Source organism: Falco rusticolus, chromosome 2, assembly GCF_015220075.1.
Source record: "Falco rusticolus isolate bFalRus1 chromosome 2, bFalRus1.pri, whole genome shotgun sequence".
NCBI lineage: Eukaryota > Metazoa > Chordata > Aves > Falconiformes > Falconidae > Falco > Falco rusticolus.
Window position 1 is genome coordinate 117110265 of NC_051188.1, and position 121896 is coordinate 117232160.

Here is a 121896-nt window from a genome sequence, read left to right on the forward strand (position 1 = left end):
GCTGGTGAGAGCAGCTAAAAAGCCGTTTAATAAGGGAGCCATTTGCAGTTCACAAGAGCAGCGGTTTGTTTGAACCTGCATATTTATAAGCTATGAAACATTTTCCTATGCCAGTAGATTTCCATACAAGACAGATGTGTGTATGTAAATAGTTAATAGATCATGTCCTTTCTAGAAAGGCAGCTCATCTGACAATACTAAACAAAAACGTGCAAACGCAGCACATGAGAAAACGCCTGAAGATAGTCCAATTTACATTAAAGACAGATGTTCTGACCCAAAACATATTGCCTTCCTAAGAATCTTTTTTTTGTTGTTGTTTGTTTTACTCTGTCAAGCATACCTGTATGTTTTACACAAAGTGAAATAACAAGCAAATAGATTTTGGTAGTATCTCTTATTTCTTGTGCGTGGAACAGAAGGTGACTGCAAGGGACTTGAGAGACTTCAGCTAAAGTTGGAAGCTTTAAAGTCATCAGTCTGAATGTAAAGACAACAACAGCACTACCACAGAGATAAATTTTACATGCTAGTTTTAATGGGGAATTTTATTCTGTTTATTTGTTTTACTCTCTTCTTTCACCCAAACGAGGACGTTTGTTTGCAAGAACCCTCAAACTTCTGTCCCTTGGAGGAAAGGCAACACATCATTCCAGACATATTTGGGGACTGGGAGGGCAGGAAATAGGTCACTGGTTTTGCAAGACATTTACATTTTAGCAAAATAACATGTTTGGATAGGGTTTTTTCAGTCCAGTCAGCTCTACTAAATATTGTCATTTCCTATCATCCCTACTACTACACCGCACAGAGCGGAGGCAAGGATTTGTATGTTCCCATGAAACACGACTCGTGGGAAGCACTGGAACAGGGAGCGTGGCATATGTTGAGCGCTACCCCTTTCCCTCCCCTGGCAAGCATCCTCCCTCGCAAAAGCCGCAGAGCTGAAGCTGGAGCGCGCAGGGCCAGCAGCTGCTCTCGGTGGCATGATTCCCGATTCCCGGGCGGGAGCTGCTTCTCCTGCCCCTCCGCCGACATCCCTCGCTCACAGCCATGCACCCAGCCTGGCTCCTGGGCAACCTGCTGCTGGAAAACTCTCATCCATCCTTCTACCTGGGAAGCTGGATTTCCCATGAACCTTCCTCTCCTGCCTTCTTTAAGTCACTTTCTGACTGGGGCTTCTCTCCGCTTCCCCCCTGCCCCTTCCCACTCGCAGTGCTGCGAGTCACAAGCAAAACGTGCCTTTGCACAGCAAAAATAAGTCCGTATTCACAGGCACTACTGTCCTCCCCAAAAAAAGTTCAGGAAACTGTGCTTTCAGGCTACACAGCAGAAAACACGTCCTGCCCCTCACAGTACATGGGAACTATGCTTTGGGCACTCTCATAACCAAAAGGGCAGAGGCATGTTGTCTGAAGATTCATTTTCAGGAGAAGGAAAAAAAAAAAAAAATAGGGTTTTTTTCTGTATTCCTTAATGTATAACATAGTCCATGCCCCTGGCAGACAGCCCCAAGGAAACTGATGGCCCCAAAGAGAGAGCCAGTGAATCCTAGGGACACTACTCCTGTTTTGCCCCACACACACCCAAGCTGGCTGCATAGGAACTCAGCTGTGTTGTGCAGGGTGTCCTTCATGCACTGTAATTCTACTTGCTGCATGTGTTACCAGATCAAGTTTCCTCCTAAGCGTGCAGGTTTTTTCCTGAAGAAAGATGAAGAATGCTATGAAAAGTTTCAGCTTTCCCTCCTCAAAACTTGTTAGCAGAAATTAATGTTATCTCTGTACTTCGCGTGATTAAGTCTCAAGCATCTTTTCAGATAAAAGTTTATCACTTCACATTTTAATAACAGCTGAGAGTGAGCCTAAAGCTAAAAAAGTTGTCATCATACCAACGAGAAAATGATCCAGAACTATCTTAGACAAATATCTTAATAAGTAAAGTAAAACTTTTCCCCTCTCACTTTGGAAGCAGCGATACTAAATTAGTCACATCCCCATTAAAGATTTACTTGGGAGGAAGGAGGGGAAGAGAAAAGCTGAGGCAAATAGTTGCAGTAATTTTTTCAAAGAAACTTTCAGGCAGCAGATTAGAGCCTAAGAAACATCCGTCTTCTCCCATTTATAACACAGAAGTGCTAGTTCTGGGCTTTAGCGTGGATTTCACATATGACAGCAAAGACCACACACAATTTCAGAGTCGTTGGCAGGAGCTCACACGAGCCCACGCATTTCTGGTAGGAGACAACTCAATATCTTGACCTAAAGTGGCCTTAAATTTGCTGTAAATATGCAGAACAAGTTTAGACATGTTAAGTACTTCTTTAAAAGTTCAGAAGATGCAGGGATCTGTAAATTAAAATAAAATGGGGGATGGGGGAAATTACTTTGCAAGTCATGGTAGGTTGAAGTGTGAGAACATCAGAAAATTGTGGCAGCAATACAGCGTCAGCTTGGCCAGGAGCCTGTCCGTGGAAAGGACGCAAAATTATTTTACCTATTGCATTAGTTCCTGGTAAACGTGTTTTCCTGAGCAGAGCTTTAACCTGTCCTGCTGCTTATTTCAGCTGCAGAATCCTTCCTCCACAAACATCACTTCAACCCACTTGCAACTTTGTTTAATAAACCAGCCTTTGTTGAATAAACCAACCTTGAAAATATTCTTAATGTCACTCATGTTAGAGTGGGTTTTTTCCTCTTTTTTTTTTTTTTATTTTTAAATCCCTGCTGAAGCCCTATGGCATATTTTGCATAAAGCCAAGGAGGAATCCATATGAAACATATTCAGTTACATAAATTGTGGTCAAAGACTTCCTGACATTGAGATCTACAAGGCTGTAGAATATTCTCCCAAAGGAAGTGGAGGAGACTCCAGCACGTGAGACCCTTAAAACATGTACTAGCAGAAGAATGGCAGACGTTAACCCTGTAGTAACTAAAGGACTATTGCTTATAGTAGCTACTTCCAGAATTTGAAGTTTGTCATGGTTACCCTCAATAGAAAGGCCAATTAAACACTGTAAAATCCAACAAAAGACCATATAAATCTATTTGCATGGTTTCCTCAATCTTTAATAGGTTTTTGCAGCACAGGAACCAGATGTACTTTTATTGAACTGGGACCTTAAATATGGTGTAATCCATATGGCCAAAATAATTAGGTAATAATAGTGGATTTACTAGGGGACCATAATAATTATAGGATATTTCTCTTTATGACATATAAGCAAAAGCTAACCACAAAAGTAATTCACAAACTATTATTTTCATATATGAAATAAGCTACATAGTAAGCGGCAGTGGGACCGCACCGACTGAAAAAGAAAACTACATTTCAGGAAGAAAAGATGTTGAGTATTACCATAGCTGGATTCTATTTATCTCCCAACTGAATAGCAAGGAAGAGACCCCCCTCCAAGCACAGATCCCCTTTCCCATCCAGAGGAAGGGAAAGAAATCTTCACCTCCCAACATCATCCCTCCCTGAGGCTGGACCTTCAGGAACCGCTGTGTTATGGTGGAGATCTGCAGCCCAAATAGGACTAGAAACTCCTGACCACATCCAGCACAGCCACACGCGGAGCTGCAGTCCTGGGCTGTTAATAGAGTGCTGAGAACCCACCCTCACATCGGCAGCGCAGAGCGGAGCCTCTCAAGGCAGTTGGTGCTTGGTTTTTCATTCCTTCATGCATTTCATAAAAACTATTCCCAGCCACATTTGCTTTGCTCCTTCCCAGACTTCCTTCCTTACAGCTGCCCCAAAAAGACGTTTCCAGAAAAAGGGAAAGAAAAAAAAAAAAGTCTCAAGCTTGACTGCCAGCCACTGCTCTCTGTGTCATCACTGGTTACGCAAAGGGCTGTTTGGGTAAATAACAACTATGATTTTCTCGCTTGCTCCAGTTACCAAGACTTTTCAAGAAAGCTGTTCTAATACAACATTTCTCATCCAAAAGTAACAAGGACAACATTTAAGTATAATTGCACCATTATTTTTTCATATATATATATACACACACATACACACACACCAGAGCATAACATAAGAGCAGTTTTCAGCACTAAACTAGAGGTAGCAAGTGCTGGGACATACCTGAGGTTTCAACATTTCAAAAATTCACCTCTTTCTTCATCAGATTTCCATGTACTTAGCATGGATTGTTAACACACTTCCCAGGATCCGATCGAATTCACAAAGATTTTCAGTTTGCTTTTCAAATTATCACTAAATGCTTTTAGGGTTGGGATCATGTTGTTTTGTTATTGGTTTGTGCTTTTTACTTTCCATGGCATTCAGCAGCACAGTATGTACGTTTATATCATCTGATCTGTCTCTTCAGGTTATGTGCAGCAAAACTACACCTGAAAAATCATTTGACAACTTCCAATAAATTCAGATTGAAATAGTAAAATTAACAAGTTACATTTCTCATCTGCATTTGAAATGAGGTCCTACAGTATCTCGGGCTGTTTTCTCCAAGATCTTCTGATCTCTCATTCCATTCTTTTGGTGTGGATCAGGTTGTCCTTTCTATAAACAGAGATGCCTTCTTACAGGATTTGTAGGCTTTGGCAGAAGAATGCTTGCAAATTACCTTTTCTCTCCATGATTGTGGTTGTATTAATGCATATCTATTATCTTTAGGTGCACCTAAGGAAGACTTAATACAAACGAAGCATTTGGGAGAGGAGGGGAGGAGGACCCAGCTCCCAAACCAGCTCCCATCAGCTGCCCTGAACGGCACATGACAGCTCAGGTAACCAAATCAGCCAAACCACCACAGTAGGACGAGGGAAGTAAGACCCCATCCACATCACTGTCTACTTTACCTCTTCTTGTGAGGTCTTTTATCTATGTGATAATTTTGATTCAACTTATGTTTTCTGAAGCTTCCAGATTTACCGCTGGCATGAAGCGTTTTCCTCTGCAGAGAGCAGCATCCACTGGAAACAAAGAATTGTGGAGGGAAGAAGGAGAAAATAAACCATTTTTTGGTGGGGTTTTTTTTCTGGTTACTTCACTTTAGTTTCATTAAATTAAGTGATTGAATGAAAGATTTTGAGAGTCCTTCACGGTGTCTAACAAGCTCAGATAGTCAGCTTCTAAGAAGTCTCTTCCAGTAAACAAGTACCATTCCCTTCTGAAAACCTAAATGTAAAGTGCACACACTTGTCAGATAAGGGGACAAACTACGTTGACTCAACTCCTATTTAACCACGGAGCAGAGGAGATGGCCATAGTAAACAGCGCGCAACACTCTGCAAATGCACCTCGGTCTTGTGGCAGAGAATGTGCCCAGCACATCAAGTAAAGCCGGGTGCCCACACAGACCCCGCGGTGCAGAGACCCACACTGAACACAGTCATGATTTTTAGGATCACAGCTACACAACCACCGCACACAAACTGTGTTGGCTTCCAACTAGTCCATCAGCAACAACTTTGTCATCTCAACAACTCGTCTGGCTTCAGCATAAGAAAGTGCTTGCAGGTGAAAGGCGCTGCGCTCCATCACCCATCACACGCCACCTGCTCTGCCAACATCCATACATTAATTGCACAGCATTCACAAACAAGAGCTTGCTTCTTTGTCACCATTCAAAATCAATTCTGTGAAGAGCAACTAGACCTTATAAAGAACAGCTAATAATTAATTACACTCCAATGGTCTTCCAGCTAACTCCCATACATCATAGGCTGTTGGATGCTTTTAATCAAAGTGCTTCATTATCATATAGCAATGTATCACATGGTTGTTTTTTTTTAAATAAAGGATGACATTTTTATAGCAGTAACCTTAAACATTCCAGCCACACATCTTACCGGTTAAGAAATGCCAGGAACAGCTACAGATACAATAGCCAACTCTTATTCCCTTTAATAAGCGGCACCCACACACTTTGGGGGCAGGGGAGGGAATAATGACCATCATATCACTCCACAGAACACCTATGTCTAAGGAACCTTACAATAGATTTCCTCCTTGCCATCTGGCCAGACTATCTACCCGCCCTGCCTGCAGGGTGTAGCACTACTGAATTTCCCAATGCAATGCTACAGCTCCTATGGATTTCACTATGTTAAGCAATCTTCTTCACCACTGAAAAAAAAAAATTATACAGATGAATTGATGTGTACACTCACAATGGTCATTTCTTCAGCATTTCTGAATATCCACAGCATAGACTGCTATCCTGACCAGCAGACACTGAAAAACCCTAGACAGACGGTCACAGTTTTCACATTCCTCCCAAGTAATTTCCTGAGGGGGCAGGGCCAGGGGGGAGAACACAACAGACACCACAACTTGGAAAATCTGGTCATGAGACAACCACCAGTCATGAGGCAAGAATCATGTCTGCTGACCTATGCCATTTAGTTCCTCATTTTCTTCTGTCAAATAATCCAGAATCCTTCCCACGCGTAATCCATATATGGCACCAACCGCTCTCCAAAACACATAATAAATGCCATCTTGAAGAAAATACCTTCTAAACCACTCCCAGAAGTGGACTTCCACCCTTCCCAGCCTTCTCAAGGTTCACCCTCTCCACAATTGTCTGTTCTCAAAGAGCTGGCCTACAACTAAAAAATGTGGCTAATTTCCATAAGTCTTTTGATGATGTGAGGATTTTTTGCATTTATTTCTGCCCTGCTCTTGATCTGTGGGTAGTAGGTATGTTTTTATGGGAATTATATGTATTATGGAACCTCTGTGTGTTTTGAGACATAGTAATAATCTGCTAACACTCCAGTAGAAAATTAATCACACAAGAACAAATATGCCTAGCCTCTCTGCTGGAAAGGCCAGGGTAAATAGCACACAAACTTCATATTCCAAGAGCATGTGGCCGATTTTATGTTCATCACCTATTCCAAATCTGTTAAGGCTTCTGATGAAAAAACTTCTCACAAGAAGTATGCTGAACGCAGCTGTGAAGATCCTGAACAGCATGGAAGGTAAAACAGGTTTCAGGCTAGAAAGGCATGATTTATTACAATAAAGCAAGCGATACAGAAATCATTCAAGTTGTGCCATATGATCTTTCCCATTTCTTTCTTGTGGAGACAGAAGGCAAATGTCATTTTACCATTTACACAGAACAGCACATGGACTAAAACTTATATCACGAAGGCCAGCTTTTACCAAGGTTATACACAGCTTCAACCTTTTTCTAGAGCACACAGCCTCTGCAGCTCGCTCGGTAACTGCTGCTGCAACGAGGGCTGCTTACAGCTGGCGCGGGGCAGGGGGGCAGTCAGCAGTACAGGGGGGCAGCAGCTATCTCTTCTCCGTGAGTCATCATAAAAGCCCCAAAGAAAACATTAGTTTGTCTTATAAAGCTTTCTATAGAGCCATAAAAACATAAACCTCTGGCCCAATTCACTGCGATGGTTTTAGGGCTCAGCAAATGTATCACCTGGACACAGGTCACTGTCTCTAACTGGGATTTTAAGCCCAGTACTGCTTTTCTTCATCATGACCCCTAAGAACTCATCTTCCGTGTTTTCTTAAAGGGCATTCTGGACCACCCTAGTACCAGCCAGAAACAAAGAGGTGTGGTTAATAAATGGTTGAAAAGGAATATAAACCAGCTCAGGTTTTTCTGCTGACTTTTTCACTACCTATGAGGCATAAGTACAAGAGGGGAAAATCTGATTCCCTTCTCAAAAAAGGAGAAATATCAAGAAACGAAACTTCACCCTAAATCCCTGAAGTCTCATCCATCTTGCTTTTCCAAAGAGCATCCCAGACACTGATGGAGAAAGCACACCACATCAATATCACCAGAAATTTGAAATATCATCTCTTCCTCAGGTCCCATAATTTCATATATGTTAGACCTAATTAGGTCTTAGAAGAAATCAAGGAGAAACCCCTATTCCAGATATTTTCCTAGAAAATTATGGCTTCCTTCAATGAACCATGTTTCATAAGCAGAAGCGAACAGTTTTCAGTTCCGGAGTATTTTAAACAGTGTAAGCTAATGATCCCTTTCCACTCTCACCTAACGCACTTCTGGGACTGAAAAGTCAAATAATATGTTTCTGTAGCACCACACACCCTCGCTAGCACTTGGCCTCAATGCTTTGCTGCTTGCGGTATGAGAATGGTCATTTGCAGCGTACAGGAACAGTTAAGGCATAACATAAATAGCAGACTTATTTTAAGGAAGCTTTCTGATCTCCTGTATCCACTGTGAAAAAAATTAATTTGTCCCTTTAGCACACAGGTTATTTTTACATAGGTGGCAATAGAAAAATAAGGAAAAGATAGTCTAATGCCGAGTGTGGAAATACAGTTGATGTACTGAAAACAAACACATGCCTTTACCTTTCAACCTAACAACAAAAAAAAAAGATGTTATCATACAAGCCAATTTGAAAAACCTTACAGAGGTATTTTCAGTTAGTTCAGTCATACCCTAGTCTTACAGGCAATCTTCTTTTTGGTTTTTACAGCATTTGCCACTCGGACTTTCATTTCCAGATTTTTAAAAAAATTTAGCTTCCTACAGCATTAAAGCAAAATGTAAGCAATTCAGAAATATGTTTTCCAATAATTTATATTCAAGTAGCAATGAACAATTAAGCTCTGAGTACCCAAGCTGCAGTGTCCAGGTACCTCCTCCAGCACAGAAGGCATGCAACGTCTCGGTTCATTTGAATACACTAATTGCCTATGAGATGCACCATTTCCTGAGCTTATGCTCACACAGCCGCTTTTATACAAAGGTCTCATTGCATTTCATTAGAGCTGGTCAGTAAGCATCACTGGGTCACACTTGTCCAAGCACAGGAACTACTGCCAGTACAATACACAGTGCTGTGGGAATTGGGACACAGCAGCAAGAGGTGGTGCAACTGGACCAGACAGTTATTGTAGGTTCTTTCTAACCAAAAATATTCTATTCTATTCTAAAACAGCATCCGTGTCCTCCAACAGCAGGTGGCCAGCCTGTCCCCAGGGACAGCCAGGCTGAGCTCCAGAGAGTGCTGCCCACAGCCACAGCCCCCTCCAGAAAGCCCAGCTCTCGGGAAATCCTGGCAGGACCTCCCCGTTTACCACAGCTAGAAAGCCAGTGATACGGGGAAGAGCCTTTCCTTCGGCACACGCTCTTCTCATCCAGCATTTAAGCATTAAATTGTCTCACGAATTGCCATTTCTCACCACCGTGGCTCCAGTCGATGGTGTCAAGCTCACCTAGGTGGTGAGGTGGTTCCCTTCTTCCTTCAGCAGAAATCAGAAACAACCTTTGACCTTTCATGTCAGCTGCTAGACAGGCTGTCCCCTCTCCTCATGCTGACACATCAAGGACAGAAATGTCCCCCTCCACAGGTACAGTTACACAATAAAACAGCTGGCAGAGGATGGCTCCTGGGAAGGAGGGTTCCCATGACAGGCTAAACCCCCAAGCTTTGGATGCTGGAAGCCAACTCCAGACATACTTCACATCACTGAGTTCACAAGATTGACACCTGTCCCCTCATCTGCACACTGTGCTTGGACAAGGGTCTTCAGACTTGGGATTTAACTCCTCCTCACAGTTAGTTCACTGACAGCCCTGAAAAACCTGGCAGCACTTCGCAACCCTTGAAACTTTATAAGCACCTTCAGTTCCTACTCACTACAAATATTTGAAGGTTCAAGAATGCTTAGACTGTGTCCCAGGGCACGCTCACGCCACTGTCCCCTCCAAAACGGCTGGCTGGGGCACTTGCAGGGTGTGGACGGGCTGTCAGACACCTGACCTGGGGCAGAAGCGCCGTCTGTGGGGTACGACCCAGCTCCTGAAAATTGCCTTTCCTTCCAATCTGCTGTCTGCCAATTGGAGCTCGTTTTGAATAACGACACCTCTCAAGAGGTAGAAGGGGAGGGGGGGAATAATTCTGAATCAGGAATATGAAGTTACTGCCATAAATGAAAGGTCATTTTGCCAATTATCTCCTGCGCATATTTTGCATTAAATTCTGCATTATTCATAGCTTCACTGGGCTTTCTTCTGATTGCTGTATGGAGAACTGAATATTTACGCAGAGCATAAGGTTCAATTACAAGTCATTGAAAAATTATGATGATGGATTTCAGTTTAATAAGCAGTGACATAAGGGAAAAAATATAAGCATGTATATATATATATATATATAAAATAAATATACCGTGCTTAATTGAGTGAAAAAGCCTGCTTTCCCATTCTAAGTGCTCTCCCTCCTATGCAAGGAAAGCAGTGTTAAGGAGGGTTTCAGGTCAGAATAAGCACTATCCTCTTCAGTGATTACGCATTCCACATTAAGGCAGTTTAAAAGAGTTTAATTTCCTTTCAGACTTAATGTTCTGATGGATAAACTTTTTCTCATTACGTCGTGCCAATATTAAAACCACCTCCGTTTACAAATTTCAATACCGAACAGAAGCCTCTGAGGCCATATTTATAGCAAGCATCCCTGCCCCCCAGCCTTCCCCACTTCTTTCAAACCCACCCACCGCCTTGCAGCAGTGGAGCTGGAGGGGACCAGTCACCCGCTCACCTGGAGCTGGTGGTGGCTGGGCGGAGGCCAGGCATGAAGCCCATGGGCTGCCAGTGACAGAGACAGATGCCTCTCTGGAACAAGCACCTAGCTGTACAGATGGCACCAGCGAGAGATCTTTGGCTTCTTTAGCTAGGGGATGTTATCCCATGAAGAAGTGTCTCTGAATAGAGATAAGAAGAGCAGGGTTGGAAGTATCAGCTTGCCTATCAAGTGGGAAAGATTTTAAGCCAGATTGAATAGCTGTAGATAAGAAAATTCGTGTTCTAAAAGCAACGATCTGGCCCAGAGGGCTGAAATCTGGGGAAGTGATAAGAAACTGGAATAGAATCGATCAGAAGTAGCAGCAGTGAGACACTTTGGGAAACTTAACTTAGATGTCTATACAGTAACCCTATGAGCGTGGAAACGAAAGGGAAGGATCAGAACCTCTAGTATCTGAACCAGTACTAGAAGAGATATTCTTGGGCCAACACTGCACAGCTGAGCATAACTTACTTTGTAGGAAGAAAGCAGAAATTTATTACATTAAATGTCAAGAACATATATAAAGTGAAATGGGGGGGGGGGGGGGGGGAAGGAAGATAAAAAAAGAGAGAAAAAAAACCCCAAAGTGATGTTATTACAGGAATCTTACCATGGCTAGATCAAAAGCTAGAGCAAAACTGCATCAGAACAGAAGCCACTGCTCCCTGATGCGCCAGGCAGACAACTTCACTGAGGTGTGCTGGTAAAGCAGCACAGCACCATGCTGACAGATTGGAATTCAATGGGATAACCTTTCAGCTGGATAACCTTCCCCCCTGCTCCCCTTCGTGCGGCCCACCCCCACCCCCCAAAAAAAAAAAAGGTTCAGAGAAAGTACTAAGTACTAGAGGCGACTATTTCAGCTCCAGTCCTGACTAACAGGAAAGTACCAATAGAGAGCTTGACATACGAGTGTAACAAATAACACTTTGGATTCAAGCAATCAAAAAAGTAGGTATATATACATACATAATCATTGCAAGCAAAACAGCTTTTCTTCTGATATAAAGGAACAGAATGTACAGCAAGACCATTGAGACCGTGCCAGAAGGAGGCACTTGAAAACGGAAACATAAATCATATGTCAAAAACAAGTATACATGACTGAGGAATACAGAAGAACATTAATCAAACTGCATTAAAGACCAGGCACAAAGCTAACTAGAAAGGCACAAAAGGCATTAGGAACAACTTTGTTGACATACGATAAGAGGAAACAAAGGAAAGCAAGATCTTCTTCCCAAAGAGAAGATGGTGAAGCACTTACTCCCTTATGCCACGGCCTTCACCAAAAGGGGGAAGCATCCTCAGCCTCACAGGGTACCCAATGGCAGAGGAGACGGAGGGCTGGATCGGTGCGTTCCACACGGGCTGTCGGACACAGACAGCATTCCCCTGGACAGTGTTGGGAGCTGCAGGATGCATCTCCAAAGCAGGTGGAAGCACCCTTACAAGCCAGCAGGGCACACAGAGACTCAAGGGCTGGAGACAGGCCAACACAGCACCAACCTGCTTTGGGGAAAGGGCACCCACCGCTTGTACGGGGACAGCCAGCTGCCCGGCCCAATGCTGCTGCGAGAACTACCTTGGCTCTGTCAAAACCTGGGGCTCCCCATACCTGATGCTTGGTGTGATCAAAGGGGGCAGGTTCCCACGAGCAGAACAACCTCTGGTCTCTTAAGGAGGCACGTCACTTTGATAAAACGTGATTGACTCATTTGGTAGAGTCCAACCACTGATAAGCTGGATAGCTTTGCAGAAATTACATTCGTAAATTGGGACAACAGGATATAAAAGTCTTGTTTCCAGGCTTGGCTCCCTCTCTCCTCCTTTTCCTCCTATCCTTTGAAAGGATAAATAGACAGATACTTCTCTGCAGTTCTTCAGCGTCTACTTGATCACCATAGGAAGTTCTTCATTGATATTGGATAATTAGGAAGTTTCATGCTGCTTGGACCTGTAAGAGCACACATCTCTTTCTGTAGCGGTTAGGAAGTGGTAGGTTTGCGCCAATAAAACCTAAATTAGGACAGCGTTCCCCTATCATTATCTTTGACTTCTCTGGGAAACCAAATCACAGAGAGGAAACACTTAACTGCCATCACTAATCCAGCTGTGTTTGCACAACCAAAAAGGACCCAAAGCAGTCTCCCGGCTGCACTCAGGACCGGAGCCCAAACCCCACTTGCCTCACAAACACACAGCATGCACACATCTGGAAAACAAAGAAAAATTTAAACAGCGTTGGGAGGTAAACTACAACCAGTAACAGATCTTAAAGAAAATTATAGTCATATGGGACATGTGAGAAAGCACATTTTGAGACGGTAGAAGCTGCTTTTAATCTTGAACCTCACTGATGCGCAGCTATGTGTTGTTAGGTTAACGCATTGCACATCCAGTGAACGTTACGGAAGGATTTCTGAAAATGCTCCTTAAATTTTAAGCAAACATTAAACTCTTTGGCAAATGAAAATGATGGAGGATTTCCCTACATTTTTTATTTAAAAAAACAGTAGCTTAAATGAGTTTTTATAGGAGAAATATATTTTCATGAACATTGGACTGAGTATATGCTTTGAGCACGTTTAACTATGTTCACCATATGAGTAATGTCAGGAGTGCATCAGAACTGACTTTGTTCACCATTCACAATTTAATAAATTTAAACTGTTGTTATCAAAATGGTAACTATAGCCTCTTCATACTTACTTTAACTTTTCATTTCTTTGAAAAAATTTATTTCATTAAAGCTGTAGCTCACAAACATCAGTTCCAAAAGCTTACAACTGCAAAACGGCTTGATACCATCTGGTCACTAGCAGTTACACAAGGAGAGGATCTCTCATCAGTATCACCTCGATAGCAGTAGAAGGCAGACCAAAGGATTTTGGCACGACACAAGAGGCTGTAGACATTAGCCAGATGATTTCTACTATGCGGTAGGGCATGTGGTCCACACATTCAAGGGCAGACAAGCTTTCATTTGCATCAAAAGACACAAACCCCAGATCTTAGGAAGGAACACCATAAACAAAAAAATAAAATCAAAACCAAGCAGCAGCTAAGGATCAGATCAGTCAGACATCCATCAAGGATGACTTCAGCATACTTGATTGCACTCTGGTGGGCTCTTTTTTTTTCCCCAGGTTCCCTCCATCGTTGTACTTTGACCATTCTGCCTCAAGATCTTCTAGAAATCAGGCATGAGATGTTGCGGCTGCAAGCCACAATTAGGCATGAGAGTGGTGACATATGGGAATTGCTTGTCATTATTTGATCTCAAATGATTTTCAATAATGTTTTGCTGTTGCAATAATTTGCATTCTTATTAAGATGAATTAATGTCATCATGTTGTATCATGACACACCTCATTAATACAAAGCAGCTTTGTACCTTTATCAGTAAGATACGTTTTCACAAGAAGCCCGATGTCCTTGCACTAAAAAGCTTATAATGTTAAGTTACCTATTCTATATTTTCTCTGCGTGTGCATGAGAAATCCTTTCTATGGCTTCTTTGTATATTATGAAGTATTACATGTACAGAGAGGCAATGTTTTGCTTAAAGTGTAGTGGAAGCACAAGTGTTGCATTAATACTAACCTTGTACTGTTCCTGGCTTTCATACTCAGAGATAACACAGTGCATTAACACACTCCAGTGGATTTAGGTTAATATCTATGTAATGAAAAGATAAGCATTTATAAAAACTTGATATGATATTGGATCCATTTGGACCGAGAACAGGTCTAGATGCCCCATGTGAAAGTAAGCGATGGGGAACAGGAGAACTTGCCTCTACCCCCATACACTATTATGTTTTGACATGGGAACAAGATATAATTTGAAATACACACTCTCCAAACAGCATGATGGAGAAATTTCCTCTTTAAAAAGCAGGAAGCTATTTTTCAAGTGCTACCTTTTAATTTTGAAAAAGACTGCATTCAAGCTAGAAGATCAGCTACCAATATTTTTTAAGTGATCTGAAGCATGACAAGCTTAGCCAGCAACAGAAAACCCATACAATCTATCCTCTATTGTCTGAGGGTTAATATAGTTATACCAAGCCTATTACTTCTAAGCCTCCTAATGAAAAATGTTCTATTTAACAAAATGAACATCAACATCCTGAAGAGGTTCCTCTGCTATCTGTCTTCTACCTTTAATTTTAATTAAGAAAACAAATGGACAGTAAATTTGAAGTGAAGAATCAACATTAATCTCTAAATCAAAAGGATTTATATTGAGATTACAATTAATCACATGCATGAAATATCTTATTTAATAGGGTGATGCCCTCAGTTACTTTGTTTAATCACTAAAACAATTCAATTCCCAAAATTAGAATTTGGAACCATTCCAAACATATCCCATTAAGATTATCAATTCAGCAAGAACAGTGACACTAAAGCTCTGAAAAATAAACTCTTCAAAACTTTTTTATTCCTACACTGAGCAATGTAACGTATGCCCAGACAGAACGACCCTCAGTTAAAAACAGGGAGGGGTAACACAACATCTAATCAAAGATGTGACCCCAGGAATTTGCACTGAAACTTGTTGGTGACATTACTCAACCCCCATTCAAATAAAGGCCATTAGGTCAGATTTTAGCCTCGAGTAAGCAGATGAACTTCACCATATTCCTGGGTTTCCCCTCCAATTACAGTGGATGCGATTTTGGCTAATTAACATAGAAAGGATTTTGCCATCATCCTTAATAACAAACAGAGAGGACACGGTCTTAGATTGACACTCAGAGTTACCAGCTGCCACGTGGGATACTGCACAGGGATCATCAGGTCTTGGCCCAGATGTCACCAAAACATGGGCTCCAGGGTACGCCAACGACAGCTTCTACAGCTGGCTAAGCCTTTTATTCAAGCTCACTTTAAACCTCGTTTTTCAGCCACCTTATTCAAACAGTTACCATAATCATTTTCCATCCGCTCCTGCCGTCAAAGAGGGACGACCGAATAGCCCTAAGAACCCCCTGTTGTCCTCAAAAACACGGGAAGGTGAGCGGTGGGACTTGGGAAGGCAAACCAACACAATCAGTTTGGATTTAACTTAGCTGTAATGTTCCAGCCAGGCACATCAAAACACAGAACACAGAACAATTCACCAAAACATGAATTTACACGCACAGGTCTTTTACCTCAAGCCAAATGCCATAAGTCTTCAGATATTGCCTCAGCAAGATTAACGCAAGACTATTCATTACGTGATCAATACGCCTGTCCTCTTACAGGCTTTTTTCCTCTTGCCCCACTCAGCTTCCACTCTGTGGCAGGGTGGATTTATTTAAAGGTATGATGTATATATTAACTGAAGACTGCTGAATGATTTCTGATCTCCTCTTGTACTCTAGCACTATGTCTCCCCCTTTAAAAACATAAAAGGGGTGGGTAGGGAGTTGTGTGGGGGTTTCAAGAAGCTGGGTTGTGGTGCTTTGGACAGCACAAAGTGTGTTTGTAGGATAACGCCGGTGTCATATTTAATAGAGATGAGCAGTCGCATACTACTTTCTTATTTAAATGGCATTTCTCATTTTAAAAGTCATTCTTCTAGTAGATTTTCTTGCTCCACGTGCTCAGAATCACACTGCCAGCAGAGGGGAACAAGCCCTTCTGGCTCCCTCCCCCCCTCCACTTGCCAAATCTCCAGTGGCACCTCAGCCACCTTCTTCTTTCCCTCCTTCACATGGCTCCAGCCACATACTGCCCTGCAAACCCACTGGCAGACCCAGAAAAGCCAAAAGTACCTCCAGGTCCAAAGCCAGACCTGCCACTGAGACACCCCAGCATATTCCCACCTCTAAACTGGCCACCGAGACCCTCACTAAGAGACACCAGTTCATCTCTGCCAGGGGACAATCCCAACCACAAAAGACAACAAAATCTACCATTACCCCATCCCACTGCTCAGAATGGGTGAGCGACTTCCTTCTTCCTCTAACTCTCAGGAAAATACAAGTTTACCCACTAGAGCAAGGAGCCCAAAGGTGCTCTGGGACTAGCGTCAGACAAAAGGAGGCATCAGCACGCAGGAACACACTCTGGCTGTTTTCCTCAAGGACATACTTAAATGCACAATAAACCCAATGGAGGTGCCTGCTCACAGAGACGAAGGGACAGAATTGAAGTCCAGACCCACCACAGACCATGACAGATCAGGGCGTCCCTTGCACGCTGGTGGAGGGGGAGGCTGGATCGCAAGGGGGAGCCTCCCCACACCCCACTCTGCAGCTGGAGGTAGGGATTGGAGCAAAAATACTGCAAGCAGCTTAAGCAGCCTTTTTAATACAAGCCTTGCAGGGAAAGCCGTAAGTCATGGTTACCCAGGGCAGGAGCTGAGGGGCTGTGCAGATTACAAGCCTAAGCTCTCACCAAGTGTGTATTGGCTGAATATTAACAAAATGCAAATTGCATAACAAACCAGATAAACTCGCAAGACCAAGGGACAGAACGACAGACAACCTAGTGAAAAAATCTAGCAAAGACATGTGAGGCTTCCATCGTGCTCAGTATTTCAGTGCTGTATTGCATTCCAGGATTTCTATGAAGCTTCTGTTTATGCATCTTCCTCCTAAAAGCTTCTTAAAGTAAAAAAGTTATTTTTACATCACCTACTTCTCTTTAGCGGTCCTTTTTGAAAAGATGACATATGCCACATATAAAGGATTACAGTTAGACCTCTTCCCTAACCAGCCTTCTCATCCGCTGAGAAATGTTATTTTGTTACCTCCAGGGACACTATAGGCCTGAATTTCCCTGGGTTTCTGATGTGTGTGGAAGAAGTACCAGCAGTTAATGCAAAAATGGGACTAGCTACTGGAGGGGGCACCATTTTAGAGAGGAAAAAAAAAAAAAAGAAAGAAAAAAATCTTCTCAGCCAGCTCTGCAGCTTGTCTTCTTGATGTGTCAGCTACCATGTTGCCTTCAGGCAAGAAATGAAGAATATTAACCAACAAATCAAGTGAACACATCATCTTGTGTGCTTTTGGAGTGCATCAAGGTAACGGCTTCCTAAATAATTCTTGGTTTTGCTCGTGTAAAACCAAAGAAAGATATATGAAAAAGCAACCCATCTTACCTCTTTGGAGCACCCACGGCTATTTAAAGGGAGTCAGGAACAAAGCATTAGGCTTCTTTGTTCCATAAAAGCTATTGCGATAAATTCAGCAAGAAGATACAAACATCTGAAACCAAGGGTGGTGACGAGAGGGCAGCCCGCTTCATGAACCCGGGCATTTGCTCCAGCAGCATCTCTCATCCTTCCCACCAAGCCAGCATCCCCCCCAAAGCCGTGCTCACTGTAGGCTCCTGGGGGCAAGGAGCAGGCACTGCTGTGTTGCCCATGCTGCTTTACGGTGGCCGTGCTCAGCTGGAAGAGACTCAGCTAGGCAGCCACTGCCACCCCGTGTGGCTTCCTTGTGCCCACAGAGCCAGGGAGGGCTGATTGATCGCATTAATGGGGGAAACAGGACACCTCACACTGGGGAAAACCGATCCTTCATGGTGGCAGTAGAGGCCCTGGCTGGAGCAGCATTGATGCTAAGGAAAGCAGAGTGATTAATGAAGAAGAATTGATCCACCCAGTCCTTGTCAGGCAGCCAACTGCTGCCTTAAACAAAGAGGTCTATGTGTAACACTACCAGGCAGTCACTCAAATCATGCCACAGCTTATAATGCCTCCCCATATATTCCCCCACTTAAGTCCGCCCTTCCTTTTTAACAGCTACTTATGCACTAAACAACCTCCTTTTCTATGCACTTTGAAGACTGACAGTGGAAAAACATCCTCGAGGCATGGCAGCCTTATCCACCCAACTGCCCCCAGATCACGTCCCACTTTCTCTTAGGAACAAGGCCATAAAATGTTTTCAGAAAAACACAAGGGAGTCCAGGCCAAAGAATAGAGGAAGATGAAGGGAGGTCTTGTGTCCCTGTTTGAGATAAAGCCAGTCAACAGGTAACAGAGGAGCTGGGAAGGAGGGTATGCATAGCTTTCAGGGCTGAAGCTTATTGTGCCAAAACCTACCTTGGGTGAGACACAATGAAGTATTATCGTTGCCCGTTGCCTTTTGGCAGTACATGTCACATCTATGAAATTTATTTTTTTCATCTTGATTCATTTTCCCAAATTAACAAAACCCTTTACTTAATTCCTTGGCGTGGTCGGGCAAGAGAGTCTCATCAATCCCTCCACGAAGGGCAGAAGCACAACTCTCCTTCAGATTTGACCCTCAAATCTCATTAATTGCAACAGCATCCTTGGGGCCCAATGTTTGCACATAATGTCCCTGAATGGGGAAGGGGGGGGAGAAGAGACAAGCGTACCCCCAACGAACAGAAGGCTGACTGCTCGATCTGGCTCCCCTCCACCCCCACTGTAAAAGTCCCCAGGGCAGAGCTCTGCTAACAAAAAGGGGCTTTGCAAATACCACGCTAGATAAGCACAGTAGCATATGCAGCTTTTGGCATCTGTTTATCATTAAAGATAACCTCACCTGAATGGCTGGGGAAACAGCCCACCTGTTTTTAAAAATAGGTTTCATCTTTTCTCACAGCAATCTGCCTGTGCTGAGTGATGCTTTAAAAATACACCAAGACATAGTGCTAACACTGAAGCATTTCCTTACCCAGCCGGGCAGGGATAAGATCTGCATCTCACAAAAGGCCAACATATGGTGCTGATAGCTCCCTGATTATGTCAACATTTATTAGTTAAGTAAAAATCACCAGTCTTCTTTAAAGGAAGGAGCCCAGATGCCTGCAATTAATATTTCTCCACCCCACTGAAGAAACTGTAACATAATTCCTAATGTCTCTACTTGAAAAGGCTCAAAACTCACAAATTATGTCATTAGAAACAGCAACGGGTAACAAGAGGTTCAGTATAATGTATTTTCATTAGCTGAGGCTAATTGGAGCCAAATGAGTAAAACAATGCTGTAAGGGTGAGCAGCAGAAATACTTGGGTCTTTAGGAGACAAAATAAATGAGGGTAATCAGCGGCGTATGCAGAATACTGCATGTTCAATTAATATAAATAGGATAGCAGTCAACTGCGGCGCTCCGCCGGGGCGCAGACGAGTGCTGGTGGGCAGCAGATGGCTTCTATCGTACAAACACAAGCAGTATGGCAGCCTAAACCAGCAAAATCCCTCAGGTTTGAGGGACACCCAAGACATAAACCTGGGGGGTTAAAAAACCCACAAATTGCCACAGGAGGAAAATCTGCTGAGCCAAGCAGAGGTGTTTGGAGAAGCCAACAACGCAGACCTGGGGAGGAGATGGAGAAAGGGGAGGAGGCAGCTGCCTGTCACGTTAGAGGAGAGACAGTCGTGGCAGCTCTACCCTTGGCAGCTCTAACACTTGCCACCTGCACACACAGATATTTTGTGGGGGTGGATTATCTGATCCATCCTCCTCCTCCTCCATCTTTTCATCACGTCAATTTAATTGTTACAGTAACGATAGTAAATTGATTTTGCAATTTCAGCTTTCAGACCCTTCTGAAGCGAGAACAACCAACCTTGTCTTTCACTTCAATCTTCTTCTCAATAAGATCAAGGCTGCCGTCCCTCAATTTTCTTTTCTTTTAGAACAGAGAATAATGATGAGATCCCTCTTCAGCATTTGCCTCTAATCTAATCTGTGGTACAGCATGATTATTATTTTTTTTTTTTTGTTCCTATTAGGCAAACCCCCTTTTTTAACATTATCCTTTAGGGTTTAAGGCTTTAGAGATTGTCATTTTATAGCTCAAAAGCCATAAAATGCATGTGCTTTTCCAAGTTACTGGCATTTCAATGCAATACCCGATATTGTTTGTTTGCAATTCCCAAATAGGAATTGCCAATATTTCTCTTAGTGCTCTCCAAGTACAAAGCTCAGAAGTTCATGCCCCTGAGCAGCCAACACTGAAGTCTACTATACAAAAACTACTGAATTTAACCAAACGATGAAAGCTTAGTGCGCTATCTATCACTCACATCTACAGACATCCTGCCTACTATTCATGTTCTGCAAAACAGTAATAACCTTCTGCAAACACTAATAAAATTAAAATTTCATGATCAGGTCCACACTCACTAATTTTGGCTTTCATCATTTAGCAACACTAGACGATGCTCTAGTGACTTAAGCAGCGTACGATACAAGTGTTTTCAAAGACTAATTTTATTTTTTTCCAATTCATTAATTTTTGTCTTAGCATTTGATACACACAGGTTTTTGAGGGGTTTTTTGGTCTTAATTCCAAGATTTCTCCTCTCTACTTACTCTCCCCCAGAAGAAAATAGCTTTCACACTAAAGAAATGTGAGGAAAAAGATGTTAAATATTGAGAAGGTCAAAAAGCCATATCATTATGAAACCGAAGGTGAGTTAGCATTTTTCTTTTGTGCTCTATATTACGTGGCTGGCATCTGAAGATTAAGGCAGACAGCAAATTACACAAGAGCTCTCTGTGCACTACGGTCATAAGAAAAAAAAAATAGTCAAACATACGAGATGGCGTATTGGGAATGGTTTAGGAGAGTTGCATACAGGAGCAAAGAGTTAGAAGTAATTATGTGTAGTAAGTCATGCAAAATTACAGCTGAACAGCTGAACATTCATATCCGTAAGCTGTTTAAAATACATTCCAAGTTCCTGAAGTCTGCCTAGACATTTCTCTCTTAGCCCTGTTTGTTGGTTCCAGAAATCTATCTGTCTATCTATACTGAATCCAAAAAAAAAAATTTACTACTGCAAAATCAAACAGCCCTAATCCTGCAACAAATTTCTGGAAGAAGCTTGAGGCTGCATCATCCGAACAATACTTTAAAACCCAAGTAGAGGCCAACTCATAGACACTGCAGCTGCTGAATCTAGAATAATTACATGAAATCCACAGCAAAAAGTTGAAGTCGAAAGAATGAATCCAAGTAATCCACTAAACACTTTGCAGGCAGCAATTGCTGGCGCCATTTTCTTTATTCTGCACCAGTCCAATTCTGCTGAAAGACACAAACTTTTTAGCTGTCCTGTGTGAAGGAAATAGAGTGTTTTATAGGGCAGACTATGCAGATCACCTGAAGTAAGTGAAAGTGCACGTCTGAGCTGACCAAGGTTGTTGGCAGTGCAGACAGACAAAAGATCAGCTCCTTGGATCACTTAGAGATATTACAAAAGAAGCCTGACTTAGGTTTAGATTATTTTTTCATAGGAAAAAAGCATTCCAGGGATATTTCCGTGTGAAATATTGGAGAAAAAGAAACAGACGACTGATATCCATGCACTTTTATTGGTCCTGAAATTGTTAGATCGCCACTAAAAACAAAATAATTCTGCTCCCTTCTTCCTTCAGTGGCTTATGCCAAAGAGAAATCTGATGGAAGATTCCACATATCCAAAAGGAAAATCAATAACTTTTTTTGAAGCTAGAGAAGAATCTGTAAGGATAGGAGAAAAACCTCAGCGCTTATTTGAGATGAAATCCTGGTGCCAATTAAGATAGCAGCGAAACTCAAAGTCTATAGATTTGTCCCTTCTCCTTTCTTGTCCTCCTCCCCACATTTTGAAGTAACTGATCATAGAAATGGTTAAAAGAAAGAGCCTGAAGTATTTCTGTAAAACAAGAACAAAATGCCCTCAAAAGACAAAACCACAAACTCACACTCATTTTAAATAATTAGCATTTCCAAAAAAATCATGACAAAACATAGCAACAGTTAAAAATGTGTGTGTGCATACTTTCAGGTGGACAAACAACTCTGGTGACATTAATTTCCATTTTAGAAATTACTCAGGATGAGTATTTCTAGTAATAAATCTATTTTTTTCAGATGGAGATCAGAAGAAGGAGACCACAAAAAAAATATGTTAGAAAGTGTTATTCCCAAGCACAGGATCTAAACCACCTTCAAAGTCAAATCTTACAGATTCTGTTATTCTCTCAGTATTTACCTTTCATATGAAATAGCTGGAGAAGGGGTAGGAGGATGGTCAGAGGGAATAAGTTGCACATGTTTCAGCACATAGCCGACATCTACCTTTGTAAACACATTACCTTAAACACCTCTGCTCAGTCCCAGCTAGGAGAGGCTTGAAGGAGCTGCCTAAGGTCAGAAATCAGCCAGACTTCAGCTCCAGGAACCAATACAAGCAACCTGCAAGACCTCAGCCCGTCCTGCCCTGGGACAGCAGTGCCCTGCTTGGCACCAGCCTCCCCAGCAGGAAGCCCAGCGAGAGCTTTGAAAGGAAGAACAGAGAGAAGATGCAGTAAGCAAAGAGAATGAAACCTTATATTTTGCAATAGAGTGCATCTTCCTTCAATCAATCTTAAATCAGTGTGTTTACTACAATAGTGAATGCAACCCAAACTTACTTTTCAGTTTTTAAGTTGCTGCTCTAGGATCTTCTCCCTTCCCCAAAATAATCTTATCAGACACCTCAAGTTTTCCAGACAAACAAAACCTGTTGAAGCATCTCTTCTTCCACAGCATATGTGCAAGTGTGTATAATTAACTTTACTTAGCTTTAACTATATAGGTCTTATTATGTAGGACAAGTAACTTGTGAGCAGGTCACTGTGACACCAGAGGTACTACTAGGCGGTCTACCTGCAGCAATTTGTTTTTACCAACAGCAATCCCATCCCAAAGGTTTATCTGATAGATTGCTTAGGTTAAACTGTACTCCATCTCACATTAATGCACGTGTTTGGGCATCAGAAAGGCTCCCTATTTCCTAGCAGTTCTGCCTCCTTGCCCTATATTGTCTTTGCTGTGGAGGTGAAGGAAAATAGTGTCTTTCAAATACAGTAATAGTGATTTTCAACTAGCATGCAGTCTTCTATCTTGAGCTTGGATATAGCCATGGAAACTACAAGGGCTGGCCTAGTGACCTTCAGCAGCCTTGCATCAATACCAGCTAGGACTGGGATGTTGTAAACTTTTTCCTCCTGGGGGTGGGGGGGGAAGCTCTAAATACTACTATTAAACCCAGAGCCCTGTATACTATATAATAGAAGAATAGTGCAGGTATATGGTGTTTGCATTTTACCATGTTGCCACTTCAATGGGACAAAAAACGTCAGTGAGCGTTTCCATTGCACCACAGTCAGAGAAACCCATTGGACACTTACAATTATATTTCACAGCCAAAGAAGATGAACGTACTTAGTCCAGCTGATGTTTCTTTGACAGATTCACAGCTGAGGGTCCACCTCTGCAGTGCCTAACTAGCAAGGCACCAGTGACTGTTTCTCTGCAGATGCTCTTTATTTGCTGAGCAGGAACTGCAGCAGGGTAAGGCCTTCTGGCATGACAAGCTCTCTCGGGCTTTCAGTTTGACTCCTCACATTCCCTTCTTTGCCAGTGAATGCAGAGACACGAGTAGGCTGTGGGAAGAGTGCTGTTCCCCAGCAAGGAGGCTTAGAAGTCTCCAAGTGTCCTCACTCTGGTCATCATTCAGGAGTTGTGTGTCTGATATTTCCAAAGAGGAATATTTCATTCTCCATCACTCATCCCTGGAAATTATGTCAATCATTCACCTTTTCCCCCAAAGGAAAAACATCTCTGCCAGTTCCCTTCAGCACTGCAAGACTAAAAACAGTGTTATCCACAGTTCATTGCTTTGCTTTGACATATTCAGCATTTTTCCCCAGAGAAGAATGTTTTCTTCAGGGACAGGGGGAGAACCTCAGTCACCATGATATCTCAGACACACAGCTTTCCTTTCACAGATCCTTGGAAACACACAAGGAAGCAGTGCTGCTAGCATCACAGGCCATCATGGTTTAAACCCAGCCAGCAATCAAGTACCACGCAAGCTGCTTGCTCACTCCCACTCACCCAAAGGGACAGAGAGGAGAATTGGAAAGGAATGTAAAAGTCAAGGGTTGAGATAAGAACAATTTAATAATTAAAACAGAATAAAGAGGTAAGAACAACAATAACAAAATGGAAAGGTGGGGGAGAAAAAAAAAAAAAAAAAAAGGTAAAGCAAAAGCTGCGCACACAAGCAAAGCAAGAAATTCATTCCCTCCTTCCCATGGGCAGGCAGGTGTCCGGCCATCCCCAGGACAGCAGGGCTCCATCGAACCTAACAGTTACTCGGGAAGACAAATGCCGTAATGTCAAATGTCCCCCCTTCCTTCTTCTTCACCCAGTTTATATATTCAGCATGACATCCCATGGTATGGAACACCTCTTTGGCCAGTTTGGATCACCTGTCCTGGCTGTGTCCCCTCCCAATTTCCCATGCCCCTCCAGCCCTCTCACTGGCAGGGCCCAAGGAACTTAAAAGTCCTTGATTTAGTATAAACATCACCCAGCAACAACTGAAAACATCAGTGTCCTATCAACTTTGTTCTCACATCAGAGCCAAAACACAGCACTGCACCAGCTACTAAGAAGAAAATTAACTCCATCCCAGCTGAAACCAGGACACAGGCATTTACAAGCATGAAGAAAGTCTTAATAGAAAGTTACAGACAGTAAGAAGGGCGATGGGTTTTTTTCCTCACCTTATTACCATCAAAGTGTTGATGAAGTTGCATGTCATTACCACTTTCCTCTGCACTGACTCAGCTACTCTAGTACATCTTCAAACTCCAATGTCACAGATACACCCTTACAATGGAACCCGCACTAATGGCTTTGTTTAAATCTGTGTTTACTACGAATGGAAGACCGTTTTCCTATCACCACTGGTATGCCACCCTTATCCCAATTTCTACCTTGCACTGCTAAGTCCACCTTTCCAGGCTACTTATGTTATATGAATAAAAAACACCCTGGACCTGGCTAAGATGAAAGGTCTCAAAACTCTCATAAGCAGCTTCTACCCTGATAAACATTTTACAACTTTCAGGCATGAATACAGAGTTATATTTCACCTGTTGTAAAGATATGTGCATTTCAGCTGCCGTTTTCACAGCTTGTGCTTTAAACACAAAAGCGGTAGATGAAGGTCAGCACGGTTTCTAACGATCCTGTTAGCATGCAAGTTTCAACTCTGATTTCTCTCACCTTTCTCTTACAACAAGAAGCGATTCTCTGTCCTTTTTATGTTTAAAAAGGAGATTGTTTTGATCTTGAACAACACCACTCGTAATTAAAGCTACAAAGAGAGTAGAGAAACTAAGGGATGGGAGCAGGAAAGAGAAAGAAAGAGCCAAGACTTTGTGAAGGGACTTACCATAGACCATACAGAAGAGGCATTAAGGTTTTTCAGAAAGGTTAGCAGCTGTGTAAAAGCACCAACACAAACAGAGGCTATATTCATTTCCAAACAAAGCATATAATCAAAAATGCCTCATACTCAGCAACACCAGGACAATAGCAGAAAACTCAGCAGCCACTAGCTAACAAACCCAGAACTTCACTGCATTCAAAAGCACCATAGCAGCCTTTACTGTCATTACTCCAAGGCAGGTATCTCTCACAGCATGTCCTCAGACCTCTCGAATTCAGAGCACTTTAAAAGACAACGTTTTGTGTTTAGAATACACCAGAATTAAGACCTCAAGACTAAGTTTTATTTCTGTAACTCCTAAATAATTTCAGAATTAGCTTATTGCCTTAGCTCGGCGCTGCTAGCTGCTGTTCAGTTCCCTTTTTTCTGCAGGCAGAGGGAGAACAAAAGCTACCACAGCTGCTGCTTGTCAGGCCTCTTCTCTTCAGGCAGAACTTTCACCGTGACAGTGAAGAACAGGTAATCTCATCTCTCCAGCCAGTGCCATCTTTAGCTTGTTGAGCTACACTTGCAAGTTTTATTCCAATAGCTCACCATAAACCAACTCAAATTTGTCTTTCTCTCGACCTCTAAAAATAACCAAAGGGGCTCCCTCTAGCATAATCACTTTCCCCGGCCATTATTGTTGTCATCATGTCAATTCTGTTAACCAGACCCACTGGACACCTGAAAGACCAACAAGCAGGAAGAAGCACAAGGCAGCCAGCTCACACAGATGGTGTTGGTGGCTATTGGGCCACGCAGAAGCATTCTTACCACCCACAGCTTTTTCCCCAATCTATATTCAATTCACAGAAATCATGTGGGATGGGATTTTATGCCACCTGAAGTGAGACATCTGCCATGGGACAGGATTGTTCAAAGGTTCAGGCAACAGCTATTCTTTACTCTTTCATTTTTATCTGTACTATCAGATATTGGTATAAAGCATATATATAACGAAATAACCCTTGCACCCCTCTTCACAAGGGTCCCACCCACTTTCACTAACCTTCTCCATGCCAAGGGAAAACCAGGGGGTCTTTCTGCTTGGTGAACAGCTTGCTCCACTCAGACAGGGCATCTTCTAAAAAAGTCAAAGTAAGCCTCAAGAAAAATCTCCTCCTACTCTGGAGGAGAGAAAGAGCTTGACCTTAATTGCTGCTTAATTTTTATACTACACTCCCATCAGTCATTGCTATTGACAAGTCAGCTGTGATTAATCATACATGATTGCATAAACCAAGACACTCTGCAAAATAATAATTAGTAGATTAGCATATACATATAACTTTGCACTCTCAGAAACACTTTACAAACATTAACTAATCAGGGTTTCTTAAACTCTTTTCACCTGTCTCTCACCTAGCTCCCTCCTTCCCTATTTCCCTTCCTCTCTTGCAGAGCTCGTGCTTGCTTGCAGGGAAGGTCCTTCCCCTCCCAGCTGTAAAAAAAAAAAATCTGCATTCTGTCCTTTCAAACCACACCTTTCTCCCCTACTCACTCCCTTGTCTTCTCTTTTCTTCTTTTTCACCCTCAGGCATCCTTGTTCCAATTAAAAAACTCAGCTGGAGCAGCTGGAAGAGGCCTAAATACCCTAATGAACAGTCACATGTAGCAAAAGAGAAATTTACGTTTTATGACGAGGTGAGCAACACAGAGGAAAGGAAATATGAATGACAGAAAGTAGGGTAAGACCTGTTTGCCTAAAAGTGGGGACAGCAGAGAGCTGTGGAAAAGAAAAAATTAGGAGAAAAGAGGAAAAGAACTGTACTCATTAACATTTGTATTTTTTTATCAAGAAGGTTTCAGGCATGGCGAGCTCTCTTGTTGCAAGCTGCCCATGGAGACACAGCACTATGTGAGCCTGTAGCAAAGACCTGGAGCTGATACTGACAGACATGTAAAATGCATGCAAATTCAGTAGCTCAGGTTTCATTATCAATTTCCAGACATCCATGGAATTGAAGTGAGATGTGAATAAAATTCACTTTGCATCCAAGAAAGAAGGAAAAGAAGTTGTAAAATAAATATCAAAGATGCAATTTTTTTTTTCTGTTTAGTATGGCTTTCTAAAAAAAAAATACAACAGGACAAATTTCAAGAGGGATAAGATTCATTTAATTTGAAGGCAATACATGCACAAAATTGGTTTAACTTCTTTATGGATCAATTTTAAAGTAACCATTTGAAAGTTCCTAAGAATCAGAAAAGTGAAGCCTTTCAAAAAGCCTTTCAAGCAAGATGATAAGGAACCTCTGCTGCATCAGCTCAAGTCTGATAACCTGCTGGAAGTAGTTGTACAGTGAAATAGAGAAATCTATAAAGAAAGAAAGTTCAGCTGGTGATACCAGACCCCCAGTCTCTCCATGGAGGTTCAAAAGCGGATCACTCTTAGTTTCCCCCTTGTTCATGCTGCAATGGGCTTGACACTGCCAGGTGCGCTGTGGTCATACACAGGGTCCAGCACAGACCACGTTTCTTCCCTTGATACATAACTTGGCTTTTTCAAGAAAATTTCAGGGTTTCTGTGAAGTGTTGAAGACTGACCAGACACGTAAGGTGCGAATGTGCTCATTCTCATACTACATGCTTTTGATACTCAGTGCCTGCTTGTCAGGTTTGAGGTAAGGAGTCTTCCCGAAGGTGTGAGACCATGTGGGGCGATTTTGTTTTTAACTTTCTTCCACAGGATACAGCACAATTGGATTTCATAGGATAATCTGGGAATTTGACATAGGAAACCACCCATTTTCCCAGGGCCCACAATATTTGTCGATGACATCCCCCTCCTCTGCCCTCATCCTGTGGCAAAAAGGCAGCTGTAGCTGTTGGTCCTTCCTGTGAGGCTTTGTGTGCATTAAAGCATTTTGGAAAACACCATAGAGCTCACGGAGATGTTCTGCAGTCAGAACAGGAGGAAGGAAAAAAAAAAAAAGAAAAAGAGATGCTCATATTTGTAAAGGGAGAAAGGAAACTGCAAATTCATTTCTATCTGTTCTTCCCAGGCAGCAGGGCAATGTGCTTTGAGCTTCCAGCATATTCAGCTCCGTTCAAATCCGACTCACTTGTTGCCTTTCTGAGGGGCTCCCCTGGTGACAGAGTCCCCAGCCTGCTAGCTGTTCTCATCCCCCGCCTTCCCAGGCGACTGCCACAGCGCTTGCAGCAGCTGGCTGGCTCTGCAGGCACCACACGTATCCCGTCCAGCCGCCTGGAGGTCCATAGACAGGGCTCAACAAGGAGGTAACCTGCTGCTTCCTGGCACTGGGGCAGCACATCTGAGACCTTCCTGCTCTTCCACATGGGTCCTCTGGCTGGAGAAAATCTCCAAAGACACCCACGGCGGAGGCAGGGACTGTATGGTGGAGCAGCATCTGCCCTGTTTGCACAGCGTAACGCTGATTAAAAACCAACGTGTGGGATGGTCATGCTAGCAATGACTTCTGTTTTGCTGGTGATGGGAAACAAAAAGAGTACTGTGGTAAAACTGGCTCAATAAATTACGTGCAGCAGAGTTAATGCAGGTGTGCTTTCTTGGCTGGGGCTTTATGTGGAGCAGGCAAGGGACTCAAGTAGGAACTCTGAGGCAGGGAAATTTGAGATTAGTGGGTCTGCCTTCAGCAGAAAACTGATTATTTGGAATTAATGTTAATAAATCTAGCTTTCTTTTCCTATACTTACCCTCCCTTCTCCCACCCCTTCCACAAAGACTCCCTGCATGCTGCTGGCTGATTACAGTAGCCAGCACAAAACAAACCTCTTTCCTTTTCTTTGTGTCACGTATATCCAATGATACAAAACCTTTGTGTCTCTTGCCATGGCTGACATGCCAGCCAGAGCTAGCAATCTTCACTTGGCAGGAATTTCCATGTGAAAGGAATATTTTGAAGAAAGCCTGTGGGCCAGAGCCAAGGTAAAAGCTCCTCACTCCCTCTAGCAAATGCTGCTTTTCCAGTGTGAAAGCACGAGCCACTGCCCTCCGAACTGCTGTTCCCATGGATTTGCCCCAGGTTGGAGCCTGTCATCTTCACAGCAGGAGCGGGATGAGGGTTTTACAGTGTGATGTGGATCGCCAACAGCACAAACATTGTTTCTTCATGAAGGAAAACAAACTTCAGTCCGAGGTTTCGGCCAGCAACGTCTGTCTAATGCAAACACTCCTCAGTCACTTTGCTCTACACTATATAAAGAGCCGTCAAGAGGAGGAAATGCCAGGTAGCAAAGGGTGACTCGGCTTAGCAGGGAGAGCTTTAATCACAGGCAGTGGCTGGAAGCTAAATCCAGGTGATTTAAAATGAAAAGCAACGTACACATTTTTAACAGTTACCCATTGAAGTGACCTGCCAGGGGGTGAAACTGGGCGGGTTTTGTTTTGTTTTCCTTAAATTTCTCAGATCAAGACTAGATGCCCTTCCCTGTGTCAGAAGTTATTGCGCCTGGAGGAAAAGCAGACCTGAGCGAGGTATGTTGAGTCGCAAATATCCTTGCATGGGGTGAGCCCTGCAAAAGAATGAAGCTTTGTAGAGCCAGGGTTTCAGCAGGAATATTAGAAATGACCAGCACTGGTGCCGCTACTCTTTCAACTTGAGCCATTAGTCGGATTTGGAGTCTTGCCAATAACGTCCCTCAGGAGGGAAAGCAGGCGATGGAGTCAGGAAAGTCTTCACACAGCTTGTCCCTGAGGGCAGAAAGAATCGTGCAAGAGCAGGCAGCGACTTTACTGACGAGCCAAAGCTCTTCCCAGTCACCTCAGCAACAAAAATCCTCTCTTGGCTTTCACTGCAAGCATGCCACAAGCATCACCAACAGCTTTTCTGCCACCTTCTCGGCGCATCTGATACCTGTTGCTCAAATAATCACACTGTTGTACCCCAGGCAACGTTCATCCCTAAGTTTGCCTCCAGACTCTAGGGTGAAACTGCCTGGTTTTTTGGTCAGTAAATCTTACTGTTTTAGCCATAGATAGGATCGCAGTGGCTCCCCACTTGCACGTGGAGTGAGGAAGGGGAAGAGGGAGTTACACACACAGCTCCCACTACAGCCGAGCGGAACACGCAGCGCTGATTGAGAAGCTGGCTCAGTGGCAGGCAGCGCTAGACAGACAATTGCTAAAAAAACGCAGCGCTTTTGTCAAACTATGCACAGCTAGGTGCCACCTCACCAAGTGGCTCCCTGCTCCTGTCCCCCGAGGGGAGCTCCGCACACCGCCGCCGTGCGCCCACATGTGTCCTGGTTCATTTTTTCTTCTTAGTAGCTGTGTTTTGGATTTGGGGAAAGAACAATTTTGATAGCACATGGATGGTTTTGGTTGTTGCTAGGTAATGTTTACACCAAGTCAAGGACTCTTCAGTTTCTTGGGCCCTGCCGCTGAAAGGGCTGGAGAAGCACAAGAAATATGGAGGGGACACAGCCAGGACAGCTGACCCAAACTAGCCAGAGGGATATTCCATAGCATAGAACGTCATGCTTAGTGTATAGAAGCTGGAGGAAGGGGGTGACTTTTGGTGTTACGGCATTTGCATTTCCAATACCCTGTTCCACGTGCTGGAGCCCTGCTGTCCTGGCAATGGCTGAGCCCCTGCGTGCCCATGGGAGTGGTGAATGAATCCCTAGTTTTGCTTTGCTCACATGTGCAGCTTTTGCTTTACCTATTAAACTGTCTTTATCTCAGTCCAGTTTTCTCACACTTACTCATCCAGTCCTCTCCCCCACCCCCCTGTGGGGGCAGTGAGCCAGCGGCTGCATGGGGCTTGGCTGCCGGACGGGGTTAAACCACAACAACATGGAAGATGCCGTGCTGTGGATGGACCCCTGTGACAGGGTCCATGCTGGGTGGGAGGCCAGGGGTGCCATACTCTGTGTACTGCTGCCGTCACCCTGTGGCATGTGCTGTCCGGGAAAGTCAACCCCTCTCCGGGCACTGTCCAGACGCAGGTGGGAAGCGCAGGGGTTGTGGTGGGTTCGGCTGGTGCCCGCAGCAGGGCAGGCGATGCCGCCACACACCCCGACACTCTCTGCCATACCTGCGGCAAGCAAAGCAGCTCTGAGGGCGACTGCCCTGGCACAGGGGTTTAAAACACACACGGCCACTTCCATCCCTCCTTACCCATGGCACACAATTCAACACGTGTAAGGTGGCAGATGCCACAGTTGCACTGTAGATGCATTGTTCCATAAATTAATTACAATAAACACTTTTTATTTTTCCGTGGGAGCCAGGGGGAGGCACACTGCCGGCCCCCCCCGCCCCCCCTCCACACATGGCCCCGCAGCTTCCCCCAGCCCCTCAGGGCCTGGCTCTGCCATGGGTGCGCGGGCGGCCGCAGCCCCTTCCCTCAGGCGGCGGGAAGGGCCGGCCCGCGCCTCCCGCCCTCCCGCCGCCACCGCGGGGCAACAGCGCCGCGCCGCGCCCGCCGTCCGCACTGCGCCGGCACCCGGGGCCCGGCAGCCGCCCTCCGCGGCCCCGCAGCCGCCCTGCGCCCCTCAGCCCTCTCCCGGCCCGCTGCGGGGCCGCGGCGGCCGGTACGGCTGCCGGTACGGGCGAGGGGGCGGCGGGGGGCGGCTTGGTGCTGAGGTGGGAGAAGCGCCGCGTCGCTGTGCGGCCGCCTCCTCCTGCTCACCCAGCCCCGCCGCCTGCCCTGCGGGCTGAGGGCTGGTTTGTCAGGGGTTCTGCAGGGCCCTAATTTTACAGTAAACGTCAGTAAATCGTGGATATCCATCAGCAGCCGGGGGGGTGAACTTTCCTCTTTCTAACTCACCGCTGAGCGTGGCTCTCTGAACTACCCCTTAGCGCAAGGGGCATTTCTTTTCCTGACTCTAATGTTCCCATTCTAGTCTTGTAATCCCGCTTGATTTATGACAAATTGCAGCTGAAAGGCCCTTTCCTGGAAAGAGATTCGTTTCTGTAGAGGAAATTAGGTTATTGCAAGCTTTCTGCGGGCAATTACTTGGCCCATCCTCAAAGTGAACTTTGGCTGCGTGGCATGAGGGTCTTCTGTGCTGGTGGCCGTGGGCATTAGCTCATTGGCCCTGAAAGAGATTGTAGATCACCTTTAAATATGTATGATCACCTGAACCAAGACTTTCAGGGCTGTCTCCTAACCCCTTGTGCTGAGGGACTCTTGCTTGGAGGGTTTTTCATACCGACGGGCTAGCGCAGGTGAAGCAGCCTACAAAAACGCTGCTGGTACCTCACGACCACCACGCTTTCCATCGTCATGAGGCTGGCCAGACGGAAGGCAGTGTCCCACAAACGCACACACCCCGCTCAGTGTAACCCCTTACACACACAAAGGCACAGTGCCCCACCACGACCCTAGAAGCCCATCCCTGTGCCTATTTGTGCCAGCACCCAGCCCAGCTCAGCCTTCCACCCTCCTTCCCCTGTCAGCAGATAACCGGTATTCCTCACCCTTCTGGTTCCTCTGCACCCTACTCCCTTCACCCTGTCAGCCCAGGTAATCACCAGAGAGCTCCTTATCTCTGTGATGATCTCTGGAATTGCCTTTTATCTCCAACAGCTAATCGCCCTGCCCCTCACCTGCTAAGATCAGCTGCTTTTGTATTGGGAAAAAGAATAAAAAATGAACTCTGGGAATAATAAAGAGTTCAGAAAACTTTCAAGTTCAAAAACAAATAACAAAGGGAAGGAGAGAGGGAGAATTGCATGCTTCTTTTGATTAATTCCCTTTCTTCCCACCCCCAAAGACCGTGTGGTAAATAAAATGAAGTACAGCCCCGACAGACACAAACCTTGACTGTCTGTTTATAGACGGCGTGAGTGCCAATATTCCAGCGGGACTGTGCAAAACGAATCTGTCAGTGAATCAGAGCACATGTTACAGAGTGTGAAGGTACATGCTTCACATTAAAAACAAATCCTTCAGAATGTGCAGAATACCCAAAATCTACATCTGCCACACTAGTTATTTCTATTACGTTCTTAAAATTCATCCTGAATTTTATTTTCCACATCTTGGAAGCGTTAGATCTGCAAAGCAGTATTATAACTGCAGCTGTTGTGAAGTTCAGCTCTGAGTAAGTATGTAGCTGAATGTTGGCTGGAATTCTGATTTTTACCTCTGAATAATTTTCCAACCATCTTTTGGAAGCTACCCAGTTAGAGAAACCCATCACTTCTGCTACCGCTTCTGCGATCACCAATACCTACCACATTTCAGGGTGATCAGAAAATGCCATTTTTTCATGCTTGGCTGTCCCCAGCTTCATCATCATCTTTCCTACTCTCCTCCTTCCAGTCCCTCAGCACACAACCCCTGTGCTGCTGCTGCTGCACTGCCATTACTTTGGCCCAAAATTCAATGGCATTGATGCCACAGCCATTAGAATTAATTACAAGGAGCAGAAAGAAGCCTAACATTGCCAGGCAAGTGACTAAATTATTTTGTTATATCCTTTGTCACCATTACCACCTACTGACAAAGGAAGCAGACTCGAGGAGTGTTTATGCTGTACAGCAATTTGCAGTGTAAATTAGGAGTAAGGTCTTTGATCATACCAGAACGCAGTCATCTGCATTGCTAGGCAAACACAACACAAAAGAAACATGTCCAATTATAAGATATGGTTCAGTATCAGCTAATAACCCTATTGACTGATTTTTTTTTCATAATGAGTAACAGCTACCTTATAGACAGTCACTTGCATTGGATTGCGGTTGCGGTTTGATTTTCAGTGTCATTTTTCAGACATGAGATTTTTATAAAAGCTTTCCGCACAACAAACCCCACACACTTTCTATCAACCTGATAGGATAGTGTCACAAGTTCGTGTCTACAATTCAAAAATAAATTAAAATATTTAAAGTTTTGTTAATCTGCATGAACATGAACGTAGGTTGGAGCACAGCAAAAGCCAAACCCCGCGGCTGTTCAGAGCTACGGAACAAGCCAGTTTCACTCCCTCTGATCCCGTTTTTACTTGGAGGTAGAGGAGAAGACATCTGAGCATTTCTTCTCTGCTCCTACACATCAACAGAGCTGGAAACTATCACCTTCCTCTGGTTGGACTTTGCCAATTGAAATAGAACAAAGCATTTTAGCTCAGCACTCCTACTTTAGCTCAGCACTCCTAGCTCACAGCTCTTCCTACAGGACTTTGTCTGAAAAAAAATCTGTTTCCTTGGGAAAATATTCAACCCTTTCCCACCCTCCGGCTGGAGCTAACAGAACCAGCCAAAGGAATGAGCACAACTTTGCCAGCTTTGAGCTGTGTCTCTGCAGAGTGTTCAAAGTCCTGAAATGAAACAGATCCTAAGAAAATTTTTGAAAAGAAAAAAAAGAAGAAAAAAAAAGAAAGGGGGTGGGGGGTGGGGGGAAGAACCCACCCTCTAACTTGTTGCTATGGTTTCCAAATCTTGGCTCATATATCAATTAGAAAGTATGAAAAAAGCCACATGGAAGGAAGTGCTGGAAAATACTTTTCCCTGACTTCTCAAAATCAAGGTCCCTAGTGCTTACTAAAGTTTTTTATTATATTTTTACATTACTGCATTTTCTCCCCAGCTGTATGTCACAAGCTGAGAGACCTCCCTTGCCCCTGCGGTTCCCCGGGGGTCAGAGCAGAGGGAACCATTCCCTCGCTATCAGGCCTACAGTGGGTCATGGTCCACTCACAATTACGTTCCCACTTTGTTTCCTTCAAGGAAGAGTGATCAACACCCTGACCAAGCAGCCTGCTTCCAGGTTTCCTTCATACTCCAGCATCACCAGGAAAGCACACAGGGATTGCTCCAACGTGCTTTCTCCCGCTGCAGCAGCCTGGGAAGGACTCCCTGCAGCAGCTATTGGCAGCGTATGTTTGTATGTTTGCATGTCAAAGCCTGTTGATACTTTCAGGACAGCCTTTAGCAGTTCTCCCCTACGCACACACCAGGGACTCAAAGGAAAGGCGCCTAGTTCGCCCTGCGATGTTGCTTTCCTGACTGTGCCTTCCTGCGTTAAGGCATTACCTGCACACGCAGTAATCATGTTAGATGAATACTGCAATTACAAGGTTATAAACGTCTCTGTACTGCCCAGGTCACGTTAAGTCAGGTTCGCTCCAGCATTCAAACTGGTGTTTGTCAGATCAACAGATATCCTGCACAAAGTGGCCTCACCTTAGTGAGAAAGATCTTGCAGAACCATCATGGATGCTGTGAGAGTGTTCCCTGCCCTGGGTGCATACAGAAGACATACCTGCTGCTGAAGGACAGGAACGGAGGGGTTGGTTTGCTGTCAGATCCACCCATCAAGGAAATACAGAGGTCGCAGTGCTGTCAGAGATGTATCATCGACCCCAAGAAAAAGGTCAGGCAAGGAGTTGTGTGAATAACTCTTCAGGGAGAGCAAAAAATTAGAAGAGGAAAGCAACATGATCAATGCAAAAAGCTATTTCAGTTGAGAAGAAAAAGGGTCACTTCTGTCTGAACATTAAATATGAGAACACATTCAGACACAACATTTGACTTAACAACCAAGACAGCAATCACCAGCGCTACTGCAAGAGACAACTTACTTCCAATTCTACTCAGGTTTTGCAATACACTTCTGGATTTAAAATGAAAAGAAGGAAAAAAACCAAACAACCCCCCAAAAAACCCAATAAGCTTGCAATATTCAGCCTGGCACTGTTCCTTGAGGGTATTGCCTGGTGTGCACTCAGCAGCTGAGGTACTCCACAGGGCACCAAAGGTAGAGGATAGGAGAGTGAGCAATATCCAAGTCAATAAGAAGACCAGAGTGCTGGCCACATATACATCCAAAGAAAAGAATGAACATGAGAAAATGAGAGTTTGAAATTAAAATGTACTAAATACCATAATGCAGGACCACAAAGTTCATTTGACAGCTTCCACCTGCAGAGATCAAACCACACCATGAAAAAATACTTACAAATAGAAATCTAATCTAGCAGTCATTCATTTTTGGCCTGGGATCTGAAGCTGTACTTTTCTGGCCCCATTTTAGTTCTCTTCAAAAACTATAATACTACAAAAGGCGTATCTCTACAGACAGTAGCAGACATAGTACTCACTTTTGTACCTGGCAAGTCTACCTAACCTACTTAGGATTTGCCAGATTAAAAGCAGACATTGAAGATTTGACACATGGCAAGTGATTCAAGTAACCACTGTCCCCCACAGAAAAAAAAAAAAAAAAGAAAAAAAAAAACCCAACACTTCCTTTAGGTGACAGAATTTTTTGTTCAAATGGATCTGGGACAGATATGCAAGCCATTTTCTTACTGGAGTGAACTATGGTCTGCAGAGCAACAGAGGACTCTCCATGTTAATGATGCTGCACCAAGCACTCTGTGCACGGTGGGAGGAAGTGCAGAGCCATCTTCCCTCTCGAGGGAACAGAAAATTAACTGAAAGAAGCAGAAACTTTCTTTAAACCACCACTGGGACTGGGGAAAGGGGAATAACCTTCCAGGACTACTGTTTCTCTTTTGCACACTGAAAATGTTAGTGATTTGCCAACGTGGAGTGTATTACTAGCTTGTGGGGACACACTGAGACCAAGAGGAATCTGTGTGAAGCAAAGAGCTCAGCATTTCAAGGTGAAAGGGTTAATCTCCTTTTGTAGCTAAATCTTTCTCTTGTGTTGAAGAGGACAAAAAAAAAACCCCACCACATAGTAAGGGAAACAACCTGGAAATGTATCTAGTATGCAAGTTAAAGTGGTGAGAGAAGATAATGAAAGTAAAAATAACTTCCTTTTAAGTCTATTCCCTGAATTTTAATGCTTTTCTTGCTGTAAGCGGGTAGGAAGATACAAGGCTTATAATTCTCTCCAGCCTTCCACAGGGTGTATGAGGTCAAGGGAAGCGCGGGATGGGACAAAACATGTGCTTTCTGATACAAAGCCCAGATTTAGGGCACTCCGTGTGCAAGTGAATTAGACACACACACACACACACAGCTGTCCCCAAACACTGCCTAGGTAACAGCACCACCTCCGTCCAATTGCAACATGACATAGTTACTAATTCAACTTCCAAATGCACAGAATGCTTCTGTCTTCCAGGAGATGAGAAATCACAGCCTATTTCTTTGTGCAGAAGGAACCAGTACGCTGCAAGCAAGCTGCAGGATGCTTTTGCTGAGCAACTTCCTGCACGGGGAGTCACCCATCCAAGAAGCACATTTCAGGATAACCAGACACCTCTGCCCAGGGCTGTCGGAGGACAGGGTCTGTTCAAAGGAGCTGCAGAGCTGTCTCTTGTGTCACGGGACCACTGCAGGGAGTCATCTACAGACCAGTTTCTTCCTGTGGAACCTTTGATTACATGGAGCCCGCAACCAGATATTTTCCATGACAAGGTTTAAGAAAAATGTTATATACATCATACTTAGACGTGTCAGCTGGCTGCCAAAGTTTGTCAGCTATAGCTTGCAAGCATCCAACTTTCTTTGGGCTTGAATCAAAGACCTCTGTTAATGTGTATAAAAACATTAGGGCAAACACGGTGTTAGCACTCACGGTGCAAAATTGCTTGTGGTTGGTTTTCCCTGATGCAAAAGCAGTGTTTGACTAAAAATACTCTGTTAAAGCATTCTACGAACTAATTGTTTGTCACCGCTCGGTATACCAGTGACACTGCTTATGCATACAGGTCCGTGTTACCAGCCAGCTGTAAATGGGTGCCACGCTGGGCTGGAGCGGGTGCTGTCTGTCAGCAGCTTTCCTCTCACTTGTGCTGCAGCCTGGCATCCTGTGCTCCCACAGTAAAACCTGCCAGATTCATAAAATAATCCCAGTTCGGGTCATTAATATGGAGGACCCACTAGCACTGAATTTCAGCTCTTCTGGGGAAGAATGTGCCCTTCTGTTCCTCTGAAAGCCCTTGTCCTCACTATTAACCCTTCACTGACTTCAACGTAAATTGTATATTATTCTCCTGCCCCCAGCAGAGTCCTTTCCCTTTACGTCTGGGGAAAGCTGCTTTTGAAGACCGCTGGGAAGCGACTTTATTATAGTAGCTGCAAAGTCCTATCCCCCATGGTAGCACTCAGTTATCTACCAGTTTCTGTTGCAGGCTCAGCAGCACCAACTTTTAATCTTGTTTTAATGCAGAAAAAAGTGCACAGGCAGCCGGGGCAGGGAAACCCACGGCACCCCAGCTCAGACACATTCCAGAGAGCGGCAAGAGGCTGGCAACACCCTGGAAGATGCGGGAGACCCGTGGAAGGAGACATTGCTGGGGACACAGCTGGAGACCCACTTGGAAGGAGGTGCTCCATGCCAAAGCGGGGCACAGCTCAGGGACCCCCGCTGGGGCAGGGGCAACCCTGAGGGACAGCAGCCAGCCCACACTGGGGTACAGACATCCTTGAGGGGCCGTGGCTCGCTGGCCACCCAACTCCAGGGCAGGAGCACTCCGAGGGACTGAGGATAACACACAGCAAAAGCAAGGGAAGGGGAGTCCAGGGAGATGTTTACTGAAGCTGATCCTGGGGAAGGGGGAGGAATGGGCTTTCCCTAAGTGGGTTTTCTTGTTTTTATTTTATTTCTTTCCAACCCTCCAAATCAGCAATTAAAACTTTGTGTTAACTGGCACTAAACCCCGACACATAAAAATTCCTCAAGTCAAGACAGTTCTGCCCGTGACTAATAATCCCAAATTAAATTTGCCCCTACCTTAGAAGGCTTCCACCTTATTTTATCCCATTGTATACAAATCTTTTGCAGAGGTGCTAGTCTAACACACACAAAGTATTAAACCACAATGTCAGGCATCAACAAGGTAGATGAGTAAAAGTATTTCAGCTACACATTCCTTTACCGTAGTAGTCAGTGGCTAAGATGCAACAGGTAAATTTGGTCCTTATAACCCCTCTAGCTGAGGCATGCAGCTCATGGTGAGGATGCACACGCCACCGTATCCCTTCGCAACAGGCCAGCACAGAGCTCATAGTTTGGGCACTGTCAGTCTGTCCCAGATGCCGTAACACATGCCACATGCAAAACTGAAAACTGAATCATAAATTGAAAATACTGACACCCTTTTATAGGGCCATAACAACTATTTTTAATAGCAATGTTTAATATGTTTGCATCTCATAAACTGAAGTCTCTCATTTCAGAAAAAAATGGCCATTCATCTGAGCATTTCAGATGCACATCAGTTAGCACGTAACTGAAGACAAAGTGTTTTTCTGTAGTAAACCTCCATAATGAAAACACCAGAGTAAAATCCTAAAGTTCAACGCAATACATCATGCTAATCTTCAGAATGGGATTTTCTCGCCACTAATCTTGTTAGAGCCAGGGCGCTGTGCAAATATATCTGAACCCGTAATTACTGAAGAGATATTAAAAGGATCGATTTATTTCAATAAAAAATGCAAACTTTGAGAAGAATTCATTAATACTCAAAATCCAGCCGTGCAATAAATAATACTAATGAACTGAGAAAAAGGAATAGATGAACAAGTACTGACATGATGTCTTGTTCTTATTGCTGTTAAAGAAGAATTGACAATTACTCCATTTGAAATGTAATTCTAGTAAGGGAAATGCTAGAAAGAGAGAGAACGGCTTGTTAAAAAATACGTATGTGCATATATATACACATTTAAAAATGTATGATGATGGAAACTCATTTAATTTAGTCCTGGGGAGGCTATAATACCATTTCCAACACCCTTAAGCTGTGTTTACATTAGCAAACAGTGCTGTGCAACAGGAGCATGAAACAGCTGTTGCTGAGATGGTGCCAGCACACAAACTACACATATGTTGGGGGGGTTACTGCCAGAGAGCTCCAGGCGGATCCCGAGGACTGCCTGCCTCGCAGCGAGCAGGGTGCCTCAGCTGCAGGGCTGGAGGATCTCTCTAGTATGGTTTTGTCCAAAGGGAACTCTAAGCGCATGCTTCAAGGGCACTCTGTAATGTGAACCAGAACACATAGGCTGTGTACGGCAGCAAATAGGAAATTTTCTTCCAAAATAGCCTCCTGACTTGCACTACAACGCTTCCTCCAGCAAAAGCACTCAGAACACTGTAGACGGTTCACTCTAGGACAAAACCACCTAGACACAGCAGAAACCTAAGTGCAGCACTCACCCACGTTACCTAGATGATCCGATGACAATGAGGGGTATCTAAAACAGCCTTTTCGGTACCAATGGGCTGTGATAGTTGTCAAGACAGAATGTAAACCCATGTTTTTCCATATGCTGGTGAGCTTCTGCAGTTTGCTAAGGGAAAAAATTAAACACTTGGTTTGGTGTTTTGGAATTGTAATATGGCTATTCAAACCACGCACTTGGAGTTAGCCCGGCTGCTTCAATGGATACTCGCAATAATTTTCTATAGGATTCCAGGGCAGACTGAGAAAAATTCCACCAACACCTGAACATTCACTGCTCCTGAATTTCACTGAAGAGAATTTCTGGTGCCTCAATTGTGATATGAAGAGCAGATTCATATCACGACGGGATCTGCACTGGCCACAGGACATGCTTCTTCACAGGAAATTAAAGCTTTGTATACTACAAGACCTGGTCGGCACGCTGTTATCTTTGGGGAGTAAGTCAAGAGAGAGAGGAAGGAGCTGGAAATGCCAACATGCAAAAGACATCTGTCACAATTAGGCCAATTGCCTATTATTAATTTTACTACAAGAGCTGTTTCTCCTCCCCATCCTATTTGTGTAGTTGAAAGGAGGCAGAGTACCTAACGCAGAGTATCTAGGTCTCCTCAAACAAGTCACAACACATCTGAAGACTGAAAATACCTGTCCAGAGTGCTGGGATACTGCGATCTCACTAGACAGGAGAGGCAAAGAAAACAAACGGCAAGTATAGAAGATGCATTAAAAAAAAGGGGAAAATACAAAGATTGAAAACTCTTCCCTGACACTTAACTAAGTGGAAAGAAGCATCTCCTCATTGTTCTCTATCTGCTGCATGCAAGTTTTACTCAATTCCCCAATTCTTACAGGGGAGGAGGTGGGGAGTTACCATTCCCTGCTGCCACCTCTCCTGGTGGAGGAGCCCTAGTCTCTTCACTCATTCCTTGCCTGAAAGCTGCTCCTGCCCATCATTAGGGACAGTAGCTACTCTTTTTTTTCCTTCTTCTGAGGTTCTCGGACACAAGTCACCAGGCTTGTTGCAGCCTTCAGCAGCTCAGGAGGGAGAAAGCTGAGATAAATGATGAGCCTCTCCTTCGTTCTGGTAAGTCATGGTCAATCGATTAAAAATCACCATTTCCTTTCTCTCAGTAGTCTCAAAAGTTGACAAGGCACCAAAATCTCTTTTAGGTGAGAAGCTTTGGCATTTACTGGTTTTAAAATGAGAGATTCTGGGTGGCATGTACACCATGTTACTCCCCTTGCAAATATGCTCTGAGAGTGCAGAGAAGAGGCGGGTGCACATGAATTACACGTCCCTTGCTCCTTCCAGCAGCTGCCTGCCTCTTCCAGAGCAGGGTCCAACCAGACCAAAGAGCCGAATGGAGGAACCACCAGGCTGCACATCATTCCCCCTCTCCTTTCTAACTGCACAAACCTGCCTGGCAAGCTGCACAACTACCCTATACCAAAGCCAACTACAACTACAGCCGCTCTGACAGCTCATGACAGTTGGTGGCTTTCTGGATGCTTTTCACTGCAATTTTACTACTGAAGCCAGTACAGCTTGAGCCGTTGCCTCTGCACGGAAATAAAATTATCACAAAAGCCTCTGCTTTGTTCTAATCCATGTGTCTAAAGAGCCTCTGTAAGGGCAATGACTACTGGCAACATGCCCAATAAGTTTTATACTTTTGTTTCTCTGTAAGTTTATCAAAGCAAGATAGGCAGCATCTTACTTATACTACTCTATGCAAAATGTGACAGGCTGGGCACGTCTAGCTTCTCTGCTCAAACATAATTTCTAATGCATTTAATTTGGCTGTTTCCTTGACTTTTGCAATAAGGGGGGTGGGGGTGGGGAAAGGATGGTACACTTTGAACACAGCATGGCAGAAGGCTACAGACTCTCTGAATGAGGGCGATCCTCCTCTCATTGGGCCTGAGGGGTGATTAACATTTGCAGGTACCAGCAATATTGAGGAACAGCAACTGGGCTGCTTCAAGATCTCAGCCACTTGAGCCAGGCATTCTGGGGAGAGGGGAAGGGAAAAAGAAAAAAAAAAAAGAAAAAAAAAAAAAAAAGAAAAAAAAAAACCAAAAGAGAGAAGCAGATGCCAAAAGAAATGCATAATGCATTTGTTAACAAGTCAGCTGAACTTTTATTGCCTGGAAGCCGCCTTATCACCCTAATGTTTCCCCCTACAACAACAGGTTTCCTGAGTATCACAGCCTGACATCACGGATGGGCTGAAATCCTTAAAACATCCTTCAGATCCTTATCAAGGGCTGAGGGATAGCCTTCAGGCCTTCCTTCTGATCTAGGCAAGGGAGTCACTGGCAACTTCAGGCCATTTCTTTGCCAGCAACGAAAGTGTGCGAGTCCAGGCAAGGGGTGCCTCTGCCACCAAGAGGCCACCGAGCCCAGCCTCTGGACCTCCTGCAGGCAGGCGTGACTATAGCCATGGCTATTGCCCCTACAGTTACACCAGCTCCTTCCTTTCTACTACAAAGAGCTGAAAATGACTTTAAAAAGGAAGGATTCCTTGGAATCGACTGGCATCACGGCGCACTCCGTGTTTACGTATGTAGCATACCGGCTAATTAACCTTTCCAGCGAGACCCTTAACTTCATGTCGGTCACAAACTGAAACTCAGCATCTCAGATTAAAGATTTTAAACGCCGCTGGAAATGTTGTCAGTATACATAAAATCCTGCTCTTTAATGTCTTCCCCTCCTGGATTAATGAGGCACTCCGGCAAGCACTGCTGTGGTCACAGCTATCAGTTGCCAGCTGCTCATCCTCCAGCCTTCCTGTGCATGGGCTCCTATGAATTGCCTTACTTACCCAATTTTTAATCAGTCTTTACTGATGGGTGGACTGAGTTTCTCTCTTTCCTGTCTCTGGCTGCTATGGTCCCTGCTATTAGTAGTATCTGAATTGCCAGCTGCACTGTAGTCTCCCATCACTGCACAGAAGGTAGGAGAGCCCTACGTTCTGTGCTGGTGAGCGTGTCAGGCTCAAAACCAGAGCCTGACGGTTTGGGGTGAAATACATCTGGAAGAATAGTTGCTGACAGCAGTTCCTGTTAGTTCCAGGCTGGAGGAGAAACACTACACTTAATTTAGATTTTCTACTTTGTATCCTGAAAAAAAATAAATCCACAGTAAGTCTTCAACAACAAAATCCTTTCCACACTGAAGTACATCGCACAAGCTAAAAGCCGTATCCTATGATTTTTGCCCTCTTTACTGAAGGCCTGTATTTTTTTTACAGAACTTGATCACCTTGCAGAATTTAAGCTTCTCAAACACTTTTGGGGAAAAAGAGCAAGCTATCGAGATAGATAAAAGACTGCAAGAAACAGCAAGCAATGCAAAAAGAAGCAGAAGTGCCTTTCCTGCCGTAACAAAGACAATAAGGGAGGGGGGGGGTGGGGAGGGCAAGCGGAACAATAAACGCTAAAGTTCATCACCCAAAACACCGTATTTAGCTGCTTATGTCACTCACGGTCTTGTAAGTGCTTCAACACTGAATTTCAAACATGAGCAGCATTAGAGGAAACCGCTAACAAGAATGTGGCATTACTTACCCATCTTAAGGCTCCACTCCAATAAATGTGTGACTCTTTAAAACCCATTTGTCGAAAAGTATGTGACACTTGTCCAAAATTACTGGGAATGAGAGAAGAATCAGTATTTCAAGCAAACATTCTTTTCCTCCAGTTCTTCATAGATAAGAGTTAAACCTGTTGAGCTCTCTCAGTTGAGTTTGAAGAGATCAAGAATTTAGTCACAAGGTAAAAAATACATTGCAGCAGGTGATGCCTGAAGATTGATACAAGGAAACACGGCAGTTCCTAGTAATGTCATGCTGGCAAAGTAGCTGCATTTGCACATTATATGTAATATTAGATCTTCACATGTAATAAAATACACAGAGAGGGTAAAGATACAGTACTCTGCAACGGTACAGTCTTGCTGCTGCAATCGCCTTCCACATTTTCTAACGCTAGGATTTCTTCTGCTACCAGTTACTGCCTAGCATCACGCTGTACAATGAACTTACTCTACACATTCTGTCACCATCTTTAGATCTGTTGATCTCTTTAAACAATTGTATCATTCATACTAAATCATGTTCAGCTACAGGCCCCAAAAAGCATTTGATTTACACAAATTATTTCAACTGCTAAAAAAAATGTTAGCAAAAATTTTACAAATAGAGTCAAACTCATACTATTTGAAAAGCGTAAAAGCCATGTATAAGGTGTACCGCATTAAGACAGTTTTCTACAGCCTCTTCTGAAAAAACACAGCACAAATATCTGTTGAAGGGTTAACACAGCTGATTCTGCAGGCTCCTGCCTGCCCCCACCTCCTGCTGCAGGCTTGACTTCTGATCAGCAAAGCCAGTATGACCCCTGGCTGGAAGAAACGTCCTTAGCTGCATTTAGGGTCCGACATCCCATTAGCTTCCCATTTCGAAATAACACCTACTAATTAGGAGATCTGTATGTTTCTGAAGGCATCCAGACAGAATTAAAAACCTGCACTTTCATCGAGTGCTGAGCAGGGAAACTTTTAACATCTCTGTCCTGCCTGATTTCAGTTAAAACACATGAAGACGACTGTCAGCACTCCGCAGCCGCTGTGAGAAAGGCTACTGCTTGCAAACACTTCAGGTGAGAAAATACCACAATTCCAAACACCGTTTTCCTCAAGCCAATGGTTTAACTGACATGCGGAATTAGACTCTATAACTCGAAAGTTATAAAGTAGGTATGTTTATTGCGCGCAGATGCACGGGGGATCGCTCCTCCACAAGCGTGCATGCCCGAGGTGAGGAACCAGCTCACATTTATACAATGAAACAAATGAATATTCAATTAACGCCTATACATATTCGTTACCTAAACCCCGCTTCGTATGTTAATTAGCTTATCAGTCCGTTTCCTGGAATGTGGTGGTCTTGCAGGTTTGTAGGTGATTCATGTTCTTGTGACCACCCGATCTTCTCCAGCAAGGAGACTTAGCACTCCCTTCCTCTAGATAACGTTGGAATGTCTCTCATCCTTTTCTCATCCTTTTTATAAATAGCCCCTTTGTTAGAGGGAGAAGGGTAGGTGTCTCCTCAGAGCTGTGTGCCTATGTGACCAGACACCGCACCCATGGCCGGTCACCATACCCACATTCCTTGAGCAGACACATACAATCACCATCGATGTCCATTGTCCCTATTTCACACTATTTCTCCGTATCATAACAACAGAGCTCCTTCTGAGGCCACCACCAGAGGGTATTACAAGAAGTTTGTGAACTCGATACAAAGACCTGCTGCACCCAGCGTGCCCCCTTGCTCTGTGGCTTGGCCGTCGTGCACAGCCCGGTGCGGCTGGTGAGGCTCGGGCAGCACAGCCCCTAGGCACGGCCTTCACCGCCGCGCTGGGGCACCGGGGCAGCTCTGCCGCCAGTGCTCCCCCAACCCCGCAAACTTTCAGAGGCTATGTACCATAAAGTTATACATAGCCGTGAGATTTCCTAGAACCAAATGTCTGGTCCACGCGTGCAGTCGTCTCTCCAAGGGGTCATATGGGTCTCAGGTTGCTGCCATTCTTCTGTAACTTTTTTATCTTTATGGTCCTGCACACCTCTGGAAGGGGAGATTATCCAGGCACCTCCTTAACTCACAGCCATCAGGAGCCTCTTTTGTTCAGCCAAGTATCTAGTGCTCACGAGTTTCCTTGTTCTCCAGGTCTCCTTATCTCATAACCATCCCACAACCATCCCAGGAGCCTCTTTTGTTCAGGTAAGCATCTATGGTGCTTATGCATCTTCCTGGTTCTTGGGCCGTAACCCTTTCAAACCAATAAAGAGATGTGAAAAGGTCTTTCTGGCAGCAATGAAGAACCCACACCTTTTGAAACAGCAGGTGAAATCAGCATTAAGTTCAGGGAACTGGATGTAGGAAGCAAGAGTCCAGCTGACAGCTCACTTAATGGGACATTACCAAATGTTTAGAAAAACACACAGTGAAGTCTGCAAAGGCAATGCTCATCTACCTTTGCAATGTATGAGGGCAGAAAATAGAACTTAGAAAATATTTTGATGAAGTCTAGTCATCAGCCTTAAGATTGCCTCCTCAGATTGCTAAGCAAGCAGAACACAGGTGAAGAATCTTAGGCACCTTTTACAAATTCCTAAATACGCTTCAAGATTTAATTCCACGGGGGAAGCGAGCATCCAAAGAAAACATGTTTCTTTCACTATTGTTACAAATTTGGTAAAGAACATGCAGTTGAGCACCGTGGGATATTCAGACCCCAGACACAAGTCAGAACTCGTTTAGTGCTCTGTGTCAGGTGTCCTTGTGATCACTTTTCTGCATAAGCAGAGCAAGCGCAGCCGAAGCCCCAGCACAGCCTGCGGGGAGGTAGCTGGCCTGGCGGACCACGGAGGTTCTGCTCACACGCTGCTTTAAGACATCAAGCTTCCTACTTCAGAGTCAAAAAAATTAAATCCATCTGGTGTGGCTGATTAGAACAGACGGTCACTATTTCCACTGTTCAACATTTATACAATTCAGAAAGTCCTGTCTGCTTTGTTGCAAGTCAGTATTTTGCTTACGATTCAATTACTTTCCAGAAATAACATAGAAAATATACATCTAACATTTCAGCTTAAGTAGTAGTGATATATGTAAGAAATTGTTAGCGAAAATATCTGTCTTGAGCCTTGATTGAATAGTGATAGAGGAAAATTGATGAAAACAGTTTTAAAGTTTGTTGTTTTGTTTTATTTTAACGTCCTAAATGCAACTAAAAGGACATTGCTTCCAAAGGTAACCCAGCTAGAAGTTACTTCAGCTCCCAACAGCAGCATCTAGAGGCAGTGATGAAACCACTTCCATAAACATTTCAAGTTTTTTGGCTGTACTCCATTTTAAAAAGTCCTAACTTTTTCCTCAAAGCCAAGGTTAAGCTAAAAATACCTTCTAAAACTTACCCTGCCATTAGTCGTTTTTTACTCTTAAAAAAAATAAATAATTGTGCACAACAGTGGTTTGAAAATTGAACTCTGAACTCCCCGTAAGGATACTTATTATAAACAATAATCAGAACAGCAGAAAAACATCTGTGATATCCTGTGGTTTGGTACCGCAGCTACAACCTCACAACTCTCACGGGGCACAAAACGGACACGCTTCTACACAGATGAAACGTCAAGGAGCAGAGGCACCGCCGCTCCTCTGCCTCTACCACAACCTGACGGCAAACGGGTCAGCCTGTGCCGGCTGGGCAGCAGCTTTCCAAACCCAGCTCGGCCTCCTTGCGAGATGAAGAGCCTGAAGAACCAGTATAAAATGGGAATCCTTTTCTTCCAAGTGGAAATCAAACGCATTTAGAAGGCATGAGCATGCTTTGAAAGCAGGCATGCAGGCCTGGGAGAAAAACAGGAACGTGGTGTACCACAGGGTGAAAAGCCATAGCAGTTATTAACCCCAAAACCCTCGTTACCCAACATCAGCTGCCTATCAGTGCCTACCAAATATTCGGGTGGTGAGACAGTGGGAAGATACTGAGTGAGAAGCAGGCAGATACTCAGCGAGGAGCAGATACTGTACCACTCCTGCACTTTGCAGCAGCAGCCTGCGATCACTGCTGCTCCCCAGCAGCCATCAACTGCTGACAGCAGCTGCGACTTGGTAACTACAACTTGAAGTAACTCCTAAGTATGTGTCAAAATCAGTTGCTGCAAAAATCAGTAATCATTCAGCAGCTAGAGCACAGGCTAATGTACGCAGATTCCTAACAGCCTGATGGACAATGTAAGAGCAGCAACTGCATCAACAGGTCATTAGTAAATCATACAGCACCTACTCCACTCTGCAACAGATTAGCGATTTACACGGAGGTCACGAGGCTATGACAATTAAACATTTTCTTGCATACTTTGTGCAGGAGAACTGAAGGAGTAAGGACAACTTCATTAGGTACCAGCCTTAGTAAAAAGCACATTTACAACAACGCTCATTTTATTCAGTATTTTGAGGTTATCAAGCATAAACAGTTAGAATGTTAGAATTAACAAAGACTGCTACTTGATCACTTTCTTAATCCCACAGAAATTCAGGTTATCACCAAAAAAAGCAAAGTCTCACTTCTGCTCCTCAAGCTGATGCGTCCTCAAGCATTTGTGCGTCCAGCCTTCTTACAGAGCTGATCAGCCTGAAGGGTCTGGAGAATGAGTGAGTTTTCACTGGGATCAGCCCGCGCTCCCGCTAGCTAAGAGTCAGCACAAGCACCAATGCGGACGCAGACACGGCAGGGACACCACCCGAGCTGAGGAAGGGGACCACCCACAGCGCATCACCTTAAAGCAGTAATGAAAACTACACCCTCAGCCAGGTTCATATTTAACACAGTGACTGAAGTAACGGCTACACTGCTAGTTACAAAGTACAGTTCTGCACAGGACAAAATATTTAGTTGACTTACAGACTGCCCCTCTGAATGTTGAAAAGGCACCCATTTAAGGCCGTTAGGTCGGCTTTTGTCCTCACCTGAAAAGCAATGCAATTCTCAGCGGCATGGGGAAACTACTTCTTCTAATTTTTAAATTCAGGTTCATTTTTGTTCATTTTTGTTCATTACACACCAGCAGCTGAAGAAGGAACAACTCAACTGTTTATTGGGAAAGAACATTCCAACACAGTATTTGAACTTTTGCTTAGAAAATAAATTATTCCAACAACTTTTGAAGAGAACTCAAAATTCAGACTCCTAATAAAAATCAGTTCTGTCCATACCTGAATCTTTTTGTTTCCCCTCACCCACCCATACTTTTACCATTTGTCATCTTTGGCAGACATGGGAACAGTTCTTTTGGTTTTGATATGTTGCAGGGAATGTTTCCATTTTCACAGATTGTATTGGTGAAGCCACAAAATTAAAACAAAACTCACAAACAATCCAAGCAAGCTGCAGAAAAAGTTTTCATCTCGTTTCACCTCTACTCCTTTATAAATTAAATTTAAAAAAGTAAAAAGAATGCAAGTTCTACAAGGGCAATAATTTCAGTTACTAATTAGTAATCACATTACTTATTAAATATCACCTGTGGTTGCTCCTGCCCAGTGTTAACAAACTGACTTCTAGTCAGTATAATAAAGCAGCTCAGAGAGGTAAAATTCTTATTTTTAGAAAACATACAAAACCCACTACTGTAAGACAGTACCTACTGTAATACAGTACTTACAAGTTGTAAGCATATACAAAATAATTATCAAAGCATTTGGTTCGTACACTGCTGCTGCAAGTCATGAAATCAACTACTTGCTCACAGAGAGCCAGTGCTAGAAATGGATGCCTGGGCAACCACCTTTAATTTGTCTGCTCAGGACACAGAACAGCGAGTTTCTCTGTATTCATTACGAATTTTGAGCCATAAGGTAAAAGGAAAGGAAACTATTGACCAAAAGGAGGAAAAAAACCCCCAAACATGAACAACGTTAAGTTCCCTGCATTGTCCCATTGATCTGTTTCTACTGTTCGGTGATGGAACCACATTTAGAACACCCATGGCAGCAGTCTCCATTCACATTATTTTGTCTGTTCTCTCCAAAAACACCTAAAGCAGCAGATGGCTTTCTGGGGACATAGATGCCCGTTTGGACGCTCAGCACTCCCAATTTCCAAAAGCCAGATGCAATGACTTCCTGTCACAACTCAGATAAGAGTTTAAACTGGTTGACATGAAGAGAAGCAACTTACAGATTCTGAATCCCAAGTCTTCTAGTTCATTACATACTGCTGCCAACCCATATTTAACTGTAACCATGTTTTGTAACCAAGAACAATTGAAGTAACTCTACTCCTAACAGTACAAAATCTGAAGTAATACTCTGAAATACTTCTTAGCTCTTGGAAAAGTGCTCAAAATCACCTGTGTGCCCAAAAAACTATCACCTGATGCTGTATGCACCACCAGTCACTTTAGACTCTGTATCTCAGTTGTCATCCAGCAAATCTGACTCAAAAAAAAGAGACATCATCACTTGGCTGCAACCATCCCCCCCTCAGCCAGTCACTCAGTTATGAAAAAATTGCTGAGAATTTCTAAGGTTCAAACACAGTCAGTTCTTTCCCGTCATACAACTCTTGCAGTTGGTTTGCCTCAAATTTTATGGAAGGTTTTTCAGTTTGCATCCCAGGCTCCAGAGCGTTCTGTCCAACTATTTTAAGATTCACAACTTTTATTTTCCAAGTATTCTCCACAATGGGACAGCTAATCAGTCCGAAAATTTGTTCAAAGATGCCCAAACAAACGTTGTCTCTATGAACCGTGCCAGCCACCGCTACCAGCACTAACCCATGCCGAGACATGGCACATTTCAGTCCATTGCCGTGCAAATTAGGGTTGAATAGAAGACATTCTTCTTTAACCAAGGAGAGCAGACGAAGGCTCACCATTTCCGCACCAACATATTCTTCCCTGTTTTTTTCTAATGTGTTGTAACAGAACTTCATTTTGGCATCCTCCCAAAAATGCTGTGGTCCCCATCTTCCTTCAGATTTTACTCCCAAGGGATGTTGAGAATTCAGGATTTCAAAGAACCATTGACAGAATTCTTCTCCTAGATCATGAATGTCATCGTCTGGTAACTTTTGTCTCTCTCCGTGACTCTGCAATCAAGCACATTTTTTTCTTATAACTATTTAGCCTGAACATACCAGACTACCACTTAAAACACCACCAAATCATGTAAATACTTATTTCAAGCATTTTAAGCCTTCTTCAAGTGCTCTGAAGTCAGTGTGCCTCAAGAAAAACAACAAAGTAAAATCTCATTTATTTTTAAGATCACAATTATCTTACCTAGAGAATCAGGATAGGTTCTTTGAAATACAGTTAGAATAGTCCTTCAGTTTTGTCTCTGTCTACAGCTTATAAACAAAGAGGAAAATCCTGTTTCTACTTAGAAAGGGCAGGGAAAAGATTTTTGAACAACTTCCCTGAGACCAGGATTCTCTGAGACACAAAACTTCTGCTGAGTAAAAAGCACCTGGGTTAGTAACTTTTTACTCCCCTTTACATTTCCGGAAGGTTACAGAAAAACAAAAAGGATACAGACCCAACCTGAAAAGCTAATCCCATGTTAGAGAAGAGCTACTTCTCTAATTGTGCAACTGATCAGTTAAACTGAGATAATACAACACTGGGATTCGAGGGCTGCAGGGCTTTTCACATAGCAACATAGGCTTAGCCTGGAAATAAAGACAAGTCCATTCAGCCTGTCATAAAATCCTTCCTTCAGACTGTCACAAAGTCTTTTGTTCAACACTGAATTTGCTGAGAAATTATTTTTAAGTAGCGAGACACAGTAAACATTGCTAGCAGACAGCCAAACCTTCAAAGAATATTTTGAAAAGTCTCAAAGATTCCTTAGCAGCCTTAGAGAAGAACGGGCCAGTGAAAGAAAGCATGAAACTATCCAAAACACATTTTCCACTAGTTCCCCATAGGTTATGGACAAGCCACTTGTGCCCTTTTTTTCCTTGTTTTACAGAAAATGACACACACATGCTCCTAAAACACATCTAAAATGTAGGGGGACAAGAAACACTTCAAAATAATATTTAAGTTTAATGATGGATTGCTGAGACTGACAACAGAGTGGTGGGTATGAAGTTTTGAAGCCCAATTCACAGTTAAGTGGCAAAAGCAACTACCAGTGAGGAACCAAGGGTCATGTTATTAAAACCGCATCAGCAGAGGGTGACAAACCACTCCCAACTGTTGTATTGCTAAATATGTACTGCAACAAAGCAAGCAGTAAGATTTTTTTAGACACTATTATGAGTCAAACTAAGAAATCTGTTCCTTGCAGCTGGAATTCTTGGTCTGTCTACAACTATGTGTAGAAGAACAGCAAAGTTTAAGCACAAGCATTTAGGAAACAAGTTGCATAGCAATTAGATATTTAAGACAGGTTTTAAAGTGGATTATAAAAAACACAATTGGTTTAGAGGGCACTACTTAATAAAGGAAGTGTCACTGTAAAAGGCAACAATCAGATGCTCGGGTAACAGTCCTGTGAGCCTACTTAATTGGCACATACGGAGTTTGTTTATCATCTGCTTTCTCTTGCAATAGGTAAGATTTTTTTACTTAAGAAAAATCACCCAAACTTTCCAATGTAAAGATACATGACCACCAACTGCAAGGCGCCACATTTTTTGAACGAGAACTAAACGTACAGTTACTTTGCAGGGCTTCTCAAAATTTGCAACTTGACAGCAAGACTTCGAGAAGTAAACCAAATGTCAAGTTTGCTAACACCAAAGTCTAGTAAGTATTAAATTAAGTATGTTTTAAGTAGGTATTAAGTAATTAATTATTAAAAGTTTTGAGATTTCTATATAGAAAAGTTGCATTTGTTTCATAATAAACCGTAATTAATTTCTAATTCTGTTACGTAGGTTCATGTTACCTGTTTCGTCAAAATGGTGAGGGCCACAAGAATTAAGAAAAAAATAAAGGCAAAGAAAAACGTGTATGATAAATAAACTTGCTGAATTTGTCATTCTTTGTGAACGTGCTTTAAGTACTTTGGAGAATTTAATTTACCTTCAGTCGTAACACTTCACTATGGGGTAATACTTCGGAAGACTTCTTGCAAGAGCAAAATTCTTTTTTCCCCCCAATGTACACACGCAAAAAAACTGTATTGAAAACAATTCTCAGCTAAATCATCGTTCTCATGCAGAAATCCCCGTGAGAGCGAGCTCAGTGCAACAGGTTATCAGCAGCTACAGAGCTCTAACAGCCCAGCTGGTGGGGCTGTTGCCCGTTAGGTCTCTGAAGTACAGCACTTGAAAGAGCAAGGTGGCTACTGACACGGTAAAAGATCCAAGACAAATAAACCACTGAAAGTTCATTACACCGCGAGGATTTGCTAAATGTCAAAATTCTGAACTTCAAACACCTGTAATTGCCTCAACACATTAAGTTACACTGTATTATGTGTTACTATTATCAAGGGGGGGGAAAAGAATACATGGACCTGGCACTGCTACACACTTTACATTTCAATGATATAAAAATATGCTAAAATCCATTCTGCACTCTAACTGCAAGAGGTAATAAGGAAAACAGCTTACAGAGAGTACGCTACTCTCTAGAAGTAGATGTCTAGCAGTAGATCAAGGCCACTTACAAAAAGGCAGTTTTCTCTCCATTCCCTCCCTCCCCCACAACATTTTAGACCAGAGCCCAAAAGATGTTTCTGGCCTATGAGCTACTATCAACAGCGTCTCTTTGCTCTGCTCTGGGATGTGCCCTACCCGTGCTATTGCTAGTGCCTGGTGTGGCTGCAGGATGACTGGAATTCTACACCAAAAGTTTAAGAAGATTCACCACATTAAAAAAAATGACAAGGGGTGATGCAGGGTTTCTGTACCATTAATACTAGTTTTAGTTGTCCTTGAATCCACAGAATTATTTGTGAATACCCTCTACTTTAGCTTAAAGTACAACTTAAAAATTAAAAGCACGAAGACCCCATACATTAGAGTTCAAATGCACTAACATACTTTGCGAAACAGAACAGAAGACCATGCTCTGCAGGTGATACGTTGGCACGGACACCTTTAAATGATTAATTAAACAAACAAAAAAAAAACCAAAACCCCAAAACAATACAAACCGAGTTAAAGAGATTCAGAACGTCCCTAAATACAGGTGAAGAGCCACATTTTGGATGTACATTAGAATGTTAACACTGGTTATCCTGCAAAAGAAACGCTAAACATCCTCAAGTCTTTCAGAAAGCAGCACTCACCTCTGCGTGTGGTTTTCTCTCCCTTGACTCTGAGGCACATGTTGTGAGCTGCCCGCTCCAGTACTGCTTTACACAATCAATAAGTACGTGTTTGTCAGAGGAAGGAGACACTGGAATTCCTTGTGCTGCCAAATACTTAAAAATTATTTCTCGGTAAACTTTTCTACGTTTCAAAAGTTCTTCTACACTTTGGCTATAAACCAAGACGGCATGAATGGCTTCTGCAAGTAAAGAAAAATTTAAGTTAGCAGTTGCTTCCCTCGTGATCAAAACCCAAACCTATGCCATTTCTTAAACTCCTGACCAGCACCTCCAAACACAGTACAAGACAAGCTTAAAAGAAATGCAAACACTTAAAAGTTCGTTTGTAAATTGAAATCTGACTTAATCATATTAAACACAGAAGATACCCAAAGACTTGGGAACATGTTTAAAAGACTATGCTGTTTTTGCTGAAGAGTTTACTATCTTGTAATACCTACTTCCAGTACAGATGACTACTTGGAACTTATTATGTATTTTTTGAACTTGATGAAAATGATGCAACTTTTTTTTCTTTCAAATAAAATTACTAATATTCTTCAAGTACTTTCAAGCTGTTTAGAAACTTCAAATGCTTCAAGAAGTATAAAGATTCTTGCACATAATGCATTTCAGCTATACTTCCTGAGATACAGCCAGCCTTAACTCCAAAATAAGTTCATTTAACAGGAAATCATCTAGGGCTTCCTGCTTCGTGTCACCATACAGCACCTTCACTTAGCAAAAGCTGAGCTTGGTTTAATTCCCCATTTGAAATGCTCTGGGATATTCCAAAAGAAGCTATCCACCTGTCTTCTTGGAAGCAAGATTACACAGAGGAAGAAGAACCAGACACATCTTTTATGGTTCTTCTGAATATGGAATGTGAACCTTGATGTCTAGATCAAATGGGTAGTTCACATGGTTTGGTCAGAGAACACACTGTTATTTTGAATAATATGTAAGTTTTCAAATGTTTCCTGTGAACAGAAAACTGACAGAAATACAGCAGGGAGGTAACTGAGGTAATCTCTGATTCCTCGTATGTTGAACGAGAATTCTAGCACCAGAAGCTTGCTGTTCTGCAGACCATATGCAGTAGCTTGTGCAAGTGAGGTTCCATCTAGCTTCCCAAACACCGACAGAAATGGAGTTACACCTGTTTTATTTCCACAGTAACATAATTACCAGTCCCAGGCTCATAAGAAAACACCATGTGTTGTAGCACAGCAACAGTACATTGAAATGTAACGTTCCAAAAAAATTCAGCTATAAGGCTCTGTGACAAAATTAGAAAACATGACAAAATTAAATTCATTTTTAAGGTACTTGTGGTAGCCAGTTTTCACCTGAGCTGAGGCTAGGTACTTAACATGTTACCGATAAAACCTGTACATTTAAACAAGACACTAAAAGCTGAAATAAAAAAAAAATAAAATAACACCTTTCAATTTAAGTCACAACCACTGCCAAAAATAGGTCAAAAAAAGAAGAAAAATACAGGCATAAGCCCTTTTTAAGAGATGTGTTTGACAAATCTTATGGATCTGAGTTATATCACATGAAACTTATCCAAGGCTTTTGGACGACTATATTTCAGGACAATACACCGAGTAGCCTCAAGTAACTCACACAACATCTTTCTGAAACAAATCTCAACATCTACAAAATCTCAGGGGGTGGTCACATCTGAAAGTGCTCTGTTCTACAAAGAAATACGTTCAATGTTAGACTTGTTTCTTTCAAAACGTGAAAGCAAATGTTATTAGCGCAAATGGCAAGAGACACTTGAGTTTCCAATACGTTTCTCAATACCGGCAGGGCAAAGAGCAGCGGCACAGCAGCGCTGGAAGCTCACCGTGGGGTGGTGGTAGGGGGGTCTAAAAGAGAAAAACAAATCCTGGAGGCCTACAAACGCGCTACGAGCCGCTCGCAGCCGCAAGCTCCTCGGCCAACACAAACCGCAAGCTCTCCGCGGGCAAAGCCGGGCGCCGCTCGGGGCGGGCAGGCCCACCGGGGGCCACCACCCCGCAACGGGCAGCCTCGGCGGGGCAGGGCGAGAGGGCCGGGAGACCCGCGGGCAGCCCAGCTCCCCCAGGCCGGGAGGCGGCCGGGCCCGCCGCAGGAGCCCGCGTTCCCGGCCCGGGCGCACCTTGGCGGCTCTCCGGGTGCACCAGGCGGTTGGTGACGGTGTCCGTCAGCGCGATCAGCTCCGCCGTCTCCAGAAACTCCAGCAGCTCACGGCAGCCGGCTTGCTCCTTCTCGCTCAGCCCCAGCGACGCCATGGCCGGCCCCGGCCCGGCGGAACCGAAGCCGCCGCCGCTTCTCCAGCCGAAGCGCGTAGCAACGGCGGGTTCCGGTACGGCGCCCTACGCGGTCCGCGGCGCCGCGGTCGGCGGGCGCCGGGTGGCAAGAGAGGCTGGCGCGGAGGTTCCGGCCGGAACTGGAGTGAAGGGCGGCGGGGCCGGGCTGGTTCCCCCCGGCCCTGAGGGGAGCTCTCGCCCCGGCCCTGAGGGGAAATGTTCCCCTGGCCGAGGGGAAGCCTCGCTGCAGCCGTGAAGGAGACGTTCCCCTGGCCGTGAGGGGAAACCTCCCCACGGCCCTGAGGGAAAGCGCTCCCCTGGCAGCGAGGGGGAACTCTCTCCCGGGCGTGAGGGGAAGCCTCGCTCCAGCCCTGAAGGAGGGCTCCCCCCGACCGTGATGGAGCTCACCCCCGGCCCCGAGGGAAGCCTCCCCTCAGGTTGGGTGCCATGGCCCCGGGGTGCAGCCAGACGGGGAGAACCCGACAGCTACAGCCCAGCCCACCTCCAGGTGGGGGAAAGTGCGCTTAAACGTGTACACGATGTATACGAAGAATGTGTAGTTACCATCCTTCCCTCCCATCAGGCTGGGAAGCCGTCAGGCAGATACGACTCCGCAGCCCTCAGGCCAGCAAAGCGTTGCCACTGGCCCTGCCTGCCCCCGGGCGCTGGGCCCCGGCCAGGGGTGCTGCCCCTCACCCCTGGCAAGCCCGGCGGCGGATGCGAAGGAGAACAGAAAGCAAACCGCCCACAAGTGTTTAAGGGTGGTTTTCAATCACCGATGCAGTCTCATCCCAACCTGCCCAGAGATGGAGGCCTTACACAAAGCAGGCTCCCAGCAGGATGGGGCTGTGCACCGCGGCCACCATCGGATCCTTAAGGAACGGCTCTGCTCCTCCTAAGGTCCAGGCAGATGCTCTTGGTGGAAAAAGCCTTTGGAGGTCTACTGAGAGGCCTCAAGCTGTGCTAACAGCTACAGCTGTCACTTCAACTGGACTGACTGAGGCACAGCCCCTATGGCGTTGTCTTCCACTTGTGACCGAGGGAGCTGCTGGACATCTTGGGAACTAACAAGCAAGTTATGTGTGTCCACAAGAATGGGAAATCTGACAGCACAGCACCCACCCATGGAAATGAAGCTCCACAAGCCACAGCTCTTTTCCACTACATTCAAGGCTTGAACCTTGGTGTCGCTCCTCAACTTGGCAGTATGTGTTGTGTCAGGGGCAGAATAACCAGTGACGGTCACTTTACAGATCATGGAGAAAAAAGAAAAAGGAGGAAAGATGACTAAAAAAAGGGAAAAAAAAGAAGATAGCAGAAGCAATCACAGACCTCACTGCGGCAGAAAGAGTCAGCACTCTCAGCAAACCCATGCTTCAATACCGGTAAAATGAGGCCATCTTTTGGTGCTAAAGCTGCCTGTGGTTTCGAAAACCAGAAGACCTAGATTTTTTAAGGACACACAGACTGTCACCTGAAGACAGCAGTTAAAATTACTGGTGATGCTTTTGCAGCAACAATTGAACACTTTGTTATGTTAGGGTCTGTTCAGATCTGAAGTGACAAATGCCTACCCTCAACAACTTGCAAACCTAAGATAGAACACCTACATGAACAAGAGCACACATTCCTACCCACCCCCCATACTACGCGTACCTTTTAGATGACTCTTTTCTCTTTGGGATCTAAAAAAAATGTCCGTGCAGATCTCCCAGGTTCATCAGAAGGAAAACCCAGCACACATTCAGCTAAAGTAACAGCTACTCTCTTGAGCTACAGCAATGAATTCAAAATAAACCAGAAACAGCTGAACCAGTTTTGTCCATGAATTTTCAGTCCAACTTTCAGATAAAAATTAATTCCTAAAGCATCTGGAAAGATTCAACACAATAACGCTTACTGTCTGCACTGCCAAATTTTCCCTCATACGTACATTGATTTAATATTTTTTATGCAGTTAAAGCAACATGTAACAGCTTCTACTGACAAGATCAACCTCCTGCATAATACACGTGGCCTTGCCACAGAGCTATTACACGCTCTGTAAAACCAGTTACTCGCACGCTCTTCTCATAGAAGGCCTCCCATCACAAAATGAGGGCAGCATTCTGCATATCCGTATTTAGAGTTTACAAAGCAAAACTGGCTCATCAAAAATGGGACTACCTACATACTACCAGTTTTGCTGCTGAAATTTTGAAATTCTTAAAAAGTTAATCCTGCAAGCTTACAATTAGAAAATGCATCTGAGAAACATAAATGACCTTTCCTTCATTTTACCTATGTTTCAATAAACCTATTTAGATTTTTAGCCTTCAGGGAAATAATATCTAACTGTATATTCTAAAATTTGGGGGGAATAAGTCAAGATATCATTTAAAAAAAAAGATTATTTTGAGATGTTTGTTTCCAATGAATATTGGGCGGGACACAGGGGGGTGGGGGGGCACAGGGGCAGGTTGCCTTAGAATGGTTACACTCCCATTAATCCCGAGAGAAGAAAAGTGCATTGTCATCACAGAGATTGGAGACACTCTCTAATACTCAGAACTGGTGTCCTCCCAGCCCACTCTTCTCTTTTTTCAACCAAGGCCAGCCCTTTGCAGCAGCATTATATGTATACCTTGTCAGTGCTTCCCCTTTGGAAGTGGGGGTGGGAAGGGGAAAAACATCTCAGAAGTAGGTTTTATTTTATTTCTTTCTTTCCCGTAACTCACAATTCCCTATAGAGTTTTTATTCAAGCTTTTTCAGTTGACTTTGATCATTGACCAGGAATGTAAACTGGCATTCCTAAAGGAATAAAGAAAAAAATTAATAGCCTATATAAACAAATTCCTAAACAGGAAAATTATTAGCCTATGAAAAGAAAAGGTAAATAGAACTCTTGTAACATGAAACTGCTGTTGTAATTCAAGGAGTCACTACAAGTGATCCTCCCTCTCCCCATTCCGTTCAGAATTTTAATTTATTGCAAATTATATCCCTAAAATGTCAACCATCCTCTTATTTCTATGAGCACAGTGCAGAAGTCAGGCACTGAGACAGAAAGTACTGGATTTAATGATACCGACACATAGGAATACAGCTTCAGGCAGTGCTAGATACTGCTCCAGGTCACATCCGAGACAACTGCACTAATGTATCTGAGGCTATTTGGGTTGGCAGGAATTGAACTGAAACGCAGTTACAGGCTTTTTTGTTCCCCTCCTCCCTCCCTCCCTCCCCTTCCTTTGAAAGCTAATAAAAATAAATGAGAAATTACTGACTACAACACAACCAACCAAACTACACCTAGAAGTAGCTGTTTTCTAGGTGGCCACTATCGCAAACTGTAACAACTGAAGTATATCTACACACATACTTAAATGACACGGGCCGCTGCGTTAACTCATTTTACCACTGCCATCCTACACTGAATTTTCCAGCGAGTTCGCTAATAACGACGTTGCTTGTGCTGATAGACAAAGATGACATGTATGGCCTGAAGGAATGTTATAGAAATGGAGAACAGGAGCTAGTCACCGTATAAAGCACATGCAGTTTAACCGTGTCGCCCGATCAATTATACTTCATAACCTTGAATTAATATTTTATACCTCCTACCTGTCATTGTTGACATCGTTAATTTTCTTACACAGTTCTAAAAACCAGGAAAAAAAACCAAAAAAGCTTCCCAATCGGACCTTTTCGACTTTAAACATACAAAATCCAAGTACGTGCAAGGTTATCTGTATACTCAACGACCTCAGCGTTGGCATTTGTTTTAAACTCACGCAGGCTATTTTAAGCACCCTTGGCTGTTGGGTGCTTCGTTCACCCTGGCACCTCAGCCTCACCTCAGGCTCACAGCTCGGGATTCAGAGCAATCCAGCTGTGTAACACCGGACACCAGCCAGCTGTGCAGCGGGCCACGGGGGAGAGAGCTTCAAACGCTGCACTGGGCTACCACCTCTGGGTACAGTTCTGCTGCCTGAAATGCTAGCATATCAAAGGAATTAAAACAATATCCAGGGCATAAAAGTTTACATTCGGTATGTTAGTGTATTTTGCATTGAATTTATCAAATGGCTTACATATACGTTCCCATTTTGATACATATTGTGCCTGCCATGTGCGTATGCCATAGTACCAGAGACTTGAGACGTAGACCCAAACTTAGTAACTTTCTTAGGTGAGGAGCTTGTCAAAATTATACAAAATAGAAAATAAGCGCAAGTTTGAAGTTACACCCAAAAAAAAAAATAAATCACCATTCAAAATTTTGCAAACAGTCAAAATCTGCAAAGAACATTAAGAATTTACAAGACTGTGAATAATAAATCTAAGTAATCCAGCATTTTCAGATGACTGTGTTGTTTGAAGCAAAAAAGCAGTTACACTGCCTTTATCTCTGGACTACAGCATTCAATCAAGGGGACCGAGCGAAGCAATGGAATCCGAGTGTATCACACCAGAGGTTACCATCTCCGTAAGCAGCGTTACCAGAAACAAACATCAGCTCATAAAGTGCAGCAACTTGGGCTCAGCTCCACGTATTAGTACCAACCAATCTTCCCAAGAGGTTTTAGGAGAGCATTTGGTACTTGTAATGTGCAGCTGCTGAAGAAATTCAATTGTACGCTGAAGACAAACAGCTAGAAGCAGAGGTCATCTTAGAAACTGCTGCACCCGGATTTGTTTGTGGCCCCAAGCTGGGCTTTCAGGCCCCACACAGGAGGTTCACAGTGGTTAACCTCCCCTGAGGCCTGAAGCCAATCGCCCCCCAGGGGTAAACAAGCCATTAAAATGATCACGGGTGGGTCTGCTGACTTCGTTACGCACCCCATGCAGCTTTTCCTCGCGAGCTTTATTCCTCCCATCCCTGCCGCCTCCGTCCCTGCCCTGCCAGCTTTAGGCCACTCTCTGTAAGCATGTCACCACAGCAGGAGCCCTTTCTCACCATCAGATTACTCACAGGCCTGTCCCCCCCCCAGATCCTGGGTGATCACTGAGCAGATCCCCATTCCTTCGTGTTCTGATCGATTCCGTTACCGGCAATTGTATCAACCGAACTATACGTGATGCCTGTAAATTACTTGGGTATACCCACGAACTAGGAAGTCTGGTTCTCAGTGCACGTGGTGGACTACTTCGATAAATGATCTTACGACTGCCAGCATTTTGAGGATGGTTATGATATGGAGAAATAGTGTGAAATGGGGACAACGGACATCGATTGTGATTGCATGTGTCTGCTCGAGGAATGTGGGTATGGTGACCGGCCATGGGTGCGGTGTCTGGTCACATAGGCACACAGCTCTGAGGAGACACCTACAGTTCTGAGGAGACGCCTGCCCCTCCTCCTCTAACAAAGGGGAGTCGGGAAGATGCCTGCCCTTCTTTCTCTGACAAAGGGGCTATTTAAAAGAGAATGAGAAAAGGATGAGAGACATTCAAATGCTACCTAGAGGGAGGGAGTGCTAAGTCTCCTTGCTGGAGAAGATCGGATGGTCACAAGGACATGAATCACCTACAAACCTGCAAGACCACCACATTCCAGGAAACGGACTGATAAGCTAATTAACATACGAAGCGGGGTTTAGGTAACGAATATGTATAGGCGTTAATTGAATATTCATTTGTTCATTGTATAAATGTGAGATGGTTCGTCACTTCGGGTATGCACGCTTGTGGAGGAGCGATCCCCCGTGCATCTGCGCGCAATTAACTCGAAAGTTACAAAGTAGGTATGTTTTAGAGTCTAATTCCGCACGTCAGTTAGAGCCGGTCAGACCTGCGGAGTGGATTGCCTGGTGTCTAAGGTTCAAATGCTGGTGGAAGCTGTTTCTGCAGTAGGTGTGTTCTTCACGTGTCCCTGACTGATGACCAAAAAATGCTGTTCCTCTCCCTCACACACAGACATGCCCCTCTCTTCAGCAGTCATCTAGCCGTAAAGAACTTACCAGAATACTACGACTTTTTGAAGGCTTATGTAACTAAGAGGTCCCAAATTTACCAGAGCAGGTAGATAATTAGCTAGAAAGAAAAAAAAAAAAAAAGGGGGGGGTGTGTGGCACGCAGTGGGAGACAGAGAGGAGTTTTGTTTTAATTTCCTTGGTGATCCTGGGTATTCTTGGATTTACCTCACTAGATTTAGTCTATTCAAATACAAACACCCACACACCCCCCTGGAACATTAAGACCTGGCAGCTTTACACAGGTACTGTGCAACAATTAGGTACCAAATGTAACACAGCAACTACAAATATCGCAGCAGTATTTTCAGAGTGAGCCCCCAAAAGACAAGATCGATTTCTAACAACAACAAAGACAATGTTTTATTGAACAAATCTATGTACAGTACAAAAAAGTTTTTAAAATGAAACACTACTGTTGATTTATTGCAGTTTGATGGCTCAGTTTTAATTTGTACTCTTATAGAAAATGCAAAGTAAAATAATTTAACATTCAACAAGGAAGCACAAATTTCCTTTCTTGCTGAACCTGTAACAGCTTTTACAAATTAAAGTCCCAAAATGCATACACTGCATTTAATCAGAAAGGTGTTATACAGTACCAAATAAATTAAGAAAATAGTAACACTACCACCCCCTTTGAGTCTTTTGTCCATAGCACTGGTGTTAAACAATAAAAGAAATGAGTACAGCTGAACCTTCAATGTGATAGTAAAATCACAAAGTTTAATGTTATAAATTATCCAAACTATACAATTTATATAGTTTTAATGAATATGGCTAAATAACCAAAGTACCAGTGACCTTTCCCCACAGATATGACCACTTTCAGCATTTTTTTTTTTAATTTTTTTGTGAAAGGTGCCTACCAAGCGGCAACTCTTTGAAAATTAGAACATACATGAGCTTTACAGCGAGCTGTGATCGGGTTAGAGTAGACAGTCTTACAAGGAAAGTCTAAATCCAAGTTATAGGCACCTGGAGGAATGTTACTAGAATAAAATTATCAGCAATGAAATGCACAAACTTTGATCCAACAAAGCCCCTCAGCTCATGTATAACTTCAGGCAGCTTTAAGGTATCTGCATGCTTACATGACACCTGTACTTCAATATTTATTGAATCAAAGTGATACAGCTTGAGTATTTCCAATTATGTCATTCAATGCTTAACGTCTGGGGAAAAAAAACCAAACTCAACAACTTTCAAGTCTAGATTGGGAACCTTTTTTAGCCCGAGAAGTTGTAGACTTAGTGCAGGGTAATACTCAACATACTAAATAAGTCTTTAAAAAGCATGTAGAATTATCCCCTACACATTACAAGTTACCTTTTTGCTCCTAATTAAAGTTCCTTAATATTGCAACTATCTGACAATACCAACAGGTATCAGAAAGTAGTTTAAATAAAATGCAATTTCTTTTGAAGTAAAAACCCATTACTTAAACCAGAAATTGTTACCACCCACGTGTAAGTCAATTTAGCATATTTCTGATAGGTGTTAGGTGATGTTAACGTTCCCCTACATAAGAACTTGGCTTTCCAGTTCTCCAAAGCGTATATGCTCAACACATGGTATAAACAAATGGTGGTGTCCAAAAAAACGCATCTTTGAACAAGAATGAGTTTAATGCAGGTACAAAAAATTATGGTCACAGTTTATGCATGTCCACAGATGTACTTATATCTGCACGCTTAAACCAAAGAAAACGCAAGATTCAACCATGTTTTTAAAGCACCTTCAAACACATGGAGCTCCAGGAAAAGGCAAAAAAGCACCAAAGAGTAAAAGTACATTGAAAAGACTTTACACAAACATTTTTGTCATATCTATTGACTGAGCTTTCAAATTTTTAAAACTGTAATACTTTAACTTTTGTTTTCCAAATATATTTAAGCAAATTTAACTAGATTAACAATGTTAAGCAAAGGGGAGCCTGGGAACATTCAAGATGGTAACTGGGTCCTTAAAAATTAATTGGTAACTTGAAAGCAAAAAATGTGAAAGTGCATTTGGCTGGTAAGGTCCCCATCCATTTCACGTTTAAAAACTTCTAATGTATTTATACATGTAAATATATATATAGCGTGTATATATGTATATATAATGAACGATGCATTTAAATCAGTTTTGCAACTGCAAAAAAAATTCTTTGGTGCCTCAAATGTCATATGAACCTCTGAAAGCGGGCTGCTCATCAGTATTAATGTAATGCACACATACCTGTGATCATAATTTTATAACCTTTCACGTTAATCCAACTCAAAGTTAAGGCAAAGATTTTCTAGAATTCCAAAGACTATGGTTTGGAATTTGTGTTCTTTTTACCTCCCAGGAGGGAAAAAGGAAGCAGAATTAATGCAAATATCTGTTTAATTTCACAGAGGATTATTAGCAGAGGCATTACTGAACTATTAAGTTTGAGTTCCAGGACTACTTAACAGCCTATTTTACAATTAAACCCTTAGGTTTGCAAGTGTGAGCCATTGCTACAATGAAGAGATCTTTTAGGTACCTCTTGACTTTTTTACTCATTAATTTCTATATATCTGTTGATTTAAGCAAGCTGATCATCTTATTATGCCATACACACATGGTGATGAAATATTCAGGAAGCAAACTAGCTGAGCGGGAACAGTTGGTCTTCGCTGCCCTACATTTCTGGGACGACTCCATCTGTACACGCCAGTTTTCAGCACTATACCTTCCGTGCCTACAACCGCATTAAATTTTTCAGCTACCCACACAGAACAGGATCCCAAATCAAACATTTTTAGGTGGCAAGACAGTATATGTTAAATTAAGAGGATAAATTAGCACAGTAATTACACAATGTGCATGTTTGCCACACCTCTGTTTGGGGAGGGAAGCCCAAAAACTACAACAGCATCTTTTTGGTTTCCAAACGTCCTGTATTTCAATGTTACAGAGAGAGCTCCACAACTCAAATTTCCTGTCCTCACATTCTGATTGTTTCTATAAACAGTGAATTTTGGATAAAGTGCTTAACATTCAAGTCTAACTCACTCACTAACTTCTGGGAAAGGCTCTCCAAGGGGTGCTACTAGATGGGGTTGTAATGTGTCTTAAGGTTGAGTCGATACATACTTTCTCCCTTCCTGTAGACAGTAAATAAGTAGTTACGGTACTGAGCTGCGACCTACCACCACTATGCAATATCACCTATGTGAAACAGGCTCTTCCGGATCTTTTCGTCCAACTTGACATGTGCTCTGCTTTTGTCTGCCCCTTTTTTTTTTTAAAAAAAACCAAAACAGGAAGCCATCTCAAGTTCTTTTCAGTCATACCAACAGCTGAAGGACCTCTGTATTAGCATAAAATTAGTTTAACTCTGCCCTGTAGTGCAAGTTTAATGCCTTTCACATTCTGTATTTATTTCAACCTGGTTTTGTTAATATCCACACAATCCGCGCATGTACTGCTTGTATTAGTCTTCCTGCACTTACAACAGATGTTTTACAGGACACACTTAACATACACCTTTACCATAGTCTTGCAAAGGCCTTCTCTTGTGTGCATCTGATATCCACTGTGTGTAACTTTCACACTTCATATCACATCAACTCACTTTTCCTTGCATGCTCTGTACTTCAGGTTTTTGGCTATTTGAGCATTTCATCCATCTTGGATTTCTTTCTACATTCCACTTTTTGGATGCTGAGCGTAGGTGTATTAAACGAGCTCCATGCTTTTGAGCAGATAATGGAATCACATACTCAAACTCTGAAAGAAGAATGCGTGGTTCCTCTATGCATTTCTTACCTGTACTATCATAACGTTAACACCTCCTTGAATGATTCCTTCCCAGGTGTGTGGATGGATACCCTTTAACCACACATTTTCCAACTAAAGCAGCTTTCAGAATTGGTTGTTTTTATTTCCATAAGGCAGTTAACACCTCTGCTTTCTCTGCCTGCTCGACTGTATGCCTTATTTTCCTCAAACCTTCACGCTAGAAAGACTGTGCCGCTAAGCTTCAATCACACATTTGGAATGGATGTGGCTGTTCGGATAACTGGTACTTTGGGGATTTTGTAGCAACCTTTCTGGACTCAAGACCTGCAGAGCTCTTATACCTCTGTGAGTTTTGTCTAGAAAATGTGCTTTGTCTCTATCAAGGTCACGTTTTTCTTCAGTAATTTGAAACTGCTTTATGATTAAGGCCAACTGGGGAACGAACTGATGCTTCTTCATGTAGTGTTTTCTTACACCACTCCTCGTTTGATGCATTTTCCCACAAACGTTGAATCAGGCACCTGTAAAAGAGAAGGCATTGGGATCAAAATAACCAACATCATCATCCTTTCATCTAGAACACTGCTTATGATTTTCAACGTTTAGTTTCAAACGTGCAAGGAAAGAGAGACTGAAGTACCCCCTCCTGTTTTATGAGAAGCCTTTTCCATTAGTTGCCTACCAGTCCTCACCTCTTTCTTATTCTGCTCACGACCTCTTTCTTATTCTGAACAGCATGACCAATTTGAACTTCCAATTTAGCACAGTACTGTGACTGAAGCGTCTAAGTTCTAGCACACTACAATCGCTTAGAAGTCGTTTCTGTCTTTAGCTATTCCGTCTGGTTGCCTGTTTTCAAAGACCGTTTTCTGGTTGGTATTTACCTCCAAACAAACCAACCCAGAAGGACTGTAAGACTTACTTTCATCATCTGAATCGAATCCAAAGAGCGTCTGACACTTCTTTTGTGCAAGGTGAGCCTCAAGTGCTTCTGAATTACAGTAGATGGTCAAGCAGTTGCCACATCTAAATCTTTCTGTTGATTTGCTACAAAATTTATCTTGTTCAGAATAAGCATCTACTTCATCATCCAAAATTTTTCTACGTTTTGGCATGCTAATGTATCGTTCATCAAGATAACTTGGAGGCAATGGTCTAACGTACGGTTTTGTTAAGATGACACCATATGAAGTATTCTCTGTTGTTTGATTTGGTTTAGAAGGTGGCTGCGAGGCAGCAGCATTATTTTGTGGTATATCATGACAATTCTGTAAAACTGGTAACACTGACCCATTTTCTGTCCTTGTTTCATCTGCCACTCTGTCCAAAGGTATTTCTGATGACTTAGATGACGTCTGATCTAGGTCACTGTGCCCATTGACCAGTTGGTCACTAGCAACATTACAGTTTTCAGAATTTGGCTGTAACACAGGTGTCTTTTGGTCTATTAAACTTAAAACTGTAGCGCTACCCTCAGATGAGCTTTCATTTCCATTGTGAATTGCATTATTGGCTTTTTTCTCAACACTTTGAATATATGTCTTTGGTTCTGTAGAATCTTTCCTTGACTTCCAAGTTGGAATTGGTAAATCTACGGTTTCTTTTTCATTAACAGATTCATCATCATCTTGGTAACTACAAACTTCTGAAGGATCATCTGAAGAATCCTTTTCACTTGCGTCTTCTGAACATTCTGCTGTTTTACTTAAATAATGCTGAGCCTCGTGTTCATACAGCAAAGGGAGCTCCTCAAACAGCTCACAGCACTCTGCAAAATTGCACTGAGCTTTAAAAACACTATGACTTTTTGTATGTTCCGCAAGCTCAGTTGACAGCTTAAATCTCTGATTACAATTAAAGTGTAAACAAAAGTAAACATTTGGATACACATGTCTCTTCAGGTGGTCTATAAAATGCTGGGAATCAGCAAATTTTCTCTGGCAGAACCGGCATTTTCCTTTATTCCATTTCATTATATGCTGCTGCACCTTCAAATCAGTTGGATGAGATTTTCTTGCATGTTTATTGAGGAATCTTATCTTTTTAAACACTCTAGCACAACCATTAGCAGGGCACTTAAAGCTTCCTTCCTCATCCAGAGCATCAATGTCTTTTTGAGAGCAAAAAGCTCCGTTCACTTTATGCAGAGTAGGTGACTCCTTATTGGAGCTCTCATCATCTTCAGGCAAACTTTCCGTACTTAAAGCATCAGGAACATTATTAAAACAGCTGTCGCTACTATTTTCAGTAGCGTCATCCTGGTCACTCAGATGGTTTTCCACAGCCTCAAATACCTGTTCCGCATTCTCCTCCTCCACTTGGACCACTTGGTCAGCACCCGGAGCTACTGCAGTCTCTGGTTCGTTATCTTTGGAACCATCAGAATTTCCATTTTCAAGAGACGGAGAAGCATCAGGACATTCTGCTTCATTAGGAGCAGGAGCCTGCTGACCAGCCTCAAGAACTGCAGCCAGATGTTGCCTTTCTATCTTTCTGACATGATTCTTTAAGTGCTTAAGCATAAGTCCTTTTTGCCTGAACTTTCTGGTGCAAAGTACACAGGAAAAACTGCCCTTTTTTTGGTGAGCTTGTGCATGTTTCACAATGTGACCAGCAAGAAATTCCTTGTTGCATATCACACAGCGGTGCCTTGGGACATTTTGATCTAACATTTCAGATGCCTCAAGAGCTTCATGGTTCTTTTTGCCATTACCTTTGGACTGGGCTTCAGAGAGGTCTTCAGGGTCAAGCTCCCCATTGCTGACATCTGTTAAACAGACACGTTCCTCACTCAGAGCCCTATACTCCGTTATCTTCTCTGTGTTTGCAGTAGCGTTTTCCAGTGTGCTTTCACTTAAGCCAACAAAGGCTTTATCCCCCAATAATGCTAAACAATTCTGCTTGATCATCAAGAAATTCCAAAACTCGGGATCAAAAAACAAACCTTTTTTCAAAATTGGAAGCAATTCAAAACGTACACGGTTTTGAACAGAGCTAGTGCACTCATTGTATTCTTCATCTGCACATTTATATAAATGTTCAACAGTGTAGTAAGATTCCAAGGTGCGCTCAAGAAAAAAGATTGAAAGAGCACAAATTCTGAGGATCTCTAGGTCATTTGGCAGAAAATGAGCAATTGCTTTATAAATAAGACTCTTCATGTTGGGATCTTCACGGAGGTCCAACTGTAGAGCACATCCACATATCTCAACACATATCTGAAGACCATCTTCACCAACCTGCAGAGAGGAAACAACAGTGTACATAATTATAGAGTATGCACATTGATATTTTCCTTATGGGCTTACAGAAGTCTAGAGCTTGAATATAACAATTAAAAAAAAAATCTAACCCACAGAAAAACAAAAAAGAACTACTATAAACAATGCCCAAACATCAACTCCATGCATTTATATTCATCAACTTGCAAAACAAGTCAAGAATTCAGGAAGCATCCTGCTAGTAAACTTCACCTGAAGGCACATTTTAAAATAATGCTCAAACAAGACTATGAAATGCAGATACAAAAATGCTCAAAAACAACCTCTCATTTGCACTGAGCTACACAGCTGCTGTCAACAAAGCTTCAGATACTTTCACCGTGTGCAGTTCGTTCTACAGTTAAAGACTACTAATTATTTGCAGATATAAAACAAGACTCCAGCAAATCATATCCGATCTAGCAGTTATGTTCTGCCTGCATCTTCATTATCGAGGCTGCCTCGCACTTTAACTGGACAGCTGCTCTTTATTTTGTCCCTGTTCCAACTCATTCAACTTGCATTGCGCAAAAATACAAGTTATAAAATACTGCCCTCAATTTTGAACGATGACCACCAGGAAAACCGTAACAACCCACGGCCTGAAGGGCCTGACTTCTCAAAATTGACAAACTATCTTTCCAATGAGCAGAAATCCAATTCCACACTTTAGGCTGGGGGGCCCTGCCATGAAAATGTAATTTGGAGGGATGATCAGAAACATACTGCCCAACAGGCAGCAGATGAAAGACTTTCAGAAAGTTTAGAAAAAATTAATACCTACCCATATTTAAACGCGCATAAACAAACACATATAGTGCTCCCCATGTAGTGGGTTATTAAAAAATACAGTCCTTCAGACATAAATACAAATAAAAGTTATTCATGGCGCAAGTATTTTAGAATACATACTGACATTAAAATCTTGAACAGCAGCAACCTTGTTGCATTTAGAATTGTACAGCAGCACCCGTGACAAAATAATTTACCATTCATTTAGGGCATAGAATATGAGAGCGCTCTGTTCAGTCAGGTCAATGATAATAACCAACGTTTGTCTGGAAAAAACATGCACTCCTGTGCGCAAAGCATTGCACGTGGCGTCTTTTGCAGAAATTTGTACGGGACACTGGAAGACTAACATCTGAAGCGTGAAACACAATGTACTTTTCTGAAGCAAGATTATGCCTTCTATCTTAGTCTCGCTTTTCCTTTATGTTACGTGAAGCACTTCAGATCTGATGAGAACTGGTGAAAAACTTAACAGGGTGAAAGGTGATACAACGGCATTACACAAGTCCTATTTCCTTAAGGAGCCAGGCTAAAGGAAAGCAATCGTCTGATCTTTTACGTTTACTCCATGTATTTCCCCATTTATTTAAAGGATTACATTCCTCAAACTTACTGCAGACAGAAAAACTCAGAATTCAGTACAAAAAAAGCCACCAAATCTTCCAAATACACATCAGATCAAGAGCAATCATAATGTTGAAGCACATTCTGGAACATGACAAAATTTTTAAGAAAATATTGTGTCCTTTCCTATGCCCTCTTAACTTTCCACAAAAAGCACTCATTGCATAATATAAACATCACTTTGCTTGACTTTAACTAGTTACAAAAAGAATGGGAGATGGGGTAAAAAGAAACAAAACTTACTTCATCCTTAATGACCTTCATGAAAGGGAAAATTACTCTGACATTTGTAGCAATTCTTAAAAGCTGGTAGCACTGGTCGACAAACACTTGTTTTGATGGGTTAGATTTAAGCTGCAGTTTACTCCAAATGAAGATCAGGTCCCTATAAGTACAGAACAAAATATTTCAATTAGATAAAGTTTAAGAACTCTATCACCAAGCATGATGCATTACTAAGAACAGCTATTTGCATATCCTGGAACTAAAATCATATTTGAGGGCGTACTATCAATCTTGTTAACACCACAGCTGTACACAATGTGCACAATGGAAAGTGCAACTTAATTACTTCATTAAAGCATTCAGGGTATCGCCTATCGCTGAGGCAATTAAATATTCAACAAAATATTAATGTATTCAGCTTAGTATCAGGGAACTGCATAAAATCAGATGCTACAGCATCAAGCCCTTAACGCTACAGGCACTAAGCGTCAGGCTGAACAGCGAGCTCTGTGTGCTCTTGGGATTAAGTTACTTTCACTGCAAGGATGAGGAGTCCTTCAGGAAAAGAAGTGTTAGAATGTGGAAAATGGGAGCGCTGTAGAAAGCTAGCTTCTGCTGCGGTCCACTGACAGGAAATACTGATGTTGTCCAGTTACACATATTACAACACAATTTCTCTTTACTGCCGTCATCACTGGTCTTTCTAGCCAATGGCAGTTACATGAAACTATCAGGCTCTACAGCTATTCATACAGCCCTGTGATCTTCAGTCAAACAATATTTTTGCCTGCAACACAGAAACATAAGAATAGGTTGCTAGACATCTGTGGCAGAGCTCCCACACAGGTCATGTGTTTGGTATATAAAATCTAGCTAACTGAGATTTACAGACTGTTCTATGCACTTTAAGAGACTCAGAAAGGCAAGCGGACTTAGAAAATTTGCCCAGCACTAAGATTTTTAAGACAAGAGTAGATACAGTTAGGATTAGGCAGAAATCCCACCACAACGTTACAATGCAAACAGGGGACCAATCCACTTCCATTTTCTGAAGGAAGACACTTTTTTATTCTACCAGCCTCCTCCCTCAGAAAACACAAACCCACTTACTGACAAAATATTTGGCTGTTCATCCAGAGTCTCTAGTCTGTGCCAGATACAAGTCAGACAAACCTTTTGAGATTAGGCTTGTCTAGTGAGGTCAGTGCCTGCACGAAGTGACAAAACACAGACTTCCCTTTTAACTTTAGGACAGCTCTACAATTCTGCTTGACATTTTGAGAGCTAGACAAGAAAGCTGGATTGTTTTCTTTCATTCAGAACCCCAAAAAACTGAAGTCAAAAGAACGACTTAGCCTACATGGGGAAAAACTCTAAAAAGGGAGTCCTATAAGCAGCTCTACCCACAAAAAAAAAAAAAAAAGTGTCTTACAGGTTTTCTAAAGATACAAGCTGTTTATCTCTGCCTTGACCAGGCTGGAAACCTACGTTACTGAAGCCTTTGCAAACTTCTTGTACAAGTTTGAAACTAGCATCTTCGTGCACCAAACCATTCATAAAAATTCAGTGTAATCTCAACCTGAAGTACAAAAAAACCTAACCACTTTTGCTGTTAAATGTTACCAGAATTAAATAATACAGCTTCTGCTTGGCTTTGCCTCATAGCATTTCAGAACAAGCCATTTCAACGCTAACCCCAGAGAATCTGAGAAAACTTGAATTATTCTTCTGAGAGATCAGTGGTTAAAGTGGCTTGCCGTGTGTTCAGACAGGTGTGACGGCTGGCACAAGGAAAGAGCTGAAAAAGGAATGCAGAAAACTGAAAGCAGGAAGAACAGCTCCATGGGTGAAGAGCAAGTTGTTAAATCAGTTCAACCACCACTTGACTAGATCCTGATGTGAAATAGTATTTTAGTCATATTCCTCCATGCAGACACGGAGGTTTCTCCTTCTCATTTTGATAATCATTAAGGATTAAAGCATTCTTGAAGAGCTTATTGGACACTACTTCAACCACTTAAACGCTCTGGATACTAACTTTAAAGCTGAAGTCAGCAGCACTTGGGGTATTCCTGTGCCACTGACCACAATGCAGATGAAAAATCTGAGATAATACAGGCAGGGGTAGTTTTCCATTTGCTTGATTATTCTGGCATAGTAGTATAGTACTTAGTGACATTTACTTCTTGGGTAGTCTAACAGTTCACACTGAGGCCTGTGTCAAAACTCTTGTCGACACGGGCTAGGGCTATTTAAATTATTCCTGTGAGATCACAGAGCTCTGGTACCTCCTCTTTACCAGAGGCAACCAGGTATTCCAGCCTGTTAACGCTCTGCAAAGTACCGAAACCGTTGCGTGCCTCCAGGAGAAACAAGAAAGTGGTGAAGCCACCCTACCTTAGCTAGACCTAAACCTTTGCTATTGTTTGGTAAGTAGAAAGTCTGTCTTTCCCTGGGTATAAATACCACACTTTACCAGTGTTATCCAATTCACAAAAATTACCTAAAGGTGAAAGACTGATGGAACATGTGGGAAAAACTCGGACTTCCTGAACGTACTGCACAGAAACCACCTGAAAACAGCCAAAAGAGCATTTAAAAATTGCCTGACAGAGAGGGCAAGCCATTCTGCCACACCTGTTCCACAAAAATCTTGGCCGTCTTCCTGAAGAGACATCACTTTTTGATACTAGAAAGTAATTAATCACATCATTATGGACTGATCTCTTACAAATACCTTGCCACAAATATTTCTAGTAAGATGAAGCACAGCTTGCTTTGTGATTAATTTGTCAGTGGGCTTTCACTTCAGAAGAATAACTCAGATTATCTGAATCCAGAATTTATTCTTAACATCAACGAAAACAGTAAGAGTTTTGTGACAGAGCTGCTTAAAGTTCAGCTTCCTCTGAGATAATGAGAGCTAATGGCTTCAACTTCAAGATTTCATATAGGTCGCTCCACATGAAGCAGTAGCAAGTATCTGCTATTTACAGCTTTCTAATCTACTTTGACATCTTATCGTTGCTAGTAGTCCTTGCTGCTAGGTCCCTGCAAGGTCCTCAATTCCAAACCAGGCAAGATGATTTATACTGTGCTGAAAAAATTAAAAATCTTCTCTAGGGAAAAATACATGTCTTGGATTAATTTAACCTGGCTCCTACTTCAGAAATTTGAACTACAGTATAGTCATGCCTTCACAAGATTTGTTCCAGTTTATATTATCTATTAAGCGTTATGCAGAATTTTCTTGTTGGGTACACAACTGTTAAGGCTCAGCATCTGTAAAGAATGAAACAGCTGTTGTAGTAGCTGCACAGGCATAACTGCTCTGAATGGTTTCAAAGATCCTCAAATTCTACATTCTGAACATAAGATTAAGATACCAAGAGATGCCAAAACTGTTTCCTTGCTGAATAGGTATCAAACAGTACTTTAGCACGTTCTGGAATTTCATTTTTGATATCCACTTTGCCAGAACATAAGGACAGACATCTTGTTTTGAACAGCAATTTTAAAAATGGATGATGCAAAACCTAATTATCAGCTGGGTAAGAACAAAGTTAACATGTTACTACAGCGGAAGATGTAAAAAGTAGGTTTAATTCCAGTATTTAAAATGCATTTCTTAGAAGACTAGATTCCTGAAACACAAAGCACTAACTGTGTCGCTAAGATGTGTAGGTTACATCTGCAAATTTCCTAGCAAGTAAGAAATCGGGAGATGCAGCACTGGGGCAGAAATCAGCAAAGTCTGACTCCATGCCGAAGTTGATGCCTGGCCTCACACAACTATGTACCTTTTCGGTTAACTGCTTCATCTATCCTATGGGGACAGTCACATTCACCTTTTTCTGGACAGACTGAATGAAAAATGCCACTAGGTATTGCCAACACATTGCATTCTAAATGTCTCTCATAATCATAATACCAAAGGTTTTGATTCAAAGCAACCAATTACTCATCCAATAGTTAAGGAAAAAAATTATTAACAAACCAAACGTTATCACTCTGACCTTCATTACTTCCTCAAGAAAAAAAAACAAAGGCATTGGGAGACATTACTTTTCAGTTCCCTGAAATCCGGGAACATAGAAATCCTGTAATAGGTTTTAAACTCCATGTTAGTTAATTACACAATAATCATTTTATCTCTACTGATTGAAAAAATAAAAATCCTCGCTGACTCAATCTTTTTGCTTCTACTACATAATCAAACAAATAAATCAAGCATACTTTATCAAGAAACACAGATGTTACTTAGGTACAGAAATTATACAGAAAGGCTAAACAGAAGGATCACCTTTCTTAGCCATCTTTCAGCTCTCAGAACGATGAAAGTTTTTTTAACAACACTTTAGAAAATGTTTCTTAGCCATAAAAACTATCAAGATGATTTAGCCCATATGACAATATTCTTACTTAAATGTTTTCTAGAGGACCACCATTTATATTTTGGCTCCATTGATGAAGTAAAAGCTTCCATAACAGCACATTTTCAGAACCACATATTCTCTTTCTAGATACACTGGTGACATACTACAGTTTGGTTACTGTAAGGACTTCTCTAAATAGCAGGACAGCAAAATATCTGCCAGAGCCTACAGACCGCATATTGTTACACATTGCTAATAACAAATGCCATATTTCTACATATTTACAGCCTCAAACATGTAAAGGCTCTCCGTTCTGTTACTCTGAAACAGTTGAGTGTTATGTAGTATGTAGGCTACCGCTCTACATGATAGTGTGTAAAAAGGCAAACAGGCATAACAGATGTACTAGGAATGTTTAAAAATCACATTAGAATGTTTTTATTTGGTATTTTAAACTTGAGCTACATCTCAAACTTAGCTGAGTTTCATTTTGGCAATAAGCATTTATTATCTGCTAAGCTGCTTCACCAGAAATAAAGTATTTACCATATACAATACATGTCCCCATTTTGAAGCTGTGGGACTAGGAACGATTCACACAGCTGTAAGGCTAAGGTAGTCTTCCCTTCTTTTTCAGTGTTGCAGATGATCTCAATTCCACTCTTGCAATCAGTCCTCAACAAGTGCTATACAATTAAAATAAAATCAATTTAGATAAATTTGCTAACATGAAATAAAAACCTATCAGACCTTGTATATTAAAGAAGCTATCGAAAACTTCCAGAATCGCTATTAACATCGGATTTCTTTGGAACAGCTTTTGTGTAGGCGTGTAAACTGAGATTTTTGGAGATATTTAGAGCTCTTTCATATTTCTTAGAGTAATGACAGAGTATTGTCTGAGAAATTAAAAGATTACACAAAAGCACTTTTTTGCATGATGGCAGCTTGTTCTAAAACAAGGTTAAGAAAAGCAGTTACCTAGTAAGTGCTATCAGTGGAAAAGTAGGGCCACATTCAGCTACTGTGTTATTTTACATACCGGGGCATCATTAAAAAAAAGACTTCACGGCTTACAAAACTATATAACGTACATAACACGGGACTGACATCAATTAGGCTCAAATGCTTTTTCTAAAATAATAGTCAATAATAATATAGTCAATACACGGAAGTTACAAAATATTAATTACTCAAGTTATTTAGGGAATATATCTACCAGTAAACTTGACCAAAAAATTGTATTTAGGTCAAGCAGATTTGTAGGCACTTAACATTTAACTTTCAAGAGCTTAAGCCAGCACTAAGTTAAGCAACACCGGTGTAGCTGCCTGATTTTATGACATTTTGTTCTACAAAAACAGAGTTCCATATGTTCCTCTTGACAACTTGTATACAGCAAGTATAATGCACCACTTCATTAAGAAAATGTATACTGACAAACAATACCTCCTGGAATAGCTGATCTTCTAATGGTGACATATAAAGACAGGTGAAAAGAGCTTGATGGAAATACAGATCTTTACTGATATCTGGATGATTTATGCAAGATTTGATAAGAGCCATTGCCTCAGGGATGCGTTCACAGGCAATAAGGTATCTGGCACGTAGTTCAAAGAACAGTGGATTTTCAGAGCTTAAATATTTGTTAACTGTACAGAAAAGAAAGATTTAAAGGCAATTAGAATATGAAGTCCAAACAACAAATATTTAAATGTAATGTTGTTTTTAATAGTGCAATGTCAACAAATAATATATAAAAAAAGGCTCTGCTAAAGAAGCTATCAAATGTTAAATTAAATACCATCAAGAATCTGTCTTTCTGCTTGGGAACAGAAATTGTTATTTCTCTTACACCAGTAATCTACTTCAGTATTTTGTTTCTAACAGATGAACACAAGATGCTGCAAAGGGTTAGTATAACATACACTATATAGAAGCAGACACAAACATTTTTAAGACAGAAAATTCCCTCAGCGCTGGAAACTGGGTGATTGTCAGAAGTGTAAGATTGACATCACTTCCAATGCTAAAATTATAAATATTTAAACAACTCAGGATACTCATTACCCATTAAAATGGAGAAGCTTGGAGTGGTGAAAAAGTTATCTGCAATTCACATGCTGTTGCTTTAAGTAGTTTTGAACACCTTGACTTTGCCTGGAGAAGTGGAAAATACACTTTTTCTTCCTCTAAAAGTGTTACTGGGCACAATTCTAACATCTAAATCCCTGAATACCTTTGAATTCTAGCCCGTCATTTCTGGAAAACTGTTTTTCAGATCTAAAAGTTAATCTTAAAGCTAACATTTGAATGAAATAGTTTCAACTGAGATAGTCAAAATACTCAAATGTTAAGTAATTAGGAAATTACAAAATAGATAGAAGACACACTTTAGATTTCCATTATAAAAGTTCATATACATTCTAGTATCTCTTATGGTTAAAACTTAAAATATCACTCCAGGCTACAAAATACAATAACGCTGCTTTTTTTGAAAACTGTTTGCACCTTGTCAAGTAAATGCACACCCCAGGCTGTTAAGAGCATGGTAACATTTATGTCAAGTACTGGACAATGTGGCCTGACCTTCCTCTTATACTCTCAACAGCTACCTTAAGAGAAACAGTTAAGATCCCACAATTTCTAGTGCATACCCTGTAGTACTGTACAGTGTTTCATATTTTTTAATAATAAAAAAAGATATTATCAATTTAAAGACAATGAAGGCTGTAAGTGAGCTTAGGAAGTTTATACCTTAGAAGGAACCTGCATTAAGAATGTTACAAGCAAATTAAAAGTGACATCTAACAAGATAAAAAAAAAAAAATAGAAGTGGTTACTGGAAACCACAATCTGAACAGCCAAGAGAATTTTTTTTTCCAAAAAATAAAAAAGATTACTTGTATAACAACCTTTCAGTTAAACCTTTCTTTTTTTAAAAAAATAAAAAAACCCCAACGCTTGGTTTGAAACACACTCTTTATGCTCAGGAACAGGATTTCTCCAGCACCTTTATTTTTTGGCAAGCTAATGGTATTACATGCTAATGGAACACTTAAGGAATAATATTCAAGGTGATACAAGGTTTTAGATAAGATTTGTTAATAGATTTACCATAAGGTCCACCATACAGAGAAAATCTCATTCCCCCTAACCATTAGCACTTCAAAGTACAAAAGTAGAGAAGTTGGCTTAAAGAAAAGCCAGTGTCTAACAGCGGTCATTAACTGCAAGAAAAAGTGATTGTACAGAAAAAATCCTTAAAGCCAAGTAAGGGCCTCTCCTTTTTTGAATTAGCATACTTCAAGACAACAAGCCCCATCATCGGTTTCACATGCAAACATTACCCAACAGATGACTAAATATTCACATGGACAAATCAGGCCAGAAATGCTGCACATCTAACAACTGGCTGTAGTACCCTTTTCCCTCCAACGAGGGAACACAGCAGGCCACAATCCAGGTTGTTAGATCATTCCCACTTTCTACCTGCGTGTGGAACTCTTAGGTCAGAATGCCCCTCTGCTCCGTAAATGAGAATCCCACCTCTGACAACACGGTCTCCCAGGGATGGGGATCTCCTACGCCCTCCAATATGTTTTTAAACAGACTGCAAGTTCCAGTTACACCACTGGCAGGACTGTGCTCCCTCCCTGTAGTGGAATGCCCTCTACCCAAGGCAGCATTTATAGCTCTTCTAACCCCTCAAGACAACTGCTAAGTATAGTAACATTGAGCCAAGTCATAGTACATTAAAAACAGCTTGGGGAAAACATCTATTCTTGTCCAGGCAGCGTGTGTGGGGCTTTGCTTTACAGCAATAGATGCCAAACATCAGCTTAGAAACTAATTAGCTGCTTACATCTGAGTGTACCTCTGCCTACAATATCCTCTTCTAGATGTTCACAGCGGGCTGCCTTATTCTCCCTAATCTATTCGAAGTTTATTGCTCCTGTTTCAAACCTGCTATTTTTCTTTACAGCCAAAGACCGCCTCCCTTTCCAGCCATCTCAAAATAGAATGCAACATCTCAGAGTACACTACCATTCAAGTAAAGACAGACGCAGAGAGGTTTGTCTTGGCCTAAGCTTCTCCGTGTAATTAACGAATCCAAGACAGGATTATGTAGTTCACACAGCACATATTTATCAAACTGACTTTTGCAAGTAATGGTCGGTGATTCAGCAGTAATAGGCAGTTTTCCTCATTTAAAATAGTGATCCCCGAGGGAACTATATGGCCAAGTTTCAAAACGTACACCAAATACTGCTAGCCTATAAAGCAGCACAGGAAGTTTCACGTTAAGACTTCAGAAGAGTCAGAATTTAGAGGAAGTGAGACAAGAAAGAAAGAGCTTCCAAAAGATATTACGTAAAATAAAATGTTTGTCATCACAGATAAGATATGCCAAGGGGTTGTGTGGGGATATCAGAAGATAAAAGGATGAAAGATACCTCAGCAGAGGGCAAGGAGATGTGGCCTGCAACAACAGGAAACAGAAGCATCATCTAGTGACAACAGGCAATCTCTTTCCTACTCTGCCAGGTTAATACCAAGTAAAAATCCTCAAACCATTACCTAACATAGAGGCTTCATGATGATCAAAGGGAATTACTAAAGCAAAGGACTAAACTATTCTTTGCTGGAGAGATGGAGATTGAGACCTGATCTCAAATCTTAACCACCAAGACTTTTAGAGTTCTTCATGCATTGCAGAAAAAAACCAGGATAATCTCCATTTTCATTTTTCTTTTTCTGTTTGACTAGAAGTTTATCAGATATAATAAAAATCATGGGTAAACCATGTTGCTCAAGTAATTGCTTCACAAGAGACAAAACCCAGCAAAGACTACCCACTTAATCCCATTAATTTGCTATCAGAATACTTTCTCTGGTTAAGGAGGCAGCTCACTGAGCTGTTCAGACTTTATAGTCCTCTTCCTCTACAGAATGAGCATCTCGTCATAAAGACAGTAATGAATTTGAACCATGCATTATGCCACAGTAACTGGAGAAGAACTAGTATTTTCTACCACTATCAAATAGAAACAACTTTTAAGAGGTCCTCTGTGAACACTGCTAGCAAATACGTTGCTTAAGGTGTTAGTAGAAGACTTTACTCTAGATTGGCAATATTGCTCCTTATGGACTTTCATTAACATTCTAGTAATTTGTTTCCACATGCTGTATCTTTCTCCTCCTCCCAACTCTAGGAATTACCTAAACAGAAAGCAGCTATCAGGTGTAGTCACAGGCACCATTCTGAACAGAACCAAGAAAAGCCACAAGCTCAAGTATTTACAATTTAAAAGAAAATGAGTCAGAGTACCATGAGACAGATACATCAGGTCCTCCCCTGATCGTATTATTTCAGTTGTCTCACTGAAGTCAAGTCACTCTCCATGCTTTTTCAAGGACTGAACACCTAGTTTTGGTCAATTCCTTTTACAAGTGACTTGCTCAGTAGCCTCCTCAATCTGATCTCTGCACTATAAAAGTAGACTTATATTACCAGCAAAAAGGTGTAGTTTTCTTTCAAATAAAAAAAAAGGAACCAGTACATTTCACTACAGAAAAATAGTTAAATTGTGTGCAATGCCAGCTGACAACACTTGACCCTCATATCAAAAAAGCATTAAACACATTTTTCAGTACACTAAAAAAATTAACGTGGTAAATGTAAGTACCTAATTCCTGTGACACAGGTTTTGCTTTAAGAATTGCTTGTAATACTGGATCCTCCCATGGTCCACCATCTCGGATGATTCGAGTCACTAGTTCCAGGTTCAAATTCCTGTATCTATTTAGAAGATTCTGACATTCCTACACATAAAAAGAAAAACAATTAGGAAGAAGAAAACAATGTTGTCTAAAAATAAAGTTGGGCCACCTGAAAGATATGAACCAAGAAAACCCATGCACATTTAAGTACCACCTCAGACAACAATTCAAGCTAGTCTTCTATTGCCCAGGCCTACACAGAGCCCTAAAGCAACATCTAATATTCTCTAAAAACAGTAATACAGAACTGTGGAAGCCAGGATGCTCACATCTTCTAAAGGCATGCAGCAAGAGCCTGCCATTTGCATAACGATGCAAAACCATCTTTCCTTAAATTATAGATACTACTGGGGATACGCTTCGGGAGAAATCTTTGCCTTGCACCAGTCTGCACAGATTTAGACATGTTGATGCTGGATTTCAGTGATGGTGTCTGAATTCCATAAGGGAAAAGCTGAATTAAGCCATGTGAGTCACCAGTCCTCAAGCAACCATTTTTCTCCGAATCTCTACATAAGTTACACTTGTTTAAAATAATCTGGAATGCTTTAGCCACCCATAATTTTCACATATGCCAAGCTCACCCCTGCCCCATGCCTTGTGTAGACATTAAGGTTAATCAACAGTAGAATTTTAATCACGAGGAAAAGGTATCTAATTTTGAAATAAAAAAAATGCAGCTGAAGAATGGTCTATGCATATACAATTAACTTCTTAACATACGCTTTTTTGCTCTAAGTTCTTTTAGGTTCAATTTTTTTCTTTTATATTCAGATGAGTATGTTTGATGGTAAAGAATGGTTAAGTAACTGAAAGAATGGTTTTCGCTACCAGTTTGATTACACAGCTGATTCAGAAATCCATCTAGAAAACTGGGTAAAGATATATTTTAACATATTCATTGTTTAAAAGTCAAAGCAATTGAGAACTGCAATACAAAATCACACTTTTTCCTACAGTCTTTATTGTTCATAGAGTATTTTTGAAAAACACTTACTGTAGGACTGCCAAAATGTTCAAAGACTCTTATGCAAGAGACCCTACCCATTCCTGAGGCTCCTAAGCCACTCCTTGACCCCATTCTTCTACCAATTCTAATCAAGCACCTAATGGCTGCTGGTTTCATATTTAAGGTAAGCAGTGTTGACATTTAATTTGTAGCAGCAGTAACAGATGGGTATCAACATAAAAATGGCAAAGGGATTGCTATTTCTCAAACTGCAGTTCCATGATCAATATTAACAGAAGAAACAACTCTGGTTTTCATCCTTTCTTTCCCTGTAACAGTTTCCTCTTATGGTGGCACAAGCGTTTGTGTTCCCATGCAGTGAACGCCAAGTTTCAATCTCAGTTCAGGGGAAAAAAAGCCACAAAAAAACCAAACCACCAAAATAAACCAAAAAAAACTTATCAGGCAAAAAAAGGCAAGTTTTTAAATCCAGCATCATTTATCTTATACAGCTGTATATAGCCATACAAATTGTCTTGCCAAGAGTATGAGTTTTAAACAACGCAGGTTTATGCTGATGTGAGGAGCTCACTGAGACAGAGCTTAAATTTTAAATTTACTGTTTAACTTCGCAGAGGGAAACTTGAGGTTTCTTGTCACGAACTGCTACACAACACTGGATGACATTAAGCTCTAAGTAGATATAAACAAGCAGAGCTTCCCTCTTCTATATGGGAAATGCACAAACCAAGTCTTTAACAAGACTGGTATTACAAACAAAGGCAAGTTCAGTTTACTTAGTAAAGGTAGATTCAAATAGCAATAGTGATGATAAATCTAAGAATTGATGGCTTCCCCTTCAAATATCCTCCCCCACCACCTTTTTTTGGGGGTGGAGGAGGGTATAAATGTAAGTAAAGCAGTTAACTTCTTCCACTATAATGGCATGTTTTCCCCAGGCTACACATCCACAAAAACTGTCATTACATATACTAAAAAATATATTAAAGTTTTATATGAAAGCAGGCAACACTACCTGGATTGAACCTAAAATATCTTTCAAAGGATCTTCATAGAATTCATCCTTTCCAAAGAACAGCAGCAATTCAAAAAAACTCCTAAAAAACAGAAGTAGTGACAAGTCAAACTAAAAATGTTCATTCAAAAAATGAAACTACCGTAAGTCTATTAGTTTTCACAGTGCTAAAACCAAAATCAGGACTTTCCTAAGTTCTAGACCCAAGCCACTCACTCTAAAAAGTTTGGTTAACATCCATGCTATCTAAATGCACCTCTATTACAAAAATTTTGTTAGTCTGGTATTTTGTGCTGGATTTTGGCAGTTAGATTTCCCCGCGCATCACGCAGACACACATCATGCTTCTTTCATCTGGCATCAAGTTGCAAACACAAATACAGCCAACAAGACCAAATCAACAATAAAACAGTTGATACTTAAGCACAATTTCAAATCCCTTCTGCTGTACCTTCTTCATAAGTTTGGGACATTCAGACTCACAGTACCTGCCTCATCATCTCCCCCAAGATTTCTTATATCCTCCATAGTGCTGTTCCACATTCACAACTACAAAGTGAACCTTCCTCAAAAGCCAAAGCATTTGTCAGATATGCAGCAATTTTGAGGAAGAAAGAGGACAACTGTAAAATTACTATGGTATGCACAGTGTATAAGGAGTTACATTCAAGGAATAGTAACTTCACATGAATGCAGATTCCCAAAGATTAATATTTTCATGTGTAAGCATTTTCTACTAATACATTTTATTCCATTTCTGCCTGTTTTGCTGTAACGCCCACTTAAGTCTCTCTACAAAGATGCAGGTTTAAAGGTGTTATTAATTTCGTATTTCCAAATAGAAGCCTTCTGCTGTTAAATACTTTTAAAAAAAGCTTTTGAAGATTATTTTCAAAGGGAGAGCTTCTGCACAAATACACAAACGGCACTACATCCACCTTCTGTGTGGCAAGCAAAAAAATTGATAAAATTTCAATTTCATCACCACCAAGTTTTTAAGCAAATCAGATCTATACGCAGCAACACAAATTCACAAGTGTTACCTCAAAAAAGGTGGCAGATAAGGGAGAAGGCAGGACTGATCCTTTCAACAACAATCTAGATTCAAACTGACCTGTGGCCTCCGTGTTTTCCATCCTCTTAAAATACTTGTCCAGCATTTTATTTATTTTTAATAAAGTGACTGAGACAAACAATCATGGTAGCAGAATCAGAAAGGATGGGTCTATTTAAGGCTTCATTGACAGAAGCATACTTCCAGATAATACTTGTCATTCAGGCAATTTAATCAAAAAACTACACAGTTGGATCCCATGGATTTGCAAACAGCTCCAGCGCATCTGCTATTGCTCTGCCTTAAGATTCAGAGAAATTTAATTTCTTTTTTGAAAAGGTAACTGCCAAGTACTGCACTAACATAACCTGCAACTGCTGGTTAAGAAAGTGGTGAACAGCAGGCAATAACTGAGCACCTCTCAGAGGGAAAGACAGTACTAAAGAAAAACTCTTATCTAGGGCATTTTAGAAGCAGGACTGAACAGCAAAGGCTTTGGTCTCGTAACAGAAGAAAATAGAAATAATTTTCTTTAAGATTATTCCAGACATTTTTTTCCCAATGAACAGGGAGAATAAGGTGGCAAAGAGAGAGAAGGCAGAAGATGACCCCTGAAAGAGGTTCCAGCACCCTTCCAACCTACAGGATTTTAAATCAAGATCTCACTAATGGCAATTTCTTTCCTGACTATACCACTTAGTCTTTTATTGTGACTGTTCTTAAAAAAAAAAAAAAAAAAGGAAGATTTTCATGAACAGATGAACAAGGAACTCTTTTGTAGAACAATTACGTTTACTGCAGTTATTGCCAAATTTAAAGTCAAACTTCAATATATTTGAAGTTAATGCCTGAAGTATTCCTACAAAACCTTTCATTTTTAATAAAGCTAATTCAAAAGAAGTTAAAAGAGCAGACTTAAGGTAATTTTTCCTCTCAACATTTTCAGAAATACTGTGCATTAAAAGATCTTAATATTCACACAAACAAAATGAAGTTATGTGTGGGAATAATGCAAAAGTATCATAAAATTATGTTGTCCTTAGATTATGCTGCAGTAGTTTTTTTCCCCAGCCAGTGACAAGCTGTGCCAAAGAGACCTAGAAAATTTAAGATACACAATCATTACATTCAATGACAGAATTTTTCTCCAGATTAGGTCCTTCAATCTCAACTCAGATATGGAATGAAAAAATAACTAGTACCCAAATAAGCACTTCGTTCTGAAAACCATTATCTCATTTCATGTTGGTGCAACAAAATTTTGCAGCATACTTGACTCTCAGGAAAGGTCAGACATGAGTCATGTCGTGATCTAGAAAGCAGCCAAACCGGAACTTAAATAAGACAAAAATAGTTATAAAAATGGATACATGCATCATTTGCTATTTGTTTTGACTGATTTTAAGAGAATAGGATCTTGAAAAAAAATAAATCTGGAAAGTAATAGTGAACCAGTGTAAACTACAGTTTTCTTCCCTATCAATGCACCTGCTCCACACTCTTATCAGACTAATAAAGGAAGCTATCCAAATATTTCTATTTCCTCATCACTGGTCTCCATTCAGTTAAAATCCAGCTTGGCCCAGTTACCTTAAAAAAGAGCATTGCAATTTGTTTATAATAACGGTGCTTCCAAATTTATCACATCACTACCTTGATATTACTGGCATCAGAAGATTGCCTAAGAACACTAGAATGCTGGCACGATTATTAACCCCCCTGATATTAAAGGCAATACAGTGCTGCTTCATTTGTGCTGAACAGCACGGCCGGTAGTTTATTGTCCGGTTACCAAGGAAATCTCACTCAAGTATGACAATACAGGCAGATTTTTGCTCTCCAAGAACTAGTATGTACACTGAATTTTCAAAAGAGATTCGAGCGATGTTTCCCAGGTAACTGCAACTACAAAGCCCCAGGCCCCCTTTATGGTATCACATGCAAAACTATGCCAGTCGAGCAGAGTCAGAAGAAAAAAGTAAGCTGGCATTCTAGAATGGAAGAAGCAAGTAAATCCAGCTCCAAAACCCAAGACAGACAAGGGTGACAGGAAACCAGTGACCAATTCACTTCTAGACTATCGGGAAGTAACTATGCTACAAACAACAAACATGTGAATTTCTACCTTTATTGCACCCAAGCTTTGATATTTAAAAGTATATAAAAATGTGGTTTGAAGTTTATGAGTTGAGTCACCATGTTTTGATGCAACTGCTAGTCATTCTCCAATACCTGAGCATTACAGTTTTAAAAACTGTGTTCTAGTGAGTCTGTAGAGAGTCCCATGTCTCAAACATGTTTCAAACACGCACACAGAGTTACATCTCTTTGGTGAAATCTCACCAACACTTCAAGATAGCATACACTCTGCAAGTGTACAGAATAAGGCCTTGCCCCCTATGTAATTAGTACTAATAGCTCAAGAACAGCTGAAAGGATAAGCAACCCAATCCTCCTGACCAAGTCAACTGAAAGAGGAAGACCAGGACAGAATTCACTGCTGATGACTAGATGGGGCAGAAGTGAGACGTTTCCACACAAAATTCTGGACTGAGATCCTGAGCTGTATCGGAAAGCGCCACACAACAAGAAAGCAGTTTAAACAGCTGGACAAGTAAGTCCAACTTACTCAAACCAAACCCTCAATAAAGCTAGATTTTAGGGGTTTTGTCCCCACCTATTGAGAGAAGATCAGGTACACTGCATCTCTGTTAATGTATCTAATTCGCTGAAAAGATTATTTTTCTTTTGCTTCCATTCAACATCGAGGTTTTGAAGCCTGAAAAGTAGGTTTTTAGAACGAGAAAAAAAAAATAGGACTTTTATATACTGATCATTACCCTGACACTTTCAGCCTTCACATGGGAAAACGACCAATGCATCAAGAAAATTGGTATTATAGCGAGATTTATGACCCAACACTCTGCAGTTCTTGAAGTTGAATATGACGTTTGGTCGATTAACTGTATAACAGGTCATTCCCACAAGCATTTTGATGACTCAAACATAAAAAGCCATTTTAAACCAGACTCATTTCTTGAACACTAGAAGAAATTTATCTTAATACTTAGCATATTACATCACCAGTGATAGAACAGTAAAAACTTTAGACAAGTTATTTACAATTATGTGCTGTCAAAGGCTGGTCTTCGAATGCTCTACAATAAGATTTTCCAAGAAGTCTGTATAGTGATCACTTATTTCTTTAGATTATTAATTCTGCCAGAAAACCTGTATGACACAACACTGTAATACCCAACTCGAATATTTAACAAGGACATAAAAAGAGTAAACTACATTCTAGGGTTTGTATCCTCAGTCAGCGATTCTTGGTTCCGCGTATCTACATCACCTGATAAAACCACTCTTAGAAACTCTGAGAATCTCCGAGACCCTATCACCATTATAAAAGCGACACGGTCTATCTCATAATAAAAAAATTTAAGATGTACTTACAAAGCTAGGCTACTCAAAACGTATTGTACGTGCTCACATTCAGCTGGGAATGATACACAGGCAGACGTGAAACAACAGAGTGCTGTCTGAAGCACCTGAAGCTGAGGCAAAGGAACCTGCCATCTTCCAGCATAGTCTTCAACAACCTAATGACAAAAACATTGAAATATATATTACAACAGAAAACATTCTCTTTAGTCAGAAATAATAAGTAGTTAATACTGTACCTGCCTTATCTCCCCTCCTTCTCCCTCAGAAGTAGGGTTTGCAACCAAAAAAACCTGACCAGTTTGCACTATCAAACTGAAAAAATAAACAGAAGCTTTATGACCTGCATTATAAAAGATATACCACAAAGGACCTTCAACTCTTCTTTTCAGAGGGTAAAGCAGGAAATACTTTTTTTTCTTACACAGTTTCACATTAGATATTACACACTGCACTTAAACGCAAGTTTTTAATTTTGCAAAAGGACACAAATTATAGAGTCTACAACAATATCCAGACTTTACATCCTAAAACTTTCAAAGAGGGGAATGACCAGCCTGCATTCTTCTAGCCTTTATGTCAGCAGAGAAAGGCACAAACATACCAGTCACACTTTCTTACCTGATCAAACAAGTAAATTCGGCCCTTTTTATCCATTATGATGGAACTAAGGCAATTATGCCCTGATCTACAGTTATGGGACTGCAACTCTATTTATGGAGAAACACGAAGGTGAAAAATAGGTTTTGATGGAGAAAAATCCTTGCCTAGTCATCTAGTCAAATCTTGTTTGTATTAAAAAATGGAAATTTCTGGCACTGCCTATGACCACATTGGGAGGCTCATAAGCCAGCATCATCTGATATTTCTACACAGGTCTCCTTAGACTGAAGTCCTCGGAAGGGCCCAGTGTGTTTGGAGCACTCCACGAATAAAACATGGAGCACTGAGTTCAGCACGCAGCACAGCCATAAAACAGATGTTTGTAAAGGCACCCACCAATTCTGACAGACTAGCTATGCCGCAGTCCCCCAGCAAGCAAAAGGCCAAGGGCTTTGGGTCATCTCCTCCTTTAATCAACAGCTAAGATGTGACTCATGCAGTACTCCAAGCAGAGACTGAAAACTGTATTTTTTCCTTGCTCTGGCACATAGCTTATCTCATTGTGTCCCTTTACTCACCTACTCTTGCCTTATTTTCTTCATCATAATGGCACAGCTTCAATATAAGCAGAAGAGTGGACCAGTTACACTTCAGGGCCTAGGGCATTCTTCTCCAGCTGAGCAAACCTAACTGAGATCTACATCTGAGAAGGTGAGAAGCACGTGGGGAAACACCATGCCACCAGCCATGTTGTAAAACACTCCACAGCACATGGAAGAAGCAAGTAACTGGCTTCAAGAAAGCTGTGAAGCACCAGTTCTAGTTACACCCGGCCACCTATCTCAAGAGCCAGGCTGGCCCACACAGCACAGACTAAACCAAAAATCAGACATATGTCCTTCTTCAGGATTTCTTTTTAACTCAAAAGTCTGTGAATCCCATTTAGAATTGTCTCACTCCCCGTGAACTAAATAAAGGGTTTATAAATCAGCTTAAGTGGCCTACATTTTTAGTTCCAAAGCTGCATGCCTAACTTTGTTTAAGGCTCTGCAACATGAACAGGCCACTGTCCCATTTCTGACATTTTGATTGTAGCTGCTCCAAAGCAAAACAGTTACTGAAAACGGGACCAGTAACTTTCTCCTCACTAACAAGAGCAAAGACTGATTTATATTTTGTAAGTAATTTTGACTTTCCACCAAATTTATTCTAGTAACTCCTGTTTGAAAAATCTGTTAGCTTAACACAGCAAGTATCTAGGTCAACTGGAAGAAAATTAGCAGACTTCTAGGTAAAATACTCTTCCTCCTAAAAGGAAGAATAAACACTTTATAAAATAGTACTGCCACACACATCTATTGCAAGTTCTCCGAAAGACAAGGTCCCTTGTATAGGAAAACACAAAAGCCTTATCAGAACCAAAGTAGACAGAGAGAACAAACGTCCTTAAGTGCTTTTAGCCTCCAAATGATCAAACAAAGGTAGAAATAAAATATCAGTTCCCACCACTGTGTTTCACAACACTTTGACCTGAAAGGCACAACACAGATATGTTCATGAACTATTTCAAGCAACGAGACAACATATTGTGATGATACTGGTGGGGTTTTTTTTGCTAGCGTAAAGTGTTAATTGCAAAGAGCTTGTGACAGTGCACAACGGAATTCAGCAGAGCCAAGTGCAGTGGTACTTGGGGAACAAAACAATCTAAACGTGACATTAACATGATGGCCTTCAAACTGACAATTGCCACACAAGAGAAAGACTGTTATTATGACAGATGTTTTAATGAAAAATCACCTTAAAGCTCATTTCAATGGCCAAGAAAGCAAGTCAAGTATTAGGCGACTAATAAGACAAAACAAAGCAGAGCATTAACTGCTCAAACACATAGCACATCCCCACATCTATAAAACTGCATGCCTGGTGTGCTGCCTACAAATTCCTCTCTCAAAAGACAATACAGAAGGCCTGGGGGGAAAAAAAAAAAAAAGCAAGCTTTGAAGAAGGGCAAGCAAGGCAAGAAATGCAAAGTAGAGGATACAACCTGAAGCGTCCTAGTTAGTTGCACAGAAAGAAATGACAAGTGCAGGGGGGACACCAAACAAAGTTGGCAAGCAGGATCAAAATAAGTTGTAGGAGGTAGTTCTTCACACAGGGTGCATTTAAGCTGTGGAGCTCCTTACTAAAGGGATGCTCTGGATGCCGAATGGCTACATGAGTTGAAACAGACTGCAGGAGCTGAAAAAGACATCCACCAAAAGTTACTAACTACAGTAAATTAGCTGAACTGAAAACAGTCAGAGGGGAAAGTTACTGTATTTGCTTGTCTCCCTCTTTGGTTAGACATATATGAACTTCTGATAAGATTCTGGACCCAATGTCAGTGTGCCACTTCTGCAAATAGTCAGCATTCAAAAGCAACACAACAAGGGCTCATGCTGACATTAATAGACACTGCAGCCTCTGAAAGGTGCAGTCCTACTGCCCACACTTCACAAAGGCCTATAGAGTCCTACTAGTTACCCTTGGCGCACCTACTGCACTCATCTGAACCCAAAGAAAGCTAGTTTAGGAACTAACTGGCAGAGAACAGCCTCCTCTCCCAAAAAAACCATCAGTCACTGTCTGCATCAACTCTTTGAACTGGCCTGCCACAGAAGTACCAGAGATGCACAGAAAGCAAGACCCCACACCAGCCACACCGTCTCAGTTAGGCAGTTGTTTGCAACTCCAACGCATTCACCAAAGATTCACGGCAACCAAACTGTAATGCAACGAGCAAACCTCCCCACCCCAATATGGTCACAAAGAATATGAACAGCATACTTTCCACGCCGCCCCCCCCCCCCCGAGTATGGATACCCGAAACCACACATTCATCAGTCCCAGGGTGAAAGGGGGGGGGCGGGGGGGGAACCCCAAACCAAAACCCGCTAAAACTGGTCAACCCTCAGCAGATTTGCAACAATTAACAGTAAAAGATGGGGAGAGGGGGAGCACAACTAAGTACAAAATAAATCCCAAACCACACTCTACACACATTTCATATGGGTGAGTGGGGTGGGGTGTAACATATGTTTGTTTTACAATTCTATGTATATTTCACTTGCTGTTTTTAAGTGATCTCATTGAATAGCTTTTCCTACAATAGAAACTAACACTTTTTGTCCGAAATACTTAATATGCCAGGCTTTGAAACAGGATTGTAAACCAGAACATAGGTAAAGGTTTATACTAAAAAGAATCCCCAAACCAAACAAAAAACCTAAATGCTTCATGTAAACTTAATGTTTATTAGCACATTTTTAACACACACACAAATTTCAATATAATGAAGTCAGCCAAGCAAGAAGCACATAACATTGCACTTGTATTGGACAAGGGACAGGCCACTTTGACAGAAAACCAGAAGGGAGGCGACATTTTTACTTGACTTTCTGCAAAACCTCCTGTCAATAATTCTGTTCAGGTGCAATTTTCATATAAAGACACACCACCCACCATTCCCCCATCTGTCTTTACCTTTTAAATTACTACCATCCATGAAGAAAGAGACTGTGGGGCCTTTTGTCTCCCCTTCCTCATTCAGTGCAGACTGAAATCCACACATATATTTTAAGGGATTAAATATAAGTATCTAAAGTGATTTGACAATATTCCAAACACTTAAGAAAAACAGCATTGCAAATATGCAGGACACAAGAAACACATGTTTTATGCAGCGCTAGGCCTGAAGTTGCTACAGCTTTTCCTGTCCCTCCCCACAACAAAACAAGAAAGCAAAAAGAAACAAACCCCACCAATTTAAAAGTTTTGCCACAATTAAGATTTTAAATGAAGTTACTCCCATAACATTTTGTGAGATGTAACAGTAAAGGAAATCACCACACGATTAAAACCACAACCATTCTGTGAGTACTTCTGTTTATAGTTTTCAGAAACAGAAAGCTAGTTTGGCAAGTACAGCAATTGTCACAGAACAGAACGAACCAAAAAGGATTTTAAATGCCAAGCTCAAAAAAAAAAAAAAAAAAGAAAAAACTCTCCTGAAAACTAGAAACCATAATTAAAAGCAACACCTAACATGGTTGTCTGTTTAGCAGAAGTACCAGAGAGAACTGCTTGGATACCAAAGTTCAGTTCTAGAACCGAACTTGAGTACCACTAATTTTACTGTACTTGGAAACATCAAAGAAATAATCACTCCTTTTTTTATTGTCTTTTTAACCTATTTAGTGAATGATGAGCATTTTCATCTGTTTCTGCATATAAACAAGCTGTGTTCTTTCACAAGAAAGGATTGCATTACCCAAACAGAGAGAAGTCCTACAAAATAACATTAAACTTGTATCTATTAAGTAATGTTTTAAATGTTTTTATATAGTGTAATTAAAAAAAATTTTAAAAGTAAGCAAAGGCTTTACTGCAATTCACATGTGAATATTACATAAGGAGTAACCAAACATAATCACACTTCTGGCAAAAGAGAAAAACATCACCCAGCAACAGCATGACACATCCTACAAGACAAGTTTCTGCCAAAGCTCTACCCCTTAAAGCTAAATGCTCCCCCCCCCCCCCCCCCCCAATCGCCAAAATCTCATCCATTTCATCAGCCTGCTCCAGGCAGAAATAATATCTAAGCCGAGGTTCCATACACCCATTACATTTAGCTACCCAGACAGCCAGTTTCCATACATATTTACAGTCTGTCACTTGTACAAAAGTGAAAAGTATATATTAATTCTACAAAAGCCATTTGGGCTACTTGCAGCACTGTAATGAATGTCCCCGTGTAAGATTTTATGACTGAAAGATAAAAATTTACATTGAAAAGCAGTAATATTTCTCCTCATCTTTTGATTAGCGCCTCTCTGTCAACTAATTTAAAGAATTGTTTAAAGAATTGTTTAAATCATATATGGAAGAGAACTGACAACCTTGTGAATCCACACATTAATACCTATGTCCACAACATCAGAAATTTTAGTAAAAAACTTTAAATGCTTTTCATATAAAAATTACAATTCCTTCCCTCATCTGAACAACTACTACCCAAAAGGACACAACTTTATTTTTGTATTACCTACTGCAAGAAGTGTGTTTTCTCTAACTTGAAAAAGCCCGTGTAGCAAGGCTATCAAACTTTGCTACAGAAGCATCATTCAATCTGCAACTCCTTTGTACATTACAATCTTGATGTATTTTGCCAAGCAAAAGGGAAAGCTTATTTTCATAAAAAAAGCCAGACTTTGAGACAAGGCATTAAAAACTGGAGAAGTAGCAACCCTAAGAAGCTTGAAAGCGTGAAACAAAAAAGTTCCAAAATGCATTTGTACATTTGTGTAACTTTTATAGTAACTCCTTATTCCCACTTTTTTAAAAGATGGACACAATTTCTCAGGGCAAAGCTAAAGAACAGCAGGCACAAAACCTGAGAAGCTGGTATGAAGGGAGAAACGAGTATGTGAATAAGAAAAGACTTCATAATGTTAATGACAAAACAAGAACACTGAAGACTGTCTCCTTCAAAGCACCTATCTGCCGATAATGAGGCTGCAAATCCACTACTATAGTGAATTCTCCAAGAGGCTGACCAAAACCAGCCAAGCGCTCCACAAATACCACAACCTCCTCTTGCATGATAGTGGCTTATCAGGCTTCCCATCAAGTGTCAAAGGAAAGAGTACCACCACCTACCTAATCCAGGCCACCCTTTCTTTGCAGACAGGTAATCCTCCACAGAACCTAACCCTCACAACTTTTGTTTTCAGTTTGGGAGTAAAAAGGACCTGGTGCTTGCCACAGCTAATTTGTAAGGATTTCCTTTCAAACCTGAACTTCATTTGAATCTGAAACAGCACAATACTAAACTGCTGTCTAGCAAATTGAATATGCTTGTTTTCACCAGCCATGCATGGAAAAAAGTCCCATTAAATAGAGGACACAATGACAGGTAGAATTTTAAATTTAAAACTTTTCAGGTAGTTATGGCATTCTTTGATACACAGGTAAATTTAGTTACTGTAAAGCATAGCTGGCCCTTTGCAAGTCTTCACACATTTAAAACCAATGTCAGCCAAGTAAGTCAAGAGTGACTTCCAACCAGGCTCCCAAAATTTGAGCAACTAACAGGTATAAACATCTTTATTCAGGAAGATACAAAAAAAAAAAAAACAACCAACCAAACCACAAAACAAAACCCTTAGAACACCACAAATGCTACAAGAGAAAACAGGTGGTTAAAAATTACAGATTCTGAAGGTAGAGAGAAAATGAAGGAAATAAATAAGCTTCAAAGAAATTTAAGAGATCACTTTCCACTGCTAGTAGTCATATGAGCTAAACTTTAAAACAGTGTAAGAAAATCAAATATAGAGCCCAAAGGTCCAAAATGTAATAAAAGAAAAGTCTAGCATAACCAAAAGGTTTGTTTGTGGGGCTTTCCGTTTTGGTGTTCTGAGTTTGTTTGGGTTGTTTGGGTTTGGTGGGTTTTTTTTAAATGTAAACGCAGCTTAACTATTGACCTGAAGTTCAAAGTAAAGAGTCAAAAGCAAGTACTTTCAAATTTAAGCATATTACAAAAAGTGCAAAAACGTAACAATCCCAAAATCAGAAGCACAAACATTCAGAGACTGGCATATTTTTCTACCTTCATCCCCACCAAGCAAGGCAGACAACAATTGAGTCATACATCCATGTATTTTTCTTTTTAACTCCACTAAAATAAATCCAGAAATCACTATCTTTTCTAGTGTGTTACTCTATTTTACTTCTTGGCTTTAGGGTTCATAAACCCAAGAATTATTTTTCCGGCGGTGACTCAAGATACCACCGATTAATGTAAGCAGACTAGGTAATCTTTATTTCAAGAAGTTAAATCATACTGGGAGGCCATAAGCTGATGCCACAGTAAGAGTAGATCGAGTAGTGGTCACCCCTCACAGTATTACCTTGGCACTTTAGATCAGAGTGTTTGTTTCTGTCAGTACTGAAAAACATAAATTAACATCTTGTACAGTTATGCAGCCATGTGGACAACTACAGAAGTGCTGGGAGTAAGTTGTAGTATTTTGATAGTACTCAGTGTTATGAGAAAAGATTCTGAAGAGAAAATGCAATTTCAAGCTAGCTGAGAAAAGTATACCCACTTCAAGTGCAACAAAGTATAAACTACTTACATTCTCCAGCTCACTGTCAAGGTCTGTTTCCAAATCAAGTAAATTTGGAAAGTCAACCTTCTACTTAGAAAAGTTCTCCCCCCCCTCCCACACTCATACCAAAAAGTTACCATCTACGCTAATTTCTCCTCCCTCCATCATTTGTATTTCACTCACATAGGAATCACTCAATGGCTCCGGTCCCTGAGGAATCTCATGACAGAATTCCAAATCCTGCATGTAACAAGTTGAAACTCATGAAGCTCTTCCAAATGTTTAGGCTTGACGGGGTTTCTGCTAGGTACCACCTTTCAAATGGGTTTAAACCTACGAAGTAGTTAGACGCCTTGCTCTTTTGCTTGCCAAAGCTGAGAACAGTAGACACTTTTCCCAATGTCTGAGTGGTTTCAATACGTGGCAAACTTCACAAATAAGAAGAAATGCCAGATCAGCAGTTTTTAGTAAGTAACATAGAAACAGCTGATGAGATACATAAGCTGGGCACTTATCTTCCAACTGTCTCTTTTCATTCCCAACCACAGAAATCTTGATTTTTGTTTCCCTCATGTCATCAATCTTAAATACCAATCTAAGAAAAGAATAAGTTTTATTCCACTTTGCCTTAGAAGATTCAGGCTGTAATGACTCTGTATAAGCATGCACACCTACAACACAAAAACAGATCCCAGGAACTACACGCGGATTTAGAGACTCCACGTTCCAACCTCATCTTGTACATGAAACTGTGATTACAGATATATTTAAGGAAAACACTCTGCTAATCCACCTTTTGTAACTGTTACTTAATCTACTGTCTGAGAGGTTCAGCTGAAATACTCCAGGCCTCAAGAGCATTGAATCTGGCTGTTTACAGCAACATTTTACCTAACACATTTCAAGGATGAAAGACATGCGTATGCCACTGCTTCTCAAGGTCTAAGCTACTCTCTTACTCTTTACAACCAGTGAAGTGGTCTTTGTGCTTCTATCTACAGACCAAAAAGGCTTTACACTTTGCTTCATTTTTCCTGTAGCCCTTACAGAGATGTGGATGTGTGTACACTTCACACAGCAGCATAACTATAAGCAATCTAAACGATATTCTTTTCAGCTGACACCAAGCTTCATCACTATGACTGAAGCACAGCCATGTTATTTCAATAGGCGGTTATCCAGAAAATAAAAATGTTTCTTTGGGGTAGTTCAGACTCACAGTATTATCACTAAGCAACAATTTCTACAACTGCTGTTCAACTTTTGACACAAAACCAGGAACATAGGATGTGAACTCTGACATTTAGAAATGCCAAACAACCATTAAGACAAGCAAAATTGTGTTACCAGTGTGGACTGGAATGAGGTGGAGAGGCTTGATCTGCACAACAGCCAAACACGACGTTCAGAAGATGTGGATAGAAATGTACAAAGCAATAGGCTCTGAAAAAACTAGAGCTGAAGGGAAGAGTTGCACTAAAAATGTGGGGGGGGGGGGGGGGGGGCGGGAAGGGAAGCTAAACTCTCATAAAGTCATTTAGGTGAGGGGTTTTTTTACAACACATGTTATGAGAAAGAGGTGACCTAAGCTTCATGATACTTTCTGAAGAAGAAATTTAAGTATGCTTCATCACTTATTAAATAGGCTGAGGGCCGGTCAGCTGTCTGTATGTACAGGTATATATAGACCAGTATAATTGCACCGCTGTCAGTCTCGTGAGGGTAAATGCGCTAATGTAGAGCATGCACAACTTCATTTGTTGTCAAACCACCACTGTCACACAGCTACTAGCTTTTCATACGAGTACACTACACCAGTTAAGAACTTGTATTTATATAATTAAATCAGTAGAAGAATCCATTACTAAAAAACATGTTTAAACAAAACATGGAAGACTATATTTTGAGTGAGCACATGACTGTGGATCACACCAGACCAATTTTTTTTTTTAAAAATATCCCTGGAGACAAAGTGTTAATATATTAACTCACTTTCATCGGGATTATTTAAACTATGCATTATTAAAAAGAAAACTTAAAAGAAAAGAAACAGAGCCCTTTATATACTCAGAACATTGGCTGCCCATGTGGAGAGTTCATAAACTCGAAGCAAAACAAAGTAGGGGAGAGGGCTTGGCAATCTTGCTACACAAAAGAAACTGCAGGAGAAGTCAAGGTCAAACGACTTAGTTACTCTACTAGTAATAACTGTTATACAACTATTTTATAGGAAAATTCCTTCCCTGATCTCATCCTCGTCTGTTCCTTACTAACTCCTAGCTATGAAGCTATCACCGTGCCCACAGTTCCTCTTTAACACAATGAATTCAACACACAGTAAACGTAGCTACAAAAATCTAAGATGAAGCTCTGTGTTCAGGAGAAGCAAACATCTTAGCGACATGCCAATTTTATCAAATATGATTATGATTTCTTACAACTGTAGTTTACACTATAATTCCCCAAACATTCACTTCTTTTACTGGCTTCACAATTTTTTTCACACATATTAAGTTTAGAGAAATCGCTGAACAGAAGAAAATATAAAAAGGAACGATAAACCCAAAAAGCAACCTATGGACTTACTGACAGTATGCCACCCGAGATGATTGGTATCATTTATTACAGTAGATAATATTTCAAAGAAATATTTCATTGAACAGTAAAACAGGATGAACAAAATAAGAACATGAAAACACGTTTATTTAAATGGAAGAAAACAATCGGCGTGGCGAGGGAAGCAGCCAAGAAGTCGATGAAATGAAGTAATGGCATGCAAAACACCGCTAGTCTGCCTCGGAAAACAGCAAGTAGAGTGGCTGAAATCCACCCGGCATAACTAATGGTTCATCAACACCTGCTAATGAACGCAACTTGGGAAGCAACCTGTTGGTGCTCTTTCCTCTGCAAGGCACAGATAAAGGGGCTGCAAAGAGCACGAGAATTCCGGGCCCGCATGAAGAAACGCTGCTTTCCGAAGGGGAAAAAATAAATAAATAACCCCCAACAAACCACACCACCCTGGTGTAATTCAGCAACCGCTACGAGAGCTGTTCCCGAGGCCCGCCCGCCCCCCCGCCCGGCTGCCCAGCCCAGGCAAAGCCACCCGGAATTGTTTTGCCCGCAGCACCGCCGCCCCCGGCGGCACCGCACGTGTCCCGGTCCGCCGACCCCGGAGCGGCGGCGCCCACCAGCACCGGCGGGACCACCCGCCCGCAGCGCCCCCCACTCCTCCTCGCCCGCCCCCACCCCCGCTCCAGGAGGCGCCGTCCCTCCCCTCCCCCACACAGGCCTCCCTGCCAGTCCCGGCCTCCACCCTCCCCCCAGGCCGGGCCGGCGGCACCCGGCGGCAGCCCCCCGCCGCCTAGCAGCCAGCGCCGCCGTTCCTCCGCCCCGCCCCAGAGCCGGGGAGCGGGTCCCCTCCCCCACTGACCCCGCCGAGCCCTGCCCCGGCACTGACCCCAGGACGCCGGGGAGCGGCCCGAACCCCGGCCCCGACGAGTGCTGAGGGGTAGCGGCCTCGGCCCCGCGGCGTGCCCCCTCCCCGCCGCACCGGGGGAACCCCCGAGCCACAGCGGGGGGACCCCCGAGCCCGCCGCGGCCCACCCCCACCCGCGGGGGGGAGGGGCGAGGAGCGGGCCGGGGGGGCGGGGCGGCACTCACCTGGCAGAAGCGGCGGCAGTAATACTGGCTGTTGAGGAGGGCCGGCAGCCCGGCCGGGAGGCCCGGCGTCACCAGCGCCTCCAGCTCCTCACTGAGCCGCTCCGACTCCTGATCGCTCTCGTCTTCCGCCATGCTGCTCCGGCCGCCCTGCGCGTACCGAGCACCCCCCCGCCCCGCCCCGCCCCGCCGGAAGGGGCAGCCCCCTCCCCGCCACCTCACGTCCGGCCACGCCCACCCCCCGCGCTCCTATTGGGCCAGCCGGCATGTCGATCAACGGACAGCGGCGAGGGAACTCGCCGGTGACCTTTGGCTCCTCCCTTTCACCCGGCCCCACCAAAGTGTTCTTCGATTGGCGCAAAAGTCTTCTCGTTACTTTGCCCCCCTCTTGCTATTGGCTACTCACCCCGTCTGTTACACCGCCTTCCACCGCCTCCCGTCGACGACTGGCCGAAGCCCCCGTCCGCTAGACGCCGCCGTCTCCCTCCCGTGCTCTGACTGGCCGGAGGGCGCCTCTATCACGGCACTTACACCCGCCCCCCACTTCTAATTGGGCAAAATAGCCGCCCATCTCCGTGCTCTTAGGCTGGGAAAACCAATCAGGGAGGGCTTGCTCCCGCTCGGCCGCTATGTGGCGGCGGGCAAGAGGCGGGCGGCGGGCGGGCGCGGCGGTTGCTAGGCGGGTTGCTAGGTCCCGCCTACCGCGGCCGCCAGGGTGGGTAGGTCCGTCTGGCTGCGGCGCGGCGCGGGGCCCAGCGGAGGAGCGGCGGCGGGGTGCGGGGGAGGCCGCGCGGCCGGAGCGGGTAACGGCGCCCGGCGTGGGGCGGGCGGGGCGGGCGGCGCTGCCTCGGCGGGGCCCCTTCTCTGCCGCCTGCGGGGTCCCGGGGGCGGGAGGGGGCTGCGGGAGCTGGCGGCGGCGCCTCCCGGCTCTTGCCGCGGAAGCCTACCCCCGTGCCTAGCCGTGTCAGGGCGGGCCGTGCGGCGGGAGGGCCCGCACCTGCCTGCCGCCGCGGCGGGGAGCGAGGCCCGGGGTGCGGCGCCGGGGGCCGGGCCCTCAGCCCCCCGCGGGGCGAGTGAGGGGGAGAGGCGGGGCCGCCCCTCAGGGGCCCGCAGGGGTTAAATGGCGCCGGCAATCCGGTGCCTGAGCCCGCGGGGAGCCGCTGCCTCGCTTGCGGGCGCCCCGCTGGCAGGGTGCTGCCCAGCGCTTGTTTTTCGCCTACCCTGAGGCGCTGTGGGGCCCGCCGGCCGTCCCGTACACCCGTGGCGGCCCCGCGGCCGGCGGCACGCTGCAGGCACGGCGGGCGCTCCGCCCTGCCCGGCTCCCGCCGCTGGCCCGGCTGCAGCGCCGAGCGGGGGTGCCGCGGGCAGCTGTCCGGGCCCCCCGGGCTGCACCCCGCCTTCCCCGGCACTCCCGAGCCCACAAGCAGTCCAGGCACCGGTAGGCATCGAAATCCACGTCGAAACTTGAGACAAAAAAACCCACAAACCCAAACAAAACCCAGCAGAGATCCTGTGTTTCGGTGGCTGTACTGCTCAAGGAGTTCCTACGGGTTTTGTTACAGCACGAGTGCAAACGTGTTTTGACGTCTCAGAAGCCTAAGCAACAGGTTAATGTTAGGTTTAGACTTGGTTTCCGCTTGATTTCAGGAAAGCTCGCGGGGATCAATTGCATAAAACAACAAAAAGAATGGAATTGGTGCCGAAAAAAGATGTTTTCTTAGTCTGTAGTTTTATGTGGTATCAGTCAAGGCTTACAGTTCTGGAAAGTATTGGATAGTGTAAAAAACAAACTAGGAAAGGAGCTAATGGCAAGATATTCATCTCCTTTTTCTCAGAAGGTTGACATATCTTAGCATAACTTTAAGGAAATTTTGAAGACTTTAAGACAATTTTGAAGACTGAGTTACTGTTCCTTTATTTCCAGACAAAGCAAAAGGCATTCTGGACAGCAGAAACTCCCTTCGGTCCTTAGAGCTGGACAAGCTCAACTTACTGTTAATTGGGAAGTTCTGGTCTTTTAGAGGCAGCTCACACCTACAGGCATTCCGATCTCTCAGTCTGCCTTGTAAGCACAGGCACTGCAAAATTCTTGAAAGTTGTCCATGAGTAAATGCCCAGGGAACCTATTATATTTCCTCCAGGTATTTGCCAAAATAGATTTTTAAGAAACACCTGTTGCCCCTTTTTTTGTTAAGGGAGTGGGTAGTTAATGTAATGACCATTCATTTTGCCCAGAAAACCTCAAACCTGAACAGACCTGTTTCTTGACTTCAGCTTTACCTTCAAAAGGACTTAAAATATCTTGGCTGAGATTTATACCAGCTATTCCATTTCTTAACAACAGAAAAAGACATAGGTCCTGTTTGATTTTAAGATGGCTTGACTAGGTTATTGCAAACTTTGGTCACATAGTGTCATTCAGGGTGATGTTACAAAGTGTCTGGCTCTCTTGCCCAGAGAAGCTGTCTCTTTGAAAACACAGGTTCTTACTTTGCATTGAAACATATGTAATTTTCTGTTTACATTAGGCTGTTTCAGCAGTCTCTAGTTGCAATGACAAAATGATTTGCTTTTGACTCTTGAGTTGAGACCCAATCTAATATTGGTGGTTTGAGATGGTGCAAAAGGGAGGGGTGTTTCCAAATGAGTACTGACAAAGCTCAGGTTTAGGTCACGTTTTTTGGTTTGTTGGTTTTAGGTCATCTGTCTGTCATTCCCCCCCAGCTTTTGTAAGTGACAGTAATGGCTGCCTTGCCTGATACTTGGACAGCTAGGCTTTTGCTAACAGAATTAATACACATTTTCAGGAAGTAAACAGAAAAATACTGACTCAACTTAACTAAGAAACTGTCAAGTATGTTGAAAATACCAAGAAGAAAATACCCTTAATGCTAAAGAGTAAAGGATAAAAACTGTCTCCAACAAAAAGCCAAAAGCCTTTCTATTTGACTTTCAGTGATGAACAGATTCAGTTTTGAGGGTTCTGCTGAGCTTTGTAGCTGTAGAAACTAAAAAGTGGTTTACTCTGACCCGTGAGGAACTTCAGTCTCCTAAGTTCTTTGGACTTCAAGATGAAGAGCCTTTCAATAATGGTTTCATATTTGTATTTTATATATAATTATCTTTTTGATGTCAACAAGCGCTGTATTGGATATTGACTAGACTGCAAACCAGCTGTTTGGTTGAAAACATTAGCATACTTAAACAGCAATTTTTTAATATTTTTTTTTTTAAGCTTTCAGGTGGTAAAGTTGATTGAAGGCAGCAATGGAACGATTTGGAGTGAAGTCCGCTCCGTCACGTAACCGCTCGAAGACTGCTTTGTACGTAACTCCCCAGGATCGCGTAACTGAGTTTGGCAGCGAGCTGCACGAAGACGGAGGAAAACTCTTCTGTACTTCCTGCAATGTGGTTCTGAATCACGTCCGCAAGTCTGCGATCAATGACCACCTCAAGTCTAAAACACACACAAAGCGAAAGGCAGAGTTTGAAGAACAGAACATCAGGAAGAAGCAAAGGACTCTGACTGCCTCCCTTCAGTGCAACAGTACTGCTCAGACAGAGAAAACCAGCGTCATCCAGGACTTTGTGAAAATGTGCCTGGAAGCTAATATTCCACTTGAGAAGGCTGATCATCCATCTGTGCGAGCCTTCCTCTCCCGCTACGTCAAGAACGGCAGTTCCATACCCAAGTCAGACCAACTAAGGAAAGCATACCTGCCTGACGGGTATGACAATGAGAACCAACTCATCAATACTGAAGATCGTTGAGAATAAAACTGTTTTAATCATTGTTGTGAAGTTTTACATATTGATGGTGTGGTTTATTTTTATATTCATGCATATATACAGTGTTACATACTGGTTTTACAAGCTATTTTGTATTATTGTAGAAATGACAATCTGTTTGTGAACTTAGCGGTATGCCACAGACTGTTGCTAACCCTGCTGTAGACTTCAAAGCTACATTGATGTAGAACTCATGATGAATGTAGGGAACATACCTGGCATACAGCTTATCCGTGTTCAGTCCAGCTGTGACTGACGCTGAGGAAAAGGCACTTGGATGGAGGACCTCCCTTACCTAGACTGGATGTCTGCATACACGAGGAAGATGATGCAATAGGGATTGTTAATCATGTCAGCTGATTGCTTTGTCCAGTATCCTGTCTGTGAGTCACCAAGAAGAAGTGCTGCACATTTGAAATACAAGAAGCTGTAGAATGGTTCGTTAAAACATAAGCGCTTTGTTGGGGGAGGATTGTTGCAAATTCCTATTCAAGTTCGGTTTACATTCTAAAACGGGAATCGTTTTTTCTTCTACAGTACTCTTGTCCTATTTGGTGCAACTGTGGATGTATTCATTATGTAGCTTAAATAGCTGGTCTCTTCTATTGACCTCTGAACTCCGCTATTCTCACAACACTAGGAGTTCTGCAGATTTACCATGCCTGCTTTTTTAAAATCGCTGTTTTCGTTGTCTCAGTTTGACATGTCCCCTTCAGTTTCGGAGACAATCTTTTGAAAGCTGAGTAGACAAACCAGTAAGCAAGCGTGGTTTGCTGTGCAGCTGTTGGCAAGTGAAACTTATATTGGACCAAGATCTTAGTAGAGAGGATTAATGCTTTTTTTCTTACTAGCAGGGCACAGAATGCTAAATCTAAATTGGGGGTGGGGGAGGCACTAAATTGTGGAGCTGGGAAAGCTTTTTCACAGTGCGCAGGAGAAGAGTCTCCTCCACCTTTCCCTGAAGGTCCTCTACATCTCTGGCTTTGTCCTCAGCCTCTGAGTCAGGGGAGGTCAGGTGACTGAAATAGTTTTCAAAATAGTTGCTGCAAAGGCTGTTCAGCACCTGTAAGCGCAAATAGGAAATGATGTATACTTTGAAGCTATACTGGAATTACAGACCTGGACTGAATTTCTTACTCTGTGCCAAGGCCACATCTATTGGACTGGCAAAAAGTAAAATGGAGACACTGAAGAATTTCAGTGATGTGTTACCCTCTCCAAAATCTAGAAAACTATTACTGAGCTATTCCAAATTATTATGCCAAATAGTACCCTCGATGTTAAGTGCTCTACGAAGTTTTTGAATGGCATGAGGGAGCATTGTGCGAAGTGCTGGAATATGACCAACTTCTGCCTGCTCTAGATCTGCTCTAGTTTTCCTTGAGGTGCTTTGGGTTCAGGAAGGTGCCAAGCATCTTCTAGCGACACAGAAATCCTCCACTCAGTGGACACAGTGGTGTAAGCATGCTTTAACTCCGTCAGGCGGAGCCAATTCTGTTCAGCTTCCTTTCCCCAGTAGATTTTCACAGTATCTGTTTCTCAATATTTCTTTTATTCCAAATACTTACAGCAATACTAAGTAATTGCTAAAACCAGACAAAATAACCTTCTTGTTTTGTTTCTGTAGCTATTTCCCTAGCTATTTCTAGAGCAGTCTCTTTTGCTGGATTGAGAGAGACTTGCATACTTAATAACGACTGGTTTTTGTGCAATTAGCTTCTATGGAAATGCACTTGTGTTACATTTATAACCATGTCTTGTAGCCTTCTGCCGCGAGACCTGCTTGAGTAAATGCACAGAACTAAAAAGCAGAAGGTTGTGTACCCATGTTTACCAGTATGTGGGTACTCGGGACACTGCTGCACCTTTGGGCCCTGTTGAAGCTAGCGGGACTCCATGCAGTCATAGCAATCCTGCCAATGATACTGGTTGCTGGTTTAGAACTTCAGACACAAATAACGGTAGTATTTTTTTTTCTCTAATTCTAGATATCAAAACATGCCTTCCAAAATATTGCTTGCTATTGCAGATGCTTGGTTTACCTCAGAAGATGATGAACTGCCTTGGGCTAGAACAGTTTTACAAACATTCTTAAGCCAAGTGAAAGGTACACTGCCAAAAGCCTTTTTCTGTCCTGACAATAACTGAAAATGTTCTTTTACAGCTGCTGTTTCTTTACAGTGAAACAGCATCCTTGCTTCAATTTTTTATTATTATTTTTTTACCTTGGAAATGCTATCTTAGTGTTGAAGCAAATAGGAAATAATGAAGTATTGAGAAAACAGGCTTCTATTAAACAAAATCACCTAGAGAAGATGGTATGACTGGAAGGTATGAATTTGGGCTAGTTAGCTCGGTTGTTGATGTGGGATTTTGCAGGCTGCACCCCATAACCATTTTATATAGGATTCAGTGCTGTGTGGTTTTCCTTTGACTGACAAACTGACAGACATTTGGAAAAGCTTAATGGTAACATTAAATAGCTCTTGCACAACTGAAAAAAAAAATCACATTACTTTCACTTATATGGTTTTACATAAAAATGCAAGTTAGCAACATCAGCAGCTTTTATAAAAAAGAAAATCAGTTGTTTTCAATAAGGCAAAGCAGTATTAGGACGCTTAATTTCTAAAAAGCTTACTGTATGTATAAAGCAGTCAGTGTACAGAGCCTCAATTTACAGAATTAATACAATTCTGTAAGTATATTCAGTAATTATTCTAGTACCAATTTAGTTTTTATGCACAATTACTGCAGAGGGTGTAAGCCTGGTGAGGAACCTTATCAGTGTAGCCATACACTGCCAACTCATAATGATTTGGAAGCAAAAATTGGTCATCAGGATTTTGAATGGAACTGACTTAATTCCAATGCACAGCAGCTTGTAGGACACTGGTGTCTTAATAATAGGACAATTTTGTTTAAAAAAAAAAAGAAAGCACCATGATGCTTTTCAAGCTTTTTGAAAATCAAGATACTTATCCATTGCAACAAATATTCATCATGGAGTAAACCAATGAAAAGTAAAGCACTTGCAGGACATCTAGAAAGAATAATGAGTAAGTGAGTTTGTATTCATGGACGTAACCCAAATCGTCAACAGGACAGTAACACATTATTATTATTATTACACAGTAAAAATGGTTCCACTCAGTCTTGGAACAGAGTCCTGCAAACACGCAAATTCAAAGCATGATTTTGCCAGCGTGGCTATAGTTGGATGAAGCATAACCTTTGTTCAGTTGCTGTTGACCTTAGGGAAGATTTACAACAGAAGTTTTCTGGTATATAAAAGCCTAAGTAATAACTAATTCCTAGAACAGAGGCTGTGATTAAGTTGTTTAACAGTCTCCATGGTGTTTTCCTTTGTCCTGCAAGAACACTGCATTATTTTTTCGGTGTATTTCCTGTAAAAAGTACTCTCACAAGGGAGGATGGTAGCAATGTCTTCTGCTTTTCATTTTACATACGTATCTAGGGACAAGCTATAAGGGATGCTTTTTGCCAGGTGGTTTTCTTAATATATTTGAAGCTCTAAATGTAATATAAAAAAAAAAAAGAAATAAATATTTTCTTCTCTGATCATGTACTTATATTAGTTTAGCCAACTCACAGCTAAAATTACTCTGAAATGCTTTTGTTGGAACAACACTTACAAAGAGTAAAATACAAACAGGAACATTCTCTGTTTTGTTACTACTTACTTGTATGCACGTTAGTTTCAGCTTGCATGTTCTTGAAAAAAAACATGAACAAGTTCTAGTATTTTAAAGCACTTTGAAGCCTGTAATTTGACAGGTCCCTAGAGGAGATGAAACATTTGACATAAGGAAAGGGAAAGCTGTTTTTCAATTGAGAGAGAAGCTTGGTTCTGCAAAGTATGGGATATTCTCATGATAGAAGGACTATTTTTAGCCAGAGCCCCTTTTAGCAATTCTGTTGAACTGAACAGTGAAATGCTTCCTGCTAGGTTTTGCAGCATAATGAGCTGGTTTTCAGGAAAAAAATAAAAAAAAAAAAGCTGGAAGTTTGGCAAGGATAATCTCTATTTATATTTACATATAAACAGAGGCAAGACTCACTGTTGTTGTGTTCACATTGTACTCACTGCTAACTCTTTGTGTAATTTGAGTGCTTGTTGTCTTTGTACAATTTTAAGGTTGTGTCTAACTTTCAAAATAAATTTTTTTTTAACAAAGCTTCTCACTGTAATAATGCTATTAGAGTTTAGTCTCTTTTGGGCTAGTGAAGATGCTTTATTTTTGGACTGGTGGTAGGGATGTTTTGCTGATGGTAAGTGACCACAGAAATGGTTCATTTTAAAGAAGTGGAGAACTTATGATTAGATACTGGAGTGAGACTGAAAATACCTGGGTCCTGCAGTGCCACAAAACTTCCTGTTAGAACAGTAAGAACAGACTAGGTGATTTAAGTTTTTATATGAAAATATTATTGGGAGAGAAATACTTTACTTTGTAAAGTTTTCACTTGGTAATGGAAAAATGGTTCTTTTTTAAAAAAAAATAAATTAATTCCTTTTTCATAGACTTTATGGATGATCTCTTATTTTGCCAAGAAAGCGGATAAAGAACATTAACATATAATGGTAATGTAAGATAGCAGAAATGGATAGTGACAGGAAAAATTAAAGTATCTACATGCTGCTGTTGTAGTTTAAGGTAGTATCAAGCTATATGTTGAAGCAGTTTGTTGGTGTGTCTGTACAATCACACTGAAGTCTGTTTCTGGACTGGTTATACAGAACTCCTGCTTCCTGTCAGGTGCGTGACTTTCTTCACGGTGACAGAAATTCCCTGGTTATGCCTTCTGTTGCAAGTGAACACCAAGTGAAATAATTGTTACGCATTTTGATATTGCGGTAAGGGATGTGTAGGTATAGGATCGTGCCAGCTCCCTAACGCTTTCAGGAAGGGCTTCTGCAATGTGGAAGAATCGGGTCTTTCCAAACTATCTGCAGAAAGATCACAGTTTCCTCTCTGTCTCCCTTAGGGACTTCATGAAAATTTAGCAAATACTATCAGCCCGTCAAAATTATCAAGTGTAGGTTGATTGTTGACACATTTCTTTTCCTGAATTCTTATCTGACGTGACATCTCACGATGGATCACAGATAAACTTGTGCAACCGCTTGACTCAAATTTATTAATCATTATTACTTTTAGATCACAGCACATTAAGATCAAGTTGCTTTGTCGAATGGAAAACCAGAATAGAAATAGACATACCCTTTTGTAAAGTTTTCTTGTGTGGGCTATTCTTCTCTGAAACAGCTTATGTGTACTGGTAAAATCAGCACACCAGTAAGGATTTGTGTGGAAGGTGATGCAGGATCGGGTGAAGTACATATTTAAAGTGTAGCATTTAGGCCATGCTAAGTTCTTAACGATGACATTTTACTTTCCTGACGGAATCACACCATTTAACCCCTACTCAAGACGCAGTAGGATGAAGTGTACATAACTGCTTTTAGGCCACATCTATACTGATAATGAAGTCTGACATTTGCATTTACATAGGCTGGACAGCAGAGGCTGGAGGATAGACAATCTGTGGCAGTTCTGCTTAGGGCAGGGGAGGGAAATCCCACCCTCACACCACTTTCTTTACAAGGAGTTTTGTATTTGTGGGTCTTCTGGTGGCAGAGGCCACCTCTTTTCATACTGAAAAGCAGGTAGCAAGGTGCAGGCTCTGAGACAGGCTGCGGAGAGCTACCGCAGCTGGCCCTCAGGCTTGACAGAGCGTCAAGGCCCTCAGGCCCCAAGACCAGCGTCACCCCTGAAGCTAAGTGTTACCTATTTAGTAAGCTTAATACAGTTCCATCCTATAAAATAAAAAAAGAAGTCTAAATCAGAAATGATAACCAATTGTTGAATAGCTGTTTTGGTCCAAGTTTAGCTTCTAAGTGCCCTAACTCCACGCTCACTTTCGGTTTCAGAAGCCAGAAACATTTGAAGATCCAGTCTGACTAAACCCCATCTATTTTGCTGTAAGATTTCCGCCAGACCTGGAGGAGGATGCGAGGAACGCTACTGGTTTCAGTTGGTACACAAAGCCCGCGTTCAGCTGAGGCAACCAACCACAAGCAGTGTAGATTTATTCGTGTTTTAGATGTATCTAAGCACTTAGCACTCTCTGTGTGTCGTCTTCTGCCTAGTAGTGCACAGGAAGGGGAGGGAAAGGCAGGGGATTACTTAAACGCAGTGCAATGACCGGTACGCTCATGCTATACATACCCCACGAGCACCCTAAAGTAATCTGCACATTCATTAGGACATTTCTACTGCCTTTCAGTGGGTACTTCTATCTTTTCCTCCTGTCTGATCCTTCTGTTCAATAAGAACTACTGTGTCCCTGAGGAAAATAAGGAAATCTTGCATTTTCTCCTAACCTACAGAGTAGCTTACAGCAATGTAGTGGAGAGAGGGTATAATTCAGCGGTTCAGGTCAAAGCTGGGAGAAAAATAATTAGGAGCTTTAGAGGTTCTTAGGGTTTTTTTGTATATTGGTTTGCCTGAAGTGTGTGGAGTTTTGGGTTTTTTTGGTTTGTTTTTTTTTTTTTTTTTAATCTGTCCTTCAGTGCACAGAATAGCTCCCAAATTCAGTATTAGATTTCACTGCAGGAAATGAGACCTCCTTACCTTAATTCTTTTGTAATTAGCTTTAAATTGCTTCCTCCCTCCCCTTATTTCTAAAGCCTGTCGTTACCATAAGGGGAATCAAATTAACTAAAATACCCATGCTTACACTTAATGTTTTATATACAGCAAACCCCTGGCTGAACAGATTCCTTACCAACTCTGCACTGAGTGAACCGACACTTCTTGCACGAGCATCCAGGTCGGTGCTCAGTCTGTGCTTCAGCACCTGCTTCAAGATGTGTTCTTTGATTTAACAAAGCTTAGCTCATCTCGCTACACTGAAATCGCCCAGGAAAAAAAAAGCAGGGAGATGCAGAGAATCTCATATCCTGAAAAAGGAAAGGGCTTGCGTAGAAACGAAGTAGCTGATCTCTGCTTTAGCAGGGAGTCACTGTAGTGAGGCGTGAGAACGGGCTGCGGGGGTCACCCCCCCCCATGCTCCCACAAGCTGCTGGTGGGAGCGACAGGCAAGGAGCACGTTGGGAGACTAAACCGCTGTTGTTCCTTTCAGATATTAAATCTTGTAGTGTTACGAAGGCAATTTTCAGCAGTCTTACTGGAGCCTGCTAGCTAAACCCCGTGTCTCCCTGTGGTCAGAGCCCACTGCCTAACCACCTCCAGACAGGGAAAATGCAAGCCCAAAACACAACCTTCGTCTTGTCAGAAGGAAAACTGAGGTGGAACAGAAGGAACATTGCATAGATTCGTTATTTTGGGTTTTTTTTCCCCTGCTTGCACTCAGTAAAGAAGCAGCAGATGTGACAAAGCTGACTGCATCAGGTGAAGAAAGCTTCTATTAACTGCAATCTTCAGGTCCAAATTTTACTCCATATTTTTAGAGCCTCTTCCCAAAAATAGTATCCCACACCCACAGAACTGTGACAATTGTCGTGTTTGAATTGCATTTAATTCTTTTAGTTCTTTAAGTGCTGGGTGTCTATTAGGGTTCAGCTGAGGTCTGATTTACCTCTAGCAAAGAAGTTGCTGAGTTTCTGCAGGTGGTGGCAATCAGAGCCATCTAGTGACATCTTTTCCTGCCATCTTCAAATGATACCTAGTCTTGAATGAAAAGCATACGTTCCTCCCTCTCCTAGTTACACAGTTTTAGATTGGGACTCTCGTTCCTTCCTTTTAAATAGTGATTTAATTAGTATCTACTATCCTTTGAAATATGCTTTCAAAGGAAAACTAGAATATTTTAGTGTCTCAAATTCAGGGACCAATTATCTCAAAAAATCAGGTTGCAAGTTGCCACTTGGAGATCTAAGAGATATCATAACTTAGTAATATCACAAAAAGAGGAAAGCTCCCAGGAATGTCTCAAGGAGGTAATACAGTCTTAACAAGAAAATATGAAAAACTCAGATTCTTTGCCATCTTCAGGCATGTTCTCAAAAAGAAACCCACCCAAAAGCACCCCCACAACAACCCTACTCCTAAGCAGAAAGGAGATGAAGGAATGAAGTGTTAGCAGCGATAGTAGAAGTCACATTTGCCAAAGTCTATTTAAGAAAGGGGCTCCAAAATACAGATGGGTGTCCAAGATATTTCCTACTAAAAATACAAAGTGAAGAATCCTCGCAAGCCTCATACAGTATATGGACAGCGAATACACGCTCCGTCCTGCTGCTGTGACCCACCTTGCCTCTCTCAAAAGGTCAATGTATGACAGTACCTGTCTTAGAGTTCCAAACACTTCCACAAAACTTCCAACGAGGAATTACCCGCCTAGGAAGCCGATCTCGAACCACCATAGAGAACAGACAAAACCTTGTCTTACTAAAAAGCTTCAGTGAGTAGCAACGGACTCAGCCCAAACCAGTTCTTGTAATAAGAATACAGAGATTATTAATAATAACCAACTGCTCTTGAATTCCTGGCATGAGCTTTGGGTGACACAACAACAAGACAAGCAGAAAGTACACTGCCGGGAAACGCATCCCTGAAAGATCAATTTTATTATCTAAGCTAGCTTTGCATTCAGCCACTAGATGTCTTCATTCTACAGAAATACAACCTGCGGTACTAGTACTTTGTCCCAAGTGGAAGGTGCTGTGTGTGCAGTTATACTCAAGGAGTTGCCTTTCAGAAATATTTCCCTTTTAGGCTGGACTGTAATTTTTGTAAGGCTTTCAGTTTCTCCCAGATATCAGTACGATTCCCCTGACCATCACACACTTAGCCAGATGCTTCCAACCATGAAATTTTGGAAAGCTGTTCAATTATTTTCTTCAAAACGGTACTTTGGAAAAATCCTGATAATTTAGATTTTGGTTAGAGCTTAATATGCATATATTTTGTATAGAAAGCTTGAAATATTTAGAATAAATAGTTCAGCTGGAAGGCATCTACAACAGCCACGTAGTCCAACTGCCCCGACCACAAGTTATCAGGGGCATTGTCCACGTGGCTCTTAAACACTGGCCGGCTTGGGGCATCGACCGCGAGGAAGCCTGTTCCAGGGCTTGGCTACCCTGTTGGCAAAGAAATGTTTCCTAATGTCAAGTCTAAACCTCCCCCATTTTAACTTAGCATTACAAAACTGCATTCATTTCTTTTCTGGACTCTTATTTGTGGTTGCTGGATTTGAATTATAAGAAGAAGAGATAACTGTCATGTACAAAGGTTCTGTTCAACCTTAGTTCTGACTTTATGAAGAAACTCTATTGGTAGAATTTTTGGGAAAGGTTCTGCTAAATGGTTCAGCGTTTTAGAAATATTTAGGGGGGAAAATTATGCTGAGGACATGCTGAAAAAGAACCCACAAAATCCAGACCCAAATTACTTGGCCTTATGTTATAAGGACTAAATAGTAGAAGAAATCATCTTTTATAGTGCAGATTATTTTAAATTATTCTAAGGCAAATTAAGACCATTCAGACACATTGTTTCTGACATCTACCAGCTTGAGAATAGTGAATTTGTTCAGCTTCTTAATTTGTTAATGTTTAAAGTAATACACAAGGACCAAACAACTTTAAAATACTGTCGTGCATCCCTTCTCTGCTATATCGCTGCTTGGAAAATCAAAACTTTAAATGCAGAAGCAACTTAAAAATAAATACATAAATAAATAAAATCTGCAGTTCTGTTTGCTACACTGTAAGGGGAGCCAGAGAAAGGTGAAAGGTGTTCTGCCTTGAATCGCAGAGGGGTTCTGAGATGATGTGAAATGACGGTTCACGTTTCAACCACACTGAAAGAGAGAGCTGTGTAACCCATCGGATTTTTGCAGATGCTTCCCTGCCCCTTTCGGCACTGTCTCTCTGAAGAACTCAAAAAAACCGGAATCAGATCAGATGTACACCCCAGGTAAACCTGACAGGCTGCAAGAGGCCATCCGAACTGCACTTCTCAAACCTCTTCTCTCTACCATGCCCACAGAACGAAGGCTCCTGCCGGCATGTTGATAAAAGGGATATTGCCGTACCTCCTTCTAGTAACGCTGGCTCGGAGCAACTGTCAACTTTGCGGTAAGATACGGTCTTATAATTCAACCTGTCTGTAGTTATGAAACATTGCGGGGGGCAGAATGGAAACCAAAGCACTGCTCAGTGTACCTTGGAGATAATGTGTCTTATTTTATTACCATATCAGATACTTCTGTTTGATTGAAGAGGATGACAGTGATAAGAACTGGCAAATACTCAGTAACTGTCTAGACCAGAACTCTGTCACTTGGGGACCAAATCCATCTTGCTTTGTAGCCAAAGATTCTGCCTTCAAGGGATTTGGTAGCATTCAAGCCTTTGCTTGAAATCGGGGAATCCCACTAGCTCTGAGCTAGGTACCGTTTGCAGTCAAATTATCCTTAGCACATAAGTGTACCTTCAATTATTTAGCTTAACCTCGCCTAGTTTTCATCATCCTTTCAACTCTGAATCTCAACAGTTTTTAAACAGAGAGGTGCTCCCGATTTAGACTGATGTGATGACTACACTGTGCCCAGTATACCCCTGATATTTTTACTTCGTTTTGCTTAATGAGATTATTTTGTTTCAAGTTCTTCCCTGCTAATATCATACAGGAGACTGTGTTGACATTGGAAGGCAGGCAGGCAGACAGAAAGGAGAACAGCTGCTGCAGTGCATGTACTCAGCTGCTGTTGATACATTTCAGATATGTCAACTGATAAACTGATCAGAGTAACACTTGTTATAAGGCACTGCTAAAATTACACAAACGATTTGGCTATATGAAGCCCAGTTGACATGTGTGACTAGCTCTGCACATCTATAGCGTCTTTTGACACTCCTTGTTTTTACGCATAAAACCCATTATTAATACTAATCAGAAAGGTTAAGCAAGCATTCAGAGCATCTGCCTGGGAAGGGAAACTCAAGTGTTTAGTTTAAAAGACATGAATTGTCATGTCAAATGCAGCTGTTTCCTAGTGAGGGTGTGATCTGAGCTCACGGAGGCTACTGGAGTGCTTTACACTTGATTTTCAAACGGATAAACTAACACGCTTCTGAAGGGGGTGTATTAGACCTGACAACCTCCTTCGTACCCTAACCAGAGGCTTCTTCTTTTCTGCTAAAAGCGAATGATGATTTCTGTTCGCTTCAAGCCTGCCTGTGCTCAGTCCCTCACACAATCACCCCTCTGCGTCCTTCAGCATAGTTCATTAATACATGGACGAACTTCATTTATAATTCAAAGATTAGAAGGCTCAATTTTTAGCTATTATTTTCCTACTAATGGGTTGAGTTAGGTAAAGGGAAAGGTATCTCCATTAAACCTCCCTTGTTTGCTTAAGATGACTATGCTTTCTAGAACATAAGAATGAGAAATATTTTTTTTTTTTTGGTAGAGGAAAGTATTCCCATGGGTCTTTCCTTATTGCACAAGTTATGGGATACACACTTTCTGTTGAAGCCCCTACCCTGGTAGATTTTCCTTACCTGCGTGAGCTAATTCCTGGCACAGCGGAGCCTGGCTGGCTGCAGCCGGTGCAGGAACACACTCCAGCGATCTGAAAGAAAATGGGATTTTAGTCAGCCTGACCCTTGCTGAGGGGCGCAAGTTTGATGCTCCCAGGTGTTGAAGCTCCTGCGTGGTACAGGTCCTTGTACCTCCTTGCAAGCTGCACATTCAGGTATCCATCATGACCCCCCATGTGTGTGACACTGAACACTGAAGACCCTGCACAGGACCTTGTAACTGGTTCTGGTCTCAGCTCAGAATGGTGTTTAACTAAATCTAGCTCGGAAAGCACTTGCACGTACAGAATATGCTTGGCTGACGGCGTCTCTACCATTGACTTCTCATAAGCCACAGGAGGCAGCAGACAGAAAAAAAGATGCACTGGCACAGAGAAGCACGCCCAGCCACGTTGGTGCTCATTCATTAAGTTTATTTCATGTTTGTCTTTCTAGCGACAACCAATGAATACGAAAGGTTCTCTCTCATTATCAGGTGTACTGAATTTTTTTCTCCTTCTTAAAAAAAAATCCCTCCTACTCTAGGATACTACAGTTTACATTGTTACTTAATCCCAAATCTTCACTGACACCTATTCCTGCCAAATGGCCTTTGCAAGAAATCTGCGAAAGATATTTTTAAAGTTTGCCTGAAATATACTATTCTTTACAAAAAAAGGTCCCAAATATTTTGGGGTTTAAAAGGATTTTCTCCACTGGTTTTGATCCACTTAAATTTTCTTGCAAGTGAGGTGTGATTTGAGAGAGAGAGGAAAGGTTAATTAGGAATTTCAGGGCATGTTCATTGTGAATTCCTATACTTAATTAGTAGAAGAAAAAAAGGCTGGATTATAGGAAAAGGCTTTCTCTAGCCCAGTTTTGTAGTTCTTGAAGTTGAACAAAATAGTTCAAACTAAGAATTTCTCAAAGCCTAAGAAAAAAGTTGAACTTTGATTCCCTCATCTTTCTGATGCTATTGTTCTAGAAGGTCCCCAGCCTGATGACTAACAACATTTACCAAGGACCAGGTTCCTTCCTAGTAAAAATTCGAAAACCTAAAGCCCAAATCATTCAAGGCATGGAAATGGACAAAAGCAATTCTGATCATTTTTTCATGCATCAAGAATTGTCTCGTAACAATTAAAAAATTAATTAAAGGCAGCCTCAAGTCAGGTTGCTTTGAGCCTCGAGAAGGAAGGCTCTGTCACAGGCTCTGAGGGCAGTGTGCACATTCCCATACCCCTGAAAGGCAAGCACCACTCATCTAGCAACTAGCTAGAGAGTAAAAAAAAAAAATTGCTGTATTTGACCGACAAATAAACAAATAAATCATAGAATAAAATAGTGTGTTTACCTAGCACCCACAGGCTCCTCTCAAGGGATCCACAAATGGCAACTAAGAAAATTAAATCCCTTTTTCCATAAGTTAGGTTTCTTCTACCAAGTCTATAGCTACGCTGGAGAAAGAAAAAAAAGGAAAACAAAAAAAAAAGGGGAGAAAAACAGACAAAAAAAAAAGGGGAGGAGAACAGACAAAAAAAATGGGGGGTGGGGGGAGAAAAACAGACCAAAAAAAAAATATGGAGGAGAGCAGCCAAAAAAAGAGGGGGGCGGGGGGAAAAAAAACTGTCCAAAAAAAAGGGAGAAAACCAGACACACGCACAAAAAGGGAGAAAACCAGACACACACAAAAAGAGAGAAAAACAGACCAAAACAAAAAAAAAAGGTAGGGGGGTAAGAGAAACAGACCAAAAAAAAAAAAAAAAAGGGGAGGAGAACAGACAAAATAAAAGGGGGGAGAGAAAAACAGACAAATAAAAAGGCAGAAAAACAGGGGAAAAAAAGAGAAAAATAGAAAAAAAGAGAAAAAAGAGAAAAAATAAAAAAAGGAAAAAAATTTAAAAAAAGAAAAAAGAAAAAAAGAAAAAACCACTATAAACCAGAGGACATGGAAGACACGGTTTTAAGGGCCAAGAGGAGAGGATGGGTGCCCCGGGGCTCGCTGGCCGCGGGCATCCTGCACCCGCACGGCAGCAGCGGGACCAGCAGTGGGATGGGGGTGGATTGCCAGCAGCCAGGTGCGGGTGCGGCGCAAGGGGGGCCGTGGCTCAGCGGTGACGGGTGGGCAGCGGCGCTCGTGGGCTGGGAAGCGAGCGTGGCCCCAGTTTTCCCACATCCCAGAACTCAGTAGCATATTCCATAGGTGACCTTTCGGAGAAAGCAAGGCTGTTGGAGGCAGGTCTGCTTGACGGCAGGGAGTTCGGCTTTGGAAACAGAATTTAACCTGATTATCCTGGAATTAATAAGACAAGTGAATGATATAAAAATATACGTGCATGATCACCACCACAGAGGCATGTGTGAAGATGAAGGAGCAAACCCGTGGCACGTGTTGCCATAGGCACTCAAGTTAAAAAGGGAGCAGCCCTATCCGAGCTCCCCCGATGACAGATGTGCTAGCACGGTTCGTTTGGGCTCTTAAAAATATACGATATGAGCAAAATTATACAAGCAATATCAATGCCACCGGAGGTGGTGTTTGCTTTTTTAGAAAACAAGCTATAACCAAGTAAACCGTCTGTTAGCTGTGGAATAGCTCCTCGTGACTTCGCTAGCAGCAGCGCAGGGAGCTGTATGGAGGGAAGTTTGCAAGCATGTAACGCTTGAGCTGCTTATACCTTCCCTTACAGAGCAAGGGCTGCACAGAAGCTACTCTATATCCAGACCTCAGTAAGGCTTCTGCTTGGGAAATTTCTGTATTCCCACCCAGGACGTGGCTACAGGGTAGTTCAGAACTTTCCGTGCCCCCCCGGCTCACACCTGTCTCCTCTCCCTGGGAGGTTCTGGAGGTTACGCTGAGCGGTGCGAGACAAGCATTTCTTCAGAGCAATATTTAACAGCAACGAGGCAGTTGCCTTTGCAACTCCCAGTGCAACTGATGTGCCCCGGATTCCATGGGGATCAGCAGCCCTGTCCCAAGTGAACGCTGTGGGGTGTTATAAAAATTGCCCAGTGCTGATCAGGTGATTCTTCCAAAAGTGACGGTGGGCAGCGGTGCATACGTGGTTGTAAAAGCACCAGATGATTAAAAACGAAGGAAAACACGACATCCCTGCGCTGGAAAAAGCTAACAATGAGAGAGGTACAGCAGTTCCTGCGCCTCTCCCTGGTTAATAATGATGCTGAATGAGTAAGTGTCACTGAAATCTGTTTTAAAACATTGAGGGAAATTGGACTTTTTGAACCTAGAAAAGTTTTGGGTTTGGTATTGTTGGTTGGGTTGGGGTTTGGGTTTTTGGTTTTTTTTTGTTGTTGGTTTTTTTTTTCAAAAAGAGAATTTTGAAAAAGATAAAACTATATGATAAAATAATGAGATGAAGGAGATCAGAAGATATCTATCCCTCAGAGACCTGCACATCCTTCTGGAAATACCTGTTACATAGGATTTTATCAGAAAGAAGGCTGCTGTCAGGGCACAACCTGAGCTTTATAGATACTTCCTGAAGCGTTATCATCCATGGCAATCGTTACTCAAATAATTGAAACCTCTACTTTCTAATCTGAGCTTTTAGCTTCCACTTTCAGACTACTGATAATCATCTGTTGCTAGTGCGGTATGACCAAAGTAGATCTGACCTACTTGCCTTAAAACAAATCATGCTCTCTTTTAACCAGAGATGGAAGAGTCAAAGTGAAAGATAAGTGATCCTGCTTCACAACTGAAGTTTGTTGTGCAGAACGATCCTACTCAGGGGAGCAGAAAAGGGAGTAGATGGCTGGGCAGGGCATGCTGACCCAACATCTGAGTGCTACCTGGTCAACATGGCCAGGATCTACTGTTAGAGCTATTTCAATATATTTGCCACATCATATACATTGCAATAAATGTGTGTGTGTATATATATATATATATATATATATATATAATGTGTGTTTAATACATTAACCACTAACTTTATTTTATTTACATTAAATATCATACAATGTGTGGAATGTTATATTAAATATATTGCTATTGCTCCTGCATCCAGATGGATGGTCCCTGGGAGAGTATCTTCTCCTGTACAGCACAGATTTATTTATAATCAGGGGCTACTATTGAGGCAGTGCAGAAAGCAGATCATGAGCTTACCTTATGGATCAGTGGAGACCACATAAGAAGTGCTGCACTGCCCGGGCTGGGTGCTCTGACTCTGGCAGCAGCAAGAAAGGCTGTCGGGGGAGAGCCCATGAGTGTGGCCGCTTGCTGTGGGCCCTTCCCCTCCTGCCCCCCCAGCAACGGAACAGCTGCACTGGGGACATCAGCGTGGACATTCTTCCCAAGTCCTTTCAGTATGCATTGATGGACCTGATTAGTGTGATTTTGTACCCCGAGAAGTTTAAGAGCAGGAAAGATTACAATAGCTTTAAATGATCTTAAAGGTAAGTGGTGCCTTCACGTTAACTTAGGCAGTTGGGATGCCAAGTGTGGATTATGATGAGCGACGTCTGCCCTCCTCAATGCTGCTCTGCAGCTGAACAGTGACCTGTGTGGCCGTGGTGTCCTACTGACCTAGGGCAGCTGAGCCGTAAGGTTGTTCTGCTGCCAGCTCCTCTCCTGGGAAGTTAATGAACTTCAGAAACTTATTGCAACACGAAATGCTGCAACAGAGGGAGCAACATCGAAACGGATGTGCTGCGCTCGTGATGCGAGTTTCCTTTGACATATGTTCTGCTGATGAATGCCAAAGAGGTCTGAGAGAGATGGCAGCAGGAGACCAACGCGTCGTTCCCCCTGCCCCCCAACACCCCACCCTTTGCCTGTCACATTTTGTTCCCTCTTTCACCAGCAGACTGAAGGGGAGGCTTGTGAAGACTTCAGGACACGGTGCAGAGAACACAACTGCAGCGCAAAATGTCAGGTTGCTGTTTCGTTTCCCTATCTTGCCTTTCTCTTTCAGAAAAGCCTGAAAACATTATCACAACTTCACCAGAAAGTAAGTTCTGATTATTATTTCCTCTTTAAGAGAAAGGAACTACCTGTCCTGCCATGAATTTCTGGTTAGAGTGTTTTGTGCAGTCAAGACAAATTTAAACTCATTGCTGAACGACAATTACTTTCTTCCCATTTGAACAAAATAGTCTCTCAAGGTCACAGTTTTCAAGGCTAGGACGGTCCAGCATTCAGCAGCACTTGGAAAAAGCCAACCACGTTACCTCTGGGTGCTATATTCCACGCTTCTGACATGCTTTGTCATATCCCACTCCTACATGGCTTACACTTGCAAAGTGTTAGGAATCACGCTATACTATCACTTTAACATAGGCTGAAGCATGGCTTTTACTCACAGTTGGTTGCTGTTCATAATTACAATTGCAAAAAGATATTGGAAGTTCAGAGCAGTGCTCTAATTCTGACCCCTCTTCCCTTCTGCCACGCACCACTCATCAATTACGCTTTCCTGTGCAGTTTTCCTTCTAGTATCCCCATACTTTGGTAGAATGCCCATGGAGACAGGGTTATCTCATGACATGCTGTACCAAGCTGCAGAATGTTTAAGTACATTAAGGAGCCAGTTGCTCAAAGAGATCTAACACTATTAAAAAAAAAAAAAAAAAAAAAGAAAGAAGAAAAAGAAGAAGAAAAAAACCCAAGTCAAATATTTCTGTACGTTAATACACGCTAATGCAATTTTTGATACCACTAGTATCTCAGAAGAGCCCCAAGAACCTGGAAACAAGACATTGTACATCATTTATTCTTCAGCATCCGTGGGTCTTTATTGTCTCATCATCATCGTGTGCACGTTTTTGTGCCTAAGGAGGCACCACGGTAAGTAGTTTGACCACCTAACCTTTGCCTGGATGCATTTGATTCCACTCCTTCTCACAGCTTCACAGAAGTTGTGTTCAAAGCTCTATGAAAATCCCCATATAATTATCCCAACTGATCGCTGAGACGTCCTGATCGAGTGCACCAGTTAGGATACTGAATCTTTACGAATTTAATTTCCCCTGTGTATTGTTCCCTTCCAGAGACGGGGGGGGGGGGAGGGGGGGCGGAACTAAAGTGAGAACAAATACAAAGTTCAGACTTCAGAATAACTGGAATTTTTTCTCCTGTTTTGCAAATAATCAAGTTAGAAATAAATAGGAGTCTCAGCCACTCAAATGCAGTCAAGTTCTATCCAGTTACATTTTCTATTCCTAGCTTTCCCTTTAAATTATCAAATAATTACAGTATTAATCTCTCCTGCTTTGCAGGAACTCTCACACAGCTGCTGGGTCCTAAACCAAGAGTGTAACTTGGGGGTCCCCCATATGTTAATTTAAGTGATCTCACATTTTTCTATTACAATCCCATGGATCTTTTTAATGATTTTATTAATTTCTTTTTAGGAAAATGAAATTTTTTCCTCTTCCATAAAATTTGATATGTTTGCCCATAGGATGGCTTTAGGATTTTCCATGCCTTTTTCTCCCTAACTAGTTCACTGAACACAGAGAAAACCAGCCACAAATACACTGGGAATTTTTCTGCTCCTATTCAGAGGACCTCTGCAGAACACAGGAACTCGCTCTATAAATATAACATTCTGTGTTGATTAGCTTTCATCAGAATAGCTATTCCCAAATCCAGTTTGGAAACAGATTTTTATTCTTTGAGGTCCACTCAGCAATGCAAGGTCTCCTATAGTAATTAATACTCCCTCCATAAGCAGAAAGGCACCTTCTCCATGCTGATTTATTAAAACATCTTTCTTTTTCCCAGCAAAGGAGAACTCCATTAACCCAACAGAGACACGAGAGCCTGGTATGTTTCAATTTTTCCATC

The 121896-nt window shown here is 42.2% G+C and overlaps 3 protein-coding genes across 10 annotated transcripts; 1 reads left to right on the forward strand and 2 right to left on the reverse strand.

The window, feature by feature from the left end:
• Positions 1 to 48887: 48887 nt before the first annotated feature.
• Positions 48888 to 57116, reverse strand: C2H3orf38 (chromosome 2 C3orf38 homolog). Its single transcript, XM_037378149.1, has 3 exons — positions 56887 to 57116; positions 54714 to 54934; positions 48888 to 51555 (listed from the first exon to the last, which is right to left on the reverse strand). The coding sequence occupies exons 1-3, from the start codon at positions 57017 to 57019 to the stop codon at positions 50989 to 50991; spliced, it is 921 nt and encodes a 306-aa protein (XP_037234046.1). The 5' UTR covers positions 57020 to 57116; the 3' UTR covers positions 48888 to 50988.
• A 6213-nt stretch (positions 57117 to 63329) lies between these two features.
• ZNF654 (zinc finger protein 654) lies at positions 63330 to 99887 on the reverse strand. 2 transcript variants are annotated; one of them, XM_037378150.1, is made up of 9 exons: positions 99716 to 99887; positions 88305 to 88450; positions 83795 to 83876; positions 81716 to 81851; positions 77475 to 77677; positions 76572 to 76711; positions 71668 to 71809; positions 67671 to 69987; positions 63330 to 67269 (listed from the first exon to the last, which is right to left on the reverse strand). In XM_037378150.1, exons 1-9 carry the CDS (start codon positions 99845 to 99847, stop codon positions 67262 to 67264), a joined length of 3306 nt encoding a protein of 1101 aa, XP_037234047.1. In that variant the 5' UTR covers positions 99848 to 99887; the 3' UTR covers positions 63330 to 67261. The 2 variants fall into 2 exon arrangements, with proteins under 2 accessions (XP_037234047.1, XP_037234049.1); XM_037378152.1 differs by lacking the exon at positions 99716 to 99887 and adding an exon at positions 99513 to 99591.
• A 502-nt stretch (positions 99888 to 100389) lies between these two features.
• Positions 100390 to 108046, forward strand: CGGBP1 (CGG triplet repeat binding protein 1). 7 transcript variants are annotated; one of them, XR_005102761.1, is made up of 3 exons: positions 100390 to 100515; positions 102948 to 103938; positions 105490 to 108046. XR_005102761.1 is itself a non-coding variant. In XM_037378153.1 (2 exons), exon 2 carries the CDS (start codon positions 102980 to 102982, stop codon positions 103481 to 103483), a length of 504 nt encoding a protein of 167 aa, XP_037234050.1. In that variant the 5' UTR covers positions 100390 to 100515; positions 102948 to 102979; the 3' UTR covers positions 103484 to 108046. The 7 variants fall into 7 exon arrangements, 6 of the variants coding, with proteins under 6 accessions (XP_037234050.1, XP_037234054.1, XP_037234052.1 ...); XM_037378153.1 differs by having other exon boundaries at positions 102948 to 108046; XM_037378157.1 differs by having other exon boundaries at positions 100408 to 100427; positions 102948 to 108046.
• Positions 108047 to 121896: the final 13850 nt, after the last annotated feature.

Excerpts from the sequence above, each read along its gene's own strand:
- C2H3orf38 (XM_037378149.1), bottom strand. The coding sequence starts at position 57,019 with ATGGCGTCGCTGGGGCTGAGCGAGAAGGAGCAAGCCGGCTGCCGTGAG. Across the intron at positions 54,935-56,886 it reads GCACCCGGAGAGCCGCCAAG|AAGCCATTCATGCCGTCTTG; the intron begins GTGCGCCCGGGC and ends CTTTACTTGCAG. Across the intron at positions 51,556-54,713 it reads AGAGAAAACCACACGCAGAG|AGTCACGGAGAGAGACAAAA; the intron begins GTGAGTGCTGCT and ends GCTTGATTGCAG.
- ZNF654 (XM_037378150.1), bottom strand. The coding sequence starts at position 99,847 with ATGGCGGAAGACGAGAGCGATCAGGAGTCGGAGCGGCTCAGTGAGGAG. Across the intron at positions 81,852-83,794 it reads ATATTTTAGGTTCAATCCAG|GAATGTCAGAATCTTCTAAA; the intron begins GTAGTGTTGCCT and ends TTTTATGTGTAG. Across the intron at positions 71,810-76,571 it reads GGGGACATGTATTGTATATG|GGACCTGATCTTCATTTGGA; the intron begins GTAAATACTTTA and ends CTGTACTTATAG.
- CGGBP1 (XM_037378153.1), top strand. The coding sequence starts at position 102,980 with ATGGAACGATTTGGAGTGAAGTCCGCTCCGTCACGTAACCGCTCGAAG.